The sequence below is a fragment of the Nyctereutes procyonoides genome, unplaced genomic scaffold (genome assembly GCF_905146905.1).
Source record: "Nyctereutes procyonoides isolate TBG_1078 unplaced genomic scaffold, NYPRO_anot_genome, whole genome shotgun sequence".
Lineage (NCBI taxonomy): Eukaryota > Metazoa > Chordata > Mammalia > Carnivora > Canidae > Nyctereutes > Nyctereutes procyonoides.
Window position 1 is genome coordinate 6262627 of NW_026575046.1, and position 144179 is coordinate 6406805.

A 144179-nucleotide genomic window follows, 5' to 3' on the forward strand; every position below is an offset into this window, starting at 1 on the left:
GGCTTCTCAGACATTAGACTCAAATGACTCACATTTCTCTTTTGAAGTAGTGAGTAGAGGCCAATGACTGGGTTGGAGAAGGGTTCTGTGATGTATCATCTTGGCTAGGCTGTGGTGCCTAAATGTTGGTCAAATACCAGTCTAGATATTGGGAAGGTATTTTCTAGAAATGATTAACATTTAAATCATCAAACTTTGAGTAAAGCCTCATAATGCAGGTAGGCCTCCTTCAATCAGTTCCAAGATGTAAGAGAAAAATACAAAATCCTCCAGAAAAAGTAGAAATTCTGTTGCGGGCTTGCCTTTGGACTTGAGATCGAAATATTAACTCTTCTCTGGGTATGTAACCTGCTTGGCAGATTTAAGACTCGCCAGCCTCCACAACCACATGAGTCAATTCCTTAAAATCAATCTCTCTCTCTCAATCTCTCTCTCTCTATGTGTGTACAGATAGGTAGACAGAGTTATCTATTTACATGTATCTTATTGGTTCTGTTTTTCTAGAGAACCCTGATTAACACAAGGCCATGGGGAGATTGGGGTTAAAATACTGGTCTTCATTTCTTGCTTTATTTAAAAGAAAAATTGGCATGAGTCTACTCTACATCAACTCTTCATCAGATGTTAAGACCTACCCAATGCTTATCCTCATTCACTGTAAAGTTTGCCTGTGTTTACTGCTGAATACTTTTAGTTGAAAGGGCCAGTATCAGGAAACAAAGGGAGATTCCTAAAGGAAGAGGCAAAAACTTCCATTACAGTGATGCAAGACCCAGTATCCAGTTTTACACGCCAAACTTGCAATTTGTCTTCTGACCCAGTGAGGGTTTGACTGTTAGTAGAACCTACTGACTCAAACTCACTGGATTCTTTTTTTTCCCCCCTACTGGGCTCCTAATGGCACTGTTTTTATGAGTTTCAACCACATGTTATATTACTTTCTGGTCGCCGGCATAAATGGTCCATTGTGCATGCAGCTTCAGGATTGAATGTCTGCACTACTCACCAAGATGTTCAACCTATTCTGAACTCTGTGAATTTCACTTTCATTGGGGCATTCAAAAGATTCAGGGTCTTCTCCATGCCAGGAATAAGCAAATGGAAATAGAGTTGTAAAGATTGATCTCTGGCCTACTCTCTCTAGCTAAGAATGATTAAAACCTTGCAGAGCTGCTTCATATTGGTTCAGGAGACCCTGGAGGTGGTATTCTCCAAATATCATGAATGGATAAGGGAATTGGACTCCCTGTTCACTTTTGGAATTCCCCTCAACCAACTTTGCAATGCCTGATGGAAACACAATGGGTCTGCAATTTCCTCTTTCTTGAGTGGACACTCTTAGGAAGTAAAGATGACCCAGGTAAAATTTCCTCCTAGGGATATGTAATATAGTTCTTTTAAAAATGCCATCTTGACCTAATTTTGAGACCTTGGCCAAGAGCTGATCGGATCCCCTTCTATAGTTAAGCCCACACATAGCCATTTTTTTTTATTGGGCTCTCATAATACAGGGTCTTTATTTTCTTGCCTTAATCTCCTGAGGGCCAGGTACTAAACAACTCTGGACAGCCCCTACATCCCAGAGGCAAGGACATTACTCAAATTAGCCAATCTATTAGGAACCCCATGTAATATAGCTAACTCCACTCCACTTGCCATACATATGCTGCCCACTATGGCTCCAGTTTGCTTTACGCTGTTCCCTGGGTACAAGCCAATGCATGGCCCTACCAGACAGCCTTCTTTACTTTTTAACATCTATCCAATTGTTACTGTCTCATGTGTCACCACTAAAATAATCTTTAAATCTTATAAAACAGTTCACTAATGAAATAAACCCTAGAAGACCAATTAATAGAACTTTGGACAGTATTTATATATTGCTTTCAGTATGATGTATCTACTCCATCCACAATTATTTATAGTAGGGAAACCTGGTATCTGACTCCTTGGAGAATGCCCCATATGATATGTAACTATCTGATTATGCAATGGCAATATTTCATGACTATGATGACCTCTTCTTTGTAAGTGATATGAACTCATTCATCCTATAGAGACCTCATTGTTAATCTGGTCTATAGCATGTTTGGAAGTTATAAGAAAGGACCTTAAACATTGAATTGGTGGTCCTGGTCTCGTTTGCTTCACTGGTATCTTGAAGGTTATTAGTAGAATTTGATACTAGGTCAGATCTCTTATTCTTATGTTTCTTATTAGTCTAATACTTTGTACTCTCCCCCCAAATACCAGAAAAGAAAATAAAGACAGAAATTATAACCTACTCTACAAACAATCTTGAAAAAAGTAGTCAAAACTTCTTCATATAGGAGTTCTACTTGTATAAAGGAGCAAATTCCGAGTAACTGTCTCACAAATAATGAAAAGCTCTGGTGAGAACATAAGAAACAACTACTTGAGAGCTATAGAAATGCAGGCAGATTTTGAGTAGGTTTTGAAATATTGAAGAGGTGACCAGCACAAAGGTAGTTTCCTGGGGTTTTTTTGGAGTTATGCCCTGGGGAGAACCACAGTTGTCATGGTACTAATGCTCCTAGGATTGTGTTAGAAAGCCTCCATCTTTTCTGCTAAAGAACCACTGAAGAGAAAGAGAGTAAACCAGATGGGAAATAGGGAATGAGAACTTAAAGTTTGTCTTGACACTATGCCCGTAGTAGGCTGATCCATTGACCACACATGAATAAGGCAGACTAAATGTTGTTTTGAGTTGAGATGTAAGATTCAGTCCAACAGAGTTGTGCCAGTGTTTGAAATGTAAATATAAGCAAGAAAACTGGATCCTACAATAAAAAATATCAATACTCCTTGAAAATATATAACAGAATCTAGTATTTCCACAAGTACTAACAAAGCCCGAGACACAATCCAAAGTGTCACACCATGAGAAAGCTAAGAAAATTTAACTCATTCCCAATGGAACACTCAGCAAGTGACTACTTCAAAATAATTCTGATGTTAAAATCATAAAACAAGAATTTAAAAAAATATATATTTACTTATTCATGAGAGACACAGAGAGGAAGGGACACAGGCAGAAGGTGAAGCAGGCTCCCCACCGGGAACCTAATGGGTACTTGATCCCAAGACCCCAGGATCATGATGTGAGCTGAAGGTCGACACTCAACCAGGTGCCCTGTAAAACAAGAATTTTAAAACAGGAATTATAGTTATTCGCAGTGAATTAAAGGAAAACATATTTATGACAAAAGAAAAAAAAATAAGACATTTCCAATGGATAATTATAGAAAAGAGCCAAATAATTCTAACATTGTTGAAAACACACCATCTTATTAATAATAATTATCCCTGGATGATATAAAAGCGAAATGAAGGTAGAAGAGGAATGAGTCCAAGAACTTGAAGATACATTATGCAATATGAAGAAGACAATGAAAAACTTGGGGGGAGAAACCAAACCCTCAGAGACATATGTGGCAATAGTGCATTATATGTCTAACATACAGAAAATCAGAATCTCAGAGAGAAAAGAGGAGGTGATAAATATAAAAAAAGAATGGCTGAAATTACCTCTAATGAAGTGACACATGTTTATAGGTTTAAGAAACTTAATAAACCACAAACATATTTGTCAATACAAAATAAATACAAAAATAGACAAAAATCCCAAGCTCTTCATAGTCAAATGGCTGAAAAACAAAAACAAAAAATATGGAAATCCACAAGGAAAGTATAAAATGAATGATAGTTTGAATGACCATAGATTTCTTGTTGGAGGTTACAGAAGAAAGACAACAATGAAACAAAAATTTTAAATAGCCATAAGAAAATAAAATCAACTGAGAATACTATATAAAGCAAAAATATCATTCAAGGATGAAGAGCAAACAGATATTTTTAGGTGAATGAAAAGTTAGCATAAGGGCACAACTCCCATAAGGATAGATAAATAGGTCAATGGAGAGTCCAGCAATAAACTTGCATATTTATGATAAATTGATCTATGACAAATGTGCCAAGATAACTCAAAGGAAAACAAAATTTAAACAAATTTTGCAGGATCAACTGAATATCTGTACGGGAAAAAGCACAAATGTCTCTTAACTCACAAGAGACAAAAATGAACTCAAATTGGATCATCAACTTAAATATAAATACTAAAACTATAATATTTCTGGAAAAAGTCATATGAAATAATATATAGAATCTATGTAAGTGAACATTTCATTCTTAGGATGCAAAAATTATGGCTCATAAAGCCAATAAATGATAAAATCCATCAAAATCACAACTTTTGTTCTTCAAGGCTATGAATAAAATCAAAAGATAAACAAAAATGGAAGAAATAGTTGTGATAATGTATATTTGCCAAAAACTTGGGTTTTAGAATGTACCAAGAACTGTCATAACTCAGTAAGATAAAAGTAAACCCACATTTAAAAAAAAAGAGATTTGAAAAGATATTTCAGCATTAAGATATGTACAGATAGCAAATAAACACTTGGAAGGACATTTGAGATAGTCATTAGGAAAGGGTAAATTAAAACCACAGCTGAAACCGCGTTACCTATCCTTAAAAACAGATAAACATATAAACTTAGGATGCCAAGATTGGTCACAACATCTCACTAAACTCCATATCTCTCAATCTGCTGGTGGGAATGTAAAAAGATACAACCACTTTGAAACACAGTTAGCAGTTTCTAAGGAGTGAAGCATATCTACGCAATCCTAAACTCTTTACATCTCAGTATTCACCTAAGACACATAAAAGCACATACCCATAAAAAAGGTGCCTGTAAATACATCACAGAGGCTTTGTTTGTAAAAGCCCCAAATGGAAAGGACTCTAATACCCCTGGGTGAGTGAAATAGTCTGTATATTATTTGCATTGCTAGTTTTGCAGCTCAAACTTTGGCATCGCTCGTTGAATGGTATGTTTTTAAGGTTTGCAGTTTATTGTACATAAATTATTCGTCAAGACACTTGATTAAAAATTTAAGAGGTCCTTGGAGATGTATTTAAAACTGAACATTTAGTTCTCATTTTCAAGTACTCATGTAAATTAAAGAATAGAGAGTTTAAATAAATAAATGGGCCAAACTCAGGAATTTGGGAAAAGAGCAAAACAAGACACCAAAGGATATTAATAAATAATTAATAAATTAGAATGTAGATGACCAATTGGAATATAAAGATACTAGGATCAATAAAAAATCCTATCGGTGGTACTTGGAAAGAAACCAATTAAGTAGACAAACCACCAGCTAATCTGATCAAACAAGGGAATAATCACATAAGCATATGAGGGAACTAATTATAGGATAATATTTTACTCAACTCTATTCAAATAAATTTGAAAATTGACTTCAAATTCTCAGAAAATATAAATTACCAGGAGAACATAAAATGTAAACAAACCAATTATCATGGTAGCATTTGAGAAAGCTGTCACACAGCTCCTCTCCAAAATAAAACAAGACTGATTTTTCACAAGTGCTTCTATCAAACCTTCAAGTTATAAATATTTCTAGTGTTAATTTAAATGTTTCCAAACAGAAAGGAAAAAAAAATAAAAAGCTCCCTCTGTCAATTTCACCAACCTCCCTTTTTAAGGAGTTAACAGAATTTTTCTTTCCACATTCTTGACCTTCTTCAAACACTTACTAATTTTAGCCAAAGGCCAGGTGGATTGACGGTACCTGCCATGTTTTCTTTCTTTCTCTCTTTGTTAAGACAACACACATTTCCTTTGAGAAGAGCTTCTAATTGCCAAAGCTACAAGCAGAGTCCTTTCATAATTACAGTTCTCGCCACCTGGTAGTTCCCGGGACAGGGTTACAAAAGTGTATTTCAAAATCAGCTAAAACAAACCCACACCAAAAGGAAGGAGTGTTGGGATTAGTTTGGAAGGGAGAGCCACCGAGTTTAGCTGTCTCAGGAGCAGGCCTACCACTTTCTTGGAACTCTGGTGGGAGAGAGCCAATGCCCACGGGAAGAAATGTCTTTGTGGAAGTTAGCTCCTTGGACAAGATTATTCACTCTTTAGAAAATACATTAAAATAACAATTTCCCAGGGCGCCTGGGTGGCTCAGTCGGTTGGGCATCTGCCTTTGGCTCAGGTCATGATCCCAGCACCACTCCAGCCCTGCCTCGGGCTCCCTGCTCAGTGGGGAGTCTGCTTCTCCCTTTCCCAATCCCTGTCTCCCCTACTTGTACCCTCTTTCTCTTTCTCTCTCTCAGATAAATATATATATATATATATATATATATATATATATATATATATATATATAATTTTAAAAAAGGACAACAAATCCCATTTGGTGGAGTACATAGTATGGCACTGGTTTCACAGGTTGCTCATGGCATCGTGGGCTCAGCAGTCGTTAGTATTTGCATACGTTGGATTGCTTCCCGTGGCTTCCCTCATCTCTGTTGGAAGCCTGACTGGAACCCCTGTGAAAATTGAGGGGTGGAGTATATAGAAATACTGTGCCTTAGGACACATAGATTGGCAATAGGCGTATCTGGCTTGGATGCCCCAAAATCATGAAGCCAAGGAAAGACTCAGTCCATAGAACCAACCACACCTATGGTTGTCACTACTGAACTGAGCTCCATCCTCCTTTTCCCATCTACTCTTCTGGACAGAATTGACCTCTGTTATAAATTCTTATAATTCCCTTTCTTCCTCTTTAAATGGTTAAGTCAATCCATTTTTCTTGCAGCTAATGTCTAAAATCAGCTCATTCGTTGTGTAAATTAAAATATAAAGTGGCCTGTCATGAATCAGTTGACTTTTATTCTACATAAAATATTTATAGTGGTTTCTCTATAATTTTCAGTTTTACCTACCAGATATATATATTCTCTTTTGTGTTTCAACCCTGCCTATCTGAAAGCAAATATAGTTTAAGTACTGCTGGGATGCCTGGGTGGCTCAGTGATTGAGCATCTGCCTTTGGCTCAGGTCATGATCCTGGGGTCCTGGGATCGAGTCCCACATTGGGCTCCCAGTAGGGAGCCTGTCTCTCCCTCTCTCTGTGTCATTCATGAATAAGTAAATAAAATCTTTAAAAAAAATTTTTAAGTACTGCTAAAGCGCTGGGAATGAAAGATAAGGCCTGAATCTTAGCTGACAATACATGCTAGAGTATTTTTCTGATTTTGTTTTTATTGTGGCAAAATATAAAATTTACTCTTTTAAACGTTTTAAGCATAAATTCTGTTATATTAAGTACATTGACATTGTCATGCAGTCGTCATTACCATCCATCTTCAATACTGGGATAGAGATTTTAAGTGAATAAATTCAAAAGTTCATTGACCTACTTAACCTTTTTTGAGAGGCAGAGAGATAACAAAAATATCTTAAATTTTTATAAGAATAGCCCCTCACACTTTAAGCCTTAAATCATCCTAACAATCAACCAGAGCTAACCCTACCATTATGATAAAGTAGCTGAAAATAGATATATATATATATTTTTTGGAACGACCATTGCACCACTGGCAAAAGTAGCGATTATACAGATATGATCAGAAATAACATAACACCTTACAATTTAGGTTTCATACATAAATATTAATTATAGAAAAAATTCAAAAATTTCAAACAAAATGTATGAAATGACTCATTCTTTCTGCAGATGGTTTCTACTTCAAGGTGAAGCGCTGCCAAGACACATATAAAATTTTAAAATAAAAATCAGTATATATAATTTCAAAGTTTTTTGAATCTTTGGCTGTTATTGATGAAATAAGAATTACAAAATGCCAGTTTTCATAGGCTTACATGGGTATATACGTATGTGTAATGTATATTTAGTATGCGATAACTTGGTAACTTTTAGTGTCTGGCCTGAAATTCCAAGTTTTAAAAATAAATTCTTGATCTTTTTTGTTTCCCTTTATTCTACAGTATAACTTTCGTATTTTTAACCTGTAAAATACAACACCTCTATTTTCAATTTCACCTTAGAAACTTCAATAGCTCGCTCTTCCTAAGGGTAAGTGCACCCCTGCATAACGAAACATTGCTTTTCATAAACCATAATTATAACGAGGAGCTCCTTTCTCATTGTTCAGTAGTTTTACGCAAATCATAGATAACGGTAGCTAGTGGCTTATGCAATCGGTAGAGGGCCTGAAGTAGTAAAGGTCAGGGAAGCTGTGAGCAATACTGAAGTACAGGAGGTACAGATAACCTGTCTTTAAGGATTTCGGTTTCCTGACACAGTGAAATGAGTGTTTTTGCTGAGGACAGCAGGGAATTTTGGTAAAGCCCCAAGTTGGCTGTCAACAACATGCATGGGCCTGTTCTCAGCTTCTGCTGTTGAATGATTGCTTAGGATTCTCTTCCAACTTCCAAATCTTACATGACACTTTCTCAATAGAATCGAAACTGGAACCTTGCAAAGTTAGGCACTCTGAGACATTTAGAGCCGAGCTTCTCCGCGAAGATAAAAGAATGAATGTAGAAAATACGGAATTGGTAAAGGACATGCAGGAAGTATCTTTCTAAGAGAACTAGAAGAGGAAGGCACCTCAGAGTTAAGATCTAAAAACTCTTTCCTGAGGCTTCAAAAGAGTGAAACACAACCTTAGATTGTCCCTCAACTTCCCTGAATTGCCCATTTGATTGATAGTTGAGGAACGAACAGTTATTTTATGAGCTCAAAACAAAACTCTTAGTAAATAGCAGGACACATCACAAGATTGAGAATGCAGGGGCCTCCGACACTACCTGGAGGTAGGGAAGAGGAACGTGTGTTATGGGACCATCCCACAGGTCTCCAGGACAGCGTGCAAGCGGCCGTATGGAACGTCCACCAAATGAGTAATGGTTCAAATATGATTCCGACACTGAGGCTGAGTTTGCCCAGTGAGAATTAAGAAGAATTAAGAGAATTAAGAAGCCAAGTGAGAATTAGTTCCCATTACATTCAGCTCCGTAATGAACTGTCTGATTTGTACCTGCAGGACTTGGAAGCATCTGGCCAGCCTCAATCCGTATTCAATGAGAGACACTTTTGGGATAAGAAAATCAGAAATGGGGGATCACTGGGTGGCTCAGAAGTTTAGCACCTGCCTTTGGCTCAGGACGTGATCCTGGGGTCCTGGGATTGAGTCCCACATTGGGCTCCCTGCATGGGGCCTGCTTCTCCCTCTGCCTGTGTCTCTGCCTCTCTCTCTCTCTCTCTCTCTCTCTCTCTCTCTGTGTGTGTGTGTGTGTGTGTGTCTCATGAATAAATAAATAAAAAAACTTAAAAAAATCAGGAATGTTGGAAACAATTTTGTTGATTATTCCTTTATTTATTATGCCTTATCAGGTGGTATAAGAACTCAAATCCTTTCACTGGCCTTACCTAGGAAGACAGACTAAATATTTCTTATTCACGCACAGATGTGTTATTATTGTTACTCTGCACAAAGTAGAGACGGTCATTTAGAATCAGGGTCAACCAGAATTTTACACGGCGGCGGTGATGTTCCAGAGGCCACAGACTGCTATGCATGTTCATTTAATTCATTCGCCCTCAAGGGCAATACATAGAGCATAACAGGAATGCGTGAGTATGTGCGTGATTGCACATGTGTGTGTGTGAATGCAAGTGTGTTTGTACCCGGGCTTGCGTTACTAACCGTCTGCCAACTCCTCCCTCTACTCCTCTGCTGTTAAGACTCCTGAGACTAGAACAAATTGTCTTATTTACTTTCAACACCTATTGACATTGTAGCTATTTCCATCTTACATTCCAAGCATAAATTTGTGCTTAAAATTGGAGCCTCTGGCTTGCTCTTTTAGTGAAACGTATAATTTAATATATCATAAGTCCCGTTATTCTTAACATCTTATATTTGTTTATTTTTCACTTGAATCTCTACACATTTTGAAAATTAACAATATCCCAAATATTCTTTTTTTTTTTGAGAGAGAGAGAGAGAGAGAGAGAACAAGTGGGGAGAGGGAGAGACATAGAAAACCACAGACTTCCTGCTGAGCATGGAGCCCATTGGGGTCTCACTTTCCCATGACCTGAAGTCACAACTTGAGCCAAAGCCAAGAGTCAGACACCTGACTCAGCCACCCAGGTGCCCCCCCCCAATATTCTTATGACTTCCTTAATATTTGAGAGCCAGTAGGCCTCATCTACTATTCAGATAGTAGCATCTTGGGTCATAACTACTGGTTGTTACTTTATATTAGCTTGGCTCAAAACTGATGCTGAGATAGGGGGCCCGTGTGCCCAGTTTTACTGACAAGAGCTCGGAGTACCTCTAAGGAAGTGAGGAAGGCATGAAATGAGGCTGACAGAGCAAGAAGCTCACCTGTGAAGCCGGAAGACCCGGTGCTGAGGTGGCTTTTCTAAGATGTGCTAAATTGAGGCAAGGAGGCAAGTCCTTGGCGTCCCTACGTCAGCTAATCACTGGCAGCAGGCTTCTCCAACTTGGGGGAAAGCATTAGCCTAGAAGACTGGTTTTCCTACGAGGGCCTGTTTTCAAGGTCAGCTTTGGGGTGACATCTCGGAACCTGGATATCAGGGCAGGTTCCATCATCCCAAGTGACACAAGTGGTTCACTGAGCCCAAACTATGCAGACCATATGGTTTATGCTGAACACCAGCTTTTCCTTAGGGAGTCTGAAATTTTACCATGTGCCATGCAGAGGGTGCCTACCTGAGCAATCCCCAATAAAAACCCTGGGCCTCTGATTTTTGATAATCTTCCCTAGGAGACAACATTTTATACATGTTGTCATAATTCCTTGCTGGGGGAATTAAGTGAGCACCTCTGGCAAAAGACTTTTAAAAGTGTCTGGTTACCTCTGCACTTTACCCCATGTGCCTTTTCCATTTGCTGATTTTGCTTTGTGTTTTGTGTGTGTGTGTGTGTGTGTGTGTGTTTCATAAGTTGTAGTTGTGAGTACGACTCCACCCAGAGTCATGTGAATCTTCTTAATGAATCATCAAACTTGGGGGTGGTCCTCAGGACCACCAGCATGCCACAGGGAGAGCTTAAACTTTTACAAGGCAGTTCCTTGTGGGAGGGGGAAATTCCTAGTGAAAAGACAGCTTTGAACCATTTGCAGCCATATCTCCAGGTTCATGGGCATGAGTTTGTTGTATTCACAGAGGGGGTACGGATGGAAAACCACTGTGTCCAATAGTGTGAATACCTGGACCACTGAGCTCTGTATGATTATTTTTTAATCAATTGTGTTCCATCTGGGCATCTCATCTCCAGAATTTTGATTATGCTGTTCCCGGAGCACTAGTAAGATCAGGATAATAGGATGGAACTACAGCCTCTACTTCTATAGCTGAACTCAGGAGCATAACTGAGTTGGACTCCTCCTCCTCACTCCTTTTCTCAAGGATCCTCAAACTTTGCCAGCACTTTTGCTTATCTATGCAGTTTTCCTGGTGGAGAACACCCGGGATTTACTTGTAAGAGTCCCAGCTTACTTGATACCAAGCCTTTCTCAAATAGTATCTCCTGTCATATCCATTTATCTTTAAAATTGGGATCACCAAGAGATTCACTGATTTGGAACATCACCTGAGACCCAAACCTATTCTTCTTTGCTCCTGTATTGTAATATCGATGTTACCTTCTCCTTATGACCAGGATAAATTACCCACGTCACTAAGACAACTTTTTATCTATCTGCAGGTCTTTTGGAGTGAAGAGGCTGAAGTGACAGGGCATAAGATGCAACTTGAAACTCTGTGGAACTCCTACCGTATATCCCATATAAGGCATTAGCCTTTTGGGAACCAAGATCCTTGTTTCGCAGAGCCCAAAATTAAGGAGTGAAAAGCACAAATAACTCAAATGGGTAACTGGAAGTTATGGTACATGTAGCCTCTATTATTTTCATCCTTTGTTTCCCAGATCTCTATATTACACCTCTCACAGGTACCGAGACATATGCTATGTGTTGACTTAGGGTATATTCAACATCCTGGAAGATGTTACTCATGGTACGAGCGATCCATTTCTATCACCTACTTCAACTGTATCTTTAAGCCTCTATTCCATCAGGCTGGTAATTTCTGGGTGGATCAATAGGGTGAAACTTGTGGATCCCACGTTCCTGGCCAGCTGCCACTGCTCCTTTAATGTAAACTGGATCTCTTGTTCCTAGGCAATGTTTTTTTTTTTTTTAATTTGTATTTATTTATGATAGTTACACACACACACACAGAGAGAGAGAGAGAGAGAGAGAGAGGCAGAGACACAGGCAGAGGGAGAAGCAGGCTCCATGCACCGGGAGCCCGATGTGGGATTCGATCCCGGGTCTCCAGGATCGCGCCCTGGGCCAAAGGCAGGCGCCAAACCGCTGCGCCACCCAGGGATCCCCCTAGGCAATGTTATTGTGAGATTTTGTGTCAGTGGATTCAAGACTTTAAATATTCTTGTGGTTCTTCTGGCCATGGCCCTACGGTAAGAAAGAAAACCTATTCTGGGAATATATGCCAATTCCAGTGAAGGTGAATTGATGCTGCTTTTAGAGTGGAAGAAGTGAAATATATTAAACTGACTGTAAATTTTCATTGAAGGATGGTCTCATAATGGAAGCTTGATACTGGTCCCTGTTGCTGATGGATAAGACATGTGGCATTAGATTAGACAACTGGCAACCCATACATTATGTCTTGGCATAGTATCTATCTTTGCCACCAAATATTCTCCATTCGTGTGCCCATTGTTTCATCCCTGGCTGGCCAGTGACAGCAGTGATTGGAGTCAGTGGACTAAGTCATCATATCCACCTGATTGTTTAGTTGTGGATACTCCCTAATAGCTTGAAGCATGATACAGAGATCTTTATAGTGCATGTTCATTACCTATACATGTCTCTTTCTCAGGAATTATGTCAATGATCTTCCAATGTGCCAGCCTCGAAGAGACAATTATATGGTATAACAAGAAAGTGCTTAGCACATGGGGCCAGGGTTCTGGAGTCAATGCCAGAACTATCCTGAAATGTAGACACAGAAGATAGAGAAAGAAAGAAAGAAAGAAAGAAAGAAAGAAAGAAAGAAAGAAAGAAAGAAAGAAAGAAAGAAAGAAAGAAAGAAAGAAAGAAGAAGAAGAAAGAAAAGAAAGAAAGAAAGAAAGAAAGAAAAAGAAGAAGAAGAAGAAGAAGAAGAAGAAGGAAGGAAGGAAGGAAGGAAGGAAGAAAACTTCTGCTTAGAACCCTAAAGCATTAAATGGAGACAAAAAGAAACAACTGATAAAGGTGTTGGGTCAAAGATATGGGAGACAATATGGAGAATATAGAGAAAAGTCTCAATACGAGTTGCTGAGACTTTTCTGTGTGTCAGGCAGTAAGAAAGGTGAAGAATTGATAATGAATAACTTATATATAACTTATGTTGATAAAAGTAATCTTTTTTTTCTGTTGGAGAGAAATATATTTTCAAAAAAAGAAAATTTCAGTGTGTACCAGGTGGTGTCAGGAATTATACATTTCTTTTGTTATAGAAAACTATGTTCTCCACCCACTCTGTTGACTTTTCTTTTCTTTTTTTTTTTTATTTTTGCCATATGTCTTTCTCAAGCAGGTTGGTGACTGAACAGGGAAACAAACTATAAGAAATTTTGAATTTTGGGATGCCTGGGTGGCTCAGCGGTTGAGGATCTGGCTTTGGCTCAGGTCGTGATCCCGGGGTCCTGGGATCGAGTCCCACATTGGCTCCCTGCAGGGAGCCTGCTTCTCCTTCTGCCTGTGTCTCTGCCTTTCTCTCCCTCTCTCTCTCTGTGTCTCTCTTGAATAAATAAAATATTTTAAAAAAGAAATTTTTTGATTTTTAATTTGATGTGATGAAGTATAATTATGGCTGCCCAGCCATAAGGGATAGTTTATTATTTCTTCATATAAAAAAAAGAAATTTTGAATTTTTAATTTGATGTGACGAAGTCTAATTATGGCTGCTCAGCCATGATATAAGGGGTAGTTTATTATTTCTCCACTTTCATGTAATCTCTTTAGAGGGAAATTGTATCCTCTTTGGAAAATAGTTTTTTGGTATTGATACTTATTGTTTGTAATTTGTATACCTCCTATAATCTTGATGCTATAAAAATGATAGCTTTTCTGTTTCTGTTTTATCTTCGTCAACTTTCCAAATAATAAATTATGGAAGGCATCTATGAAAGCACAGTCTTATTGATGTCATCCATAAGTGTTTTTCTTTCTACCACTTTTGAGATAATACTACCATTTTATCATATAATACCCAGACTGTTTTTATGGTTTTTACTTCCGTGTTCTGAAACTTGATCCTTAGTACACATTACACTCATTATAAGCTACTATTCCCTCCGTAAAATCTAGCAAAATTGATTCAACTGTGAATGTAGATTTCTTTACATTGAGTATATAGTATAAAAATTTGTTGAATATTTGGAAATGTGACCTATGAAAGTCATAAAACCTAATTGCTTTTTATATTAGTATTTAAACTTAATTATTTTAAATTTAACACTTTAGATTAGTGGTTCTCGACTAAGGCAGCTCCCACGTGTGTACACACTCATTCATGTACCCACACATACCACACACACACATGTCAAAAGACGTGTGGCAATAGCTAGAGATGTTTCAAATTACCACAAATGGGATGGGTGCTTCTGGAATCTAGCCTGTAAATGCAAAGGGTACAACTAAGCATCCTACAATGCAGAGGGTAGTCCCCACAAGAATTATGCAGTCCAAAATAGCAACAGTGCTAAGGTTGAGAGTGTCTTAGGTGTTTTGTTTTAGATGGTCTTTTTTATTAAAACAATAAAATTTAATTGTAAACGAGACTTTAGTAGAATTAGTAAATGAACCTTGATAATAGTCTTGCTATTGGTAAGATAGGTTATTATTATTTTTTTAGCTCTTGTTTTGTTTTTTTTTTTATCTTTAAACCTACTGCTTTCACACTATTCTTCTAATACTAAGAAACTTCATTTCCATACCATATTCCAATTTGGCTTGTGAATAATATACAGAATGTTGGAAAAATATATACCACTATTTTTTGAAATTCAAATTTCTCATTAATTAAAACATGTACTAGAATAAATATTGCATTAAATCATTTAACTTTAATTTCCTTTTTTATTCCTACTATCTTAACATTTAAGTTTTATTTTCCAGTGTGGTGTTCCCAGTTTTGAAGTACTAGGAACACGTATTATTAATGCCTGTGTGATAAACACTACATTCAGACTAATTTATGGTATTTAAATACAGTATAGTCAGATAAACCAGATATTAAAATAAAAACATGCAATAAATCAACAAAGCATCCCATTAGGGTAGTAAGCATAATAGAGAGTACGGAAGTTTACTGGGTATTATCTGAGCTCATAAGAAGGATAGAATGTTAGTAAGCTTGTAAAACACCTGAAAGTAGAGATTGACTTAATTTGAAAGTGACAAGGAAAATTTCCCCTGAGTTATGAAAATTGTTTTCCATTTAAGTGTCAGCATGCTTAAATTTCAATTTGACTAATTCTTCTTATCTTTAATTAGTTCCTACCTAGACTTTCTCCTGAATTAATTCCTTCTTTATTCTTTACTTCAAAACAAAGATCATATTTATAAATTGTATTAAATTGTCCACATTTCATCTGATACTATATCAGGTTAGGTTCTTCATGAACATTGTGGTGAACTTTTTCTTAACAGATACGAGTAAGCATTTTCTTTGTTTACACCTGAGAAAGATATAAGGAATAAACATATTTCCATTTATTTTTATAAAGCAGAAAATTTTAAATCACTAAACTAATGCTAGAAAAGCACATTTTTTTTCCCCTCTAGATACAGAGAAATGTTGATAAATATGTAAAAATAAGTTCTGGCCATATAAGCACTGTAATGGATTCTGGGTAATTTCTATGTTTTTATATGAGGACCGCTGGCAAAAAGGAAATACAATTTTAAAAATCTACAGAAATACCCTGTCCATTATTCTTGTAAAGGTTCCTATACTACTTAAGTTGCTATTTATAGTAATGTTACTATTTTTTTTTTTGAAAGTTTTTTAGAAGGAGGGGGAGGGACAGAGGAGAGAAAGAATCTTAAGCAGGCTCCATGCCTAGCGTGGATTCCAGACGTGGGGCTCAATCTCATGATCCTGAGATTGTGACCTGAGCCAAATCAACAGTCAGAGGCATAACTCACTGAGCCACCCAGGGGCCCCATTAAGTTATGTTATTATGCAAAGTTCTATGAGCAGAAGTTTTATGATCAATACCAATCAATAATAACTGATCAATTACAATAAAATTTTAGACAAATAGCCGTTACCTGGTTGAAATGGAACCATAATACCTAAATTTTACTTAAGAAAAATAATTAAAAATGAATGATTGCACTGGACTGCCATTTTTATGAAACCATGAGTTAGCTATTCCATTATTTATACCCAAAATTATTTTAACTATTAGGCCAAATATTGTATCTTAAAAATGTGACAAAATCGTAGTCAATTGTACACAGAAGACATATAAGAGAAAAATGTCTCAGTGAATGTATGACTTAAAATATAAAGTGTATATTAAAGGAAGAGCAGTATTGGCTTACAGGGAGAATTCATGGCCTATTTTATGCCTATTTTTTTTTATCATTTTTTCTCTTTACCTATTCTTTCAATGGATCAGAGTCAATGCAAAGGATAACAGAGTAATACAGACCAAGTTAGGTATGAGAGTTGGAAGACTTCTGTGAAGGGAAATAAAGTTTGAGTCTGAAACTTTGATGCATGTCTCGCTATAAAGGTTGCAGAGGTAAGAGTTGCCAAGTTTCTCATCTTTTCCCATTCCAGGAAGGCCTGGGTGGACAGTCAAACATGCTCTGCCCTGGACATTGGAAGCAATTCTTGTACTCACTAAAAACTTGTTTTTCCTGAATGGAAAATATTGTGGAAAGTTGGGGACTGGGTTGGAGCCAGGTGAGAAAGGGGACAGATGAATTAAATTATACTGCATCTGTTGTACTTCTAGGCTTACTTCTAGCCTTGGAAAAGGGATTTCTTGACCTAGGTCACCAGTGTTTTGGATTTAGGGGAGAAGGCCCATTTTTTGGTTTGAACTTAAGTCATTATTAGTTGTGTATTCCATTATTTGTTGTGCCTATATTTGCTTCAGAAATTTGAAGTGACAGGAAACTAAGAACCAAATTCAAAGAGAGTTAGCAGCATTTTACAACCCTGCCTATCCTACACCTTCTTTTCCCAACAGTTAAGTAAGAACTGGTTATGATGAATCTTGGTCAAACACATATTTAGTATAGTAAGATAGAGATATATTTGCTAATACAGCTAATATGAATCTTGTAGAAAACAGAGTGAATTATGGGTTGAGTGATAGTAAATATACATTTACTTGGGTCCATACCTGGTTGAATGACCAAATACAAAACCTGTTGATAGATTGATCTCAAGCTGCAGGAAAGTGTTTAAGTGCTTGCTTACAGAGCTTATCCTACCTTTCTGCCAGTTCTTAGAACAGAAATGGCATGAGGAGTGGATTTGAAGGTGAAACTAATCTAGGATATATTAGTAAGTATATTAGATGACAAAATCAGGATGTGAAAGAGTATTGATGAGTTAGATGGACCAAAGCAAATTAAATGAAATATAATGAGAATAAATGTAAAATATCATGCTTAGTTTCCAAGGAACAATTGCGGAAACACGGAATGAAGAAAATAAGTCTTTACACAGGCCTATGTGAAAAAGATATATGAGTTCTAGGTGACTGCAGCTTTTATGTAATTCTATTGTATGGTGTGGAAAATGCAAATTTGATCTTAGACCTTATTAGCATAAATACAGAATAGAGAGTCGGGAATTGGATGGTCTCATTGTAACCTCAGACTCAAAATGCAGTTAGGATAAAAATTACAATATCCATGCTTGATTTTTAAAGAAATGTCATCTGAATATACTCAGAAGAGAATGGCCAGTTTCAGAGAATCCTTTACTATAATAAATACATAAATGTATGAATAAATAAATAAATAAATAAATAAATAAATAAATAAAATAAGGAAAAGGAAGCTTTTGCGAGTATTTTAAGATGTTTTACTCTAGAATGGCAAATATTGCATATATATTACACAATTTCAGAAGAAAAATAAGTGCCTAAAGAGACAATAGGGGTAGAGATTTCACATAAATATAGAATTTTTTAAAATATTTAAGATGATATGGAATCGGTTCTGTGTTAGTTTGGGCTTTTGGAAAGCACACTCGAAGTTGTAATGAGAAAGCAAGAGATTTCATGTCCATGCAAGATAATGGGGAGTGAAATGGGAAGCATCAGCAAACCATCCTGCGGGTCTGACTCCCCTGAAAGAAGGACAAAGAAGAAGACCCGAGAAGGAGACGCCTCCTGGTGCCCTGTAAGTTGTAGATCTCACCCACGCTCAGGGGGAGCCCAGGGGAGTCTGTTAGAAGAATCAGTGCAGGGGTTGCATTTGGGGAGACAGGCCCAGGCCCCAGGACCTCTGCCTTGCTCACTCAATGGCTGTCCCAGGAGGCTGTGGCTTCACTGTGAACGCTGGCAGTTTCCCAAAGTGTGGCCTTTGGAGCCAGAGGACTCACTCCTTACTTTGATCATTTACTCTGTTGAGCATTGGATCATCTTTTGTCCCATCGAAGAAACCTGTGCTCATTTCCAATAGGACTCATCTGAGCTACCAGCATAGAAAACATGTTAATTCATAAGCATCTGTTAGGTCTTCCAGAAAACATGCATAGATTAAGTTAGGAGGAAATATTTATGGGGGAGCAGCACCGGTGAAAAGAAAAGGGAGGTTGTAAGAATGTGCGGGGGAGGGGGGCAACAGCCCGTGATACAGTCTGATGGTCTCTACCAGCTAAACCCAAGAGCTCTAGAGCAAAGACTACCCACTGGGGGAGTCCCATATTGGGTGGAGATTAGAAGACCCTCTTTTAGGACCGATTTACCTTGTGATTGCCTAGGGCCATCTTGAGAAGCATGATCTCAGCTCAAATGCTGAGGAATTAATAGCCACAGGCTGTCAGCTAACCCCCCTGGCAGTGTGGTTCTTTCTTGAAGGAAGTGCTGGGCACTACCTGGCCCCCCCGTTTGCCCAGGTAGTCCACTCCTCTACTCACGGTCAGAATGGTTGGCCCCTCCAAGGTGTAAATTTAGAAGAGAGCGATGAGACACATGACAGCTCTCTCTTGCAATTGCTTTTGAGACCTTAACTCATCGTGTTCCCCCTCCTCTGTGTACTCCAAATTCCACGTACCCTCAAGTATCACCCCTGCTGTTCTTTTGACTGACCTAGGGCTGAAACACAAATCTTCCTTTTAAAATCTTCATATAAGGGTCAGATCCCTTAATAGTCGTACCCTTCTCAAGCAGGCATAGTTTACCCCCTCCACTCGCAATCCGAACGGACATGGGGAAACTAATGGACAGCCAAGTGCATCACCTGCATCTTGCATGTAGTCTCCACTTCCCTGATACCATATCAATAGCCCTATCATTCCCTGCTAGCCAGAGTCAGTTCCCTAAGAAGAGTCTAAAAGAGGGGTGTATTCTTCAGGGATTAGGACTTTATCCCAACGGAACTCAGAGTTCTAGAAATGGGAAACATAATTAACCAAATGGGCCTTTGGGAGTGATGCCTCCACCTCATATTTCCTGGACTCATATAATTTTCCTGTTGAAGAGGCAGTAACATAGAATCTCTGATTCAGTGTGGATGGAATACCATCCTCAGAGCATGGCCTCCACCCTAGCCGTTCAGATGTACCTCTAGCAGGCTTCTCCATCTCTTTATTAGTCCAACTGGTGTTGAATGGTGTGGGTCCAATCCTCTGTTTTCTTTACCATAAATGAAGTTCTTTGTTTTAGTATTCGGTTGTATGGGATTTCATGGCTATGGGCACATGCTCTGTAAGCTCCTAAATAATGGTGTTGGCTGAGACTCCAGCAATAAACAAAGCTAACCCATACTTGACATAAACATCTGTTCCTATGAGAACAAATCAAAAGCCTTTCCAAGGCATTAAGAGCCATTTGATCTCCTTGGAGCCTAGCATGGTACCAGGCACACTGTGATCTCTGTCTTACATTTAGAGGTGGCAATGGCTAGATCAGCCGTGATGAGAAGGAGTCCGTGCATATCCTTTATCCCTGCTACAGTGCACACAGAACTTGAATGCTCATTTGGCCAGTACTAAGGGGCTGCTGCTAAGACCTGATTAGTGTCAACTGGCTAAGTCATTAGTATCTCTCTGGTTGTCTAGGGCTTCTACCGTGATGGATGTTTACTTGCTGCACGTTGTACAGAGATCTTCATGCTCTGCCCTCATTCCCATCTATTCATCAGTATGTCCCTATCCCAGACCTCCTTGTCTCGGGTTTTCCAATCTCTTTTTTTCCTAGTCTCCCGAGCAGCTAGCCAGCTCATTATCCACTACTTTAAACCTCAGCCACTTCTTCAAACACAGTGGATAATCAGGTTCCCCACTCAAAGCTTCACCCGTTGGAAAGACTTTCCCTTTCTTCTTCCCAACCTGCCTACGAACAAGGCTGCAAAACAGCCACTCTCCAATTACATGTTCAGCTAACCCACAGACAAAGAAGCTTGTGCTTTTTATCCATCTTCAGGTGGTTTATGGGATTTTGTGCATAGTCACTGGTGTGGTACGAGGGAGGAATGCTGGTGCAGTAGCTCTAGGTAACATGGGAGTCCTGGTGACCTGCCCGTGTCCTCTTGCTTGCTTCTGTCTTTAGTCCTCCTTGTGCTCAGTCCTAAATTTCTTTTTATTGTTTGTTATATTTTATTTTTTATTGTATTTATTATATTTATCTTTATCTTCCAATAAATTTTCTTTTTTTTTTTTTTTCTTTTTAAAACAATTTTTATTTTAATTCAAGTTAGGTGACATATAGTGTTATTTTTCTTTAGGTCTAAAATACAGTGATTCAACACTTTCGTAGAACACCCAGTTCTCCTAACAAGTGCACTTCTTAATCCCCATCATCTGTTTCACCAGTCCCCCACCCACCTCTCCCTGGTAACCATCAGTTTATTCTCTCTCTCTCTCTCTCTCTCTCTCTCTTTGGCGGAATGAGCACTGAGTGTTATGCTATATGTTGGCAAATCAGACATTCTTTACAAGGGTTTGAAACAATACCTTGAACTTCATATGTAGATTGAGCAACCACTTCTAGATATTGATGAAAATGTATTTCAAATTGGATACAATATGGGAAAAGCCAGGATAGGAAAAAAAAAGATAACTCAGCAATATATTTACAAATTATCAATTAGTGATACTGTAGGCATTCAGATCCAGGAAATAGAGAGATCCCCCCCTAAAATCAATAAAAACCGTTCAACACCTCGACATCTAATAGTGAAGCTTGCAAATTCCAAAGATAAAGAGAAGATCCTTAAAGCAGCAAGAGACAAGAAGTCCCTGACTTTCATGGGGAGGAATATTAGGGTAACAGCAGACCTCTCCACAGAGACATGGCAGGCCAGAAAGGGCTGGCAGGATATATTCAGGGTCCTAAATGAGAAGAACATGCAACCAATAAATTTTCTATTAGATCTTCCGGACTTGGGATGTCTGACAGGACTCAGCTGTTGATGTGTAGTGCTGTGTAAGTGCTGCTCGTACCACTGCCTAGACCTACTGCAGAGTTCTTCCTTGCTCTGGGCCACACTCAAAGCAAGTAGCCTTCCAAATCAACTGCCATAGTGTCCGGTATTAAGAATACGTTAAGTATTCTTCAAGCGCGGAACGTATTGGCTCCAGAGGGTTATGTCTATGAGGTGCCAAGCTTGTCTCTTTGTGAAGGGAAGGCGTGACACAAAGATTTGCTTTTTATTTTCAAGGGGGTATCCTAACCATTTGGAATCCTGGAGATTTTACTGAAATGGTAAATCATTGATATAGATGATAGAGTTTATTTCCTACACTCTGGAATTCATATATTTTGTCGGGATATTCTTCATGCTAGCCATCTGTTCATCACACTGCTCATTCATCATGAAAACATCAATACATTTGGTCAATGTCACCTTCTACATAAATATGATTCCATGGTTGACACAGCATAAGCCTTTGGAGCCACTACTGGTGGTCTTGCGGTAGTTTACTAAATCCAACTGGTTTCTTCAGGGGTCAGAATTGTGAATTAAGTGGAGTTAGCATAGGGACCCTCGCCCCTGCATTCTTTACGTCTTCAGTGTTACACTAAACTGTACCATCTTGCTACACCTCACAATATAATATTTTTTCATTTACTATCTTGGCTGGGGGAAGTTTTAGAAACTTCCCCGTGTCCTTCTATACTATTGGTAACACTTACTCTCCAAGCCAAGTTCCCAAAGAGGAGATTAATACACAGTGTGCCAATCCCAGTGATAGATTCAGACATTGCTGTAATGATCACCAGGTAGATTCTCTAATCCAATGGATCCAATATATTCTGGACATTGACAAGGTTTCCTTTTTTTTTTTTTTTTACTTGAACCAGAAGAATTATGGGGAGGCAGGGGCATAACATTTCATGTATCTGAGAATCTGTATCAACTCAGACCCTGCATTCAGTAGCTTTTGAAATATCACATAATTTGCTTGGAGCATTGTACTGTCATCCAAGCAAACAGCTATGAGTGGTTTGGAAAAGAACTTGTACAATTATCGAGCATATTCTTGCCATGATGCTGTTGGGTTCTTCTTTCTATGGATCTGGAAATCTCTCCAGGCATATGTTCCCAAGATAAAAACTAAGGGAACTGTGTTATGACAATTACTGGGTTACTTCTCTTAGCCTCCTATCCCGTCATTATTACTTTAGTTAATAATATAGCATAATATGATGGCGTTACACAGTACCTCTACCTTTTTCTCCTGGAGATGTCGTGTTTCATTATCAGTTTCCATAGCGCCTTGAAGCTTAAACTCCTCCTGACTATCATTCTGATCTTGCCAGTCTTTACCAAATTGCCTCTTCCTGAGGCTTCTGGTGGTCCTTAAATAAACTATCCTCCATTTTGCTATTAATTAGACGAGCTCCATGACCTTCCTTACCCTCAGCTTTAGCCTGCCAAGAGTTGTCATGGAACTTGTTAATGATGCTCGTGCCCCTCTTACCAGTTGATCCATGATGACCTAGGTAGATGGTGTGTCCTCTGGGCCTTCCCATGAAACAAAATTAGCTGGTGGGATTTGTGGCTTCATATAATATATCCATTCTAACATGCATATTCCTCTCATTTTTTTTTTCTATCTTTGCCATCTGCTATGGCAATTAAAGCTTTTTAGCTTCACTCAGGCTGGGCTCTTGTTTTCTCCAAGCTTCTAGAAGCCAATCTGGCAGTGAGTCTGGATCCATCACTGGACTCTTTGCTAGTGTATTAAATTCTATATGCTGAGAGAATTCTCTTACAAATGAGTTGGGCAAACTGCACTGTAGGAGAGAATAGTCCTCACAAAACTACTCTCACTTCAGATACTAGCCATCATTTTTGGGTTCCCTATGGCCACCCTCACTTCTGACTAGCTGGCCATAAATTCATGGGTCTCCACAGACTCCCTCAGATTCAATAATTCACTATAACGAGTCACAGAACTCTCTGAGAGTTATTGTCCTCAGAGCCTCATTTTCACAACAGGCCAAGGCAAAGGACACACAGTAAAAGTAGCCAAATGAAGAGCGAGGTAGGGTGGAATCTGTGAGGACCCAAGCTTGAAGCTTTTATCATGCTCAGGGACCCTTTACACTTTCAAGATTAAAATGTGGTGATACTGAAAGAATATCACCAACTAGTATTCAGTTGGAGACTACCTCTGTGGCTAAATTCTAGTCTCCAGCTCCACCTCTCTTGACCCTCCCCTGAGAGGTGAGCCACTTCCTCTGAACGTCTGAACTCATAAGGGTCGGTTCAAAGCCATTGAATATGACGTTGCTAGATTGTCCTAAGGCTAAAGCTCCCAGGAAGACAAAGACACTCCTCTCAGGCAGGAAACTCCACGGACCTACAGATTATCTAATAGTAGCCAAGGGCAAAGGCCATACCTCTTTTTGGGTAAATGAAATTCGTTATTATGCATCCCCAAATTGACAGATTTACCCTTCATCAATCTTATATTCTGGCCCCCTTGACCGTGTAATTATAATCCACACCCACGGGTATGTGGTTCTGACTCACTGGCTCCTACCAATACATAGTTCTTGGGCACAGCCTATCCCAGGTATCCTGAAGGATCCTGAGACTTAACTCCAGTTATTAAGAAGGAAGACAGGAGAGGAGGTGGGTACAAATGTTTAGGGGGAATCTTCTTTCTTCTAAAAGGTCTCCCTTCATTGTGGATTGTCCTAGCTCTTAAATAAGCAGGAATGGGCCACCTCTGCAGTCTCTGAGGGTTCATAGGTGTTTGAGGAGTGAAATGTCCCCACAAGATATGCCAGGATCTCAGGTTTCTCCAAAACAGCGTTCTAACTTTGGAATAATAAGTCTTCCTCAGTTGAGTATTCAATTACCTTTCAGTTTTTTCCTCTCCTTCTATTGGAGATAAGGGTTCTCTTTGCAAGCTACTAAAGCTGTCCTCTAACCATCACACTTATTTTCCTAGGCCATTAGGTTTTTCACTATCCCTCAGAATAGTGGCAATGCGACTTTACAGCAACTAGCCAATTCCATTTCCCAGCATGTTTTATTCCCCCATGTTTTTCAAATGTCTGAATTGTCACACTGGTTAGGATGTTCTCCCTACCAGAACATTTTCCCAAGTGAGCACTAGTGAAAAAACTAGCAATTGGGCACCCGTCTTGTGTCAGAGGACTATCCGTGTCCTGAGTGAAGTGGTTCCAAAACCTCTTCTTACCACCTGCTCATTTAGGCAGCACTCCATGACCGTTATGCCAGTCAGCTCTTTAGGGAAATAGTCTCTGAGACCAAGTTGGAGGTAGACAATATTGTGAGGATTAACACCTGAAAATGAAAATGGAGAAAGCAGGATTAAGCATGGCAACAGTCAAAACATGAGGCAGGAATGATAAGGGCTTTATCAGCCAACAGGGAATTACAGACTAAACTTTGCTCCAAAAGGGAGTCTCCACTTGAGGAAATGTGGTGAAGGCCTTAGACTCTTAGTCATTATGTGAGGCCTCGTCAAAAAGAGCATGATTTGGCTCAAAAACTGAGATGTATTTGAAGGAATAATGCTCAAAGCTGTCAGCTAACCCCACTCATCCAAGTTCTTTCCTGAAGGGGTATCTGAGGCACACATCTCCTGTATGTTTAGTTTCAGCACCCCCCAACCCCCCACCAAATACAGTGGACTGACATCAGATTTTGTTAGGACTGTTATTCTCATGGTTTCTGTGCTTCTTTTTCAGAAACAAACAAACAACAACAACAAAACACCTATAAGTGGCAAAATTGGATAGCATGGTCTACACCATTTAGGAGTTAAAATATAATGACTTAAAGGATATTATAAGACAACTCAAGATATGATGTTAGTTGCATAAAACAACAAGATATGTGTCAAGAAAAAATGCCATGAAAATATTTACTATGTTTGTCTTTAAAAGGTAAAAGGTGAGATTTTAGAATATTGGAATGATTATTTTATCTCATTATTTGTGAACATTTAAGAGTTTTACAAATATCTAGATAGATTTTCCATAGATATGATGATGATTATGATTACGATGATAGATGATTATGATGATAGATGGATAAGATAGATAGATAGATAGATAGATAGATAGATAGATAGATAGATCGACAGACATAGGTGTCTATATCTAAATCTAGTTATACTCCCCAACCAATTACTGGTTCCCATGGCAGCACATCCTGTGAAGGACACCCTGTGTTTGAATTCTCTCATACTAGCTATGACTACCCTGTTCTTTTATTTTCTCATTTATTAAATGGAGGTGATAATGATAGTACATAATACATATTTATGTCAATTAAATATTTTAAAGGTTTCCAAAAGTGTCTGGCACATATTAAGTATATAATATTATTTCTATGGATGCAGATTTTTAGGAGGAAAACTGTAAAATAATAGAATTTTGCAGCTGCTGGGCCAAAGTTTGATCTGCTTCTTAGATTTGTAACTTAAAGGAAATGAGCTAATATCTATAAATCCTTGCTCAGTATCTCCAATTATGGAGACTTTGCAGGAGTTTGGAGAACATTAAATAAGTGAATGCATGCAAAGTTTCTAGTAAAATGGTATAAGAATCTGTGATGATGACAATGATGATGATTTTTATTTGAGAAACATATAGGGATGCCTGGGTGGCTCAGCGGTTGAGCATCTGCCTTCGGCTCAGGGTGTGATCCCAGGGTCCCGGGCTCGAGTCTCACATCAGTCTCCCTGCATGGAACCTGCTTCTTCCTCTGCCTGTGTCTCTGCCTCTCTCTCTCTCTCTCTCTCTCTCTCTCTCTCTCTCTCTCAATCTCTCTGCCTCTCATGAATAAATAAATAAAATCTTTAAAAAAGAGAGAAAAATATAAATTGAAATACCTCATGGTAAGGAAATCTCATGGAATATTTTCTTTTCAGAGCGTTGGAACTCAAGTCACCACTATCACTAGAATTATCATCATTATCATTACCATCATCTTCAACGTTATCAGCATTATTATCTTTACTTCCAATTTTATACTTTTGACCAGACTTAGCAAACCAATTCATGCAAGGAATTTTCTTAAACACACTTTTTCTGAGGGGGGAGCAATCCTCCACTCCCAGTTAATCTTATTCCTATTTTTTTTTTAACTTCAAAAAGAACACTCATGTTTGAAACAATACATTCCAGCCTTAGATTACAGTTTCCTTTGCATATGCTTCATTTTCTTACTTTAATTATTCCATGGGGTCAAAGGGCTAAGAAAGATAAAATACAGTCAATTAACTAGAAGCTGTGCACACATGTATTTAAATAATGTAAGTAATTATTATTTAAAAATAGTTCATTATCATTTTTAGGTTTGGAAATTAGTACTTTCAATTTTCTCAATTTAATTTGGTTACATGAAAGACGTCTTTCTCTAGAATAAGATTAAGCAACTTACTATGGTATGGCTTGCTTATTGTATAATATATTAATCACTTCTGATTCTATCTTGAACGTTCTAAAGAACTGAACAAGAAGCAACTATACTTCGCTACAAGAAAAATATTGTTCAAGCAGCAAATGAATTACTTTGCAAGAACTCATAAGAGTACAGAAGTCAAAGGACAAAATCATTTGCTTATCTTGGTCACAAAGTGCCAGACACCATAATAGTCGGTGGGAACATTAAACTACAGGATGTGACGAATATGGGGAGGTTAAATATGAGTTTGTATGAGAGTGTGTAGCTCCCAGGGACTGCAGTAATGGGGTATGCCACCCATCTGCATGCTTTTTTCCCAGAAATATCCAGGATTTCACAGGAAGGATCAGGGACATCCAGAGAAACGTCCCCCTGCAATGCTGGTTGGAGAGTGTAGCAGTCCCTACAAAATCCATCCAGACACATTATAATATGAAAAACAGGGAAAATGGAGCAGAAGATCATGTAACATGTAGCTTAATATTAATCTGCATGCTTAAAACAATTTCACTTTTTTTTTAATTTTTTTTTAATTTTTTATTTATTTATGATAGTCACAGAGGGAGAGAGAGAGAGAGGCAGAGACATAGGCAGAGGGAGAAGCAGGCTCCATGTACCGGGAGCCCGACGTGGGATTCGATCCCGGGTCTCCAGGATCGCACCCTGGGCCAAAGGCAGGCGCCAAACCGCTGCGCCACCCAGGGATCCCCACAATTTCACTTTTAATTGTGTTCAGATTATCAATAAATATAGAGACATGTAAGCATATGCAAATATATACATGATAAAGTTTTGACTATATGTGTGTGATTGGCCTGCTATTTTTGTTGATTTTAATTTAGCTATATATTTCATGGATATTGTTCCATAACATTAAATGCTATTCAAATACTTAGATTTTAGTGGATGAGTGCACTTGGCTATATCTTGCAGGATATTTAAGTTTTTTTTTTCCGATTTTAATTAAGTTTTTAGTTCTAGCCTTTACAAACAAAATTTTACCAAAAATACTAGGTTAAAGACAACGAGTGCTTATAAAATGTTTTTAAGGGGTACCTAGGTGACTCATTGAGTGAAGCATCTGCCTTCGGCTCAGGTCAGGATTCCAGGGTCCTGGGATCCAGCCTGGCATTGGGCTCCCTGCTCATGGGGGATTTACTTTTCTTTCTCTCTCTCCCTCTGTCCTTTCCCCTGCTCCTGCTATCTTGGTTGGTCTCTCTCTCTCTCTCTCAAATAAATAAATAAAATATTTTAAAAATGTAATTAAATCACTCCTTAGTCCTGGAGTCTTAGAACTGGAATCATTAAATTTAGACCTTTTTTCTAGACTTTTGCACTATATTTTCCAAATTGCATTACAGAAAGTTTATACCAAATTGAATTCACTTTTGCAATAAATTAAAGAGTCCATTTCTCTGCAACCTGGCCAATAAAGCCAAATATCTATATATTTCAATCTGGAACTTTCCTTTCCCAACAAACAAAAGGTGATATTAGTTAGGTAAAAGCAAATAATCCTGAAGTTTTCTAGTTTAATTAGTCTGTCAGTTAGCAGTCATTAAAGCTTTTGATATTAGTATGTATATATTTGAAAATGTGAACATAATATTTTTTCTATGTGTTAAGATGTATTTTTTTATTTTAGAAACTTTTTCCTACAATTTTTCTCATTTATATTATACTTTGAACAATGCCATCTCTAGTTTTTAATTCTTTTGTGCCATTTTTAAAATGGCATATAGTATGTCTAGCATTTAGTTAGAATATATGGTATTCCTAAATTTAATTCTGAATGACATATAAAATGTCAGCCATAAATTTGATAACCATAGTATACATTAAAATATTTATTTAGCTTAGCTTTTCTAGTAACGATTGCTGTTCAAACCTGGGCAAGAACTCTACTAACACACTGAGAGAAATGCATGCTTTGACCATCGCTTTGCTGCAGAATGGAAACTTCCCATCAGAAGTTTCCTTCTTCATTTATTGAAGAGATTACATCATAACAGAGATATTTCTGATTCCATTTTAAATTCTAGGATAAGACACACCAGAATATTTGGGGAGCAATATGACCATGGTTTTCAAAGCCTATATAATAGGTACAGGGCCCTATACCGCCCCCAGTACATTACTCCTTTCTGCTTTGTGTCTTCTCAGGCTATGTGAACCTACAGATGAGACAGCACTTATGTGTAACAGCCCTGGGAAAGTATCTTCAGAAGCAAACTATAACCCTTAAAATGTAAAGGACCTGCTGACCTGTGGTGTCAGGGATTAGCGCCTCCAGTGGATGTTACCCCCTTTTTTTTTTAAAGATTTTATTTATTTATTCATGAGGGACACACAGAGAGAGGCAGAGACACATGCAGAGGGAGAAGCAGGCTCCCTACAGGGAGCCCGATGTGGGACTCCCTGAGCTGAAGGCAGGTGCTCAACCACTGAGCTACGCAGGTGCCCCACTGGGTGTTATCTTGTGAGCATAAATCGTGGTCCCAGATTGGCCTCTCTGTGCTTTCTATGACACACAGATATGGAATGGAAAGTCTATGAAATTAAATATGTAAAGTCTCTTTTGACTTAACCATGACTACTTGGTAAAGAATTGTGATTTTTATTCAACAAGTGTCTTTTACTAAAGAGGAAAAAAAAGAGTTTCGTGGATATTGAAATGATTAGACAGAGAACAGGGTACCAGATTCTGAACTGACTTTAGGGATCGTGTAGTCTGACCCTTGTGTGGTAAACGAGATGCTGAGGGCCATGAGGTTATACGGGATGATTCTCTTTTGACACAATAGCTTCTAATAGTTCCCCCCTTTAGAAGCTCATCATTCTCTTTTGCAACTTCTCTTCTTAAGTTTTTGTTGTTCTTTCACCTTACTTTTGGGATTTCTTCTTTTTAAATAGTTGATATGAAGTCTTCCTTCAACCGTTAGACCCATTACCTGTAGATTTGTAGATGTGGCATGATTTCTCTAAAACCATGTGAAGTAAGGCACACGAATAAAAAATTATGTTTTATAATTTCTGAACAACCGATAAGACATTAATATTCTCTACTCCGTTTTTCTACCATTTACCTATTACACATAGAAGGATGAGAATACCATACAAAGTGGAATTAAAAAAAAAACACATTTCTATTACCTACAAGAAACCTGTGTAGATGATTATACTTTCATCTTATTCACAGGGAAGTAAATATAACATGGAGCAATCTCCCTTATCCCCAGCTTTTCAAGAAGAATTCTTTGGCATTTTGATTCACTTGAATCAAGTGGGAGCATACAGATATTCAGAGTGATTCACTCAAACTTGGGCAAATTTATTGAATGCATCCAACTTTGTAATTGTGTTTGTGTGCATGTGGGTTTGTGAGCATAAATATGCAGTGTACATAGATAGGAATAACAAATGTTTTTAATTGGTGAGATGGAAATTAATATACTTTATACTAAATGAGCACTTTTGTCTCCAGTAAAGTTTACTGTATATTCTTTTTTCTTGCAATATTACAAACCTCTACCTACTTGAGAAGTTGAATGTTAATACAATGGCTAAAAATAGGCTTTGTTTTTCCCCATTCAACTTTTTCCGATGTGATCAATTTTCAGAAACATTAGCATACAATCTGATGTTCAAACAATATTTTAATATATTAGAGGTAAGAAATACTTGAAGCAAAAAAAAAAAGAAATACTTGAAGCTTACATTTTAGAAAGAATGAGCACAATTCCTGTAAACTAATACATTTAAATGATATTCTGATCTCAATTTTACATTAGATAAAATATTTTCCCTGAGTGTGAGAGAAACCATTATGGTAAAATACAAAATTCCAAATATATGGATCTTTATCCCAGGCAAAGTGAAACATTTATTAAATTGCTTGTGCATTTTCACAAATATTCCATGTGTGAAAGACAGTTCATGATCTACTATTCTCCGGAGTTTACAGAATACATTTTCCCCATTGTTACCGTAGAAATATAGCAACTTTTTCAAACCTCATGGAATATAAGGAGAGAGAAACTTTTACCTCATTTTCAGCTTAGGGTTTTCAGATTGCCTATTCCTTCTTCATTTCAAAATATTCCAGTATTGAGAAACTAATTGAGTGGAGGTATTTCTCATCAACCCAGTCAGTGTAAAATGATCCCATTGCTTAACATTGGTATAAAGCCTATTAAAGTTAATGGAAGAAAAAATTACACCACTGAACGGGAAGTGATGGTGATGACTTGAACGGAGGCAAATGGGGAGAACGGGCAAGAAAGGTTAGACTGATCCAGGATTTCTTTTTATATGGCTTTTTTGGGGAGGAAGAGGAGGAGGAGGAGGCTGGAGGCTCACTATGATCTACCTGGAAGTGCATTGTAGACTGCCTGCGTGTATTCGTAAGTCATTGTAATTTCTGAGAATTCTTGTGTATGCAGTGTAGTTACACAGCATAAGCTGTTTGTTCTTCCTTCTGTAGCATCCGTCAACATCTCTGGTGTTTCTGACTTTCAGCCCCTCTGTAAGGTGTGTTTAATAATGAAAGTGATATGAAAGTAGGCTTGTCATTGCCACCAACCTTCAGAATAATGGTTGTGAGAGGTCCAGGCAGTGCCAAAGCTGTGATAGTTCTCTATCTCAACCACCACTGTTGAGTTATTTTCTCCTTATTCACACCAGGGATATTATACTCCCACACCATAGATATCAGGGTACTGTCACACTTCTTTCCTTTCCTCTCCATGTGTTTTGTTCCTAAAAGCATACCCAGATAAACATTCTGCATGCTAATCTAAGTGTCACAGTCAGCTTCCAGAAAACAACCTGTAATCATAGACAGCTAGACACTTATTCAGCAAATACACAGTAACCAAGTTGAATTAAATCAAGATCTTATACAAACTTAGAATTCTTTTTCTCCAAATATAACATGTTTATAACCATCTTTTATTATGGAGATGTGAGTTTGCATCCTGATAGTATCACTCACTAATTATATAAATTGGGGAAGTTATTTACCCTCTGTAAATCTAAAAATCTTCATTTTTAAAATGGTGGTAATAGTAAGTGCCAACATCATTGCTCTTAAAAGTCATGAGATGAATCATGTTAATCTCTGAGTGTCCTTCTTGGAACACTTATCATTTATCTTCTATTTTATATTTTTTAAATCAAATGAGAATGGATTTTTTTTATATAGATTCAGAGTATGGTACTTATCTTGGAGCTAGATAAAGTCATAACATGTTGTAATATTTTCGAATAGGTTTTTTTTTTTCAGAGAAAAATATGCATATAGATACCTCTAGAGTTATGGTTCCAGTACATCCTTAACCTGCATTACACTTTAATTAGGCTTTTGAGGAAGGCTTAATCTGTAATAAGCTTCCTTAAGTAGGATAGAAAAATACTTGTGACTTCCAGGTTGGGTCATCTGTACAGATATATCAGGCTTCAGGAAAATGTTTCTTAGGATATATTTCTCTTCATTCTGCCTTAAACACTTTGAGGTGGAAGGCATTAAATGGGATGCAGACGAATCACTGGACAAGATGTCAACAGATTCTTTGTGTTGCTTCAATAAATAAAAGAGAGGGTTCTGGGGTGGGGATCAGAGTGTGTAGTAAAATTTCAGTTCAATAGAGTCACCCATATGCCTCTTTTTGATAAAAAAAATATACTTTGATTCTTGGTTGATAGAAAATTTTGCATATCACTGGAAGAGGGCATTGTGCCATTTTACACTATAAAATGTATCCGGGTAACCTAAGGCTAACTATTATAAATCATAAAGAAAGTCAGGTTTATTGAATATCGGATTTCCATTAAATCACATTCATACACAAAGAGACAGTTCAAATTGTAACTGAAGTTGTCACCTTTCATTCATCTTATAGAGGATTATTCCAGCTGCACATTATTCATTCTTTTGTACTTTGAGTCAATTTATCTGAGTCTGCTTGGTGTAAGAAGATGAAACAGGACAGGCTGAGATTTTCTTTTAATTTTAACAAAAATCATAGGTTTTTTTTTCTAATCACAAAACAATATTTTTTTCTCATTCAAAAATAAGTAAAATATAATTCCATTTTATGTTTCACCTGTAATCCATATAAAGACAGTCAATAAAAGTGATGTACCATAACAAATTAAAATGAAGAAAATGTCAGCTCTCAAGGAACTGTCTGAAAAATAAATTATTTTTAAGTTGAGAAATTTCTAGTAAGGCATAGTGAGAATTATGAAACTGAATGATCCCTAGTGATTAATACCAGTCAACTTTTATTCTGGTAAAGGCAGCCTTTCTGTGAAGTAAATAAAATAACTTGGAAATTTCTGGGAAAAAATTGTTAAAGTTTCTAAAAATCAGTCTTAAAAAAGTAGATGAAGAAATTTTTTTTTACATTTTCAGCAATTTCTAAATTAGATAATTATTATAAGCCTCATAAGAATTGCATTTAATGTTGCCATTAAAAGACATGCTATTCTGAACCATTCAAATTATATAGCATTTGGACATACAGCATGAGGTTTATGTTTTATCTCAATTAGTCCAACCATAAAATATCATGCAACAGAATAACTGAAATAGAAACTTACTATGAAATACAAAGATACTCAGTTCTCATGCAGTGCAGAAATAAAAACATCCAAGTACTATGCTTGTTTTCCTTTTGGTTGGCTTTTCACAGTAAATCTTTTGTATCATTTTCATTCTGGATTAATAGAAATATTTCACATGAAAGTTGGCTTAAATGTTTAAAGTTTTGGGCAGCCCCGGTGGCACAGTGGTTTAGCACCGCCTCCAGCCCAGGATGTGATCCTAGAGACCCTGGATTGAGTCCCACGTCAGGCTTTCTGTATGATGCCTGCCTCTCCCCCTACCTGTGTCTCTGCCTCTCTCTCTCTGTCTCTATGAACAAATAAATTTTAAAAAATCTTTAAAAAAATAAAATAAAATTGTATAGGTCATAGACTTGGTGGTCATTCAAGCCATGTATATTCCTAGCCAGGGTATGGAACTAATGATTCTTCCATGTGACCACTGATGTACCCTTTCTGTCTCACTTGGTATTCTTGATGCTCTGGATGGACTCTCACTCCTGGTCTTCTATCTACTATGGTTTGTCATTGATTCATTTATTTATTCGTTGGTATCAGTTCATGTGTTCATTCATTCTCCCAATATTTATTAAATCTCTACTGTGCAGCATACAGTAGGTGCTACGCTAAGCCCTGGGCTCTCATTTGTTTACTTACAGATAATTCCTGTTCTTGTGGTCTACTTCCAGTTGTAGAGATAACCTGGTCAGATAATCACATAAATGCAAATTCACATTCCATAATGAATGTGAAGACCCATTAATATGAAAAGAATTCTCATGTTGAGAAAAACAGTAACAACAACAACAAAAAAAAAACATCCAACAGTTTGACCTGATCTGGCCTAAGAGAATCAGGAAGCCCTTCTTGAAATGTGAAAGTTAAGCAGATACTAACTCAATGAAACATGGGTGAATGGATGAAAGGAAATATAAAGCACCTTTGTAACAGAAGGGTAAGTACCTACAAAGATCCTGGAGATGAATTCACTGATTTTAAGAGCCTCAGGGAGATGAGGAGATTGGCATGAAGTGGAGTAGAGGGGGTCAGGGAAGCCCAGTGATGTCCTGGTTCTTGTGCTATTTACTCCTAAGAAGGCTAACTATGTGGTTTATTTTTGAATGCCGATATTATTTCTAACAAGATTTTTTAAAAGATTTTATTTATTACTTAAGAGAGAGAACTGAGGAGGGTGGAGGAGCAGAAGGAGAGGGGTTAGCTGAGCAGGGAGCCCAACATCGGCTCAGTCCCAGGACCCTGAGGTCATGAACTGAGCCGAAGTCAGACACCTAACCGACTGAGCCACCGAGGTGCCCCACTAACAGGATTAATATAAATATTTATTTATATATTTATATTTATATTTATATTTATATTTATATTTATATTTATAAATATACATACATATCTTTTTTAATCCATCATGTTGAAGAGTTATTTCTCATATTTTAGTTGATTCCTTTGTTTTTTCTAAGTATGTATACATATAATTGGCAAAATTAAATGTGTGCCATTTTGCCATTAAAATATAAATAGGAAGCTAGAAATAGAGATGTGCTCTGCCTTTCTCTCGTTTAGTTACATTTGTCATAAATTCCTAACCGTATTAGTAATAATATTGATAAGAGTTGTGGGTTTTCTTATATTGTTCCTAATTTAGTTGAGAATGTTTTAGGAGCAAACCTTGGCTAACTTCATTCAACAGGCATTTATTGAGTATACCATGAGCCGGACACTGGTAATATAGGGAAAGAGACCAAAAATAAAATACGTTTCATCGGAATATATTATACTAAGTATGTGTGTGTTCGTGTGCACTAGCATGTGTGTGCACATATATAACAATTTTCCTGCTCAAGTTTTTTTTTATGGGGGCTTAATTAGCTGAGGATAATAGGTACTAAATATCTAGCAGGAAAGCTAATATATATATTTTAGAATTTTAGGAGCCTGAGGGAGATGAGGAGATTGGCATGAAGTGCCTATATATATATATATATATATATATATATATATATATATATTTAAATATCTTTTTTTAGATTTTTTTATTTATTTATGACAGTCACACAGATAGAGAGAGAGAGGCAGAGACACAGGCAGAGGGAGAAGCAGGCTCCATGCACCGGGAGCCCGACGTGGGATTCGATCCCGGGTCTCCAGGATCGCGCCCTGGGCCAAAGGCAGGCGCTAAACCGCTGCACCACCCAGGGATCCCCTATATATTTTTTACCATAGACCACTGCTTGCCTTAAGGATTATATGAAGGAAAATTAACATTTTACTGATAAAAACACATAGGTTCTAAAGCTTTGTTTATTAATAACAATTCCTGGTCACTCCCCTCTCCTCCTAGAAGAATACATTTCCTCGACCTCAAGGCAAGCCAAAGATGGAAGGTTTTCTGAGAACTAATGGAATTGCTCATTCAGTATGTACTCACAGAAGTTTTTGGGACCATTGTGATGGAGGAGGCTGGCATGTTTATTAGACATTTGAATTTTTTCTTTAAGGAATTTGTCCCTATTATTGAAGATCTTTCAGTTAAATTCTTTTGAGGTTAACTGTGCCTCAAATTTATACACGTCTTCTTTTTCCAAACTTAGTCATTTAGACGCACCTCCAGTTTATATCTATTGGCATCATTTTGCCCATTCAGGTGAGTGGGCTTCTGGAACAGAAGCTGAAACAACCCCCAAACCACTTTTCTTTCCTGATTATGGCCCATGCATGATCAATGGGAAGCTCTAATCCGATTACTCATGCAAAAATTCCCAAGCATCCTTTCCACCCTCAGTCAGCCATGTCTCTGACAGTGTGGTATCAGTACAACTAGTTGCACCTTTGCAGTGTGATATCAGTACAACTAGTTGCACTTTTGGACTCCTCAGGTGTCACTCAGGACAATCATCTGCACCCCTCAATCCCTAGAGGAAACCTATTTTGTTCTCTCAATGGTCTGATTATCCACCTTTTCCCTTAACACCCCAACTCAAAGCATCCTATAATTTCCCAATATTTTGTTGATCTCCCCAAACTCAGTTTTGGACTGGAGTTGGATGATCAGATAGAGGTTAAAAAAAAATTCTGTTTTAGTCATGTATTTTGCAAGCCAGTGTAGAGGTTATGTACCTCACTTTAGATAATGGCACACAAACTTAATAGAAAGCTTCTATTCTAGAACAGAACTATACCTTACGTTATGGTTTGCATTAAATTTTAAATGCATTAATCTTTTGTGAACTTTCTTTATCATCATTTTAATGACTACATAGGGAGTAATAGTTCACCTGCTGGTTATATGCCAAATCTCTTGTGGGCTCCTCATTTCAAATATGATCAAGGTCACAGAAAGATTTTAGCAGGCTTAAAAGTTGCCAAGATCATTTCCCTTTGATGGTCTTAGGTCTGAGAAGCCATCTTCCTCTTGTTCTTGTAGAAAATATTTGTTTATATCCTTCCGAATGCTTTTTTTTCTCTTAAAAAAATTTTTTATTGGAGTTCAATTTGCCAACATATAGCATAACACCCAGTGCTCATCCCATCAAGTGCCCCCTCAGTGTCCATCACCCAGTCACCCCAACCCCCTGCCTACCTTCCCTTCCACTACCCCTTGTTCATTTCCCAGAGTTAGGAGTCTCTCATGTTTTGTCACCCTCACTGATATTTTCACTCATTTTCTCTCCTTTCTCTTTATTCCCTTTCACTAATCTTTATATTCCCCAAATGAATGAGACCATATAACGTTTGTCCTTCTCTGATTGACTTACTTCACTCAGCATAATACTCTCCAGGTCCCTCCACATCGAAGCAAATGGTGGGTATTTGTCGTGTCTAATGGCTGAGGAATATTCCATTGTATACATAAACCACATCTTCTTTATCCATCATCTTCCGATGGACACCGAGGCTCCTTCCACAGTTTGGCTATTGTGGACATTGCTGCTAGAAACATCGGGGTGCAGGTGTCCCGGCGTTTCACTGCACCTGTATCTTTGGGGTAAATCCCCAACAGTGCAATTGCTGGGTCGTAGGGCAGGTCTATTTTTAATTCTTTGAGGAACCTCCACACAGTTTTCCAGAGTGGCTGCACCAGTTCACATTCCCACCAACAGTGCAGGAGGGTTCCCCTTTCTCCACATCCTCTCCAACATTTGTGGTTTCCTGCCTTGTTAATTTTCCCCATTCCCACTGGTGTGAGGTGGTATTCTTCTTTCTCTGTAGCCCTTTTGGTCTCCCGCTTTCTCCAGGAACCTTGCTCAATACACAGGACACAGTCCTCTCCCTTTCATCCAGTTTCTCTGCCTTTGCTGTAGTCCTCAGCCCAGAGACTAAGAGGTGGGGCAAGGGGATAGAAATGCTACAGAGGGAAGGCCGAAGAGTTGACAGTGGGGCAGAGAAACACTCAGATTTTATTTGTCCATAAGCCTGCCTGTGCTCATCCCAACCACCACATAGGCACACAGTACGTACATCAAGTACTTTGTACCCTAATACTGATGCCACCATCCCCTTTCATTCAGAGTCATTTCTGGAAGGCCCTTTCTGGACCAAGCCTTGCACCAGATACAGGGCATTCTGCAGTGAATGTCATAGTGAATCCTGCTCCAGTGGTCCTTACAGTCAATGGGGGAATGGACAGTAACTCAGGGAAAAAAAAATTGTGTCATTGCAAATCATGGTCCATGTGAAGAGAAAAAGATGAAACTTAAGCACTGGGGGAGAACTACTATAGACGAGTTTTAAAAAGCCACTTTAAGAGCAGCCTGGGTGGCTCAGCGGTTTAGCGCCACCTTTGGTCCAGGACATGATCCTGGAGACCCAGGATAGAGTCCTGCATCGGGCTCCCTGCATGGAACCCGCCCTTCTCTCTGCCTGTGTCTTCACCTCTCTGTGTGTGTGTGTCTCTCATGAATAAATAAAATCTTAAGAAAAATAAAAAGCCACTTTAACAAGATGAGAGAAGAATGAAAAGAGCCCCAATTTGGGGAGGACTGGGGGAAAGCCCAGGCAAGTGAAGGGAACAAGGGTGCAATCTCTGAGACAGGCTTTTCAAGATATAAAAAGGCCTATGCCCCTTACCAGGGATAGAATCAGTGAAAGGGATATGAGTGGGAGCTGTACTTGGAAGGCTAGGCACGGGGCTTCATAGGCATGGAGAGGAGTCTGGTAGCCACTGGAGGGTTCTGAGCCAAGCAGTGACATGATTAGATAGGTGTTTTAGAATATCCCCCTGACTGCCTTTTTGGAGATGGGTGCAGAAGAAACCCAGACAAGGAGACAGTGGCTGGGAGCATAGTGAGTTGTCCAGGGTAAATATGTCAGTGGCATGCATGGAGAGAGGCACTGGCCATGGAGCAATGCAGACCACTCCAGTAAGGCACGAGTGGTTAGGCCCCAAGCTGTGCACTATAGCCCTCTGCAAAGGAGAAACAGCCTCTTTTGATGAACATTCACTCCCCCCCCCCGCTTCAAAATGAACATTTTGCACATTTTTTGTTAAAACAAAAGAGTGAGGCCCTTAAAAATGGATTGTAACTGATTGGAGGCTCTGTGTATAAGGGTCAGGGAGCTCTACTCACTGGAGGCCATGATTGTGGAGTCAAAAGGAGGTGAACTGGCTTTCTTATAGTGGATTATCTTAAGGCTACTGTCTACAGGTCTTTTCTCTTGACCTAGTTTTTCCCCCTTTTTTCTCAATGGAGAAATTCTTTTTCATATTCTCCTTCATAATCCTTTTGCACTTAAGTGTTTTATTTTATAGCACCAATCAATGTCAGCTTATCTTATTCTTTTTTTTTTTTCTTTGCTTACTAATGTTTTCTCAGTTGACTGTGAGCAGTAATTCTCTAGTTCAAGATGTATCTCTAATGCCTGGCACAGAGCTTGACATATAGTAATCACCTTATAGCAAATAAATTGATGATGAAAGACTAAATGATATAATTCATCACATAAAAATTGCACTTTAATATATTTAACTTCCACCGTAATGTTTCACTTATGTTTCTGCATTTTTGTTATTATGGAAAACATTTTGAGGATCTGCTAGAATTTATTTTTTTCCCTTTGTATCCACAGTTAAATATTCTTTTTTAAACAAAGATTTTATTTATTTATTCGTGAGAGACATAGAGAGAGAGAGAGAGAGAGAGAGAGAGAGAGAGAGAGGCAGAGACACAGGCAGAGGGAGAAGCAGGCTCCATGCAGGGAGCCGACATGGGACTCGATTCCGGGTCTCCAGGATCATGCCCTGGGCCGAAGGCGGCGCTAAATCACTGAGCCACCCGGGCTGCCTTGTATCCACAATTAAATATTCTTAATACATTTTAAAAATTCGATCATTGCTAATTCAATACCTTTTTTTAAGATTTTTAATAGTGGTTTCTCAGAAGCCTCAATAACATGGAGTGCCATGTTTTAATTTTTTGACAGTTTGGAAGATTAAAAAAATGCCACCATACTATGTGTTAATTTTAATTATTCTGGTTGCTAGTAAATACGATTTTTGTCTGTTTTGTTTTGTTTGTTTGTCTGCGACCACTATCAAACTCTTAATGAATGGAGTTTTATGGGCTTTGTTGACCTTTTCTGTTAGGACACAAATACTGATTTATCAAATTATTTTATGTATTGATAATGTATACTCTTTGTATATATGTGGAAAGTAGTTTAGAGTTGTGATAAAATTCTGATTTTTAAGGTGACTTTAGGTGACAAAAATTGCAAATTTTTGGCAGTCAAGTCATATTTTGGCTTTTAGTATTCTAAAAAGGATTTTGTTACTCCCATGTTTATTTTTTTTTAAAGATTTTATTTATTCATTCATGAGAGACACGGTGAGAGAGGCAGAGACATAGGCAGAGGGAGAAGCAGGCTCCCCATGGAAAGCCCAATGTGGGACTCATGATCCCGGGACCCCAGGATCATGACCTGATCTAAAGGCAGACACTCAACCACTGAGCCACCCAGGCACCCCTGTTACTACTATGTTTCTTATTTTTTAAGACAATTTTTAATTAATTAATTAATTAATTAATTAATTAATTATTTGATATGGAGAAAGCATGAGTCGAGGGAAGAGCAGAGAGAGGAGAGAGAGAATCGTAACCAGGCTCTATGCCCAGCATAGAAATCAAGTGTCAGATGCTTAGCCCTGAGCCACCTAGGTGCTCCACCACTATTTTTAGAGATCACTTATAATTCTCATTAGGTACATCTTTTCTTCACCCTTAAATATTTAATCTAATTTACAACTGCTTATTACATTGTGTGTTTGGATTCTTAGATTAATCTATAACTTGTAACACAAGAAACACAAAAATGCACCAAAGTGAACTCTGCGTGTACTTTATAGTTTTATTTACCTTCATTAAGCTAATCTGTTTTTAATCATTCTATTAAGATTTCAAGATGATATTTTAAGTTGCAGTCATCTTTCAGCGCAGCTAACCCCATGTGTTTTTGCATAGATTACTTTTGGGGAACTTGATATGACACATTATTACTTCTATCTATAACACATTTTTTTTGGAATGAGTGGTTAACATACTCCCCACTGTTCTGTTCATTTTAGATTATGTCCTACATTTTTTTTAAATTTTTATTTATTTATGATAGTCACACAGAGAGAGAGAGAGAGAGAGAGAGAGGCAGAGACACAGGCAGAGGGAGAAGCAGGCTCCATTCACCAGGAGCCTGACGTGGGATTCGATCCCGGGTCTCCAGGATCGCGCCCTGGGCCAAAGGCAGGCGCTAAATCGCTGCGCCACCCAGGGATCCCGATTATGTCCTACATTAATGTGCATTCAAATTTAAAATTAACTCTGACTGGTTGACCTTTCTGTCTTTGCCTTTCTGATTCGCTTTTTCCATTCTTTTTTTTTTTTTTTCTGTCCTCATAGCACTGAATACCACATAGACAATACAATCATTTGTTGGCTTGTTGACTTGTCTATTCTACTGTAGACTTGGGTGTGTTTTACATTTTCTCTAGTTCTGGAGTAGATATTGAGTTGGTTCCATTGATTTCCTCCCAACTAAATTTGTAATTTGATGATCTCCTTTTTTGTATCATAATCATTCTTCTAAATCAATTCTGTAGCCCTAAATTTGGGATACATATCCTCCATTTCTGAAAAGGAATTTGTTCATGTGGAATTTGGATGAAACTATATTAATGTTTTAGGGAACAAGTTGGGCATTAATTATGCAGGAAGTCAATATGTAATATGCTGCCAGGGACAACTCCTCAAAGCAGGCCCACTCAAGTATTCAAAAGGAAAGTCTATGGATGCAACATGGTGACTTGATGGCCCCTGGATCTTGGCTGTACTCTGCTTAGTGATGTCGAAGTGAAAACAGAAGTTCACCAAGACCTAGATCTTCTTCCCAAGATCTATCACATATATGGTAGACCTCTCCCATCCATGTATATTCTTTTTTCTTCTCTGATCTTGGGAATCATGTTTCATCTTGGCAATATGGCTTAAAAGTGTGTTATTTTTTAAAAATTTCACATGTGTTTCTATAACCACCTTTTTTTTTGTAGTTGGTGTATGATGCCTTTGGCTTCTCTCGGGGTTTAATGATATGGAAATACAAAAGTTTCAGAAAGAATTATTCAATTCATATGTTTTTCTTTTTGAATTTTTCTTTCTGTGCACTGTCCTACTTGAGGTAATATATGCAGAATGCCTCCATGATTGATTAGAAGAATGCATAAATATAGTACGAAATCTTGAGAATAAAATCATATCACTCAATCCTTCAAAATCTTATCCATTCAAAGCAATTAGTGAATCCCAAGCAATCTCTGTGTGTGTACGTGTGTGCAAAATGTAGCTGGCAAAACACACAAAGCCTGCCCTTGTGAAATTCACATTCTAGCAGAATTTGAGCTGTTGTAGGATTTGTTGTCCTTGTTCTGCCACCACCACCACAAAACAAGTATTTACTTGTTAAGTTACTAATGTTCAAGTGAATTTAAAGTACTTTCCTTATGAAGGTCAAAATGTAGGATGGAAAAGACAATGAATAGTTTTTTCTACTACAAAACCAGATGAAAGCTATAGAAGAGGTGCAGCAAGGGACAGAGAAGAGCAACGCTTAAATTAGCCAAGAAAATGACCCAGGAAAGCTTCCCCAGAAGAAGTGACATTAAGATGCACTTTCCAGAATATATACTTCTTATTTCTGGAATGAGAGTTAATGAAAGCAATTCTACATGTGAGGAAAGGCGTATCATCATGGGACAGAATGGCCCATATAAAGCCACAGAGATCATTATGGTAGATGGGAATAAAGTGTGCACCTGTTTCTCTAAGTAATTCTCCTGTTATCTCCCTTAATATGGTACCCCCTACACTTGTACTTCTCAAAGTTTGCAGCAATCTTTTATTTTATATCTATAAAAACTCAAAAGTAATTTTTTAATTTTTTAAACAAAATCATTATTTTCGAAAAATATTTTTAGTAAATAATAACCCCTGAGAATTTGGAAAGCTCAAATAAGAGAGCAATTTTGGGGGTCTTTTGGGGGTCAAAAATATGTACATATTTTTGTAAGCAATTCCAAATATCTACATTTTGGGGATTTTTTTGTGTGTTTATGTTTTGCAAATGACAGAGAAACTTGCATTTTCATTTGTAAGCCAGACACATTAAAAACTATCTAAAAAAGAGTTTTTCTCCAGTTGAAGGAAGTGGTGAAAGATATTCCAAGAGAAAGAAGCAGCAGAATTGTAGAGATTGAAATTGCTTAGCTATTTGAAGACTGTCAACTAATCCAGTGTCATTGAAATATTGGGTGGGTGTAGGAAGTAGTCAGGCATCTGGAAAGAGAAAGCAGATTGAGAGCAGATTGTAAAGGGACATTTTTGGCACACTATTATATTTATTCTATAGCTAAAATCTGGGGAAATTAAAACTTTAAAGTAGTGAGAGTCCAAGTTAGGACTACTCTCCTAGAAATATGCATTTGAAGCACAAATAAAATAAAATATTTGAGCTTATGTTTACCCAGCCTCCAAGGTAACAACCTTGAGAATAGATGTACTAAGGAATTATATATACCATTCTGATCGATAGTAGCTGTAAGCGTATAAAACTCTTGACTCTGTTTAACAATTGGGACTGCTACATTTGGCAATCAGGTCCAATGAGTATTAGTATACCCACTAATGGTATAGATCCAATTATTTATTTTGGTTATTTTATTATCCTGAAATGAAATCTGTAGATAGCATAACCTACCTCAATATACAGTAGTTTAAATGAAACAATGTCTCAAATACACAGCACACATAGACTATTGTAAGCATGGGATGGAGTGAGGATTATTACATATATGGAACAGAAGTCAATGAAAGAATATCTGAGATCCAATTTCAAGAATATGCATCCAGACATTCACAGTCAGAATTACTGGGCAACATTATTTTTAAAAACTTGCATATTGAAAAAGTAGAATTAAAACTTATCCATGAATAAAATCCAAAAAAATGTATATATGCACTTCAACAAAACTAATTTATTAATTGGACACTGAAATTAAGCCAAGTAAAGTTGGCAATAAATCCTTAAACAAATTTTATTTGAATATGATCATATTTATACACATCCATATGAGGAATAATATGATTTTTTTTATACAGAGTGGTAATATCAGAATAATATTCTGGATATTTTTTACATTTTCTGATGCTCTATAAGTAAAAAAAAAAAAGGATTTATAATGTAATTTCTAAATCTTATTAGAGTAGAAGCTATTATACAAGTGACAGGAAGCATTCCTAATGTACAAGAAATGGGAGAAAAACACATTCATTTCTTAAGTTGATAATTCATTTTGGGCTTCTTGGCTTAAATTGCAGATATCAATTATCTTTAGATTGATGGAACAGAAAAATATAGAAGAAAAGTAGGGTTTGTTACAGAATAGAAGCAATGTTTTAGCAAAATGTAAGTGAAACAAATGACACTATATTTATAAAAGACTTTTTATAGGTATTTGATTTGATTAAAATATTTATATTTGAAAGTTGCCATCTAAATAAAGTGAATTCAAAGAAAATATTATTAAAATAAGATAAGTGTGGGATTATTAGGTAATTTTATTTCCTGCTCAGGTAACAGGATGAAAAATTTTATAAGAAACATTGAGGAAAGCCAGAAGTTACTCAGTGTTCATCAAGGAAGTGCACTTAGGAATAATGGAAGAAATTTAGGAGAAGTGCAATTAAGGCCAAGACTATGTTGTTGAGAACTACTGAATAAGGATTCTGGATTCCTCATGGAAAAAGAAGAAACTTCCTCTCAAGAGGCAAATAATATGGCAGAGGAGACATTACACTGAAGGGCTTATTAGAAATAGTTTTTCACTTGCAGAGAAAAAGACTCAATGGTCTGATTCCCACACTTATCCCTTATATTCAGTGAACCTAGACCCATAAGGTCTGATTTACCATTTGCCTAAAGATTCAAAGAAGTGAAAGAATTCTCAGGACTGCCATAATCAAGGATGATTACTTTCCCCCTCTATGTCTACATCTGCCATTTGATAAATCACAAAATTGCTTAAACGCTTATTTAATTATTATGTCTGAATATGAGGAGAATACCTAAACCCATGGTCTGAAAAAAAGTCATAAGTTGAAAATAAATGCAATGAGTTCAGAAATTTAGCTAGTTAGGTTGTCTCTTTTGTTAATTGCTGAGCCTTATGCATTCTGGAATATTACTGAAAATTAAAATTTTAAAAAAGATGCTCCAGAAAGACTATTTTGCCTTAGGCTGCTTTGTCGACTTGCGGTGGTTACAAGGGAAGCCGTCTTTAAATTTTGAAGTGAGCCCTTGGTGTTATACTACAGGTTGGCAAATCGAACTCCAATTAAAAAAATATACAAAAAAATATATAAAATAAATTGTGAAGTGAGCAGCCCTGAAAATCAGTCAACACCTGGTATGAAAGAGCAGCAAGATGAAAAGAAATACTTCTTTTTAAGTGAGATAGTAATGTTTTTCTTGCTAGATCATCTGCGTGGTAGTTTTTCTGTTAGTTGGAATCTATGACAACCTGATACATTTGTTTTGCTATTTCCAAGCAACCACTATATAAATGTAGAGAACACAAACCTCTTTTTTAAAAACTTGCCCAAAGTCACAAATTTTCCAAAAATTCACTTAAAAACTTAAAAAAAGACAAAGCAGGCCTATTACATAAAGATAAAAATCCATCTCATCAAATTGGTTCATGACATCTAGGAGTTAAAATTATGATATGAAACAGTATTAAGCCGATTCTGTTTTTTCAAAACAAGGTTGGCAACACCACAGAAAAATGTTTTAAATGTTTTAACGTTCTGCATTTCTTTGTATGAAGAATGATAATAGCATGCCCTTGAACATTTGATTAAAGATAATAAGATGCTGCTAGTATGCAATTTCAGTGATCTTATTTGTGCGTTTGATTTTGGTTTTGGGTTAAGATAAGATGGAGGCCAACTAATCTTATTTTAATTGTATCAAGTTAATTAAGATAGATAGTTTGAGATGAAAACATATTTAAAACCCTAGTCTTAATTTATTCGTGGGCAGGAATTACAGGACTTCCTAAAAGGAGAAGCTGAATATCATAATCATTAGATTTAAGGATGATGAAAGTAAGGCCTAATTGCAAAGATTTTAACTATGTTCAGAAAAATAAAATAAAGATTTGAACAGTAGTAAAACATGTTTCTCTCTTTTTCCTGAAGTACAATTATCATCAAGAACAAATGAAACTGCTTCTGGGGGCACCTGGATGGCTCAGGTCAGGATCCTAGGGTCCTGGGATTGAGTCCCTCACCCAGCTCCCTGCTCAGCAGGAGCCTGCCTCTCCCTCTCCCCCCTGCTCATGTTCCTTTATTGCTGTATTTCTCAAATAAACAAATAACATCTTTTTTTTTTTTAAAAAAAGAAACTGCTTCTTATAACTAACATCAACTTTTCCCAGATCCTTATTGATAAAATCTCATCATACAAATTAAGAATTAAAAAAAAAAATGACAGAAAGTTTACATGGAGTAAATTCTAAATATTTCCGAGTAAATGAATGGGGAGATGGCACAACTAGAAAGGACATTTATGTTCCAGGGAATGCCATTAACACCAAGACAGAGGGTGGGCTGTATGGAAAATGGGAATATATTCTATTAACATTCCTTTAGGATTATTATAGAGGATAAGATGAACATTTTTGAGAAAGAGAGAAGGAAAGAAGAAAGAAGAAAAAAAAGAAAGAAAGAAAGAAAGAAAGAAAGAAAGAAAGAAAGAAGAAAGAAAGAAAGAAAGAAAGAAAGAAAGAAGAAAGAAAAAGAAAGATAGAAAGAAAGAAAGAAAGAAAGAAAGAAAGAAAGAAAGAAAGAAAGAAAAAGAAAGAAAAAGAAAGAAAGAGGGGAAGGAAGGAAAGAAGAAAGAAAGGAAAGAAGGAGGGAGGAAGGAAGGAAAGAAGAAAGGAAGGGAGAAGGAAAAAAGGAAGGGAGACGATAAATGAGCTTGGTTTCTAAATAACTGTCTTCTTCATTCTGTATAAACCTGGAAGAGACCCGGAAACCTGGGTGGCTCAGTTAAGTTGGATTCTTGATCTTGGCTCAGACCATGATCGCAGGGCCATGAGATGGAGCCTGATTCAGGTGCCGCACGGAGCGTGGAGTCTGCTTCAGATTTTTTCTCTCTCCCTCTACTTACCTCCCCATCCACCCTCACACTCCAACTCACATACACCCTCTCTCTAAATAAATAAATAAATAAATAAATAAATAAATAAATAACTCACTCCAAAAAAACAACAAAAAAATCCCACTGGGAGTCCATCAAGATTTGTGCAGATTAATGCTAAAAACAAAACAAAACAGAGGTTTTGGATACATTAACCTGACAACAGATGGCAGGAAGGATTGGGATGAGCAGTGCTAGGAAAATACAAAACATCGTCATATACGAAAAGCATAGAAAACTTGACAAAGGTAGGATCTGTAAAATTGTTTAAGACCCTGGTTGTGTCAGACTCATGTTTACTACTCTCTGCTGCAAGTGACAAAAGCCCCACATATACTTCCCCTAAATGACAAAAGAGATTTGTTGGCTCACATAACTGCACGGTCCACAGTTATTGCCAAATTCAAACAGGGTTTGGTGATGGGTTCAAACAACATCATTATGATGTTTCTAGCCCTACTTTCTGCTGCATTTTTAATAAAGTTGGCTTATTTTCAGATTATAATTAGTCACCCCCCGCCAGTAGCTCCAGGCTCACATAATTCTTATCTACTCCACGCACATTAGAAAGAAGAGGTGTTTTTTTTTTTTTTTTGTTTTTTTTGTTTTTTTTTGTTTTTTTTTTTTTTTTTTTAACGCACTCCTGAGCATCGCCTAAGCTTGCATCCACTTGATAAAAATACTCTTCCTTGGAGTAACTTCTATAGCCTAGAAGATAGAATCACACTGATCGGCTATTAGGAGTCTTGTGATCCTTTCTTAAGTAACTGGAGTGGAACCAATTCAGAAAGAAAAACGAGGCATGGAAAAAGAGAGAAAATTTCCAAGGGAAAAATTCAATATTATAGTTTAGGGGCAGCTGGGTGGCTCAGCGGTTGAGCATCTGCCTTCAGTTCAGGTCGTGATCCCAGGGTCCCAGGATCGAGTCTCACATTGGGGTCCCTGCATGGAGCCTGCTTCTCCCTCTGCCTGTGTCTCTGCCTCTCTCTCTGAGTCTCTCATGAATAAATAAATAAAATCTTAAAAAAATATATTAGAATTTATAAATGTAGGTGGAGAATGGTAGATGGAGAAGCAAGTATATATGTATTTTTCAGAAATGTCACGGTAGATGAAAGGAAAAACAAACCTAGTCTTTTCCTTTCCTTACATTTTTTTCACAGGATTTGGCTTCATTAACATGTCGTCCAGTCTTTACCTTCCCTTCCGTCTGTTCAGTTTTTCTCAGCAAGCCACTCTACATTGTTACAGCGGAATGACTCTCTTGGAAGACACCTCAACCCTCACGATCTTGTTCTTTATCCTCTAACAGTCCGTCCGCTCAACACTCTGATCAAACCAACTCTGTGTCTTGTCCTCTCCCTCTGCGGTGAGGAGTATCAGTGAAGGTCATGCCATTGTGCCCTTGCCTAGGACCCAAGAATGAGAACATTGGAGGAGCCAATGGAATAGATTTTGTTCCTTATCAATTTTTTAAAAGTCCTAAGTCTTCTCCACTCTAAATCAGCTCTAGACTTTTCTCTTAAAAGATGACTGAGTTCCTTGTTACACAAATGAAATTGGGCCTGTCAAACAGAAGCACCCTCTTAATTTTCCACCTTTCCTTCCTGCTTTGGGTGTCGAGCACCTCCCATTCTCCAGGAAGTTGGCACAAACATTTATAGACCCCAGACGAAAGTAATTTAAGTGCTTTAGGAGAGACACAAAAAGGTAATCCCAGTTCAGTGGCATATATGTGTCATGTTAGGGGTACGCCAAAATGCACCAGAGGCTTTTTCTAACTTTGATTCACAGGAACACACCTGATCTAAATCTTAATGGCAAACTTGAGTTATACTGATTAATACCAAGTGGTAAGTACATCCAGACAGAAGGGTCAGCCTGATTGGGTTTCAACAAATACGACAGACTCCTGAGGATTGTGAACATCTCCTTAACCAAAGGCAGGACATTTAAAGAACTAAGAGGTGGCCACAAATGTGTGAGGATAAATAGCAACAAAAATCCTTGAGGAAATCAAGAGAATTATTTTCCTCTAGAAAAAAAAAAGAAATATAGAAGACTCAAATAAGTAAACAATAAAATGTCTCTGAGTTCACTTACATGGAGCCATTGATTGCTCTGGCAATGAAGTGCCTACGAGGACACGATGACACAAGCCGGATCATCTGGGACGAGGAGAGTGCGAGATAAGGGTGTATTTGCAACAAGAGCCATGAACTCTCTTAAGAAGCTTGGTTGATCAAATAGGTATAAGGTTAAAACGGTCGCTACATGGGAAATGTAATGGGATATATTTGTCTCCTTCCATCCCCTTCATTATGGACCCACATCTTCCTCCCACCTACGTGGTTCTGGTACATTGGTCATATGGGCGACAGTGTAGTCCAAGCAAGTCAGATATCCTTTAAGGGTAATCCTTATAGGCTCTTCGGATAGATTGATTTTTCTCCTATGAAATTAGCTAGTAGAAGAACCATGAATCTCTGAGTCTTCCAAAATTCATCTTTCCTACCATCAGGGGGGAGACTGCAGATTTAAAGAAACGCATACATAATGAAGGTTGAGAGACAGAAATGAACAATCCATGGCTAATAGCAGGATTGGGGTACTGACATCTAGTAGAGCCCAAATGCAGAACAATCTCTAGATTGCCGTCCAGGAACCAAAGCATTCACATTGGGATTCAGCAAGCTGGGGGTTGCATCCCTTTGCATGGAACTAAAACAATTCCTGATAAAAATAAAAATTTACATTCCAAAGAAAATTTTATTAGATGCTTAAGAAGAATATCTGTCCTCTGCAAGGCTATATCCTTTACTTTTGCTAAAACTACTTTTTCTCATTCTCCCTTCCCAGTCTTCCCAGAGTCTGATTCATTAGTGGTTTTCTTTTTTTCTTTTTTTTTTTTTTTGCTTCTGTTCCTTTAAAAAAAAAAAACAAAAACTTTTGTTATAGTTTTATTGAAATATAATGGCATATAAAAGGAACAAAATGTAAAATTATAACTCAATAACGTACCACAATGTGAACACCCAGGTGATCCTTTCTTCTACACAAAGCTCCCATTATACTGATCTTCTAACTATATATTTTATTTTGCTTCTTTTTGAACTCTTTATGAAAAGATTTATGGAAATTCTACACTATGCATTTTTTTTTATCTTAATGTGTTAGCTATTAGTGAGCCAGATATCTGAGATACTCACTTCACAGTTTCCGTGTAATGTAGTTGGGATAATTCTGGCCAATGAGCCGTAATCAGATCATCACTTCTGATCTCAGTCTTTAGATTGACAACATAAGATATACCAGGGCTCTCTTTTGCCCTGGACTATAAAGATTCACGTAGCAAGCTCAAGAAATAAACTTTCGGCAAACCACTGGCTTGAACACTGTTTGTTATTTCGGTGAAAGATACTTTATCTAACAGAAACATCAATATCTTTGCATCTGGCCACACCAGTTGTGCTTAAGTAATGTTAGCGTGCTATGTCTCTTTCCACACTTTTCTTTTCAATCTTGTACTCCGCTATTTTATGTTCCATCTATAAGGAAAATATTAGTAGGTTCATGTTTTATGTCCAATCTGAAAACTTGTTTTTCTCTTTTGTTTGGCACAGTCTATTTCATTTGAGAAAAATAATGCTTTACTTAGCTTTGAAAAGAATCATTTTGTTTCCTAATTGTTTCCTTGAATTAGTATGTTTTTATAAATTCTAACATTTTGCCTTTCTTTTTGGGTCTATTTTACTATTTTGTGTTATTATTAGCTTGATAATTTGCATTTTTTAAATCCAGATAAACAAGTACTTTTTTAAAATTATAGTTGACAATGTTATGTTAGTTTCAGAGTGCGACATGATGACTCAACAATCTTGTACATTATGCTAAGCCGACCCTGGTAAGTGTAGTGACCGTCGGTCACCCTAAAACATTATTACAATATCATGGACTGTATGCCCTATGCTGTACTTTTCATCCCTGTGACTTACTTATTTTATAGCTGGAAGTTGGTACATAATTCACAGTTTTCGAAAATAGCTTTTTAGTGAAGGCCTTAGTCTCTATATAGTCCTTTGATTTATAAAAGATTATTATAAATTAATGAGCTTCTATGAGAAGTGCTTTTTTTTTTTTTTTTTTTTGTATTGAAGGGCACTGGCAAGTCTGATGCTGATGAAATATTTCAATTTTCTTTTTAGAAAATCTCTTCACGGGCAGCCCCGGTAGCCCAGCGGTTTGGGGCCGCCTTCAGCCCAGGGCCTGATCCGGGAAACCAAGGATCGAGTCCCACGTCCGGCTCCCTGCATGGAGCCTGCTTCTCCCTCTGCCTGTGTCTCTGCCTCTCTCTCTCTCTCTCTCTGTTTGCGTGTGTGTTTCTCAAGAATAGATAAATAAAATATTTATTAAAAAAAGGAAATATCTTCATTTCTCGTTCATTCTTAAGGGATATTTACACAGAATATGGAATCCTATGTCAGTAATTACTTTCTCTTAGTATTTTAAAGATACTATTCTATCGTCTTCAATTCCAGTTTTCCTTTTGAAGGATCAGTGTCAGTTAAATAAAATTATTTTTTTCTCTGATTTTAATATCTTTATTTTTCATGTGGCTATACAAAATTGTACTATTATAAGATAGAGGATAAGTAGTTAAATAACTTTAGGATGTATAGGATTTTATAAATCTATGTCCTGATTTATTTCATTGGTAATAGAAAATTCTCCAAAATTACCTCTTAAAGTTTCTACTCCATTTCCACATGTTTCTGTGTTCTACATCATGTTCTTTTATAATGCTTTTTATTTACTCTTTTCTAATAGTATTACAATCTCTCTGCTATTGCTTCTCCTATATTCCAGCTTCTGTATAAATCTCTATATAGAATTGTATCAAAATAAGTGCACCATAGGGTTATATGTTTTAATTTCTCTTGGATAACTATTTGGAAGTAATCTCTATAATGTAATATAAATGTAGGTTTAACTTTATGTGCAACTCTCTAAATATGTAATAGTGTGGCTATTACATTTCTGCACACCCATGAGCAAAGAATGAGAATTCTAGGTGACCCCCAAAGCCAATACTTGGTATTAATTTTTTTAAATTAACCAGTATTGAAAGGTATTAACCTTTCCATTTTTAAATGATTGAAGAGCAAAACAAAATTAATTTTGATAGGTTTCAATGTAACTTTTTTTTTCTTTTATTGCTTCTATATTTTGTGTCCAGTTTAAGAATCTTGGCTTTTCTCAAGTATTGAAAGGTTTTCTTCTCCTGCTTTGCATCTTCCTCAAAAGTTTTATAGTTTTAGCTTTTATGTTTTGGCAATTATTTATTTTCAATTTAACAGTTGTAGATTATGTAGAAACAGTTGAAGTCCTTTTTTATATGGATATCCAATTGTCTCAGTACTTATTTATTTATTTGTTTATTTATTTATTTAAATTTTAATTAATTAGCCAACGTATAGTACATCATAATTTTCAGATGTAGATTTAGCGTATAATGCCCAGTGCCCTCCTTAATGCCCATCACCCAGTTACCCCACCTCCCCACCCACCTGCCCTAAGCAACTGTTTCTTTCCCATAGTTAAGAACCTCTCATGGTTTGTCTCCCTCTCTGATTTCTTTCCTTTCAGTACCGTCTTTGGAAAAACCTTTCTGTCTCTGTTGAAGTACTTTGACACATGTTGAAAATCAACTGAAGATATACGTGTGAGTCCCTTTCTGGAGTTTATATTGTTTCATTTACCAACATATTCATCTTTTGCCAATATCACATTGTTTTCATCATTAAAGCTTTTAGGCTAAGCATGAAGCCCAGTAGAAAGAATTCTCTAACATAGTTGCTCTTTCTAAGATTTCCTTTGGCTATTCTAGTACCTGTAAATTTTTTTCCCAAGGTATCTTGTAAGTTTCTCTAGATCAACCAGTTATGATCATAAATAGGATTGTGTTGAGTATGAGAAGACTTGGAAGTCTTGATATTATTAAGACTGCTGATGTGTGGACATGGGATAGCTCTCCATTCATTTAAGACTGTTAAAATTTATTTCTGTGACATTTTAGTTTTCACTCTACAGATAATGATTCAAACATTCGTCATGAAAAAAAAAAATATCCGGGATAATTTTTTTTTCCCCCAGAGGACCCAGTTTCGAATTATAGGTTCTTAGGAAAATTATCTTATCAAATCTAATATATGGATATACTAAATAAAATATTTATTGTGAAAGTTTGAAAATTAAACAAAATTAAAATACAGAGTTCAGTGTGGGTTTTTTTTTTTTGTCTGACAGAAATGAATTTGAAAAACTAAAAAAAGGTTAAAATAATAACGTTTTAAAAATAACAAAGAATAAAACCTCTTCTATTCTATCTCTAACATTATACTTCTTCCTCCACGGGCCATTTGTCCTCATAAAAGATGAGTAGCCCCTATAACCAAGGACATCTTCTTAAACTCTAATTTTATTAAGTTTCTCATTTTACATGAAACTTTATCAGTATCTTATTTTCAACAAACTGTATTGGCTGAAAATCTTAAAAATTTAGGACTTTAGATATAACCTAGCAAACCATCATAAAACAGAAAAAATATGTAAAAAATACATTTAGACGAAGTTAAATTTATATGTGAGAGTAAAACCTTACATTGAAAGTGATTAAGGTTTAGCAACCACAAATATGTACCTCAAAGTAAAATTTAAATATAATACATCTTGGGGTGCCTGGGTGGTTCACTCAGTTAAGGGTCTGATTCTTAATTTTGGCTCAGGTCACGATCTCAGGTTTGTGAGATTGGAGCCTCATTTTGGGCTCAGTGCTGGGCATGGAGCCAGCTGGGGATTCTTTCTCTTTCTCCTTCTCCCTTCCTCTCCACAACTCTTAAAAAAAATAAAGAAATAAAATAAGTTACAATAATATATCTTAATAACCTGTAATAATATTGCGCATAACATTTCCAGAAATATATATTTTCTTAAGAAATTTAGATGACAGTAAGATTATAAGCTTTGGAAAAATACTTCATCATATAAAGTAGCTGTAAAAATAGAAGGCAGTATCAAAGATTCATGTAAAGAGTTTGTATAAAATATTTACATGAAATTTGTGAATAGATAAAAATAATATTGCTAAATTTATATATATAGTTTTATTTATACACAGAACTGATATAGATGGGACTATCTAAATACAAAATTGTCATATGCATTTGTCCTATAAATATGTTTCTCTAAAAGTTTAAATAATGTACCTCAAAACTTGTAAAAAATTATTTTATCAGGAAAATGCAAAAACAACTATCTTCAGTTGAGGTCATCATTTATTCCAGAACATACATGAAGTAAATTTCTGTAGTAAATACAACAGCACATTTAAAACATCTCAGATTTGCTTAATAATGTATGAAAACTATACTGGAATTTTAACAATTATATGTTTGTTTTTATATAGATTAACAATTCTCATAATAACCAACTTGAATATTTTTTTTTCTCTGAGTAACTAAAATTGTGAAAGAGGAAAGATAGAGAATGTAGCTATTTGATTAAGAATTCCTAAGCAGACAATTCATCAAGAGCTATTACTGTCCTAGACATGAAGGGATGATATATTAACAATCTTATTGTTGTAAATTATAGTGGGCAAGTCATATATTAGTCTTTCAAATGATATTCCATTTTTGGTGAAAAAATTTCCTTCTATTTCTTCAAATTACTTAAGAGATAAATATTTTATGGAGTGGGGTCTATCAAATCTATGATTTTAAATAAATGCCAAAAGGTAAGAGAAACAGTACTTTTCTAGAAGGAAAGTATTTTCAGAGCACAATATTCTCAGGGCTGTGGCTATATTTGTTCCATTTTGGGTCTCATTATGGAATTCATGACTTCTCTCTTCAGGAGGTCAAATGCCCTCTAACACATCAGAATTAATCAGATGTACATGTTTGATTAGCTTCACTGCCATAGCTGCAGGCCATCTACCTCGTCACCACATAGCCATGAAAATGCAGGTATCATACAGTTTGTCCTTTAATTCTTTCTGTGCTGTGACCTCGCTTTTGCCTTTTGGGGAGCCTAAAATAGCAACGCTCCTGCCTGAGGATTCTAAAATAGCAACACATTTCTTCCACAATGGGTGTGGTTTTATTTCATTACAAATCATTTTAATATGACTCATTTTTTTTTCATGTATAATTGTCCTGCTGGCTTTCAAATACTTATTTTAAATGTACCAAATTATATTTATAACCAAGGAATTGCAAAAAAAAAAAGTTTTTAAATATCCTTATGCTTTTTTTGAGCTGATGATTTTATGTGACAAACTATGACATAAATGTCTCTCATTTTTATATTTTAGGAGGATTTCTATTTTGGTTAGATCATGATTACAGTTCACATGCATTTTACATTGCATCTCTATTTTGTGAGAGCTATAATTTTACTGTTCACATTTTAGTAGGTTTTCTTTCTGTTTATCTATGTGTTCACTGTCCTTGGATATATATTACTGCTGACTGATTTTTTTTCCTTATGTCAGTAATTTCATTTTTATGACTTAAAATATGTCATTCACTTTAGTGTTTGGGTCTTCGTGGACTTTGTGTATTACTTTTAACACTAGATGATGAAAAGTCTCTGGGATATCATTATGTCTGCATTCCAAGATGTCTATTTCTTACTTAAAAAAATCAATTCTGTTTTTGTTAATCCATAACCAACAGGACAGAGAAGAGTCATACAGATGTCTAACAATAACAGATGAATGGATTATTACAATTTTGATTCCAATTACATATTTCATGATTCCTTTTGTTTTTCTGAGATATTTGGCCAGCACGTAATATTTATGTGGCAGCTTGGGAAGTTTTCATTTAAAAGTATTTACAAATGGCAAATGTGCATTGTTAACTATTTAGAAATAAATACATGTTAAATAGGGCAGCATAATTATTTTACATATGCATGTTAATTAGCTGTAGATATTCATAAAATTCATGAAAAGTTTTATTTTTTTTTTACTATTTTATTTATATTTGAGAGAGAAATGACTGAGAGAGCAAGAGATAGAGCCCACATGCATGCATGCCTTGGTGGGGAGCAGCAGAAGGAGAGGAAGAAGCAGATTCACTGCTCAGCAAGGAGTCTGGTGCCCGGTTAGATCTGAGAACTCTGAGATCATGACCTGAGCCAAAGACAGATGCTTAACTGGCTGAGCCACCCAGGCACTCCTATGTAAAGTTTAATGAAGAATCAAGATCTAGTTTAGAGATTGTTTCACAGGTGATTCTTGTAAGTATCAAAAAAAAAATGCAAAATGTCAAAAATTTGCTAAATAGAATTTTGAATTTCTATCATATTACTACCTCCCAGTAGTCACATTTTGAAATAATTGAATATTTTATTGTAGTAGCCAAATTATCACTTTAAACATAACCTATAGAGAAATACTATATGTAGTAATTGTCTCTTATATTAGTTAATATTGCCAAACATCATAGTAGTATTTTAATGAAGAATGTCCTAGAAAAAGTTTGGAAAATGAATCCAAATCTTTCTTGTCTTCTAAACAGAAGACTCAAGGATTATTTTTAACACAGTAAAAATAATATCATCTTACCTCATCCCTTTGGCTCAAGAGAAACACTCCTGGAAGAGACTTCAATTTCTTATATAACTGAAGAAAAGATATTTTATTCAAATCAGATTTTAACTATATGCATAATACTTTTAAGGGTGATTATTAATATGCATTATTTAGGGTTGATGATCAAAGTCAATTGTAATTAATTATCTTATATATTGCACACACACACATATATATACTATAATTTAAAAAATGGAAAAAGTCCTATAAATGACCTAGTCCAATGTTTATTTACATATAAGAAAGCCAATAAACAAGTCACATTTATAAGACACTGAGTTAATTAATGGTACAAGACTGCTGGAAACATATCTTTTAATTTCTAATTGAGGAAATGAAATTAGGTGTTGTGGAAACTGAATATAGAATGTGCAAAAGAGGGGCACCTGGGGGGCTCAGTCAGTTAAGTGTCCAACTCTTGGTTTCAGCTCAGGTCATGATCTCAGGGATATGAGATTAAGCCCGTGATCGGGCCCTAAACTGAGTGTGGAGCCTGCTTAAGATTCTTTCCCTCGCTCTGCCCCTCCTCCCAATTTATACTCCCTCTCTCTAAAGCAAATAGATAAATCTTTTTTTTAAAAAAAAATATGTAAAGATAGTAGGTAGGAAAGATAAAAATGAGTCATAAAATCATGTGGAGCCCAGAAAGTCTCCAAGACCCACTGGTTGGGGAGTATGGTGGACAAAATCACACACACTTTGCCTCATAAGAAGAAAAAAAAAAGCTCAATCTCAAAGTTTCAAATTTGACAATATCACGTCCTGATTTCGGGGTCCTGAGATCAAGTCTTGAATCTGGCTCCTCGATAAGCAGAGACACTGCTTCAGGATTCTCTCTCTCTCTCTGCTCCCCACCCTCCTTGCTCATGCACTCTCTAAAATAATTAAGTTTTAAAATAAAAAAAAAAAACAAAAGGTAGAAATAGCCAATGGGTTTCTAACAGAAGTAATTGGCAAACAAATGAAAGAGGCAGACAACACGGGACAAAGTCTTAAGAGTAAAATGACTTTTAGGAATTTCTGTTTGAGCAAAAGAAGGAAAATATACATTGCCAGTATGAAATAAATTTAAATTTAAATTTAAATGGGTATTAAACTCAGACACAGATGCTAGGAATGATACCTGCTGAATATTAATATGAAGGTGTCACTTGGGGTCTCAAAAGTAGTGCTTTTTTAAAGGAAAGAGAAGAAGAAGCAGGGTAAGCAGGTCATCTCATCATAGGTAGGCCTACATGCAGAGAGGGATACTAATATCTGTATCATCTATATCTGTCTGTATCTATCTATCAATCTAGCTGGCTAGCTGGCCTAGCAATCTTTTGGCTAGGTATCATTAGAGCATGTGCTTTTTCCAAAAAAAGAAAAAAATCATAACAATAAATGAAGCCATGCTGTTCACCCATGAGGCATCATATAAAATATATATGCCTTGGGGCGCCTGGGTGGCTCAGTCAGTTAAGCGTCTGCCTTCGGCTCAGGTCATGATCCTGGGGTCCTAGAATCAAGCCCCACATTGGGTTCCCTGTTTAGGAGCCTGCTTCTCCCTCTCTTCCCTGCTTGTGCTCTTTCCTGCTATCTCTATCTCTCTAAGTCAAATAAGTAAATAAAATTTTAAAAAAATATGCCTCATCCAGAATAACATTTGTATCTGCAAAATACCCACATTGAAAACTATTGTGTCTCTAGAATCAGAAAAGAAGGGCTTGTCAAGAGTTTATTTTAGCATAGGTACTGCTAAAAAGAGCTTCATATAACTTTAAAATAATGCATAATATGCTAAACTTAGCTATACACATTTTTCTCATTTCTTTGAATGTGCTAGAATGTCCAAGAATCTAAGTCTCTAGAAGCCTCCTCCCTAGAAACAATTTGTATTGCTTAATTTTGGTATTCTTATGTATCTGAACAATTAATCTTTTCCTAATTAGACTTCCCCAAGGAAATTTTATCTCATGAATCAGATAAAAACACATTCTATTCATTACATGACATTTATAATCAACATATTAACCTTGGAATTCTCTCTAATTACACAATTTAGATCTGCTTAGAGTAACAAAAATTAAAGCTGAATAGGCATTTAAACTGGTTTAACTACACTTCTATTTATAAATGACAATTATAAGGAACTGCTGAAGTCAATATAGTAACATTTTGGGGACATGTGGTGAAATGGGTAAAGGAGACCAAAGGGTAAAGTTATAAAATTTGAAATTTATATAAATATTGAACCAAACTATGAAAACCAAACACATTGGGGTGCCTGGGTGGCTTAGTCAGTTAAGTGTTAGACTCTTCATTTAGGCTCAGGTCATGACCTCAGTGTCTTAAGATCAAATCCCACATGGAGCTCCCTGCGCAACAAAAAGTCTACTTGAGATTCTCTCTCCCTCTCCCTCTGCCCCTCCCTCAGCTTGTACGTGCTCTCTCTCTCTCTTTAAAATAAACATACAGATCTTTAAAAAAAAATAGAAAACCAAAACATATTTTAGTAAAACTGTACCCTGTTAATATTAATCTATAGGATTAATAGAGATTATTGCACTAATAGTATTGAATTGTTCAATGTTAAGAAATGGTACCCAGAGGTTCCGTAACATCTGTCCTTTGAGAGTTAAAACTTAAATTAAAAGCAAACAAAATGGCTTTTAAATGTATCAAATCATACTCTGCCCCTATATTAATTTATTGAAATATAGAAACTTGAATTATATTTAAAATTAGTCATTAGAGTGAGAAGATTTTGGAGTGAACGGCCCAGTGAACAACTGTTTTCACACTGAACACATAGTATGTGCTAAATGATAGATGATAATAAGATCTTCAGTTGTGTGACAATGACATGGAATCAATGAGGAATGAAATAATATTTAGCTTTGCCATCTCCACCAAGAAGACAAAAAAGGGTCATGGAGAATGAGGAGGCCATGTTTTCATAGGATAGTAGCACCCACAGAAGCATAACTAGATTAACCTGGGTTTGAAACACAGCAAAGACCTTCATTGGCTGTATAACCATCAAAAATCATGCTCAACATCCATTTTATTATCTGTAAAATGGGGCTTATAAAACTGACCCCTTCCACTTACTGTGAGACGAAAATGATAAATTAGATTTAATTAAATACTTAAACACACTATAGTGTGAAACGCATAGTAAGTGCTCACTATTATTGCTATTACATACGGTAGTAATTTTCAAAACATATTTGCATTCACCCATATATATGCAAAATATGTATGAGAACACTGGCATTGAATTTTAATGTTCAAAAATATATTTTATTAGTATAATTAACTTATTAAATCATTATAATAACATTACACGAGTTTTTATAAGAATTAAAAAGGTACATAACTTAAAGCCTCCTTTTGTGAAGATAATTTAATTCAATTTTCAGGATTTTCCTTACAGGACTGTCTTACAAAAGCAAACAGGGTGTTAAACCCACTTCGTTGTCTATTATCTGACTGGAGCTCTAAAAAAGATTCTTAGATTCTTCCCACCACACAGAGAGGGTCTGATCATTATTTAGAAACACACACACAACCAACAGTTTAGGTAGGACATTGGGAGAGCAGAAACACATTGACACTTGACTGGCTTTAGTCAAATCTCAAATTTTCAAGAAAAACCATAATAGAGCAAGTAGGGATGACCAAATTCTTGTTTGCACCGCCAGATAAATCAACCCATGGTGGTTACCAAGAACAGCAAGAAATACTTAGAGGCATAAGAGGCATAAGAGAATCTGAATTTTCATTGTTCCATTAATACTTTAGGGCAGTCTTGATGAGCACAAGTGATGTACACAATCATTGGATCATCACACTATACGCCTGAAACTAATATAATACTGTGTTAATTATATTTCAATAATTTAAAAAACCCTCTTAGAGTGTAAGTAACTGACTATAACAGTCATGGAGATTCTATTTTAATTTTTTATGAGTTATTTTCAAAAGTCAGTTTGATTAAATCAGGTTGGATTTAGTCTGAGAGATTAAATGCTCTGCACCTAATACTACCACCATCTTATGGTAGTAACCTAGAACTCCACCTCAGAGCCCTTTGTTACCAAGATTTCTCCTCATTGTTTGGGGCTGGGGATGGGTGTGGAGTCTGCTTAAGATTCTCTCCCTCTCCCTCAGCCCTTCCTGCCCATCAGCACACACACACATGAGTGTGTGCTCTCCTTCTCTCTCTCTCTCTCTCTCTCTCTCTCTCTCTCTTCTGTCAACCTGGTTATATCTAGATCTTAGCCAGAAAGGACCCAGCTCACAACTAAAGCCAGATAGACAAAACCTCTTGGTAAAGTAGTGTTTTCAGTAAATACTGTTGCATGCACGTGAAGAATGCATTTTTTTTTCTTTTGAAAAACTTGAAGGTACATTTGTACATTATTGAGAGTGGGGAATTATCTATGAAAAATTAGTGAGGGGAGAGGGAGGTTGTCCAAAAACTAAACTAAATCACAGAATTTCCTTTTATTTAGATACAAAATATGGAGATCAATTATTCATTGCTGTTTTGAACTCTATGTATTTACAACAAATTTTAGCTAATTATGCTCAACTGAATTATAATTCTATGAAGGCAAGGACTTTTTTTTTTCTACTCCATGTAGTATATTGTATATTTTTAGAATCCAAATATACTAATTGGTGTATATCTGTATATTCTCTATCAATATCTACACTGTTGTATGTGATGAAAGAAAAATCATTAGAGAAACATATGGTCTCAAAATTTGGTGCCATAATAAATATATGCTCCTTTCTCTTAATGAAATCTTCAACACTTTATGGCCATCCTTGTATATTCGTGTGGTTAATTTTTCCTCTCAAGCTCTATTGGCTATTTCAAACCATCTCCACTCCACAAAATTTTAACCTTATCCCAGAGATCTTAAATCTCCAGCAATTAATCTCTCTAGATATCTCCCTCTTCATTGGTTCTTCCTTATTGCAATCTTGCTTGACTCTCATCGTAAAAGTTTACATTTTCTGTCACCCTGTTTCCATCAAATAAAGCTCCTTTTATCCCCCTCCTGGCTTCTTGAAAATTTTCTGTTTTTCACTTCCCATCCACTCCTCAGCATACAAGACTTGCTTTACCACCTTCAGATTATAAGAATTGATTATAAAGAGATCTCAACTTAAACTAATATTACACTGTATGTAACTAATTGAAACTTAAATAAAAATTTGAAAGAAAGAAAAAAAAAAAGATCTCAACTGCCCACCATGTAGATAAGCTCAGTGGAGTCTTTCAATAGTGTAATCCCTGCTGGCAATGCTTTTAATTTTTTTTCCCAACTGTGGTCTGATGTTTCTTTCCTCTATCTTTGACCTAATGTGACATTTATGCTTTATATTATACAATCTATACATTTACCAGGAAAGGAAGTTTCATTTCTATCCCAACTAAACTCTCTTTCATAAAGCAGATTGACAACTACTTAATATTAGTGAAAACAAAATAAACAACCACAATCTGAGGGCATGTAATTAAATTATATGCCCTGGTTGTTTTGGTATAAAAAGAGAGGAAAAAATAAAAACAGAACCATTTCTATCATCTGATAATGGATCCCATTCCAGAAACTTTACTGTTTCTACTAATATTTTGAAACAGGTGCATAAGAATTAGCAATTATCACTGCTGCCATTTCTGGCTTGCGTTTGGGTGGAAGTTTATAGATATTTCTCAGTGAAGCCAGTTGCTTGTCATCCACTGTGAGCATGCTGACAGCATCAAAGAAACATTTCAAATTTTGAGTTCTTTTTAAATACTTGAAAGGCCATAGATGTCTCTTGATATGGTGGCACGTTTCTCTGCCAAGAAAAAAGAAGAAAAAAGAAGACTGAGTTAAAAATAATAAAGAAAATCTTGGTATTCACCTCACAGAACACTCTTGATGATAGTTTTTTTCTTTTGGTGAAGGTAGAAGCTCCAAACAAAATTCATTCATCCCACATCTAAGAAATCATCAGTGATCCTCAGAGAATCTCATCTTCTTTTCTAAAAATTGTCATCTATAACAGAAAAATAATATTTTAAAAGCTGTTCAAAATAATGAATCAGAATTCATGTTCTATACAACAGAGATATGATTATAGAGAGATGAATCTTTCAGTCTTTGAACTTGAGATGAAATTATTATGAATTTTCTTGAGTTGTGTCTTTGAGCAAGAAAAAAATTAAAACTCAAATTCAATATAATTAGACAAAAAATAAATTTATTTCTTGGCAGCCTGGGGAGGGGGTGACTGTATTATGGACATTAGGATAAGATGATTTTTTGTTTAATTAAAGGCCTTGGACTCATTAATATGGAATATTTTCTAAAAATTAGAGTTTTCTAAAATTAGAGCTACTAAACTATAAGGAAAGAATGGATATATATGAATATATGAATTTTCTATTGCTAGGGGAAGTATCCCCATGTAATTGGGTTAAGTTAATAAAGCTTTGTCTTTGTTTTTACAAAAAAAAATCTATAATCACTAAGAAAAACTGAGAAACTCTTCTGAGAATTCTTAGAAAAAAATTAACAATAAGGAAACATATTCTTATTAGTTTCCGTGTTGGCACAAAGGCATAAAAAATGCCGCCCATCCAAAGCATAGTCTGAATGAATTGAAGGCAAAGAAAGAGATGCAACTTCCATTTAACTCTGTCTTAGAGAATCTTAATATTCCTGAATTTAAGTCTGATCCACTGGATTGCAAGGGAATCTCTTGAATTTAAAATATTTTAGTGTTATCAGACTATAAAAGATGAATTGATTGGTTCAAAAGATGATATACACATTGCCACATCAATGACCCTTCAGAAATGCCAACTTCAAATTAAAACTAAACAACAGTAGCCTTCACTTAAAATTAAATCTAAGCAGAATTAAATTCAGTTTTATGTGTACTATTTTGATAGCTATAGCTCATAAAGTTGATCTTAGTGGAATATAAAAAATATATAATGATATATATTATAAATGTTATGACATGTGGGAGAAACAGAAATAAATTTCTATTTTTTTTCAAAGATTTTATGTTTTAATCACTGTCTACACCCAACGTGGGGTTTGAACTCAAAAGCCTGAGATCAGAAATTGCCTACTTCTCTGACTGAGCCAGCCAGGCAGCCCATAGATTTCTAATATTTCTGATATAACATGTATGTATTTATATAAATTTTCTGGATGAGGAGCTTTAGCTTTCCTTATATTTTAAAGCAATCAATGTTCGGTGGTTAAGTGCTGTTATTTCACAAGTTGCCCTTCTCCAAAGTTCTGTCCTCATATTTCTTATATTTTCTTTCCTTATATCACGTCCCTCATCTTCCATTACAAAATTTTATTCAAGCCATTACTTTCCCCAAGAGGCTTCTGAGAACCTTCTAAATTTGAGTTATGTGTCCCTCCAATGTGCTACCATTGTACCCCTGTATATAATGCTGTCAAATACTTGTCACCCCACACCAAATTGCCTTTTTATTTGCCTGCATCATTCACCAGACTCGGAGGTGTGTGAAGTGAGGGGCTATGTCTCTAATGTTAACACGCAGAAGACAGCACCTAACTCAGCCTGTGCCATGTACCAGATGGTCAAAATCTGTGAATGATTGAGTTTGAGTTGAAGACTCGTAGTACTTTCTACTGTAAGAGGTCATCTTTACTATGAATTATATATCTCTAGTGAGACCTTACACTTCCTATGACAATATGAGTTAAGCGTTCCAGAAAATTCTTGTTCAGAAAAATAGGATGGTTAGCCAGTAAGTAACGGCGCTACTTCAGGAAATTTTCATACGAAACTTCTGTAGGAAAACCACATGCTTATCTGGCAATTATTTGCCTTGTGAGTCTGGTTTCAGGACTCTGGCCTCATTGTTGTCAACTGATCATAGATTTTATAACATTTGCTTTAATACCAGCTAGTTTCTAGTCCCTTTGAAAGACTCATCTCAGAACACTGCAGCCCAGACCCCAAATTCTAATAATGAAATTTTTCAATTTCTTTCTTTTAAGAAAATGACAAAATGATGTTCTTCTTTATGGCATTGGGTTAAATTAACTAAGCCTTGCTTGAATCAACAGGATTATCCCTTAGTCTTTGTGGAGAATCAACAGTCAACATTTCCAAAAACTTAAAATCCCAGTGAAAAAACTCGTAGTCTTATCTTTTTTTGTATTTCACTCTTTGACTTGCACATTTTTGATATACTGCAAACATCTTAGACATAAATAATCTGAATCATCTAAATGCTTCAAACACAACGTTGATAATGCACTAATTTTCTCAACATTTAATATCATGTCTTTAAAAAGCTAAAAAACATTTGCATTTCTCAGAGATAGGTCTGTGGCGACTCATTGTGTGTTCTTGAAGATAGTTATGTTCTGGAATTTTCCTGATATGTCTTGTTTTTTTTCTTTTCTCTGTGTGTGAAAGCATAAGAGACAAACATCAGTTTGAGTTTGGTTAATTTTATCCAGGAATGTTCGTAAGTTCTATGCCAAAGTTAGGAGGTTGTATTTAGGCTTTGTACATGTATGACATCACCACATTTGCTATTCTTTATGCTGTACTGGAGGATAATTACGCACCATCAATACTGTGTTTAAATTGGCAGGTGAAGACAACCTTAGTTGAATTGTGGGGGGAAAAGGTAGACATGAACTCTTGATAATTCATTCACTTTTTTTTTTTTTTTAACTTTACAGCATATTTGTCTCAAACTGTAGCAAAGCAATTCATGAAAGGAAGTCACTTCTGGCCTGATTTTTTTTTTGGGGGGGGGGCTGAAAAGTTTCCATTTCAGTTGGACTTTTTGAGGTAGAAGGTAAAACTCACTGTTAAGATTTACTACAGCAAAGGACGAATAAAAGCAGAAGGAAAAGGATGTGAGTCCAAAAGGAGTCCATAGAGGTCAGCACAGGCTATGTAGGACTTTTTTTCTCTGAGGTCAAACAGGAGCACTTGGTTTCTGGTGATGAGCTACAAAGCTCTGTGTGGAATGTTCCTTCCCAGGAAAATCCAAATAAGTCTTAAGATTCAGGGCTTTTTTTGGGGGGTGGGGGGAGGGTCCTCTTAGCTGTGATCTTATAACATACTTTATGTATAAAAGCATAGTTTTGTGCACACATCTCAAGAAAGAAATGGGAACGGGTCAATAACTAATGTAATTATTTTGTTTCACAGTAAACATCTACATGATTTACCAAAAAAGTAGTGTCTAAAAATGTGGTACAAATTACACCCACAGTCTCATTTCTGGGATTTGCCTGAGGTGAACTTTACGGCTCTGGTGCCAAAATAGGGATGAACTTTCCAATGACAGAAACCCTTCTTGACTTTCTGGGGATGGGAGTGATGACAAGAGGTCATCGCCCTCAGAGGATCTGAGAGGAGAAGGAGCTAGATTGGGAAAATAAGGCAGAGTCAATGCCGAACAACTAGAGTCAGGAGTAGGATCTGATGCCGGAATGGGCCTTCATGGGAGCCATGCCAACCGGAGCTTGAAGGCTCCATACGTATTTACTCTAAAACAGTCCTAGTCAAAGACAACTTGAAGCACAGCCCCTTTGCTTTTCTTACTGCTTTTCCTCATCGCTCTAGTCCTGACCAGTTTGTGCCTTCCTGTCTCAGGCTTACTCTTTGACCTCTCATCTGACCCCTTCTACAAGGGTCTAATTTTGACTTCCACGGGTCACTGCTAACCTCCTTGATGTACCTCAGCAGCCCATCATCTGGTATGAGACTGAAAATTGGCTACATTTGTGATTCCATTAGGGAATATTTTGTAGTGTATGATGGTAAAAATTAAAAATCACATATAGTTTTTGAAGATATGTGTCATTTGACCGTGTGACTCCAGAATGAAACATGAAAATTAGCAAACATAAGTTCTAAATAACTTTAAAATTTATAAAATTACTTACTACGCTGCAATGGTATTTGGGTGTTAAATGTTAGTAAGTGCTACAATCTTTGATATGGATTGGGTGTTTTTTGAGAAGGTACAAAATTAAATGGACAAATTTCACGATAGAACTTAGGCATTATAGTAATACAGATGTGCTGTGATTTCCCTGAGATACACTGATTCACACCCTGTCCCCACTCCCTCTTAAAGTCATATTGGTAATGGTTAAAATACTTGAGTCCTGGCATGAGGAGACAAATACTTCAGGTTTTCTTCAAAAAAATTGCAAAAATGCATTTGTTTGACCTTAATCTGAATCAAAATTTGCTCATGTGTCAGAAAAGACTATAAAACCTCAAAGTAAAAAAAAAAAAAAAAAGTAAAACAAACAAACAAAAAAACCCTCAAAGTAGTATGGTTTAATAAATACGTTTTTAAAAAATAAATAGTTAAATTGAGTAACTGAATTTATGAGATAAAGTAAACATAATTACTTAAATTTTATGAAGTAGCTTTTATAAGACTCATGATAAAAATTCTTTATTTATAATTCCAATTCATACAAATATCTTTCCTAGGAAGGCAGGAAGGTAGATGAGCATGGTGACTAGATGTTATTTTTCTATTCCAGAAGCCACCTTCATTAATCATTTTGTCATTTACATAGATTTAGAAATATTTGTAGATATGTACAGACCTAGGCCATAAAACTTTGTTTTCTTAACATTATAGGTATCACCCGTATGGAGAGTAAGCGTAAGTATGCAGATTTTATTTTTAAATAAGATCCTGCTTGTATATTTATAAATAAATATAATTCTTCTATATTTTTACACTATCAAACTTTTGCTCAGACGTATAGAGATACAATGTAGGCTTCTACGATTTTATAATTTTAATTCCTTCAGAAGAATACTGCAGTGAATAATAATAGAAACAGTAAGGGACAGAAGAGGGTGGGGTGGAGGGTTAGGGAGCTGGAGAATGAAGACAGAAGAGTTTTAGTTTTAGAAATTTCATCAAGTTCGAAATGTATTTTTGACAGTTAATAAACTTGGCCAGATTGCTTTTAAACTGACAGAAAAGTTGCAATAATATTATAGAGTATACCATGCCCAAGTTGTTTCCTATTATTAACATGTTACATCACTACAATATTATTGTCTCAATTAATGAGCCAGTATTAATTCAGTATAATTAAACAAAGTCCATATGTTATTAAGATTTCCTTAGTTTTTACCGAATGTCCTTTTCTAATCCCAGATCCCACCCAATACACCACAACACATTTAGTTATTGTGTCTCCTTCCCAAGTGTATTTTAGTAATTTTAAGATACGGAATATAAGAGAATGCATCACACACTGGACTGCTAAAATATTGAAACAAAATAAGCATGTTACACAGGTGGAAAACGGATTATCAAAGTGTTAGCACATCGGGACACAAAAATAATGCATGAGCCCTATCTTTAAGATTACATTGGAAATCCTATATATTGAACATTATCAAGACTAAAACTGAAAAAGAATATAAATACACTTTCCAAAACCCAAGGATAATATATTTCTAAATTCGGATAAAGTAGTTTTTACACACGGAATACTGTTTTTCAATTTTATAGGAGGAAATGATACTCGATGCTTTACCTTGAACTATGATAAACATTAAGATTGTTTTCATTCAAAAGAAATGTTTCCAAATAAATTTTGAAAATATCGCGATGCTATTCGCTTAAAAACAATAGACTGTATCAGTTGTCCTCAAGTTTTTTTCATCAACGGGAGTGCAACAAAACTAAAGAAATGCACATTTCCTTTACCTAAAATACAATGTGGATCTTGTTTTGAGCCATTAAATCTTTTCTGTCAGTCACTAGCTCAAAACATAATTAGGAACATTTCAGTATCTAGCAATAACATTTATTACATGCCAAACCGTGCTATATAGTCTAGGGGTTTCAACTCACTTGATCTTCACAACAACGCTGTGAGATAAGATTATCATTAGCCTCATTTTAGAGGTGGGAAAACTGGTGAAGAAAGTGATAAATTCCATAGGGCATTTTGGCTCTAGGAAACTTGATCTTCCTCTCTATGTTCTATAGCCTCACACACAGGAAGGGCCACAGTGCCTTATTTCTAATGTTTGTAAACTTAAGTTTGGAGACCCCTTAATATCTGATAAATGAGCAATAATACTATTCCAGGGCAATCTCAAATCTATTGTTCCTGTGCACACATAAAGGCATGCTCCGTCGCATGCTACACAGGTCCTGATAATACAGTATATTTCATGCTAGATTGGAGAAGCAAAAGAAGTCCCTGTGTGTTTGAAGAGTATTACTTTGTGGAAAGTAAACTTTCCATTGCAATGGAGTCAATCATAACTGAGAATTACAAGACATTTTATCATCTCAAGATCCCCTGTGCAAAACTCCTACAAACTGCATTTTATCTTTCCTTGGGTTTCAGGTAAGATAATCATATGTTTGAACAGGGGTTATGACATGACTTTACACATTCCCATAATAACACCAGAATAAAGGAAGCGTTATGAGTTTTTACAAAGTTAGTTTAAGGTCACCTGATATTACATTTAGGGAGTCTAGTGTTCCAGACATATTTTTCCTCCGTTGCATCACTTACTGTAATGATCACAGCGTGGCTGTACTTTCAAAATGGTATGTTTTAATATCTAACCAACATGACAATTTTTTCTTTGTCAGTAACCCTATTAATTGCTTGTGATAATAAGAGTAAAGACTGCCTATGTTTAGGAAATTCACAATCTTGTTGGAAAGACTGATACATTGATATCATTAAATACATGAGTAATAGCATGAGGCAATACTGTGACCCCATCTCAGTCACAAGGAATCAGAATTTAGTCTTGGCCCTCTATTTAGACCAGTGCTCTGCAAATGAAACCTAATGCAAGGCAAATATTCATTTAACAATTATTAGCTACAAAGACAAGTTAAAAAAAACAAATCCACAAATGATATTAGGGTTTTTTTAAAGATTTTATTTATTTATTCATGAGAGACAGAGAGAGAGACAGAGAGAGAGAGAGGCAGAGACACAGGCAGAGGGAGAAGCAGGCTCCATGCAAGAAGCCTGATGTGGGACTTGATCCCAGGACTCCAGCATCAGGCCCTGGGCCAAAGGCAGGTGCTAAACCGCTGAGCCACCCAGGGATCCCCTGATAATAGTTTTAATAATATATTTTATTTAACCCAACATATCCAAAATATTGTCTCTTCAACATACAGTCATCATTTAAAAGATCTTTTTATCAATATATTTTATGTTTTTTTTTCATACTACAGGTTTTTTTTTTTTAAGATTTTATTTATTTATTCATGAGAGATACAGAGAGAGAGGCAGAGACACAGGCAGAAGGAGAAGCAGACTCCCCTTAGGGAGCCCGATGTGGGACTTGATCTCAGGACCCCGGAATTACAACCTGAGCCAAAGGCAGATGCTCCCCCGCTGAGCCACCCAGGCGCCCCACATACTATGCGTTCAAAATCCATTTTAGACTATCATACAGTTCTATTCTAACTACATTTCAAGACCTCACCAGCCATATGACTAGTGGCTACATTATTGGACAGTGTAGGTCCATGCATTGCTAATTCAAAAGTGGTTCTTGGACCAACAGTATCAGCATCAGTTGGAAGTCTGAGAGAACTGTGGAATCTCAGCCCTGACCCCAAACCTACTAAATTTTAAAAAGATCTTTGGGTGATTCACATGCACATTAAAGGTGAGAAGTACTGTTCTAAAGAGATATATAATGAGGCCTGCAGGAAATTCTTATCAGGGAAAGTTGGCAAGAACTGGTCTCATCAATTGGGCATACAAATCCCCACTCACTTTTTCAGAGTTAATTTGTAATTCAGGGAGTTGGATTCAAAATAATAACACCTTAGGAGATAAGTGAACCAAGTGAAGAAAGTCATCTGAGAGATGTTTACAAGTATCCTCCAATCAAATGTCTCTGAAAATTTTGTGAAACTGTCTTGACATCCATTTCATAATGTTATCCCATATGTACGTCTGTACATATTTGCTTTGTACTGTTCATATTTTTTCAATAATTTTAGACTAATTTCTTTGATGAATATATATCTTCTGTTTGGACAAGCATGTTTATAAAAGAGATTATGCAACAGACAAACTCACTCTGCTGATTTAACTGTTAGCCACATATTAGATTCAGCAAATAATTCATGACCTCAATGACACAGTTCCGAGAACAGCTGGAACTCGAATAATCAATTATAGATGTGTCTCCCCCAGGCTCCTTAGAAAAGATGGGAGTTTATTCCATAGTGGTAAGGATTTTTTATTCCCTCTGCTATTATGCCGTGTCAGATTGCATCTTTGAAATGGTGACCAGATTCCCAGTGTTATGGCATGTTGCACGTGTGCATAATCAGGCAGTCAAACTTTTATCTGGGTGATTCTCTTGTGGCTTCTTGTCTAGTTAAAATAAGTCTAAATATCTTTTAATGAAAAAGCAAATGTGAGCTCAAGGGATAAAAATAGTTTATTATTATAGCTTCCCTTCAAGTATTTGTCAAATGGATGGTTTACTAAAATGTTACCTAAGAACATGGACTTTTGAATCAGACATGTCTGGGTTCAATTCCTGATTCTTTCATTCCCTACTTGAATAAGCTTGAACAGTTTAAATTTAATCTCTGGGCTTCCTTTTTTCTCATAGTTAAGTGGAAATAAGCCATTTACTGACTCATTTAAGAGATAAAATGATAAGTCTCCATATAATAACTGCTTGGTTAGTAGGTCTTAAATCATATCAGATTTCACAAAATCAAATTATGAGACCAGAAAGTCTCAGTTTGCCATCTATCACTCTCACCAAAAGAGGAAGCCCTAATCTTAAAGACTCCCCATGTTATTTCCTTTTTTGAATTTGGCTCTGAGATGTACAATTCTGTAGCAACAGTAGCACCATTATCAATGTCAGCAGCAGCATCGTAGCTTACATTTAATGTGAGATACTCTGCTAAGAGCTTTGCAGGAATTTTGTTATTTGTATCATGAAATAGATGTTGCTCACATCTTCAAAGAAGAGCTTCATAAGGGCCAAATAACTTCTCCAAATTCACACCGGGTGATGGCAGAAATAAAAGCATGGACAAGTAACACCAAAGCCAAAAACATTAAATCAATTAGTAGAAAGGTGACCACCTGTGTCACACGAACACATTCCACAGGAAACGTAAGACTGCAAAACACAACTATTTGCTTCAGAAAATGCCAGCAAGTCAATTAATCTAAAACAATAATCTGTTTACTTAACAGCTTCTTTATTAATGTTGTAGGTGGACTTTTGTCCCCCCATCCCCATAATTTGTGTGTTCAAGTCCTGACCCTTAGTATCTCGGAATGCGACTATATTTGGAGATGAGGTCCTTTAAGAGGAACTAATTAAGGATACATTAATTCATTAAGGACAAATGAGGTTATGAGGATGAGCCCTAATCTGATAGGACTGGCATCTCTATAAGAAGAGATTAGGGCACAGACATACCCAGAATAACGGCCACGGTGAGAACACGGCCATTTACAAATTAAAGAGAGGCTCCTTTGAAGAAACAATCCTGCCAACACCTTGATGTAGGGTTTCTAAGCCTTCAGAATTGTAAGCAAATCATCTCTTTTGTTTAAGCTGCTTAGTCTTTGACATTTTGTTATGTCAACTCTATCAGACCGACACAGTTAACAATAGCTCACTTCTTAGGTTCCACTTGAAGAACCTCTTCTGACTAGACACACACGCATCTTAAATTTTGTCTTGACCTTCGCCCTGTCCCAATCAGCTCTTTGACTTGAAAAGTCTCCTTTAAGCTATTTGATCCCAGTCCCTCCACAACCTATAAATATCCCACCTCTCAGAGTATCCTGAGACTTAAGAGTTTCTGACTAAGACTGCAGCAATGTTCTCTCTCATTCAGTGGAATATATTTCATTAAATTTAGTTTTGTTTCATTCATAGGTTGTCTGGTGGTATTTGGGAAAGTTCAGCAATATGCAGTTTTTGGCAAAATTAATGAGACTGACTTGCTGTCATAGCTCAATTTCTTCAATTTTGAAACCGCAAACTCAACTTGACCTCGACCTCACAGAACTTTCTCATGATGAGAGTGGGCTAACATTCTCTTTGGTTCTGAATTTTGCATTATTTTCATCAAGATTCCAAATGCTAAATGAATTTTGTTCCCTAGGAAATAGAATCGCTTCCTCTTATGGTGTGGTCATTTTATCAAGTTTGAAAATTTAATCCTTGGTGAAGACAGGTCTTATTCCCATACATTCTTGTTACTTTGTGGTCTAGTCTACGAGTGTTTATGAAGATAAACAAAGGGCCAATAAGCCTGTCCCTCAAATTGGTGAAGAAAGTCTAATCATACATCACCTGGACACACTTTATCAGTCTTGTCTGTATGTCCCTGAGAACTACTTGCTCAGTGTCTGTCAGGAGTTAAGAGTTTTATTGAGATTTTGACTGGTTTTGGCTAGTCTCGGGATTAGAATCTAAAGATGTGATGTTGGACAAGCACCACTGTTCCTGATTGGTGCAATGCTAATGATGTATCTATAAATCTAACTCTGAGCTCCCTCTGTGCCAGACACCTCCCACTTGCATGTATCCCACTATAATTCCAATTTGTGGGGATATCTTTCTAAAGGTTACAATTTCACCAAGGATAATTTAGAATTACAGCAGTCACTTTGAAGACCTTTTGTTAGGAACAGAAGTGTTCCTGCGAGAGGTACCTTAGAAATGAAAATGTGAGACGTTGCTTAATAGTACTATCAAGAGTGCACAAAATTGATCACCTGAGCCAGAATACTTTTGAGATGAAGGTAGCACTACTTATACATGCCATAGGATATGAGGCATAAAAGGAAATATCCTAGGCAAAGGCATATGTATCATTACTCAATTATTAGCATAAAATTAGGCTTTGCTTTTATTTTGTTGGTCATAAAACATAGCTGTTAACCACCACCAACAATAACGAAAACAATTCTTTCTTTGGGGAGCAAACCTTTGGGAAGCAACACCTGACTTAAGTTTAGATCCACCAAATAGATTCAAATAAAGCACCAAAGAGACCTAAATAAATTTTGATAATCTTGCCACCTGACACATCAGGTTTGTTTTTTTGTTGTTGTTGTTTATTTTATTTTATTTTATTTTTTTGTATCTTGGACTAGTAAACCAACCAAATATATAAATAAAATTTAGCTAGGATTTTAGGTGGTTATTTACCAGTTGTGTTATGCCTCCGCACTAAGCATCTAAACAAAGAAATTAAGAAATGGCTAAATGTAATAAAATACTCAAGTAAGTGCAAAAAATTGAGTAGTGAGAAAGGGAGCCGCGTGTTGGGAATGATTTACATACTAGGTAGCTAGTTCCTGACAAATAGAGTTTCCATTTTATTTTGTTTTCATTATTTCAATGTTCATAATTTAAAAATTGAGTTCTCTTTGTCACACACCAGGATACTTAATCTTCTTTAAAATGACATTGTTGAACAGTATCATATTTCAGGTGGAAATTGAAACCAGACAACTGAAAAATAACACACATCATGAAAATGTTAATCACAAAATATCTTCCAAACTCTACAATTTAAAATTAATGCTCTGAAACAAGAACTAGAACATTCTCCCCTTTATTTAAAACTCTGTATTTTTAAATACCATGAAATAGTTTATATTTTCTAAGAATCTTATTTATTTCTTAAGTTGTTAAACTTTTGAGTTGGATGATAAAAATAGTTATACAAAATAAAAGAGTTAAGTATCTGAATGTTTGGGTATGTTGTTTTTTATTTTGCAGTGCTTTTCAAAATTGATCAATTAGCAACAAAGTAAACTGAAGAACATTAAATATTTTGTTTAATAATTGTAAATACTTTAAGGAGAGGCAAAATATATTAGAATAAAATATGGCGCATCTTTTGGGAAGTCAGTACAATTAATAAAATCATCATAAACATGCAAACTGTGTAGAATGAATACTGAAAAATTTCTATTTGGTCAGTAGCACCTAAGTTAAAGGAGTCACTAAGGGAAACACTGCAGGGGCACCTGGGTGGCTCAGTCGTTTGGGTGTCTGCCTTCAGCTTAGGTCATGGTCCCCGGGTTCTGGGATCGAACCCCACACTGGCTCCTTGCTTGGCAGGGAATCTGCTTCTCTCTCTACCTCTGCCAGCTGCTCCTCCTGCTTGTTTTCTCTCTGTGTAAAATAAATAAATAAAATCTTAAAAAAAAAAAAAAACAAACACTGTGAGAATCTATTAAAAAGATACAAAGGCCACTGTGTGTGTGTGTGTGTGTGTGTGTGTGTGTGTGTGTGCGTGTGGTGAGAAAGAGAAGCAACACACATTGGAAATGGTTACAGTGTGATAAATACTACACCAAATAATAAAATAATAAGAAATCAGCGGTTTTACTATATTTAATAATAGTTTCTGTTTAATGATTGAGTTATTAAAGATTAATAACTGAGCAAATCTAATTTCTTATACTTAAGAATGGCATAAGGGATGCCTGGGTGACTCAGTGGTTGAGTGTCTGGCTTCAGCCCAGGGCCTGATCCTGAAGACCCAGGGTCGAGTCCCACGTCAGGCTCCCTGCATGGAGCCTGCTTCTCCCTCTGCCTGTGTCTCTGCCTCTCTCTCTCTGTGTCTCTCATGAATAAATAAATAAAATCTTAAAAAAAAAAGGGATGGCATAAAATTATTCAACCTCCAAAATACACTTTAAATAAATTTTAAAGTTTAATTCCATATTTCTGTATCAAAATTGAATTAAATACAGATTTTATTTATCATTTGATTTTTTGAGTTTCTGTTGAGCTCATTGATAAAAACAAATTTGATTGCTACTCTTGTTTCTCCCTTCAACAAACCAACATACCAATTCTTCCTTTGTTTAAAAAGTAGTCCTTTTAAAATGTTAAAATCTAGATGATTATTTCATCAAAATGATATCTATCTAGATTGTACGGCTGAGAAATAAGCAGTAATATTTAGAATGCTGTCAATATCTGTAAAGTTGATTTCATTCCTAAGATTATTGAAACTCAGCTGCAACTCTGATTCATTTGGTGAAGAAGCGGTTCACATTCCCCGTGTTTGGTTAACTGACATGATTTTCTAGAGAAACTATAGACTGCATTACTATTTTTCACCGTGACAATGATGGCTGGATTATTCGCCGTATGAAATCAGGTGCAAAATGAGAAAGAATTTATTTCACTTCTTTAACACATTATTGAAAATAAATTAAAACACAATGCTGCAGAACAGTGGAAAATGTGCTACTGTGGAAATATCACTGGAGAATTGTAGGCTTTGAAAACACATTTGAAAATAATTCACATTTTGTAATCGCATGGTATTATAAAATTCATTCATAAACAGATTAGTAACAGAAGGTGATTTTTTTTTTGCTTTTTCACTAATTTGTATTTAACGATTAACCTCCAAAAAAGAAGGCAAATAGCCCTTTTCTTCTTCTTCTGTTTTTAAGATTATTTATTTATTTATTTATTTATTTATTTATTTATTTATTTGAGAGAAGAAGCAAGAAGGAGCCTGCAAGAGGGGGTAGGAGCAGAGGGAGAGGAGTAAGCAGACTCCATGCTGAGTGCAGAGCCAGACTTGGGTCTCAGTCTCAGGACCTAGAGATCATGACCTGCGCTGAAACCAAGAGTCAGACACTTAACTGAAACACCCAGGTAGCCCAAGTTCTTTTCTTCTATGAATTATTTTAGGAATGACAAAAAAGTTGAATTTTATGTCTTAATCTTAAATGAAATATTTTTCAAGTAAAAAATAATGACTTTAGGGAGAATTAAAAGCTCTCTCTTTTTGTCTGAAATGCAACAGGAAGGCAGATTCTGAAAAATCTGCTTCAAAGAGGATAAGCATGAGAGGCCAATTCCAAGGCTTCAAGGGTATGAGGCTACTCTGAGGAGCAACAGTAGAGGGGAAACCCCAGCAGTTTCAAGCATACTGGCATATGGGTTTTCAAAAGGGGACACACATGGTGTGAGTCAGAAAATATGGCACCTACAGCATTACTTGGAAAAGGTGTCGGTTGCTATGTCCTGGTAATTCAGGTTTAATTCAGGGCCAAGTGAAATTTTCTACATTGGGGTCAGAGAAAATGTTTTGAGAAGATGGAAACGATTTAAGATAGTTTGGGAAAATACAGCCTTTCATATTTAATTATGTAAGAATTCAAAACTGTCTTTGAACCAACTAGATAATTATCTTTGTACAGTTCAAAACTCATACCTTATTCAGATAGGAATAATTTTAAACTCTAATTGTGACATTCAGCTTGAACTCTAAAGTTTTATGTTATAAATACTGATTGTTAAATCCAATACATTGTGATCACTACTCTTATTTTCCTACAGGAGCTGGTAATTGCTCTGAAGGATTTCAGTGACAAATTATATAAAGTGATCCAATTTAACAATTCCATTGTAAGACAATTTATAACTGTTGACGCTTTCTCAGAAATACAGTACAGAGGGGAAAAAGTCACACTCTTTTCTCTCTGTATATGCTCACAATGTGGTTTTCCATTTTGACTCCTAGTTCTCACTGTCTATTCAGTGGCAATATCTCGCAAGATGCTTTCTCAGAGTTCAAGAAGCATGTCTTGTGTGCCAACGCAGTTCTCATAATACCAAGAGCCTAACTCTGTGCAAATTTCTGTGTGGACGCTACACCGTAGTGGATTCCTGAATGCTGGCATCTGTTGACACTCTCCTTTCAACGATAACGCATTTGTTTAGATGCCCTTGAATTGACACTTCAAGGTTTCTCAGCTGGAACTGGAAAGCCATTCTCTGTAACAAGAGCCGTGCTGCTCTCTTCTATTTGGTGTCCAATGCCATATACACCCACCATCTGCGCAGACTGAAACTATCCTTTCTGTGTGCTTGAAGGGAATTTGTTTTATGTGACAGAAAAAAAATAGTTTTCATTCATCAAAAATTGAGTGACTTTCCATCCACAGATTTAATTCCTGGATTGATTAAACACATATTTTCAGTGATTACGCTATGCTCATCGCAGTACTGCAAACATAAAGGGATAAAGACACAGACTCTGATTTCTTGCAAACCCTGGGGCAAGACATGCACATCAAAGGGCTATAAAGTAACATAGCAATTCCAATTGCTTTTGTCTCATTTGGACAAGTAGAGGACCTTCTAGAAAGAGAGGTCTTAAGAAGACCGTAACCTCCATCTTGCTAGTAGGCTCCCTCTTGCCTTTCATGAAGCAAGTTGCAGTGCTGTGGAGGTCCACACGACCAGGAGTGAAGAGTGGCCTCTTGCCACGACCTAGCTAGAACCGAGACACCCACTCCAACACCCAAAAAGAAACTCAACTGTGTCAACAAACAGGTGAATTGGAAAACTGAGCTTTTCCCAGGTGAGCCTTGGGTTGAATGCAGTCCCAGCTGACACTTTGATTATAGCCCTAGCAAAGACCGTGAGCAGTGGACTTCCCTAAGCCGAGTCCACAGAAACTGAGATATTCAGCATGGGGGGGGGGGATTTTTAAGTGGCTACCTTTTTGGTAGTTTGTTATGCGTTAATAGATAACAAATGCAGATTTTTATGTAATAATAATAATATTGATCAAGAGGTTGAGTGAAAGGTGGAGGTTATTGATGGGAGTAAACATGTGGAGAAGAGCAAAGGTCCAAGCACAACGTAGTTAACACGGCAAGGAGATGGGGGGGGGGGCAGCAACATTCTTGCAGGGGATTGTTAGTGGTTTATGCTGCAGGAGCAGGTGCTCCAAGCATGTTTCGGATGGAAGAGAAGGAAGCAGCCAAAACCTGGAAGAGGTAGCGTACTGGCTTTGAATCATTCTTGTTATATCAGAGTGTCGATGGAGCAGAGGAGTGAGAGGTTAGGGTGTGATTTAGATGCCTCGCTCTTATAAAGAAGAATTTAGGACAGGCGGGAGGAGTAATATATTACTAATAGCTAATATTTATTGGGCACTTAGGTGACAGGAAAACTTCTACCCCATTTAACATCCACAACACTCCTCTTGAACCGTATCTGCTATCATTTCTAACAGGAAATGAGGTAGAGAGAAAACAAGTCAACTTATGAGGGAGGTAGAGCTAATAAATTACAGAGCCAGATCCAAACCCATATCTGCAAGGCCATGGGGTGCAGTGCCTCTCTGGTGGTTCCAGAAGCAGTTACTTATTTAAGAGAAAGCCAATAAGGAGAGCATCCTTTTGGGTGCCTGGGTGGCTCGAGTGGTTAGGCATCTGCCTTCGGCTCAGGGCCTGATACCAGGTTCTTGGGGTCGATTCCTGCATCGGGTTCCCCGCAGGGAGCCTGCTTCCCCCTCCGCCTATGTCTATGTCTCTCTCTCTCTCTGTGTGTCTCTCGTGAATAAATAAAATCATAAATAAATAAATAAATAAATAAATAAATAAATAAATAAATAAATAATAAAATGTTAAAAAAGAAGAAGAGACAGAAAAAAAGAAAAGCATCTTTTTAACTTCTGACTTCCCAGCTTAGGTCCTGACCATTTCTTGCATTCCCTCCTTGTGACAGTCTGGCCTCTACTTTTTCTTTTTTCTTTTTGTCCTCATTTCCATCTTCTCTCCTCTTCAGTATTTTCCATTAAACATCTCTCTTGCCTGAATCCCCCAGCTCTTCCTCTTGTCCTGCCTCTTTCCAGTAGGACTTAAAGTTTAATTTCAAGTTCAGAAGAATAATCTTCTTTCTTTTTATTCTTTATCTGCTCTGACCCCTGCTCGTTCTTCTCACTATGCTGCACTCACAGAGAATGAACCAAAGGAGGAAAGAGCACAGACTGCAGGTGCGGTGCAGTTCCTTTCTGCCTTGCCTGTTCCACAGGGAGTTTTGCCACACGGGCCTGCCCTCACCATCAGCAAAAGGAGAGAGATATTTGAATTTAGCCCTAAGGGAAATGGGCCAAAGGCAGCCTGTCCTGCCTTGTTTCCATACAGGGCACCCAGGCCTGACTCTCACCTAAATAAAGGAACTTTCCATGGGATTCAGCTTCGATCAAGCTGTAGGAGGCGCAAAAGCCTCCTAAAGAGAGTATCTTGTTGCCTTAATTGTCTTGTTTTCATCATTGTTGTTCCTAAGATTTCCCATGGTGCTACTTTGGCTTTCTGGATTCAGAAACTAGGGCTACTGCTCACCAGCAATGCACTCTTAGTGCCCTGTTCTTTATCTCAAATTTGTTGCCTCAAGACGATACCTAACTCCTTGAGTTTAGATGACAAAAGCGTAGTATGAGAGACTGACTCCCAGCATTCAAATACTGAAACTCACAAAAGCAGACTCAATGTGTCATTTCACTTAAAGCCAGATGTTTTAATATAGCTGAGTTGTACCAATTATGATCTGGTTGGGGCCCTGACCAGGTAGGTATAAGCAGGTGGAGTACACGAAAATACTTTCTAAAAGTCAAAAGTATTTTTTAACAAACTAATACCTTATGAATATAAGAAACTACCTGAAATGAGTGTCAAACTAATTATACCATAAAAGCAATAGGTGCTCTGGGACTCTTGAAATAGAAATCAAAATCCATATCAATAACGCTTACTACTATATAGAAGGCCATATACTTACTAAACTATTTTTACTGAGTGTTTGTATGCAGTTGTGGTAACTACAAAGTGTTTGGAATTAGACATTATGGTGAGTAGATTAGCAATAGGATTATTTTTAAAAACGTATCTACAGTTCATGAATATATTTATCTGATTGATTTTCTAATGTCTGCTATATCCTCAGCTTTTTATCTTTTTTATTTTTTTTTATTTTATTTTTTTTAGATATCCTCAGCTTTGATTTGGTTATGATTCCTCTCATACTCAACCGTGGAGAAGAATTAAACAAGAAAACCATGGCGTTAGCAATATGTTGGGTTTAACATCCATATTTTGATGAATGAACCCAACAAAATTTGTATTGCAAACTCAGGCCAGGCCCTGTACCAGGTTCATACCTCGGTGAGATACAATCTCCTAACACTCATTGTAGAAAGTGACTGTACCAGGGCCTCAAAGCACGCCTCACCTGAGCTCCAGTGTTCCCAGCCACGACTCCCCTGTTTGTGACCACGGCTGCTTCAACTAGTACATTGGGAATTTACATCCCAACATAAACTGTCACAATTATTTAGCCCTATATGCTTCACTTTCTTTTTTTTTCAAGATTTTTTTTTATTATTATTTATTTATGATAGTCACACACAGAGAGAGAGAGAGAGAGGCAGAGACATAGGCAGAGGGAGAAGCAGGCTCCATGCACCGGGAGCCCGACGTGGGATTCGATCCCGGGTCTCCAGGATCGCGCCCTGGGCCAAAGGCAGGCACCAAACCGCTGCGCCACCCAGGGATCCCTATGCTTCAGTTTCTTTATTGATAAGATAGGAATGATAATTTTGAACTACCTCATCAGGCTATTGATACAATCCAATCATGTAATACATATGCAGTGTTTGGCATGATGTCTGGCCTAAAGCAAGGAAGCAAATAACTATAATTTTATCAGGCACATGCAGGTGCCTAATATTTATATTTATTTATAAAAATATTTAAAATTTTAATCAGGCACGTGCAGGTAGCACCCCCAATTTTCAGAGCTATTCCTTCTATTATTATAACGTAGACAACCATTGTTTCCTCCACGTCGAACAAGCTTTTGCAATGACTTATGAGTAGCTCCAGCCACCGAACAGAGTAAGAGAGGCGGAAGTAAAAGAGAAGTGGGCTGAGAATGAGGACAAATGAAAGTACACCTCGGTTGGAAGTATTAAAAAAATGAAAAAGAATAGTATCTCTTTGAGAGAGGCAACCTTGGTAACTTCTCCACAGTTTTAAGCTTAATTCTAACTTTTCATGCTCTGACATTTCTGTTTATCTAAAAAAAAAAAAAAAAAAAACACAAAAACCACTTCACAAAGCATCTCACATTGCAGAACAGAAAAACTCCACACACATAGCTATGGTAGTGTGCACCCCTTTGAAGTAAAAAAAGCACCATGCATGGATAAATCTGATTTCTATTTAGTCAAAGAGTTCCTTGAGCTTCTTCCAATTTTTAAATTTTGCATAACATATTACATACGAGGTGCTCAAATCTATCAGAAGATGTGTACAGTGAGGTGGCCGGTCTTTTCAGTCAGAATAAATGCATAAATGAAATAAAACTCCCTAATGTTTAGAGATGATGAACAGAGAATTAAATAAACATTAAGTGCGGTGGCATGCAGTAGCTTGGTATTTGGTGCAGCGGATAAAACTAAATCATTTCTGTGAGACTTATCCCTAGACAAAAGTGTAAGTGGAATGATTGGAAGAGACTCAATAATTTGCTGATTTGCAGATATTACCCTGGAGAATATATTGATGATTATAAGCAGTCCATTAAGTTTTACATACCTTTCCTGAAAATCTGTGCATAAATTGAATATGGAAAAGACAGATAATAGATTCACATGTTATTAGGGCAAACAGTACTCTCAGCAAGCAAACGAAAAGTTATTATAAAAGCTCTAGTCCTATATTGCTGCTTAGGCACAAACCAATGTATGTATTATTCTAAACCATGGTTTTATCATTAATTGAATGCATACTCTATCGATTTTAGATCACATAGCTGGCAAAAAAGAGGAAGATACCCAATTTTTCAAGTTTAATGAGCCACAATTTTATTTCAATTCCATTGTTTGGGAGAACTATCGTCCTTTCTTCTCTTTTACTCTGGGTTTTAAACTCTAAAACTAATGCACGTTGGATCCTTCCAGTGAAGAGCTCAGCGATATACAAGAGGCCAAAACGCCAATCTCTTACCCCATTTCATGCACACCTCGATAATCTGGGAGTTCAACCCAGTGTGGTGTCTGTTTTTTCCTCCGTCATCTGTCTGACATTGAGATCCACACCTTCTCCCACTTCATCGGCACAGCAGGTTTTTGTTTCACTTGCCACTCAGAACAAATCAATTGATAAGAGCACTATCCTGTAGATCTTGAGAGATTACAGCACAAACTTTGTGGTTCATGTTAACCCTCCAGTTTATTTTCTTGAGGCAAACTCGGGAAATCTACTTAGCAGGAGTGGCCAGGAGAACAGTCCAGTCTGTGCAAAGTCTACATTTCTTATATACATATTTTATTGAAGTTTGATTTGCACCCAGTGCTCAACCCGTCAAGTCTAGATTTCAATGGCATCTTCCAAATATCCCAAGAGAAGGACTGTTTCCCCCACTGAAGACTTTCTTGCGAGTGGTGATGCTTGCAGTGGCAACAGGTAGGTAAAAGAGATTCACCAACATTCAGTTCACTGTTCCTGGTTAGGACCCTGTTAGCAAGCTAAACAGCAACTCTGCAATAACCTGGAAGGTTCTCCTTTGTATTCATGGCCCAACCCCTTCCAATTATTTTTTGTACAAGGTCTAAATACCCCTTGCAAATTCTTTTCCCACATTTGGCCTTGACTCTGAGCTAACTAGACCACAGGTGGCCTTACCTTCACCTCAGGATGGCTGTATGGTAGGAATCAATATTCAAAGGGGATCTCACTAGCTTACGCTCCAATAGGTCGAAACCCAGCCCTGTCTGGGGTCACCTCAGTTGTGAGATAGCAAGACTGTAGTATCGCTGCGGCTTCTTCTTCACTGCTCATGGTAACTTCCTGGCTGGCACGGGTTCTACTGAAGAATATCAACTTGATGAACTTTATGTGTATTTAATATACGTTATACATTACAGATGGAATGGTCTATACTGTACTAATATACTTTCTCTAGTGTGTGTATAATATGGTTTAGATTAATAGTTCATATTTCTGTTAAATACACATATAAAACAAAATAGTTTATTATGTGTTTAAAAATCATTTCCAAATACCTCGTATATTTAATATTGATCCCATATACCCTCCCAAATTAAGGGCATAAATTTCACTCTTAAGCCAAATTGCCCCCACTTGAAGAAGAAAGAGAGTGTTTTTTTCTCATTGGTTTTTAATACAACTTTCTTTTTCTCTGTAAAATCTGTTCGCGATTTCAGAATATTAACTTCATTATAGTGATTCCTACTGTTAATAGATTTAATTTAAAGTGAAGAAATAGTGCCTATAGTGTCATAGCTGTCATCTTGATTTGTATTTCTATTTTAAGGGTTTTCTTTAAATATTTTTACTTTCTGCTATTGATGGAATCTGCCTTGCTTTTTAATATTACCATATACTCTGCACACATCTATTGATTTGAAAAACATAACTATCATAATTTTACCAGTACTTGTTTTTATACTTTAATGTAAATCTATTAATGTCAATTTATTAATTTCAAAAATTTATTGACATTTAATTTATTAATGTCAAATTTTAAAATAAAACAGTATCAATGTCTCCTTATGAAAAAAAGTATTTTGGATACTTACCCTTCCAACACCTGCCTATAAGGCACATCTTTTGTTGGTATGATATTGAATTTTTCTTCACAGCTCAAAAAGTAAAATAAAAATTAAAAAATGATTCTGCTTATTATTTTACATTGCCTTATCTATTCATAATTTATCATTTATTTTGTAGCAATATTTAATAGCTATTTCTAGAATATATTTATTTTTGTATTTAAATGATGGCCATGCTCATTTTCAAAACCATTTTAATAGGGACACCTGGGTGTAGGAAGTAGGAACCCTACTTCTCCCTCTGCCTGTGTCTCTGCCTCTCTCTCTCTCTCTCTTCTTTCATGAATAAATAAATAAAATCTTTAAAAAAAATACATTTTAATAAAACTTTCCTATGGTGGATTCTTATCATGATCAATTTCTCAGTTAACCAATAGAACTCATAATCAAGTAGACTTTTTATTTTATTTTAATTTTTAAAGATTTTATTCATTTATTCACATGAAACACACAGAGAGACAGAGAGACAGAGAGAGAGAGAGAGAGGCAGAGAAACAGGCAGAGGGAGAAGCAGTCTCCATGCAGGGAGCCCGATGTGGGACTCGATCCTGGAACTCCAGGATTACGCCCTGGGCCGAAGGCGGCACTAACCTCCTGAGCCACCCAGGGATCCTCTAAAAGTTGTTATACATGCAGCCTCTTCCCTATTTTAGAAAATATTCCAAATGTCTCTATATTATACTAACTTGGCAGGTTATAGAATTGTCACACACAATTTCAAAAACAGTTCATAATATTCAGCCTTTTATTCATTATTAATTCAATAAATATCGATAGAATTCTTTAACACAGTAGTCACTATGCCAAAATCTAGAAAAAATAACAATGTAGAGGTAAGGAAGAGGGAATTATATAAGAATAGTCCCAAAACATGTTTTGTAGAAGCTCTTTAGTTGAGGAAGATACCCTCTATCCCTGGTTCGCTCGCCTATCATGAGTGTTGAACCTTTCCAAATGCCTGTATTTGTTTTTGTTTTTGTTTTTAATCTCATCTGAGTCCTTTATTTGTGTTACAAACTGTGCCAAAGATTCTTAGTTAGCTGGGATGAGGGCAGTAATAAGGAAAGTGACAGTGACTTGGAGTGCCTTTTTTTAAAAAAAAAAGAAAAAGCTTTACTGAGGTATAATTCATATAAAAAACTACACACTTTTAGTGTCTGTAATGTATAGATGAGTTTGGACATACAGATATACTTGTGAAACCTTCACGGCGATCAAGGCAATAGATATGTTCGTCATGTCCAAAAGTTTCTTCAAGTCATTTTATTTTGTATTTGTTTTTTTAGTTTGTTTGTTTTTGTAGTCTTTGGCTTTTTTTTTTTTTTGTGGTTTTCCATCTATCCATATGATCATATGACTTTTTTTTCTTTATCCTATTCATGTGATAACTTACATCACTTGATTTTCAAAAATTAAGCCAGCCTTACATACCCGGGATAAACCCACATGGTCAGGGTATATAATGATTTTTCACATTGCTGGATTCAACTTGCTTAAATTTTGTTGAGTATTTTTGCATCGATCTTTATCAGATTTTTATAGCTTTCTTGTAATGTTTTTGTCTGGTTTCTGTATCAGGGTAATTTTGGCATTACAGACTGACTTGGAAGTGTTCCCTCTGAATTAGTTTTGAAGGGTTTTAAGCAGAGAGATAGGAAATTATTTATTTTTATTTTTTATTTTGTATTGGAGTTCAATTTGCCAACATATAGCATAATACCCAGTGCTCATCCCATCAAGTGCCCCACTCAGTGTCCATCACCCAGTCACCCCAACCCCCTGCCCACTTCTCTTTCCACTACCCTTTGTTCATTTCCCAGAGTTAGGTGTCTCTCATGTGCTGTCACCCTCTCTGATATTTTCACTCATTTTCTCTCCTTTCCCCTTTATTCCCTTTCACTAATTTTTATATTCCCCAAATGAATGAGACCATATAATGTTCGTCCTTCTCCGATTGACTTATTTCACTCAGCATAACACCCTCCAGGTCCCTCCATGTCGAAGCAAATGGTGGGTATTTGTCGTTTCTAATGGCTGAGGAATATTCCATTGTATACATAGACCACAGCTTCTGTATCCATTCATCTTTCGATGGACACCGAGGCTCCTTCCACAGTTTGGCTAGTGTGGACATTGCTGCTAGAAACATCGGGGTGCAGGTGTCCTGGCGTTTCACTGTTTCTGTATCTTTGGGGTAAATCCCCAGCAGTGCAATTGCTGGGTCGTAGGGCAGGTCTATTTCTAACTCTTTGAGGAACCTCCACAGTTTTCCAGAGCGGCTGCACCAGTTCACATTCCCACCACAGTGTAAGAGGGTTCCCTTTTCTCTGCATCCTCTCCAACATTTGTGGTTTCCTGCCTTGTTAATTTTCCCCATTCTCACTGGTGTAAGGTGGTCTCATTGTGGTTTTGATTTGTATTTCCCTGATGGCAAGTGATGCGGAGCATTTTCTCATGTGCATGTTGGCCATGTCTATGTCTTCCTCTGTGAGATTTCTGTTCATGTCTTTTGCCCATTTCATGATTGGATTGTTTGTTTCTTTGCTGTTGAGTTTAATAAGTTCTTTATAGATCTTGGATACTAGCCCTTTATCTGATACGTCATTTGCAAACATCTTCTCCCATTCTGTAGGTTGTCTTTGAGTTTTGCTGACTGTTTCTTTTGCTGTGCAGAAGCTTCTTATCTTGATGAAGTCCCAATAGTTCATTTTTGCTTTTGTTTCCCTTGTCTTCATGGATGTATCTTGCAAGAAGTTGCTGTGGCCAAGGTCAAAAAGGGTGTTGCCTGTATTCTCCTTCAGGATTTTGATGGATTCTTTTCTCATATTTAGATCTTTCATCCATTTTGAGTTTAGCTTTGTGTATGGTGCAAGAGAGTGGTCTAGTTTCATTCTTCTGCATGTGGATGTCCAATTTTCCCAGCACCATTTATTGAAGTGACTTTTTCCAGTGGATAGTCTTTCCTGCTTAGTTGAATATTAATTGAACATAAAGTTGAGGGTAGGAGGGATCCCTGGGTGGCGCAGCGGTTTGGCGCCTGCCTTTGGCCCAGGGCGTGATCCTGGAGACCCGGGATCGAATCCCACGTCGGGCTCCCGGTGCATGGAGCCTGCTTCTCCCTCTGCCTGTGTCTCTGCCTCTCTCTCTCTCATTCTATGTGACTATCATAAATAAATAAAAATTAAAAAAATTAAAAAAAAAGTTGAGGGTAGGAGTTTATTTATTTGTTTTTTTGTTTATTTATTTATTTATTTATTTCAAATTGATGTAGGCTTTTGTGCAAGCAATTAGTTAGAGGAGGCAAATATTTAAACAGCAAGACCAGATGGAGGGTTTTTTCCCTGAATGCTGTGGAGATGATGATGCCAGAACAAAGGGAGATGGAACAATGTTAATGGCCATGAGGCATAGTTTAGAAGTGGAACCAATAGGATTTGATCAGAACTAAGTTCTATAGAATGAGCTAATAGTAAGCATCAAAGCTAGCAACATGTTTTCTCATTTGAACAACTGAGAAAATGATGAGGACAATTACTGAGGTGAGAAAGAACGTAGAAATATGAGATGTAAAGGATAAATTTGTCTGCTTTTGCAAAATCTAATTAATTTACAATCTTGATTGGGTTCCTCAACACACCTTCAGGACTAGAAGTCTAATTTAGAGTGACCTATTCCTCCAGTGAATAGGCCAGATTAGAGGAAACTGGTGTGACATTTCTGTGTATTTTCTCTCTGCCTCTCTCTACAGTTCTATTTATTTATGAGACACAGAGAGAGAGAGAGAGACAGAGAGAGAGAGAGGCAGAGACACAGGCAGAGGGAGGAGCAGGCTCCATGCAGGGAGCCCGATGCAGGACTTGATCCCGGGTCTCCAGGATCATACCCCGGGATGAAGGTGGTGCTAAAACTGCTGAGCCACCCAGGCTGCTCTGTCTCTACAGTTCTAAAGCTGGGAAGCTGACTTCTTAATTCACAATGGTTTTTAGTCATATTTGGAGGAATATTGGAAATAAACATTTTTTCAGATGGCTGATGATTAATTCTTACAAAATGACCCATTTTCTTGTGAATGGGTGCCATGGATTGGCTGTGGGTATCCTTCATTTCAGAGTGAATTCTACGAACTGTTGTATAAATATATCATAGTACGTGGTTGTCACTGTTACCTACTTTCAGCATTGATGAAAATGTCTTTTTTATTTTTGCTTCTTTTAAAAATATTTCAGGAATATTTTGGAGGAGATATAAAATTAGAAACTAGTTCTGTGTCACCCTCCCCTTAGTACCAAATGCCTATTGATTAAATGTATTTGTATTTAGACTCATTGCTAGCTTCAGGGGTATGCATAATGATGTGATTTTAATATAGGCCATGTGGCTATTGAATACATTTGCCATGGCAATTCTTTTAAAAATGTCCAATTTGGAATATGATTACTAGAGTTGATTATATAGAGTAAAACTGAAGTAAGAGTAGGCATTCAAGAACTTTCATTTAATAAACATTAAATGTGTTAGATAAAAAATATCTTTATCAGTAGACTGTTCTGCAGCCTACAGCACTTATTTTAGAATTTAATAAGTCCAGAGGACTTTCCCTTTTTAAAACATGTTTTATATATAGGTTTAATCTGCTTGATTTAAAATAACCTTACAAGAACTAAGAATTAGAATAAAATCACAGAAAAAATATTTTGAGAATATTTTCAGAAATTGTAGGCTTATTTTGTACTTATAAGACAAACTTGATATGATTTAAATAAAATCCCCCAAGAATGACTATTTTCATATTTCAGAAATGTTGGTACATTCTGATCTGAAAATGACTTATGTGATTTGCCTAATAACCTTACTTTGAGCAAAACGAACAAACACAGCCTTGGTGTTAGTTCTAGTTGAATAAAAAATTCAACACTTAGACTTTTATTACTTCGAGTTAGAAATTACCATTACCAAGAGAATCTGCTTTAGAGGGAGAAAACCAAGATGTATTGAGTGCTAAATTTTGTGCCAGGTGATTTACATGTATTATCTCATTTAATTATCATAATACACCCATTGCTTATTAATATTATGTAAGATATAAATGATTGCTTAGAGAAACTCAGCTATGCAATCTATGACAGCTTGGCTGTGACGCAGCTTACTCTTCGTTACATCAAACTGGGTTAACTTGCTCCTGGAATACAACACTAGAAGTTAATTGTGTGATAGCCTCCTGCATATATTTTATGAAGAAGTTGATCATAATGCTTTTCTTTTTAACACAGTTAGTTAACCACAGCAAAGTGTGATCTTGAATTAAGAGTTCGTTACAACAAAACTATATTATGGTTACTAAAGCATTATATCATGTTTTAATAAATTGATTTCTAAAAATAAAGTAGAAATGGTATAGAATATATGGGTAATTTTATAAACTTAATTTATTTTTAAGGTAGTTTTACAATTCTTAGTAATATTTTATGTAAAAATCTATGCTTCTAATAATGGTCTGCAGTAACTTAACCCACCAGGTAGAAAAATAAACACACTTTTTAAAAGACTTCCTGATAATTAAGTTATTTAGCACCGTTGCAAGGTAACCTAATTTAGATAGTTCACATGGCTCCAATGAAGATAGTCTTTCCCCATATTGAGTAGCAATATATGCAAGTAGATATAGATATGCAATTAGTTACGCCTAACTAAATTTTTTCATCTTTTTATTGTGCGCGTATGTATGAATCAGAGGCTTCCTAAGCAGAATAGAGAAAATACTTGAAACGGTGGGAATTTAATGCAGGGGTTACCTTGGTCATGGAAGATCCAAGATGAATGGAGGGCAAGGAGTTAACACAGATCAGAAGCAACTACTGTTGAACTAGAGGACAAAAGGGAAGAGAGAACTCATGGCAGAAGCATGCACCAAATAGTCCTGCCTTCCCTGTCTAAACCCAACAATGATCACCTGGCATGAGAGCTCAGAAAGAACAGCTCTGAGGGTCTCCTATCTCATGAGAGCTGGGCCAAGAGATTGTGCGGAACACACACCTATGAGTGAATGGACTAGAGACCAGTGAAGCTAGTTTTTTTTTTTTTATTGATGAAGAACTAAACTACATTTTCTCTTTATCTCATGTCCCTAAACACTTTAAGGAAGTTGAAATTATATATTTTGATTCTTTTTTTTAAGCTAAAAAGTCACAGTATTTTCAATATTTTCTTTCATGAAAAGCTGTCCGGAAATTTCCTTACTGTCATCTTCTATTATGTTTTAGGTGGTGTTACCCTTACAAAATCTATTACCATATTCTGAATATAAGTGTCAGTTATAGAAGTGTCATTAAAATTCCATAAGAAGACAATGCCAGTTTTATTCTCAGAAAAGAATAATCCAAAGGACTTTAGGGATCCTTAGATGGCTCAGGGGTTGAGCCTCTGCCTTTGGCTCAGGTCATGATCCCGGGGTCCTGGGATCGAGTCCTGCGTCAGGCTCCCCGCAGGCAGCCGGCTTCTCCCTCTGGAGGCCCTTGACTGTAAAATTGAATGTCTTTTTCTCTCTCTGTGTCTCTCATGAATAAATAAATAAAATCTTTACAAAAAATAATTTTAAAAGACAGAATAATGATGGTGTGATTCAAGGCTGATAGAACAAAGTAACTGATACAAAAAAGTAACCACTTTTTGTAAATAATATTTTACTAGAACAAAGGACGCACATTCATTTATATACTGTCTTTGACCATTTTGGTTTACAATGGCAGAGGTGAAGAGTTGTGACAGAGATGATTTAGCCCACTGAACCTAAAATATTTACTAACTGGTCCTTTGTAGGAAAGCTTTGCAGACTTATGACATACATTTGTGGGATTTTATTTTCCTTAACTGAAACTTTCATTATCAGAAGAACCTCATTTTATTTGTTATATCACCTGGGAATAGAAAACAACAATCACATAACCAATTCTACGCTTCTCAGTGTCCATGAAACCAAATATATGTGATAGATTTCAGCTCCATATAAGGAAAACCCACTAGAGCCATGTTAGGAACCAAATTAGGTTATTTAATAATTGTGTTGAATAACTTATTTCTCAGATATTCTTCAGAAAAAGGTTAAAGTTTTTTTCTACCAGGTAGATTTAATTCACATTTTTATCTAACAGGAGTTCATATTACAGCTAAGATTGTATGTATTTTTCCTGTAGTCATTGTCTTTTTCATAATCACTCCATAGTCATTATCTAGTCAAGTAACTGATGCCTTTCAGTTGAAATTCTTCCTACGAGTCTCCATAATTTTAAATGTATTTCCATGTTACAAGTTCACAAGCAAAGCTAATTATTCCTAATCTGATAAGTACTTTGCTCATTATGTATTTATCATTGTGAAAATAACTTTAGTTTGAATTCTCTGCTAGGGGTATGGATATGATTATAATTGAAGCATTAATAGGGACACATATTAAGTAGTGATTATTTCAGCTTGGACATGGAGTACACAGAAGCATCTCAAGAAGCTTTAGTCAAAAAATAGTTTTTGAATGTTTGATTATCAGGGAGCATGATTTTGAAATTAATAAAGTAGATGAAAAGTTATACATTATCAACTTCTAACGATTGCATTAAAAATTCTTAGTGAAACCACTTTTAAATTTTATTTCCAAACATTGACGGAATGCCTACTCTGCAGAAATCATTGAGTGTGTAAAATGAAAGAGTTTATTTAATTGCCATTAAGACAGCAAAAGGAAAGAGAGGAAACAGAGTGGTTAAAATGAAGTGGTTAAAAAGAAAGATATCTTGGGATGTCCATTAAGGGGCATGCATCCAATTCATTTCTAATATAATTCCTCAAAAATTATATTTAGCACAGTCAACTCTATAAAGCACAAGTTTTATTTAACGTGACAAACAGCTAAATATAGTACCTACACATGAAAAGACATGGAACTTACTTAATTTCACATGTTTACCCTTAACTGTAAAATTGAAAATGGAACTCACATTTAGTAAATTGTTGGTTTTTCCGTCTTTTTTCTGGACTGGAGCCAAAAGTCCTAGCCTGAATTTTACCCTTTTATCTGCAACTGCTCTGGCACCTGAAGGGAAGTACAAGCAAGGAGCGGGGCAGAGGGAGTGCTCTCCACCTCCGGGTGCCGGGGTGCTGCTCTGCTCTCTGGAGTTCATTCTTTTCTAAGATGCTATTTCAGGCTCCACCTCCATGAGTTCTCTTCAGGAGACAATGCCCCATAACACCCCTACTGGCACTTGTAGGGCAACTACTCCTGCCTCTTAAATAAATATGGATAATATCTCATGGGCTTTGTAGTGGCTTTGGTGCTTGTTATCTTGAGCTCCGAGTGGTGATTTAGGGAGCCCCACTGGCATGGAGCAGAAAACTCTGTTAATGGAGACAGCCTTCTCCCACCAGACACAAGGCTTCCTTAGGGGGACCTGGAAGCCAGGGTTTAGTTACTTCTAGTATTGTTATTTCTTACCAAATTCTCAATTTTCCACAACTCCTACCTCAATACAGTTTGGCAAGAATTCCATTTAGGGCGAAAATGGGAAATAATTCAAATGCCACACTAATAATTATCGTCCTTAAAGACCCTTTGACGAAATTCTTGGAGAAGTTAGCACAGCTCCATTTGTTTCTGCTTTACAGGTAGACTTTTCTCTTATGGCTTATCTACTGTCTGTTGTGTCTGCTCTATTGTAGGAAGTAGTAACCATCTGTTGTGTCTTTTCTTTCCAGTATTCTGCCACATGTTGCTGCAGGTGATGGATGCACCGGAAATTGTCTTGCAGGGCCATTCTCTTCCACACAGTAGGGTTGTGAGCCATGAGGGGGACTATGTCTCTAGCCCCAAGTGTGAAGCATGTGACATAGTCTAATTATCCAGTGCATTCCACACACACACACTCTCACTGATTAGTTCAAGGAAATAATAATGACCTAAGTTGATCAAATCAGAGGGATATATGGGATTGTTATTTATCACACACACACACACACACACACACACACACACACGCTTTCCTTGTATTCCGGCTCTGAATGCAGGAGGCTATTAACATTGATCTGCTCAGCCACCATCGAAAGAATATACCATAGAAATCAGAGTTTAGAGAATCACAGAAACTGCCTCGATGACAAAATTTGGCTCCTGAATATGATGGTATCTGAAACTAGGACTACATACAGATTTTTTTAGTTTCTGAACCAATACTTTTTTTTTTTGTTCCTGCTTAAACCTGATTGCACTGAATTCTATGTCGCTTGAAATGGAAAGATTGCAATGCAGATGTGAACAGATCATATCTGTCTCCCTGAAAGCTGGTCACTAAGAACCCTCAAGCATTCCATTACATCAAATATCCATGTGTTTATGTGTATGTGTGTGTGGGGGTGGGTGGGTTGATCTGTATGTAGCATAAGTCACTTTCTGCAAATAATAAGTGCTTATGACATGACTAATTTCAAGCAACTCACATGATGTCAGTGAACTTAGAGTTTGGAAGGGATGGGCACAATCAATTCTTTTGAGTCACTATAAGCATTCTTAGCATGCAACACAAATCACAATCCCTTCCTGACTTCCTCCTTGATCTCTCTTAGAGTTTATGTCGAGTTTTTAAATTTAGTAGGTGGACCTCTGATTTCTGATCTGGCATGTAAGGAACTTAGAAATCATCACCCCATCCCAGTAGCAAGTGAAAACTGGACAAACTGAACGATATTGATAATACTTTTTAGGTCCAGCAGACACGTGAGGCCATAGGGTAGAGTGTTGTAGAGACAGATGGGCAGAGATAGAAAATCAAAATTTACCTGAGCAGAAATTCCTGAACAGAAGAATCCTCCGCAGGAACCAGTGCTGGGATAGGAAACTGAACTATACCTGACGGATCACTGGAGGCCCAGTGTGCACAAGTCTGACCGTTAGACATCAGGGAGACTCAGTCATCAGGGCATGCCATACTTTTGTTAGTTTCACCTCCTGGAGCTCTACAAAATCCTCAATGTGATTCTCAGAGAAAAATCTTTTCATATTTCTGACAGTGGGAGGGGAAGAGGAAGCATTTTGAAATCTCCAGAGGATTCTGTTCTGAAAAAGGATTTCCCTCAGGAAAAATTGTTTTAACAGATCCTAACCTCCTGGGGCTTTATCAGAATTAAACTAACTGGGGAAGGGGAAATACCCAACTCTAGCCCGCTCCAGTCATCCTGTCTTTGCCAACTGAGGAGAAGGACCCAACTGAGAAACACCGGCGAGGTTCACAGTGCAGGGGTCAAGCTCACGGAAAGACTGATGTCTCATCACAGGACTTCAGGATGCTTCCTCTCGTCCTGTGCTTTACCATGACATTACTAAAAATCTATTTGCTCTAGTTATTTTTTTTTTTTACCCAGAATATCAAGTCTGCCTTTCAACAACCAAAAAATTACAATGCATACTAAAGACAACAAACACAGTTCGATGAAACTAAAAAAGCATCAGAATATCCATATTGTAGCCAGTCATTTCAGGTCCATCTACACAACAGTGGGACAACTGCACAGCATAGTTTGTTGCAGCATCTCAGGACTTAGTAACTTAGCATAGTGTCCCACATATTGTAGATCATCCTATAGTAGGGCATATAAAGCACACACACTCCCCACCATAGGCAATGGAGTTGGACCGGAGGATCTCTGGGCTCTGCTTCCCTCACTGTACAAATATAATCCTACATAAAATGTTCAAGATTCCCCTATTATCAGAACCTATTGATAATTAAAGTTTCCTTTTGCTTTAAATGCTTGCCTTGGCATCTTAGTGCCAAGTTAAGGAAGCAGTACATTTTTTTATGGTTTAATGTAATCCGGCTGTTAACAGGTATGGTTTGAAAACATAGCCAAGTTCTTTTCTTTTGGCAAAGACAGAAGCCAGAAGAGAAAAATTACCCAATCCTTTATTATTTTTTTTTCTTTAGAAGACAGTAGTGAATACATTTGAGGATTTTAAATGGTGTCGTCTTAGATTAAAATATTATTACTAACCCAAGTCACCTTTCATTCAGTTCCTTCAACTGCCAATTTAAAAAAGTTGCAATAGTGGGCTATGTAATAATCCAACGTGTTTTTTTTTTAACTGTTCTCTTTTACAATCAGATACCATATGTGAAGGAGCATATTCAATTTTGAAAAACCTGTTTGCTTACCATTCAAGCCAAATGCAATTCTCACTAATTGCTTTAAACTATTCTACAATAAGGAGGTTTTAAAATGTTGATCCCAATATGTGTTTAATGTGAAAAGTTAAAATGATATTTTAATATATTTCTATACTTTAATCCTGGAATAATTATCCCTTGATATTTGCAAGAACCAGACATAATTAACCCTAAAACACAGTTTCAGATTTGAAGAAGAGAATAATAATAAAAAAAAAAGGTAGTATTAGAAACAGTAAATCAAAGCTAATGAAGCAACATTAGCACTTTTATGTTGTAGGTTCTAATTAGAAAGTCTGTTAATGAAATTGGGGCATTTACTTAATTGCTGTGAACAATTATTTTCAAATTAAGCTTGGCAATTAAATAGCATGATTAAGCTCAGAGTAGTGGATTTAGGTAGGGGTATGTTAACTGTTTTGCATGCTGTATTATCTATGGCAGTTTAAACTCTGAGTATCTGCTGATTAACAAATGTAAATGGCATCCAGTACTTCTTGGTCTTGGTGATTTATGCAAAGAAGTTTCCTATTGCTTTAAATACTTGCCTTGCTCACTAACTTGGAGCTACTGGAACCCCAACCTCCAACCTGCCCCACTTAACTTAAATAGATTTTTTTTTCCCTCCTATAAATGTCAAACTTCCTGAAATACGCTTCTACATTTATAGCCTCCATGTGCTCTCACTCTTGCTCTCAGTCTTCGGCACCATCACAAACAATACCAATTGCTGCAAACTAGAAATTTCAGATGCGTTTAACACTAATTCAAGATTACTTGATCTTTAATGATGGTCTTTGCAACATCTATTTTAACATTCTATTTTCCAGGTAAAACTGAGGTTCAGAAAGATTTTTTTTTTTTGAACTCCCTCAAAGTCATCAGCGATAAATGGCAGGAGGCAGGATGGGAATGTGAGCATCAGCTCACTTACGTGCATCTTCTGTAAAACCAGGCTTCCTTTCATTATGTCCATTAGCATGGTGTCTTCTAACTGAAATGGCAATTTTTTTTTTTACATTCTCCATTTTACTGGATTTCTCAGAATCATTTCATGATGACCACTCTCTCATTTCAAAATACCCCGGACTTTCAACTCTCCCAGTTATGTTTCTGTATCTTAGTTGTCTCAGTTCCATTTCTTTTGCCAGGTTTTCTTTCTCATTCCAACTCCTATACGTTAACAATGCTCCCTTCTCCAACTTTATGTTTTCTTCAATGCTAAGTCATGGGGACTGATTCTACAATAAATTATCCTGTGAAGTTGCCATTTGTCAAATTATTATCTCAGTCCCAAATGTACCCTTTATTTCCTCCTCTGAAAATACAGGTGGGCCCTTCAAATATCTGTACTTTGTTGGCTGTCACAATTTTGAACTTTATCAGAAGCTACCAGTGGAACAGCAAAGGAAAAATGGGTATCTAACTTCAAGGGTACTCTCTGGCCTGGTTCCTGCCATGAACTTTCTCTGGCATTCAGTTGCTTTAGTAAATGGCTTTTTCCGCACCAGTTCCTGCAGTGGGAGGAAGCCAGCTGTTGAACTCAGCAAAATATTGCATAGTTTTGCTAAGAGTTCCAACATAATGGCACCTCCTGCTGGTCAGTTTGCTCCAGAACCAAAGAGGGCCAATTTCCAGCAATTTCTGCAAGGACAGTTCCTCAGATCCCTTTGGCATTTGATACCAAGAGTCCAAAGCCTTGCCCTTTTTTGAGATCTGGATCTCCAGTGTGGGGGATTTTAGTAGAGAGACTCTTCCATGTGTGCTCTAGCCCCATCTGGGTGTAATGACGTAGTGATTGAGCCTTGAATCTCCTATTCCTGTACTCTTCAGATTCTCTCTTCCTAGTAGTATATTCCCTGTGAACTTAAACCTTTGGTCTAGAAAAGCTATTTGTATTAATCTTACCCTTTCCAAATACAGTGTGGTTTCTGTCCTGTAGTGGGACCCTAAATGATGCATCCACAGATACCTACACCTTCTTCACAAGTTCAAAATTAAACTAATAATCTAAGGGCAAGAATGTTGGAGTTTCTTTGTCCTGTATTGCTAGTCATCCAAGAAATAAGCCTTGAGTGGAATTTAATTTCTGTTGCTTCCTCTTAATTAAGCCATATTCTCACATGATATAGAAGTATCTGTACACACACACACACACATGCACACATTCACCCCCTCAGTCCTTGGGTTCTGTTAACTTCAGGATAATTCTCAGATCCAAAAAAAATGATATTAAAATAAAACAAATAATTCTCAGATCTAATATATGTGGCAGAGACTACAGAGCTTCATCATTTCTTTCAACAATGCTTGCCTTTTTAATGTTTTTCCCATTTGAATCACTTTGCCAATATTTTGCCTCTTTGTTCTGTGGCCAAACTGTCTTAGCAAAATTTATACTCTTAGCACTCAGGTATCCCATCTTCTCCACAACTACCTCTCTACCTCTGAAGGCTGCCTGAGAGAAAAATCACACAATTAGGCAGTGAGGTACACAAACAAATTCTAGGTCTTGCAACTTCAAGTAGGAACTCAACAAGGCAATTCTAGTCTCATATTTGCTACCAAGGATTTTGGAAATGCTCTCCACACTTCTCAAATCTCCAACATGTTATTCTCTGACTTCATTTCCTGCCACATCATTAAATATAAGCTATTTGGAGATAGTATCAATGTGTCACTATTTGCATAAAATTATTGCTCCACGTAATTTTTTTCTGATATGCCCCATACCATTTTTTTTTCATTTTATTGCTATCATGAAGTATCTCATGGTTACATTCTTATATAAAATGAATTTCTATTTTATAGCAACATCTATTTCCTTATCTACCACTTCAGTGTCTTCTTCTGCACCCATCCCTTCTCATCAGCATTTATATATTTTCAAGTCTATTCCATTATAAAAAGCAAAAAAAAAAAAAAGGAACAATAAGCATGACCACCAACTCAATAGTAATACTCTCCATCTTGTACATTCTCATTCAAACTTCCCTTTTCCAAAAACCATCACTAATCTCCATCTCCTTGATCAACCCAGAAATTAGATATCCCTTTCTCTCTAACATCTGAACAATCACAGAGATGCTTTATTCTAGACTTTTTAAAAATCTATTTAATTCTCTTCAATCCACACCAGTGTAAAAGTCTATCTTCCATCAAAGTTTACCTGAAAATTTTCAAAGCTTCTTGTATTCATTCTTAGCTAATTATACCAGTTTCAGATTCATGTCTTACATAATTTCATTATGGTTACAGGAGAAAAGACTAGAATAAAAAAAAATTCTCTAGAAGCTTTAAGATTCTTTCCCCTCTCTCCCGCTTTCTGTCACCTTCCTCCGTCTCTACATCATGGGATTCCATTCAATTTCTCCATATTCCAGTGTTTCTGAGTCTATGGTTTTTCCTCACACCCAGATATTTTGCAAACTTCTTTCACTGCATCCATGTATCTAAGGGTGATAATTATATCTCCCTTAATTTATATTTCTCAAGAATAATATAATACTACTTAAAAATACAGTGATATGCAACCTGAGTGAATATTAAGTAAACTTATGTAAGGGTTTGTTGACTTCGGATAAACTTGCTAGTGACCTAGTAATTCATCTGAGCTGTTTTGTTATCTGTATCCTTTTTTAAGATATTAGTTTGTGTTATTTCTCTCTTTTTGATATATTTTAATTTATTTCCATATCGAACAACTGGTTGAAGATAGAATGCATAAACAATGATCATTTTGAATTATAATAAGCTAATAATAACTGTGTAATTAAACAACAGAATGACTGTCATATCTATATGTTGCATTCATTTTATTAAAATCATGTACATCATATCAATACATCCTAACTTTTAAAGTCAGTGCCAGTGTTAATGAGAGAAAAAAGTGATTATATATTTATTGGCAATAAAAGATATGCATCTATGAGGTGTTAATGTGTTATTTGTGCTTTTAAATAGCAATCTGACATCCTCTCCACTATCTCATTATTTAGAAACCAAATGTAAACATTCAGATGAAACACTCATTTATTTTAGCCAAAAAAGAATAAAAATGCAAGAAGCAAAAACAACAGCTTATGAAAGCGTTTTATCTATGTTAGACACCATAAAGGATAATTATATTTCAGTCTACATTTTATTGTATAGCTAGTCCTACACCTCCCCGCGATAATCTAGGCCCAATATATTATTCGTTACCAAACTATTCTCATATTTTCTTAATTATTTAAAGTCAACAATATGCTTTCTTGTTTTTAAATGGCTCAAAGTTGCTTATCTAAAATATGTATCAGTACATTGTATTTATATTGCTGTAAATTATTTTATTAAAACACATTCACAATACAAATTTTAATTAAAAAAAGTTCCCTATAATTTATGATACCCCACATAAAATGACAAGAATTCTTAAATTCTTAAGAGGATTTCTATAATTATATTCTACTATTAAAGAACTTCTGCAGCAAAAAAAAATTAAAAATTACTGAATTACTGCAAAGGACCATGTTCTTTTGTGCCTTCGGGCTTGTAGTGATTATGTTTCCTCTACCTTGAAATCTCTGTTCTATTTTACTTTCAGGCTTCACCCACATGATTTCTACTTATTTGGTCTAAGTACAAATATCATTCCTCTCAAGCTTTCCCTGGTTCACCAGTCTATGTTAGGCTAGCATGTATTTGCCATTATAGTACCTTGAACTTATTAAAAACAATACACATGGACTTACCTGTTACCTTTTGATTTTCTGGAATAACGTAGAGTTCAAAGAACTCTATCTGTTTTTCTTGTGCTCTGTATCCCCTTCATTTAGCAGGGCTCTTTTTTCTTTTTCTGTATAAATGAATAGATGATCCCCCCCGATTTATCTACCTGCTTTTCAATTTGCCCTCTTCAAATTGTTTATCTTGGAACCACTAAAGTAATCTACCAAAAATTACTATATTGTACACATGAAACTAATACAACACTGCTATATTAACTAACTGAAATTAAAATAAAACCTTAAAAAAAACCTTTTTTTATAAAAGTTAATTGTGAGGCCCCTGGGTGACTCAGTAGTTGAGCATCTGCCTATGTCTCTGCCTCTCTCTCTGAGCCACTCATGAATAAATAAATAAAATCTTTAAAAAATGTATGTCTACATATAAGGTGGGTCTCAAATTCATGACCCCAAGATCAAGATTCGCATGCTCTACTGACTGAGCCAGTCAGGGGACCCAGAAACTATGTTTTACTCATGTGTATATTCCTAACATCAAATGCAATACTCTATTATAGAATCCCAATGAAATTCTTTGAACTACACTAAATATTTGCTACCATTTATTATTTTATCCTTAAGAGGAGCTGTATTAAACAACATTCATACAACATTTTGCTCATTCCCCCCATAATCACCCAACTGAATTCTAATTAAAGAGAAATAAAGTTCCCAACAGATGAGTGCATATCACAAAATTTTATTATATTCCTTTTTTCATTGTATTCTTTTTTGCTCATCCATTTATTAAACATATTTTAAATCACCAGTGCCCTTATGCATGTTTTTGCTCTCTATATTAAATTTATTTCAACTGCTTCTTTTTCATAAAAATAAACTTGCAATCATGTAGGTTACTACAGGTCTTAAAGTAATAATGGTTACCTCATGGGGATGTAGCAAAGATTAAATGAGCTAATATATTTAAAAATATATATAAAAAAACTAAATCAGTGCCTGCCTAATAAAGGGTAAACGTGGCAGTTTTGTGATTATGAAATATATAGTTATGTGTAAAATTATGTTCTCTTAAGGAAAGTTAGTACATTTCTAACTGAAAGAAGAAAGTGGTTATGAAGAAATAAAAAATATTGGAGAAAAATCTCCATGAATCCCATCTTTCTGCCTGTTTGGTGAGCAAAGGCATGGGCTGCTTTTATTCTGGATTGTCTTTCGGGGATTTTATATAGTCTATAGCCTTAAAAGATAGAGATAGTATCCCCTTCTAGAGGAAACAGCAGGTCTGTTTACTGACTAGTATAATAAGTGTGATCGTTCCCTCTACAACAGAGGACAGGTAGGTTCATGAACCACGATAAAAAATTTGGATTTTTTATGTTTGGGGTCCGCCTCCCTGATAATGCAACCCAACACTTTAGAACTGGAGATAATAGACACGAATGCTAATTCTCTGCAACTGCCAGTTGTATATGTAATAAACCACCCTTTGTCTCTGACTTGGAAGTTTCATGCTTTCTGGCAAAATCCATGAAAATGTGACAGGCAAACTTTTCAGAGTTCAAGTAGGTGAAGTATCTGATCTTTCACAGTTCTTGATAATTTTAACAAAATAATCAGTAGAGACATGGGTTTCTGGAAGAGAAGAGATGAGCATTTGAGAGCCAGTTATCAGAATTTTGAGAAAGTTCATGGAAATGTGTTGGCTAAATTTTATAGTCCACCATTGTACAATGAACGGTTCTTCACTCTCGCCTGTTAGAGAGAAGAACTGTGTAGGTTCTTGCAGGCCATAATCAGGTCACCTGGTTTCTACCAAGCCACTTTAGATCCTTCCAAATATGACAGTAAAAAGTCCCCCACCACACACACTCTGTTTGTCTTTTGTTTGTTTGTTTGTTTGTTTGCAGTGGACTGTCACCGCTATAAGAGATATGTGGCTCTTAGGAGAGATTTCGTTGAGACAGAAAAAGTCCTTTGGGAAGCCATAGAGTAAGAGTTGATTTGTGTTCAAGCTCTTCCTGCCCCAATAAGCCAGTAGAGAATGACCAACTGAATTCTATCTAAATTCTTAGTATTAGCCCTACAGCTCAGAAGAATCGCCTAGCCCTTAAATTGAAACAAAGCAAAACTTGTGAGATGTTATTATGAACATAGAGCAGCAGATGTCCTGGATTAAGGTGGCATTCTTAAAAACAAAGTGTGTGTGTGTGTGTGTGTGTGTGTGTGTGTGTGTGACCTTTAACACCTTTAAATAATACCTTTTTTTTTTTTTTACAAGATCACTGTGTGCATCCCTAGGACTCTACTTCTTGTGTGGTCGGTAGATATTAACTACCTTCCCTTCTGAAGAGACAGTGACTTGCACCTTGATAGTAATTGTGAAGCCCCTACAAGTATTTGATTAAACATCACCAGTAGATCCTTAAGCCTTCAAAAAATGTACATACATTTCTCCATAATCAAACTATCTTCACTCACTCAGAGACCCTTCCAGAGCACAACTGACTCATTTATGTGCATGCTACGGCAATTTTTCCATTAATGGGAATCAATCATTTGGAAAAAGATTGTACAGAATTTGTTCTTGACTTTAGCCCAAGTGATCAAGACAGCGCTTTGGCCTTAGAGGGAATTCGGGTCACCCTCAACTCTCTGACCAGTGTTGTGATGGGCAAAAGAAAACATTTAGACTTTCTTCTTGCTAAATAAGTTGGAATCTGCACAATCACTAACACATCCTGCTTTTCCTTGATTGGTAGAGAAGTGGGAAGGTCGACGGAAAAACTTGAGGAAGCAGGTCTTAACCTGCTTTGTTAAGACCGGCCCTCATGATTTGTGAAATTTGTTCAGTTGGTGAGATTGACAGTCTTGCAGGACACCTTTGAGGCCAATACTGCAGATTGGCTTCATCCTGCTCTTTGCAGTATTATTGGTAGTAAATTTATTAAGTAATTTATGGAACAAATTGAATGGATTTTGCCCCAGTCTTTTATTTTTCTGTCCCAGTCTTTATCAGTAAGATTAATCAGAGAGACCAAGGTATCTGTGGGAAAAATCATTAGAACCCAAGATAGTGTAGATACAACGGGTATATAGTTTGGGCAACAAGTCTTCCCACATTTCTCACATTTCTGAACACTTTGCAAAACAAAACCTTGACTGCTTGTGTTGAGGGCTATCTTTTCAACGATGGCTGCATAGTAAACTTCCGTGGAACATAGAGGTAATATCTTCCTATGGAGAAAAGAGCAGGTTTGTTTACTGTCTAGTATTATAGAGATATTATCTCCCTTTGAGGCAAACATCAGGGACACTTCTGTCCAATAAAAGAGACCTGGTTCCATAAATGAGAGTTTCTCCTCCTGTAACACAATATCTAATGCAGGTGCAGATATCCTGTGGTCCTCTTTGTGTCACCTTGTAGAAACTGAGGCAAGCATCCCTCTCGATTTCGGCTCAGGTTTTAATCTCAGGATCTTGAGATCTGGGTGGAGTCTGCTTGGGATTGTCTCTCCCCTCCCCTCATTTCTGCTCTCTCTGTCAAAATAAATAAAATCTTTAAGAAAACAAACAAATACAGATTGCCTGAGTTCCAGGTACTAATAACTTCCTTTTTTGCCTTGGGTTTTATGGCGCACGTGAATCTAAGATGTCTGCCTTTGGTATGGATGTTCTCTTTAACCCTCTCCCCTTGAGTGCAGGAGAGACTTGTGAATATAATGGGACTTTATTTCCATTATTAAGTCATTAATCAGTTGTCGTTAAGTTAATAAAAAAGAGGGTCATCCTGGGTGGACCTAATGGAATCTGGTGAACCATTTTAAAGGTAACCTTGAAGTCAGAATAAAGAAGTGTCAAAATGATTCAGAGCAGCAACAGCTATTTTCCTTTTGGCCTGGTAAAGGAGAAGTAAATAGCCGTCTTGCAAATGGTCTCTGGAGAGGGTTAGCCTCTAGGAGCTGGAGGCCTTGGCCTCGCAACCATAAGGAACAGAATTCTATTAACACTTGAGTGAACTTCAGAGAGGACTCAGAGCTCCAGGTGAGACCACAGCATGGTAATGCTGTAATTTTAACCATATGAGTCTCTGAGCAATGGATCATGTCAAACTGTGCTGCTTAGACTCCGACCCTCAGAGACGGGGACATTATAAATTCGTGTTATTTCAAGCTGCTAAGTTTGTGGAAGTTGGTTGCCCAGCCTGGAAAACAAATGTAGTTTTCTTGCATCCTGAAAATGTGGTTAAAAACAGTATTTGCCTCATAGGTTCCCTGAGAGGATTAAAGGAGTAAATACAACAAAATGACTTCAAAAGCACTCGCACATAGTAAGAGCTAAATAAAGCCTGGGTCTTATTATACATGATTGTTGTAAACTTGCCAACATTGGCTTTTATACCCTAATAATTCCAATTGGGGGCATCAGGATATAGCAGTTTTTCTCTTACATAAGAAAATTATCATAACTTCTCTAAATCATTTATAATACACTGTGAAGAAATTTGACTACAAGTAAAATGTTAAGTGGAAAAACTATTTTTGCTTCTTACAAGCTTCCTGGAACTCTCCGAAGCAACCGCATGCTTAACATAGCCTGATGCAAACTGTGAAGTAGGCAAAACTGCTCCTTTAGTTTCCAGACCTTTACATTCCCCTCACCACCTTTTAAAGCTTTTTAAATATATGTATATATACGTATATGTGTATATATATGTATATGCAAATATATGTATCTTCACACAATTGCATAATTTTGAATGCATGCATAAATGTGACAAAAATGTAGATGCTTTCACTGCAGTCAAATTTAGCTCTTTTAGTCTTGAGTTTGGTCTTTCGCTTCCTGTGGCTTCCCCACCTCCCCTATGTGACCTCACCCTTGTCAACATCATATGTTCACCTGCAACCATGAAACAGCTAGTATGCATGTGTTACACACACACACACACACACACACACACACACACACACACACACAGGCTGCCCTGTCATAGTTCTCTTCACACCCATCTTTGATGTTCACATCTTCAGAAAAATAGAACTTGTCTTTCCTGCAAATGGTCTCTTCGGGGGCGGCAGGGAGGAGAAGGGTGGGGTGGCATCATGGGAAGAGGGAGGAAGTGGAGAGGTGGCAGGAGGAACACACGGAGCTCTGCATTTCCATCACGCTGCACTGACATCACACCCAGGGGATGTTACTGTTGGGCAAGTGGCTGTCTTCAGGAGAGCACCAGAGCATTTTCATTGCGGCATCTGGTGGTGTACTGTAGGTCTTCCTCAGGTGGCCGTTATCAAAGGGATGAAGTATGTGGTCCTTGTGGCCAAGGTGCAGCCCTGAATCTCTTGACCTGGCCAGCCATGGTGACTCTGATTTCTGTAATCTAGCCACTTCTTAGAGTTGAGGCCTGGTGTCCTAATAGCATCCATCAGACTCAAAGCATAAGGCAAAGTTCCATTTACATCTAGGTGAAGCAACAACATCAACGTAGGGATCGGGATGCCCGTACTACCACTGACACAGACTAACTTTCTGTTCCTAACTTGAAACTTAAAAAAAAGAAAGAAAGAAAGAAAGAAAGAAAGAAAGAAAGAAAGAAAGAAAGAAAGACTTTATAAAGAAATAACATCACTGGTCCCTACGTGGCCTATGCAACCAACAACAAGGAGAAGGTGATCATTAGAACTGCATATGGCTCTTTATCATTGAGCAAGAGTCAGCTGCTTTATGGATTGAATCGTGCCCCCCTAAATCCATATGTATAAATGCTAATGCCAAAGTACTTTGGAATATGAATTTATTTGGGGATGGGGCTTTATTGATTTGTTCATCATTTACTAATCAAGTTAAGATGAGGCCATCAGTGGAGACCCTGTCTGATACGACTGGCATTTTTATATAAAGGGGAAATTTGGGGACAGAAATGTACCCAGGGAGGATGCTATGTAAGAAACACAAGGAGAGGGGGATCCCTGGGTGGCTCAGTGGTTTGGCTCCTGCCTTCAGCCCAGGGTGTGATCCTGGAGTCCCAGGATGGGGTCCCACATCAGGCTTCCTGAATGGAGCCTGCTTCTTCTCTGTGTCTCTGCCTCTCTCTCTCTCTCTTTCTCTCTCTCTCATGAATAAATAAATAAAATCTTAAAAAAAAAAAGATAGAGAGACACAAGGAGAAGGCTGCATCTCCAAGCCAAGAGGAGAGGCCTGACCAGAATAACTTCTTCCCTCAGAGCCCTCAGAAGAAACCAAACCTACCAACACCTTGATCTCAGAATTCTAGTCTCCACACTGTGAGAAAAGAGTTCTGTTGTTGAAGTTACCTACTTAACTTTGTGCCATTTTATTACAATAGCCCTAATAGGAATTAATAGAACAACCTATGGCCCATAGGCCACGTCTGGCCCACTGCCTGCATTTATAAATAAAGTTTTATTGAAAGACACCCACCAAAATTTGTTTACGTATTATCTATGGATTCTTTCACACTACAAGGGAGAACTGAGACCTTGCGACCCTAAAATATTTATTATCTGTCCCTTTATAGAAAATCTTTGCAGATGCCTGGCACAGAGTTCTTATCAGTCTTCCATGTCCCAGAAGTCCCTGCTTCTCAAGTCATTCACCATCAGCCAGATTTATACTCCTATATTTCCTGGGGTAAGACTTAGTTTCTCCCCAGATTTTTCTCTCTCAATCTTTCAAGACACTTTCTGGATCCCATTACTTAACCATTGAGAACAATCATCTATGAGTTCAGACTTCTCTGACCAAGTCGTCTCGTTCTGTCTAGTTTTGTTGAATATTTGTGAATGTATAGTAAACACCATGAGGTATTCTAAGTTCTTTATATGTATTAGGTAACTCGTTCTTCACAACAGCTTTATGAGACAAGTATTACTGTTATCTCCAGTTAACATATGAGAAATCTGAGGCACAGCAAATTCATGTTCATGTAGCAGCCGCAATGCCGTGCAGCATGGGAAAGCCCAGCTACGAACCCAGGCAGTATGTGCATGATCCTGTACTCTTAATTGGTTTACTATACTTCCCCCCCCTAATTCCTTCTCTGCCACACAAATTGCTGGGTCTATATGTGGACTAGTTATACTACTTGCTCCTCACCAGCAGATTATTTGTCTTTCCTTATCTCTCAAAATGCTTTATCCCTTATTCCTCCTGTGATTTACACACAATTGGATTATACCACTTCTATCCCTCTTATTTTTTGACATCATCTGACCTCCTTGTCTCTTCCTTGAATATACCTTTACCATTTGTCTTTATGTTTTATTATCATCCTTATCCAGTCAAAACTTAAACCCTATTAAACCCAACTCTCAATGCGTCTCGTGTCGGCAAACTCTTCAGCTCTCCAATACCAACACCTCCATCCTTACTCCCAGAAAGAGACTTTTTTTTTCTATTTATGGAGGAAATAAATATATACTTGTAGGGAACCTCGTCAGCTTTCCACCACCAAATCCGCCAACATATCTGTACCTGTACCAATATGCCATGCTTATGTGTGAACTTATACCTCTGGGCTGGAAGACCCAGACTTCTAATTTTATAAAGAACTCAACCTTTCTTTTTTACTCAAAGCCTTTGAACTTGCAATCATCATTCTCTTGAGTGATCTTTTTTTTTTCCTTTTATGTATCATTTCCATAACCATTCAAAGATATGGTAATACCAATATACCCAGCTTAAAATAAAAGCAACTTCCTGTAACCTATGTCCTTTAGCTACCAATCAAAATTTTATATCCTCCTGTAGAACAAAACCCCTCAGAGTTTCTCTCTAGATTTTCACTTCAAGCATGGTAGTCTAAGCCCTCCCAAAGAAAACAATGTAAACATGGGAAATATGTGGGACACATTTTTTTCAAATGTCAAAGCAAAGATTATACTGGACAAAAGCAAGCAAGGAACACTTTATTATTCAAAGCTTCTGCAATAAGAGAGAAATATTAGAAAAGAATCTGAGCTCAACTCCACCGACAAGAGGGCTTTTAAGAGCTGAGGGCAGGGCGAGATTTAGGCCATCTGTGTTCACTAATTGGCTTATCCAAAGGGAGGATACACTTTTTCTATCTTCTGACAGTAGGTAGTTTTACAATGTTGAGCCAAGTGCCCCACTTTCCCCACAGAAGTTAGGCTTCTACCCTCCTACTGAGATAGGGAAATAAAGGATCTATCTTCTTTGATGATGACATTTCAAAAGAGATGGTTCCTACTTCCTTGAGAAAGATATTCCTGGGCTATAACACTAGCAAGAGGCTTTTAAAATGTATTTCCATAGCAAAGGACAGGAGCCTGAAGTCAGGAAGGATCTTTTCTAAGGTTTAGTCAGCTGAGGGAGACCTTGAGGCCCTCGTGGTCACAGGCTTTCAGCAACACACAGTGCAGGAAGGAAACACAGGGAAAAGCACTAGGATAACCTGATATTTGGAGGAGTTCAGGCAAAACCTGGCATCTCATTCAGTTAGGGAGGTAGAGATCCCAGTGATTGGCTGCTGATGAAGGTATAATTTGCAGGGCAGAGTAACCAAAAGGTGGAATGGCACAGGGAGCTGAGAGGGAGAAGGGAGATGGTTCCAGAAGTCTGCATGAAGATTCATCTCAGCTGCCTAGCTGGGGCGCAGGATCAGCAGGTACCACATAAGATTGTAAAACACAGGAGAAACCACCTATGAACCTGAGCACTGAACCGTGGAAACAGAGGTGGAGCAGAGCTGAGGCTGTGAGGTGTCCAGGCTGACCGCAGGAAGACATTCAATGAGGTGAGGTTTAGGAAGGCCAAAGCTACAGGATAGAGGAACACACCCTACGACAATACTTGTAACCAAAGCGGGCCTGCTCTAACAAAGACTGAAATCCAGCTGGCCAGGACCAACACGAGAAGGCGTAGGAGCTAAAAGTGCCTTTGCTTGAGGGGTAGCCAACTTGCCCATCACATTTTTTTCATACTGCTTCACATCTTCCCTATCTCACATCTATGACCTCCTGGGGGAGTTTGCTATGACTTATGAAGTGAGGAGAAAAATCACCACCTTGTTCATCTGCACGTCTTCCCACGTGAGCCTGCAAGGTAAACAAGCACTACCTAGAAATAGGCTACTACTGTCCTTCATCCTACCTGTAGGATGACCCAGAAAGAGCATGCTGAAGGAAAACAGTCCCCAGTGGCCACAACTTCAGATGACACAACCAAGTATCCACTTAATTAGGAGAGGTGGCCTGATGTATTGATCTTTACTGATCTATAAACAATTGCTAAAACGTTGACTATTTGGTCAGGAATTTGAAAGAACAGCATTGAGAAATTGATAGCCAGGAGTTCTGGTGGAGAGGTAGGGTTTCTCTTGCACATGTTAATGAGCATCTTTCTTAATCCGATTTGATTCTGGCTCAAGGGCCCTTGCCACCAAAGTGGCATGGTTGGTAAGGATGGAGGCAGTATATAAATGAAGAATAATTATTGATTTAATTTACATATGTAAAAAAATTCCTTAATTTTTTTTTCTCAAAAGATTTTTTATCATGAATCGTGGAAATGTTTTGACCAACACAATTTAATTAAAGATATTGATTTCAGAATGTGAAATAAAATATTTGACTTGCTATAAAATAAAATAGTTTAAAATAGACTAAAAAATGAAGTCTTTGAAATGTATATACATATACAGGAGATATATTAAATTACATATTTTCCAAACTGGTATTTTAGTAATTAAAATACATATAAAATATTTCATTATTTTAGAAATGGTAACAACTTGTAAAACTTATTGTTATACTTGTGACTTCCATTTTCTTTTTTTTTTAATTTTTATTTATTTATGATAGTGACACACACAGAGAGAGAGAGGCAGAGACACAGGCAGAGGGAGAAGCAGGCTCCATGCACCGGGAGCCCGACGTGGGATTCGATCCCGGGTCTCCAGGATCCCGCCCTGGGCCAAAGGCAGGCGCTAAACTGCTGTGCCACCCAGGGATCCCCTGACTTCCATTTTCACATACATTTTTTTCCCATAACACAAATCAATGCTATGAATTTTTAGCCCTTCCCCTAAAGAAGAGACCAGTTTAAAAGAAATAGCAGCAGGAAAAATAAATTCTAACTCTTCACGAATGAATTCTAAGAAGATTAATGTAAAAACAAATCCTAAAGGAACATTTCTGAAACCAAGTGTACTAAGGAGGACCAGATTAGCTTTAAAGTACCTGAGGCGAAGAAAAGGGCAAGGGCAGATTTATTCATTTCAAGGGTATTTCTTGAGCAATGAAGGATAACTTTCAAGTAAGAAACACAGTAAGATGTGTCTCGGGTAACTACATCTGTTTCCAGAAACTTCTCCCTATGCCCTTACCAAACAAATTCTGTCTCTCTCACTCTTCCACCTGCCCCCACAGATCCCCCCCTTCCACTGACCTAACAGTTCAAATTATCATATACAACTGAATTGTTCTGATTTCTTCTCTGTGCTTAATACAGCCCTTTTTAGTTCTGTTCATCAAAGACTACTTATCACAGCCCTAGGTCATCATTAGGTTAAATAAGTAAACACACACACACACACACACACACACATATGCATATACATATGTGCTAGTCAATGTATCAGTCACAATTCCCAATGGTCCTTAATTCAATAAAAAAATTTTGCCACGGGATCCCTGGGTGGCGCAACGGTTTGGCGCCTGCCTTTGGCCCAGGGCGCGATCCTGGAGACTCGGGATCGAATCCCACATCGGGCTCCCGGTGCATGGAGCCTGCTTCTCCCTCTGCCTGTGTCTCTGCCTCTCTCTCTCTCTGTGTGACTATCATAAATAAATAAAAATTAAAAAATAAATTTAAAAATAAAAACTTTAAAAAAAACTTTTTGCCACTCCAAAAAAAATTCCCACTCTAGAATGGCAATCCTTGCTTCTTTAAAAGACAAAAGATATTGGTCAATTCTTAAGGCATGAAAATAAATAAAAGGGAAACAGATCGCATAAAAATCAACTCTTCAGAAATGGACATGGTTCAAGTCTGGATGAAGATAATCCTCCAGTTTATCTTCTATGGACATGTGATTGAACTTGGGGGGTCATCTTCCTTATTGCATTGTGACTCACGGCCAAATTAAAATGAGAATAAAGGGTTTGGGTTCCACACATTCTCCAGAGCATTGCTGTAGACTCCTTCCACTCCCCAGAAGGGATGGAGGTTGAGCAAGTGGAAGAAGGAAGCCCCAAAGGCAAGTACTGTCCCTAAGCTACAAGTGTGTCGCCTGCCCAGAAGGCCATGTAATTTTTAGAGTCTCCTCTGGTCCCCCTTGAAGTAATTTGCCCCCCCACACACACACCCAGTGTCCAAAACACCTATGGACAGACAGACACAGACAGACACACACACACATACACGCACACACACCCTGGAATCTGATCCTGGAGTCTGTGCCTAGGGAGCATTTCCAATTCAACCTTGAGGTAAATACAAATTGAAAAAGGAAAAAAAAAAAAAAAGAAATTATCCTGTTAAAAGCAAGGGAGGAGATACCTATCACTTTTCTTGGAGCATTTATACTTTAGAAAAAGTCTACGTTCTTAGTCTCTTTGAAATATGTGCAAATCTTTTTAAAAGCTAAATGAGCCTCTTTCCAGCTTTAGGATCCAGGGATGTCTTTCTCAGGGATCTGGAACCCTCATTTGAAATACAGTCATCAAGAAATATAGCGCCCTTAGCTCTTGGTTTCTGGGAGTAGGGTGGGAGCCTGACTTCTGTAGTTGCCTTGCTCCAAGTTGTAAAACTACCCCTTCTCAAAAGTTCGTTTCCCGTTTGGCAAAAGCCAATTAGCTAATGTAGATGGTCACAACTGCTAAGTGAGCTCAGGATGAACTATAAGTGAAAAATGATGTTTTCAATCCTACTTGAGGACCAGTTACCATTGACCTTGAGAACTTGTCTTTGCAATCTCTTAGCGGGTTGCTTGGGATGCACACCATACCCAGATTAATGTTTATTCAGTATTTCAACTTTCTTCTTCTACCTTTGTGAGATATTTTCTGGATTGAGAAGATATTTTGTTTTTAATGATATTTTTTGAACACCCACCTGACTCCTTCTTGACCATATTTGAAGAAGCTGGAGCCATTTAATTTTCAGCACAAAATCCCCAAACCTCTATGAACAGTTTACTTCCCAAGGGCAGATTGTAGAGCCAGGTGCACAAGCTGAAGTATGTTAGGTGTCCAAAGCGTGTGTATTTTGGAAGGGCTTTTGCACGCAAAGCTGTTTTCTTAGACTCACAAGAGCCCTCTAAGTGCGGGAAGTAGCTTGAGTGTAAGAGAGGAAGATGGCTTCTCCTGGTCCAGATGGGACTGTCTGCTCCCTGCCATGTTTCAACTCCTAGGAGCAGGAAAACTTTAAGTTCAAACTTAGCCTACAGTCCTAGATTCCTATCAAAACCCAAAAGTAAGAGGGGATGACTCCGGTGGGGTCCCTGGGAGTCAGACATTGCCTGGCTTGGGACTTGAAGTGAGGAGAAACTTTGAGAGAGTGCTGTCCTTCATGTCACTGAGGGTGAGGGTGGAAGCAGGATAAAGGTAGGAAAACAATCAGGCATCAGGAAGAAATGGAAAGAGACACCCCCCCCCCTGCCATGAAAGACAATCAGTGCTTATCCCAATATTTTCCCAAGTGATTGGAAAAAGACTGAGGGAACATGTGGTCGGGTCTGTTGCTCTACACATGATGTTTTAGTTATCTTTATGAAGGCATATTTATCACAGTGGGAAAAGGGAACATAATATATTTTACAGCCATTTTTCTTAATTTGAAACTTGTAACTAGTTAGACATATGATATAAGGGATTCAGTGTGTACTATTGCTCATTAAACAGTAAGGACAGACTGTTTAGAAGAATCCTTTGCAGACATGGGCAGCCGTCCTTGTGTGAAGCAAGAGTCTGGCACGTTGCTCCCTGGTCCAAGCCCACTGGGGTTTCAGAACCTCCCCAGCAAGGCAATTGAGCATGAAGAAGCAATAGCATGAGACTTCTAGAGGGAGCTTGACATGTGACCCCTGGCGTTGCGGATACAGATTGAAGGCTCTAGTGCCTAATTACTTGTCTGCGGGTTTAAGAATAAGAGACATATATTATCCTGGTGCATAAGGACCCGAGAGGAAAAGTGTAATGGAAACCACATACCCAAATCTGTCAGCCGCTCTCTGCAGTTCCTCAAGGGTCCAAACGACACCTTAGCTTTCCCATGTCCACATACTGAAGGGTCCAGGGAGCTAGAGGAGGAGGCAGGGGGTAGGGCTGCTGAAGTGACCCCTGGCAAAGATGCACAAAGCCCCACCTAAACAGCCTGAGTGGCCAGCAGGGGAGAGAATAAATTCTAATGAGACCAGAGACTCCCCTCCCCTGGCAGTGACTACTTATAGAAGAAAATCTCTGGCTCCCTTATCCCACCCTTCTTCCCCCAAAACACTGGAAGTGCTTGATCCAATGAACACATGGGGGAGAAGTTCCCTTCAGGAAAGATACATCCTCCAGGGTGCCAAGCTGTTGGAGTGTAAGGAGCGCTCACCATAACTCAGAACATATTCTTCTCTGTCCTTCAGGTAACTTGTTCACAAATCAAGTCTGTGCAGAGACTACATTTCAAAGAAGGGAAGTGGCTAGAATGCTATGGAACCTGCCAACATAATGAGTGACCAAAAAAAAAAAAAAAAAAAAAGAAAGAAAGAAAAAGAAAAAAGAAAAGAAAGAAAGAAGAAAAAAGAAAAAGAAAGAAAAGAAAATGAAAAACAGTCAAAATTAGTAACCTCAAAAATATAAAAACAATATATAGATAGTCATGTAAGTTGAGATACTTCAATAAAACAGATTTACATATACGTACAAATAGTAGTATTTTGCTATATTGTTTTATACTTTCTTCACATTGATGAATCTTTGATTTTTCTAAACTTCCAATTCTAGGGAAAATATTTCTAGCCTTTGATTTCCCTAGAAGATGATTCATTTCTAAGCGCCGTCCACATTATTGCACAAGCACTGTACAAACACCTTCCATTTTAGCATCCTTTCACACCCGTTTTTCTCTCTATCCTACAATAAAAGAGGAATATCTGTCTACCTACTTATATGACATGCCTTTTAAAGGCTTGCTAACACAACACAATCAAAATTCAAATCCTCACCTCCTCATTCCTCCTATCTCCTGTCTTCCTGGAATCACTTTTCAACCTAATATCTCATTTCTGTGAGTAGTACCGCAATTCCAATAGCGGGCTAAAGTAATAAAGTCACTTTTGACAGCTGAGTTTCTTACAGTCTCAATAGATAATATATCTTCAATATCTTTTTATTTCAGTGCCAGATATTCTATACTCATACTTTCTCAAACTAACCACAGCCATAGCTACAAGAAATTCAGAAATAAAGGTTTTTTTTTCTTCTATTTATGCAAATCTTGCTGCTGGCTTATCAACTTGTAATAGCAATATATTATAGCATTTAAGAGGCATCTCACTAGCTTTCAAGGCCTTCTATATCTGTGTAATACATGTCACTTAGTTTAATTTTTAAGGATTTTATTCTTTCAGGAGAGACACACAGAGAGAGGCAGAGACACAGGCAGAAGGAGAAGCAGGCTCCCTGCGGGGAACCTGGTGTGGAGACTCGATCCCAGGATCTGGGGATCACGTCCTGAGCCAAAGACAGACACTCAACCACTGAGATACCCAGGTGCCCTTTGTTTTATTGTAAAGCCATATATGTCCCATAAAAGGAGTTATCCACAAACTTTTCAACTGTCACACCTGTACAATTTAGTTTCTAATACATGTCTTCTGTTCTAATTAATTTGTTTTTCTCATTGTTTCTTGGTCCATGTCACCCCCTTCCTTTCTCTGACAACCAAATCTTAATCCCTTTTCAAAGGGCACTGAATTTTTAAAGTCCTTATTAAGCCTTATATGACTTAAATCCTTATTAACCTCCTTAAAAACAAATAATTCCAGTTATTTAGACAGAGGATTTCCTATAAAGAAGTGTTTAATCATGCATGGGAGGAATAAAAAGGCAAAAAAAAAAAAAAGGAACCAATAGTTACCACAGATTTAATAACTGCAGGAAGCAGCCAGGATTCCTAGGTCTGCAGGGGAAAAAAGAGAAGCTGGTGATTATTAAAAGGTCAAGGTAGCTGGGACTCAGACCTCTCATGAGGCTCCCCCTCAGCCCAGATCAACCTGTTCTAACATCTTCGTATACAGGGAAATTAGATTGTCCCGTGAATTGGCAGAGAGAGGAAATTGGAATTGACAACTACTGGAAACAGCTGTCATTGTCCAGGTAAAGAGCAATAGCTTGGGTAAGGCGGAGAGAAATAGGGAGCAAAGAGCCTTCTGTTCCTGGTATCGCCTCCCGCTGGAAGACCCTTGGGTTGAGTCTGTTGACTAAGAGGAATACGATGTGGAGAACACTAGGCCCAGCATCCCAAAACGGTATAAAAAGGTGACTGGCAGCTTTGAGAAGGTTGCTGTATAACCTGCACACTCATCAGCCTTCAACATACCGGGAATATTCATGCCGGATTACATACTGCCTACATATTTGAGATGGAATTCTTGCTTAGAAACATGGCAGACAATGCCAAACACAATATTTTGATTAAACCTACGTATCCAGGAAAATTTTCAAACCTTAAAAATGATTTATAAAAATGACATTCTCCATGTAAAGCTGGTGATTGACAAATTGACTTAAATACATCACATAACTTTCATGCTATTAAGCGGGTGTTCTTCAAGCTCAGTAACTCCCTAAACTAACTTTCTGTGATATCTAGATTTATGTGTGCCATGATTACCTAGATTCCATGTGTGAATAGCTCATGAAATTGTGTTACATTTGCAATTGAAATCAGGTTTTTAAAATCGCTCCAACTGTACGAGTATCACCAATTAATGGCCCGCCCTTATTGGAGAATTCCAGACTTACCATCTGAGCTACTCTCAGCAAATTTTAACATTTTGCATGACTGTATATTCAGCATTTTTAAGCTTATCTGTAGCACATGCCCATAGGGAATATATATTTAAGATGCAGTATTAGATCATTCAAGGCAATAAAATTATATTAGTGCTTTAATGAAAGCATTAAATGGTTTCATTTGGCATTCCTGCTGTCACAAGGTCACTTAATCATCCTCCAACAAAGTGACATAATGTCATTTTATTCTATCTCCTATGTATGGTCCAAAATAAACACTTCCAAATTTGGGATCTCTCCCCAAATCTAAGGGGATAAGCCAAGGTAAGAATTATATAATTTTATGTGTATATTACTTAGAGATATCTAAAGCAACAGAATGAACAGGATATAGAGATTTCTTTCTTTTTTTTTAAAATATTTATTTATTTATTCATGATAGACATAGGGAGAGAGAGAGAGAGAGAGAGAGAGAGAGAGAGAGAGGCAGAGACACAGGCAGAGGGAGAAGCAGGTTCCATGCAGGGAGCCCGACATGGGACTCTATCCCGGGACTCCAGGATCACGCCCTGGGCCAAAGGCAGGAGCTAAACCACTGAGCCACCCAGGGATCCCATAGAAAGAGATTTCTTATAGGGAATTGGCTTATGCAGTTACAGAGGCTGAGAAGTCCCAAGATCTTCAGTCTGCAAGTGAAGACCCAGAAGAGCTAGTGATTTATGTGCAGGTCTGAAATCCTGCAGGTCCAGACCTGGGAAGATTTGATGCTTCAGTTCAAGTCCAAAGACCAGAAAAGATCAATGTCCCGGTCATGCAGTCAGAGAGGAGGAGTTTCCTCTTATTAGAGATTCATCCTTTTGTTCTATCCAGGCCTTCAACTGATTGGATGAGGGATACCCACATTATGGAAGGCAATTTTCTTTACTTAGTTTATTTATTTATTTATTTATTTATTTATTTATTTATTTATTTATTTATAATATTTTATTTATTTATTCATGAGAGATACAGAGAGAGAGAGTGAAGCAGAGATACAGGCAGAGGGAGAAGCAGGCTCCACACAGAAAGCCTGATGTGGGACTGGATCCTGAAACTCCAGGGTCACACCCTGGGCTGAAGGCAGGCACTAAAACACTGAGCCACCCAGGAGTCCCCAGTCTACTAATCTAAATGCTAATTTCATCTAGAAACACCCTGACAGAGGGTGTTTTCTGGATACATGGGCACCCTGTGGCCTACTCAAATTGACATAGTGTATGGACTGATTATCTGTGTCCCTTAAAAACTGATAGGTTGAAGTCTTAATTTCCAAGGGGACCACATTTCAAGGTGGAGCTTTGTAGAGTTAATTAAGTTACATGAGATCAGGAGAGTGGGGACCTCATGACACGATTAGTACCCTCATAAGAAGAGACACCAAAGAGCTTCTCTCTCCTCCATGTCAGGACACAGTGAGAAGGCCACCATCTGCAATAGAAACTGAGTCAGCCAGCTCTCTGACGTTGGGACTTCCCAGCTGTCAGACTGTGAGAAATATATTTCTGTTGCTCAGGCCACCTGGTCCATAGTACTTTGTTACGGCAGCCTGAGCAAACGAACACATACATTAACCATCAAAATATGTAATCATATGTAAATAAGAAGAGTAAGAAAAAAAAGAAGAGTAAGAAAAATGCTGAAAACAGAAATGTTAGCGGCTTCCATAGAAAGGGTACTTACTGGGTAATCTAGAGGCTGAAAAAATAAGATTGCTTGAAGGTTTTTTAAAGGAGGAATTTAGAAGCACAGGTGCTCTTTCCTGCCTCAACAACAAAGTGCCAAGCAGAAGATGAAAAGTTATAGATTCCATTAGTTATAGACCCAATGCAATCAGGACTCTAACCAAGTGGAATTGTTGATTCAGACATGTTCTGTACTCACCTGCAACAGGTAAACTGAAAGTGATGGTGTGATGCCGTCATGAAAACACGATCTACACATAGAAATGAGAGCTCTGCAAATTGCCCTAGCCAAGTGCCAGGAAGTCTGCAACTCGATCTACGCCCTAACTACATATCCTAACACAAGAGATGAGAAGGTTTATTTCTATAAAAGCTAATTTGCCAATGGGAAAGAATTCCAGAAAATGATATTTGGGCCCCTATATTTAAAAAGTAAAACCCACTGGTCTTTATTTTTGTGTGTGCTTCATTATTAACTATGAAGGCAAAACTGTTTCATGTTTTCATAAACCATTTTGTTTTTTCTCTGCTTGGTACATGGCAAGATTGTATTTTCCTACTGATTGAATTTAAGCATGGCCCAGGATTGCTTTGGTCAATACACTGCGAGTAAAGTGGATTTTTTTTTTCTTTCTGGACAAACGCATTAAGAGCTTATTTCTGTCATAGTCGTGGGCTATGATCCATAACTGCCACTCCATCAGCCAGGGTCACCGAGTGAACATAATGATGACACAGAGCAGATCCCCAAAGCCGACTTTGATGAACAGATAGTAAGAGACATAAATGAAACTTTACCTTATTGCTAAGATTGTGGAGACATTTTTTATTTCAGTATAATGTAGTTATCCTTACGGATATAACAATGAAAATTCCCAAGACATTGGAGGAAAGCCTCTAATGAAAGACATATATCAAAACATAATAATAGGGAAAGAAATAATTGAGAGAAAAAACACATATACTTTGAGAAAAAAAAAATCCAAACTAGAAATCTCCTTAGAGTCATAGAAAAATTCAGAAACACATTGGGCAGTAAAATAAAGAATATTCAGATAATAACGAATATCTCTCTGAAAATTAAAAATGAGAAAAGAGACATGCAAAATATGATGAGATACAAGTTGAGGAAATTCTCAATGGAGTAGAAAAAAAAATTTTTAATGTAAGAGTGAACTGACAGTGTCAGCATTCTGCAACATCCTCATGAGTTGCAGAACACAACAAAAGAGAGAGGAAATAAAAATAAAACAAATAAGAAAACTGTCTTAAAGAATACAAGCTATTCACAGTGAAATAGAGTGAGAATTCAGAAATAAACAACCCACTAAAGAGGAAACAATGAATTTACAATCTCCTATCAAGGCACATCATTGTGAAATTTGAAATGATCAAATCAGGGAAATTTGATTGTCTTTAAACTTCTCAAAAGTGATGAGGGAGCAGAAGGCAAGCTGAGGACAAAGCACTAGCTGACAGCCTGGAATCTCCATGCCTGCCCCCCAAGTCCCTACGGGAGTTCTGTAGGGGGGGGTGTATGTGTGACATTCCTCAGACACTCCCGGCTGCCCTAACACTAAGGGGAAGGAAAAGCAAATGGTTAACTAATAGAGATCACAGTCCTGCAAGACAGGGATCTCTATCGGTTGGTTTACCAATGTCATAGTGATTTACAAGGAAAAAAAGCATTCTTATCAATAGCCTAACTTCCAGAGGCCCGGAACTCAATTTCTCAGAGCCCTAACCTCACCCTCCCCTCCTTGAGGGATGCGAGAAACAAAGGCAGAAGGGAAGGTAAACAAAGTCAATTGTGTGTGTGTGTGTGTGTGTGTGTGTGTGTGTGTGTGACCTGCAGCCTATTGACAAGGACTTGTGTTAGGAGAGTGTAACACTCCTCCAGGAAGCTCCCAAAGGTCTTCAAGTTAATGTTTTGCTAGAGGGAAAAACAACCTTAGCTTGACAATACAGCAAGGCATCCAGTAAGTCCTTTTGGACACCTCTCCTTTTCCTGACCTCCCCCACCTCTCAAGTATATAAATCAGCCATTCCTCACAATCCAAGTGCAAGTAGCTCTTTCTGCCCAGGAATCCTATCCCCATGCATTAATAATTCACCTTTTTGCACCAAGGCATCTCAAGAATTCTCTCTGGCCATTGGCTCTGGACCTCACCAACATTCCAAAACTACATCAAAAGCACCACTGAAACCGACTGTCAAAGAAAAGAAGCCTTTACAATTCTGAGAGAATACTCTTTACAATCAAGAATTACTGAGGTGGTAAAGCCATCTGTCATGGGAAAGTGTTAATTAACTCCAGCGTGAGGGTTCTCAAAAAGCCACTGTAAAAGGTGTTTGATCCAACAGAGTAAGTAAACTAAGAGAAAGGTAAGGAATCTTGGCTTTGCAAACGGGTGATCCAGTGAAAGATAGAAATAAATGAACTGTCAGAGTGATGGACAATGAAAATTCTCAGGAACAAAGCTGGGGAGTTTGACAAAGGAAGACACCGGGAGGTGTCACCCCAAGGAAGAATAAAAAAGAAAGAAGAGGGAAAAAAGTAAGGGGAGAAGGAAGAAGAAAAGAAAGCCTTAAAGCATTGTCTTTGAAAGTCATGAGACTTTTTCATATATATCCATGCTTGAAAATGGATTTGTAATAAGTACATAAAATTATCAAATGAAAAAAATGAAGCAATTATAAACGTTATTGAAGAAAATAAAAATCAATAGGAGCAATGTAATCATACTCTGTCTCAGATTTGAATATTTACTCAGGATAATATAAAAAGTGAACATTGAGATCAAAAAGGTGGTATAATTTTATTGAGAGAATTTAAAATAGAATAAATACATGCATATAGGTGATAGAGAATTTAAGACATCTTAAACCTCATTCCACATTAATACCAATATGGAATATGTAAATGTGTGATAAAAGCAAGAAAGGGTAATAAGTTTAGAAGTTTGGAAGCAAATAGCAGGAAAAGGAAGATAGTGATTTAAAAATGATTGTGGGCAGAATGAATTTATAATGAGAAAAAAATAAAAGTGAATGTTGGATGCTTATAATTTTAAGCAAAGGAGTAATTTTTCGATTTTTTTGTATTCTGAATATACATTTCTCTAACAGAAATACTTATAATAATTAAAATAACTAAATGAATAGCATAAATGCTTTTTGAATATATAAATAAACATATACTTATTGTTATTCACCTTAGGGGAGAGATTTTGAAAGAATATAAATAATATAAAAATAATTACATTACTCAATAGAATAAAAAATAATTATTTATGCATGTTTACAATATATAATTTTTAAATTTTTTTTTACCTTTTGTTTTACTGGAGAAATTATACACACAAAGCCCAGTAAAATAAAATGTTTTTGGCCAAAAAAATCATAGTAGCAATGAACAGGATACATGATATTTTACTTTAAAGTTTTCTTTGAATCTTGTTATGCAATTGTTCTAGCAGTGGACTCAAATTGAAAAACCATTTGAAGAAAAATAGAGAATTATTGAACAAAAGTGATAAAAGGATCTATATAGAATGCCCATAATTTGACTTATTAATTCACAGACAAAAGATCTGAAAATGTAGGCTCCAACTGTTAATGTTTATCAGCATTGAAGCTTATGCTTTTTATTTTATATGGTTCCTAACATCCTGTATTTCTTTACAAAGAAATTTTACATCTCAATAAAGGATTTTAGGGACTCCCCTGTGGCTCAGAGGTTGAGTGTCTGCCTTTGGCTCAGGTCATGACCCTGGGTCCTGGGATGGGGCTCCCTGCATGTAGCCTGCTTCTCCATCTGCCTGTGTCTCTGCCTCTCCCTGTGTCTCTCACGAATAAATACATAAAATCCAAAAAAAAAAAAAAAAAAAAAGCATTTTAAATGTTTCAAAGATCAAAAGGAAAACCATTAACAAAAAATGTAACCTCCAAATTTTGGAGGCACAATGTTGTGCCCACACAAAAGGCTCAGTATTCAAGGGAAAATAGTGGCCTTGGAAGGAGCAACAGATACCCAGGAATTACAGACCAGTTATGGAAGATAGCCAGAGGAAAGAGGCAAAGGCAAGGGGCCCCCTGTCCTAAGAGGAAACTATCCTTAAAAGGAAAAAGACCCCATCCTGTTATTCCCCATCCACCCTTTCCCAATACTACCTGTTAGGATAAAAATCTGCCTGGGTGACAGGTGCGTGGGGCATTAATCAGTTTAAAACTTCTACTAATGATTTCATAGACTTAGAAACTCCAGTGGGAACCCTCTCGGGTCCCCTCCCTCTTTGGGAGCTTTGTACCATCACTCAATAAACTTCGCTTTGCTGCCCACCACTCTGCATCTGGTCTACCTCTTCATTCTTACAAGTGGCGTGACCAAGAATGGTGGGCACTTAAAGGAAAACAAATCCTGAGACACTAGAACCTCTGACTAAAGTCTGAGATGTCACCTCAACTCCTCTGAATTTCTGAAGCTCTGTAATAACTCCAGAGGTTAGACACATCACTGAGGAATATAAATTTAACCAAGAATGGAATAGAAATATGTTTCTATTGTGCCTAAAGAAATTAAACTGCCATAGAATAATAAGGTATAATAAACGATATTTTTTATCTTTTTTCATACAGAATCATACTTGATAAACATTGTTCAATTTGATCTGTAATTATTGATCCACACTTATAAACAATGGATACCCTCATATTTTGTATAAATAAAACTATAAATGATTGCAATAACATATTCTGGATATAAATTCATATGGCTTCTGTGTTATGTTAAAATTTGCCTGCATGTATGTACTTATAAAAGCAGATATGGTTTATCATTTGCATATTAGCAATTAAATTGTAAAATGTATGTCAGTATTTTACATGAAGGATTGTCTCTAAGGACTACTACTGGTTAGCCTGGTTTCATAATTATATATGCTTAATGTGATAACACTATAATTAGCACACTTGGTAATTCAGCTAATATTTCCCCTGGTCAGTCTGAATGAGGACATATACCATATATATTAGTTGTACTATGTCCAGTAATTGTAATTTATGCAGTGTGTAAATACAAATATTTCAATGGGTAGAATGCAGAATTACCTAATGAGTCATAGAAGAGAGTAATAGAAATCAGAACCCAATAAAACATATATACTTAATTCTCTCCTAATAGTATTTTTTGCTGTGGAGATTCACTTTTAGTAAGGCTTTTGCATGCCTTCATACTATTATAAATATGAAATCAAATATTTGTAATATTTATAAATGTGATATACTTACATTTAATCATTTTAATGCTAATCAGACTATATAAATAATTTAGACCCGTTTCTGATATACCTTAATAAAAATTTGGTACAGAAATACCTTGAGACCATTTTCTCATGCTCATCAGGCAAATTTGCAAGATTTATGGAACCTGTTGAGACAGCACTGGCAAAGCAAATGTTTTTTACAAAAGATATACTGATCTTTCATATCTGTTTTTCTATTTAATCAATCTCTACAAATATATTTCTTTCACTTATGATTCTATGTTTCTGAAGCAAAGCTTTTTTAAAAGCATATTTAACTTTTCGCATTGTACTTTAATAGCATATTTATTATCAACAACTCTGGCCTTGTTCATCCAGGTCCCAGCAGACCCAATTTTAGGGATGTGTATCTACCCCAGGACAGCTACTGAAGCTATAGAATTGGGCATAACTCTCACATATGTGAAAGAACAAGGATCAGCTTCATATGTTTCCTAAATAATTAGTAGTGTGAAAAATATCAAATGTATGGTTAGATTGAAGTTTTTTTGCCTACTACTGAGAAAAACTCCTAACCCATTGCTTGGAAAGAGCAAAAAATAATTAGGTATTGTCCTACCATTGACCCCTATTAGCTTTAGAATGTATCATAATACACATCTTTTTAATGAATTAAAGGAGTGTTGTGTTTCGGGAATGATCAAGAGATTGCATCCTGATAATAGGTCAAGGAAGATGATGGTTTACGGCCCTTTGTGATGGTATGTAATTACAATTATTTGTAAATGCGGTCAGATTTAATAATACGATGTGATTAGTAGTCTTAGCTAAAACTTTGTAAAGGAAAGATGGATACAAGAAAAATCACACAAAAAGAGATGGTTAAGGAAAACCACGACAAGTTTAATACAATATTCAATGTAGAATTCTAAATTGACCCCTTTAATTTTGGTGCTGAAATGTACTTTTTCTGTACAATCACCTCCCTTTCTGTGTGAATGAGGTCTGCCAATATCATGGGAGAGTCATTCCCATTGTTAGGTTACATTATAGAACAATGATAGGATAGTCACTTTGATCGTTACACTATCTAAGACTCTTTTGCAGCAGTTTAGAGAGAATTGCACTACTGTCTCCTTGAAAAGGTGAACTATCCAACTATGAGTGCTTCTGTGGAGAAGGACACATGGCACAGAATTCATTGCAGTTTTCAGGTGCTGAGACCAGCTGCGAAGAAAATGGGGACTCCCATCCCGCAATCACAGAAACTGAATTCTGACAACAGTTGCGTGAGCTTGGAAGAACACCCCAAGTCTCAGGTGAGATCTCAACCCAGCTAACCATCGCTTGGATTCCTAGACCATGGATATTGAGAAATAACACATATGTGGGCTTTTTTTTTCCCTCAAATTTGTCTCTTTAAAGGCACTGAAATCTGTGATAATTTGTTATGCAGAAATGGAAAGCTCTGATTTATCCACTATAAACATGGTTAACTCACAGGGTAAGGTTCCTGAGAAGAGAATCAATCCATTGTTCAGGTGAAAATATTTTCTGTAAGCAGAAAAAAAGAATAAAATTCCAATTATTAAGTAAGTAAAGGAAGACAAAGCAGGTACCATAGTCTTGTTTACTTCAGATTTGGAATGGGGAAAGGTAGTATAAAGTTAGAGAAAACTCCTTTGGATAGCTTCAAAGATTTATTTAGATTTTTTTTTTTTTGAAGATTCTATTTATTTATTTATGAGAGACACAGAGAGAGAGGCAGAGACACAGGCAGAACAGGAGAAGCAGGCTCCCTGCAGGGAGCCCCATACGGGACTCGATCCCAGGAATCTGGGATCAGGGCCTGAGCCAAAGGCAGATGCTCAATTGCTGAGCCACTCAGGTGTCCCTCAATGATTTATTTATAGCAACCTTGAGAAACTAAATCAACTGTCTAATTGGAGCTTTGGAGCCATAGCAAGAATGGTAGAAAATATCCTGAACATCTGAAGCAGAGTTTTTGGGACCCTGATTATTTTCTCCTTAGCATGACCAGAGAGATACCCCCATGTGCCAAAATAGTGGACACTATAATGCACCATTCAAATTCTCCTTCAGCATGGGAAGATTTTTCTCCTAGCTGCTGGGAATGAAGCCAGATGATGTGTCTAGGCTTTCAGCCCTCCTTTTGAATGGCCTTCTGCTAAATAAATTTATGTTCCCTCATTGCCCCCTCATTTCTGCATCCAGTGACTGATCCTTATGGAAGTGGAAAATCTAGTCTCTTGTCTCACGTAACACATCCCTAAAGGGCCATCCATTTTCAATATCCCTGCCGGGTCAGCTAAAATACTTCTTTATACTGCATTGAAAGCCAATTTCTCCCTCTGTCTAATCATGCCTTTTTTCTTCCCCCTACATGTTGATCTTGAGAGCACTGGCTAATAAATATATTTTCTGTTCATTTCCATCTAGAAACTGATAGTCAGTGATGGCTCTAAAAGTGGACTGAAAAAACAGACATTAAGATAGACTGTTGGAACTGGGTCACTATTTGCAGGGTGGTAACGAGGACATCACTAGTAGGTCGAACGTGGACCGTGCTTGTTTCTGGCATGTGTTAGCAGTGTATTCCTTAAAATTTTCACCAGTGTCAAAATATGGTGGTATGCCATCAGAAGGACATGCACTAGCAATTGTGCTCTATCAGTCATCTGAGAAATAGATCAGAGATAGTAATTATAAGGACAATGGAAATGGATGGCTAATGAGGAGGAAGACAAAGGCTGAGGATGAAAAAAAGGCTGAATCATTACTTGAAGTCTTTATGTAATTGCCAATGATAAATTTGGCAGCTTATTAAGAGACATTCATCTCCATCAGCTAGAGAACAAACAAAGTTCAGGGCTAGGCTCACAACTTAATCATAGAAAGAACTGAGTTTTAGGGAGATTTAAATTCTCAATTGAAACATATATATGTTATGCTAAGGTCCAGCCTTGAATGGGGAAAAAAAATGAGACTCTGTGATAAGAAATGGAGATATTTGGGATAATGCATTCAATATTCTTGGATCCCCACAGTAGCTTGAGTCTTCTGAATCTCAAGGAATGGCTCATTCCTTCCTTCAAGTGCATAGTAGTCTTGCTGGAAGAAAACAAACCTCTCTGCCCTGAGAGTCAAGGCAGTCTCCTCAAAAATCTGTAGATCTCCCTCCATCTGCCTTTCTAGTCATATTCATAATTGGAGTAAGCCAAAACATAACATGTCTGGTGAAGTGCTGAGTCTATTAAGGGCACAGGGGCCCTTAAGGAAGTACAGGTATACATAGATAGATACATAATTAACAAAACACACGACCAGGAGAGGACCCTGGACACAGTAGAAATGTGCTGTGTCCTCACAACTCAGCCTGGCAATGGCCCATACTAAGTGAAGTAGACGTCTGAGCTATTCCACTGCAAAAAAATGGAAGTATAGATCAAAATGTTCAGAGATAGGAGATAGCAGAATGATTACAAAGACTGGACTGCCTACCGGGTGACTATGTCCTCAAGGGGGGGTCCAGGAGATATTCTACTGGTCAAATTAATAAGGGATGTCCTGGTGAGAGGGTCCCTGGTGTCACTGGGAAGTTTAGTGATCAATCTGCAATGAGATGCCTTTCCTGGGTGGTATATTCTGTAAATCCTATATTTATGTGTCCATACCTATTCCTATATCTGTATCGCCTTTGATAAATTTTATATCCCATTTACCCTTGATCAGACCTACATTTGTTCTCCTGGATCCTAGCAGCAAAAGTTGGCTAGATCCTGCAATTCTTTGAGAGACAAAGTAGGAGACGTCATTTCAAAACTTGGCTCACTGATCCGCAATGAGGAAGATACAATTACAGAAGCCTGGTGGTAGTTCTTAACTGAGAGAATCAAGGAGGACACAAGCACTACTAGTGAGGAGATTGGAGTGGCAGCCAAGGCCATCTGACCCTCCAAGAACCAGTAGAGGTAGTTAATCAAAAAACAGCATCCCTAGAGGAATGATAGATAGGAAGCTAACAAGGAAACTAACTGGTCAATTTATACAACCAAGAGCGGTGAGTGATTCAGAGTTTGCACAGAGCCATACTAACAAAAAATCACATTCTGTTGCTCAGTTTATAGATCAGAGACATTTTTTTAGGCCCATAATCCTTTTTAAGAAGAATAATCCAGTTCCTTCAAAAGAATGGCCTTGAAACTTTATGGCCAGTATATATAGTAATGATTTCCTCAGTTCTTCCCCAGTGGGAGCTAGGGCCATTTTGTGAGGCAGGAAAGGAAAATTCCTGATACACTGGTGGACTATGATACAGTTTTAACTGATACTGACAGTAGAGAAATGGAGCATCCTCAAGGCCCTTTGTTAGGAAGAGAAATACATGGAAACTGAGTAATAAATTGAGTCTACCTAGTTCTACTTCACCCTTGGTTCACTGGGTTCATAGGCCCTCATGTTGGTGCTTTCTATTATTTATTTATTTATTTATTTATTTATTTATTTATTTATTTATTTTTCCCCTCAGTACCTAAAGGGTGAGCTTAGCAGATAGCACAAGCTGTATACTGGTTTTTTAGACTGGGGCAAGAGCGGGCAAGATCAAAGTGGCAGTTGGAAGTGCTTTGCCAAGACTGTAAAATAAAAATAAAGTTTTAGTACACATAAATAAAAGATAAGAGTGCTACCCTGAAAGATTTGAAAAGGATGCAAAGGTGGTGTTCCTTAACCTGAACCTGAATGAATTTATCCTGCTCTTCAAAAGCCAGAAAGATACAAGAGAATGACAATATACTACCAAATATTCAACTACGTTGTGTCCCTAATTGAGGTCGCTATGCCGTATATGTGGTATATTCACTACAGAATAGTATCCTAAACTCAGATACACGGTATGTGAACCTTGTTATATTCTTTTTCATCTTTATCACAAAGAGGGATCAAAAAAAAAAAAAAACTTGAAATGTACGCAGGTAGGTAAATGGTGTTAGTAGTATCCAATCTTGCTCTCGAGCTATGCCAACTCTCCTAGTTTGTGTAAAGATAGTTGAAGATGGTTGTTCTGTCTGGACATCCCAAATGACCCAATATATTGATGACATACTGCAAAACAGCAGATAAGGAGGAAATGACAAGTGCATTAAAGGCCTTTATTAAAAAAAAAAAAAAATTAAAAAAAAAAAAGGGATCCCTGGGTGGCGCAGCGGTTTGGCGCCTGCCCTTGGCCCAGGGCGCGACCCTGGAGACCCGGGATCAAATCCCACGTCGGGCTCCTGGGGCATGGAGCCTGCTTCTCCCTCTGCCTGTGTCTCTGCCTCTCTCTCTCTCTCTCTCTCTCTCTCTCTCTCTCTGTGACTATCATAAATAAATAAAAATTCAAAAAAAATTAAAAAAAAAGGCCTTTATAGGACAAATATGCTGCCGAACCCTACAAAGTTCCGGGGCTGTCATATCAGTGAAATGCTTAGAAAGCCAATGGTCTGGGCCATGCAGTCCAATCATTATATATCTTACTTCTACCATGAAAGGAGTCACAATGCTCTGAGGTGCATATTGGATTTTAAAGACCATATATTCTCCATTTGGAATTTTACCCTAACCCATTTGTATGGTGTAATCAAGCTGTCATGTTTGATATATGTACACATATATTTTTTTCCCACAAAACAGGCCAGCGTTGGAAACAGTAGAGTGTACACCAGACAAACCTAAATTCCTGCTATTTATCTTTGTCTTTATCATTCTCTCTTCATGTCCTCTCCTCTCTTTCCTCGTCTTTTTTTCGAAATGGCCAGGTGGGAGCTGAGGGGAAAAGTGTTGCTTAATGGGAGCTATGAAAACTCCTTGGGAAGAGTTAATCTAACTTTGACATTGTTTAGAATTGTCATTGTGTGGGTGAAAATGCAAAGCAAGGGATGGCATTTTAAACTGTTTCTATTGTTGTTTTGTTTATTGTTTGCAGATAATCTTTTAAGTAATCCATCTACCAGTCATTCTCCAAGTGTGGGTGGCATCTGCCTCATCTGGAAACATTTTGGAAATGCAAATTCTTGGGCACCACCCTAGATATACTGAATCAGTTGCCCTGAGGATGGGGCCTAGCAATTTTTCTTAAACTATCCTGCTGGTTGGATTCTGATGCAATGTTAAAATTTGAGACCACTGACATAGGTAACAGAAAAATTTCTTCATTGTTTTTTTATTATTTTAAAACTAAATCTCTTTTTCCTTATTAAGATAGAAATAACATTAATCCAACTTATTAAATTCTCATTTTAGATTGTTAATCTAAAAGTTTACTACAGATTTATGTCCAACATGAAATTTTATTTTCCTCAACAAAAACAATATCAGGATCATTATATTTTAATATAACTGAGAACATTACTGAGTTTCCTCAAATACATTCCCAATAATCGTGTAATACTTGTTTTTCTATCATTTTATAATTAGCTAATTCCAGCAACTACGTTTTTTTTTTTTTTTTTTAATGGCTCATAAAAATAAATGTGATTATATTCAGGTAAAGAAATAGTTTCAATTACCATCAATATTACCTTGACTTATTAAAAAAAAAAAAGAGTAACAGTAATTAGAGGAAAGCAATTCAGATTTTTAGTTTATGATTTTAAATATCTTGGAAACAAGATGGGAATGGAAATAGCTTATAGAGAAATTGAGGTTGAAAAGAAAGTAACCTTCAGTTCCACAACACAGATCCTGAGTTAATACTGTATATATCCACCAACAAAAAACAGGGGGAAAAAAATCACCTTTATTATCCGCTGGGGGGAAAAAAAAAATCATGCTGTGTCACATCAAGACAAGCCGCTACCACTGCACGGTAATTGGCAGCCAATAGAGTGATCCTACTGTTTGTAATCCTTGTTATTTTAGAGGCACTATTGTGAGCTCTCAAATTACTAAAAAAAGGTTTTAAGTCTTAACATGTGTAAAATGGTCTCATCGAATCATTATACGATTTAAGTTCTTTTTATTTCTAGAGTTATAATAGAACAGATCATAATTTGTTTTATTTTCCTTTTCACACTATCCAAAGGAAGTAATACTTCCTCAACACTCGGTTTCTTCTGGTACTATCCAAACTACATGCATTTCCTGAAACCTTAGGGGGGATTACTTTTGATCCCAAGTTTTTATTTTTGTCAATTATTACTTCATATTTTAAATATTTATATAAGCTCTTTGGTCTTTCAACCCAGTTAAAAGGTGAATTATTTTGGTGTAAAACCCATGTCTTTGTATTTTTCATTCTTTAGGCTCTTGGTTGTTGATAAACACTATTATTTGCATAAGGAGAATTGATTAAAAGTTGGTTTTATCTGCATTCTCTCCAAAAGTCTTTAATTATTGAAATGTAGATAATCTTATTCTTGGGAAGGTAAGAGGATTCAAAGCTCCCCACATTTTCTCCCAGAAACTAACTGATCTAACCAAAGAGCAGTAAGAACAGTGAGAAAAGTCATCAGCATCATGGGGATAGCAGGGTTCAGGAGAGGCTGTAGTATAATTAAGTAGTATTTTCTGATGCTCAGACCACCAGAAGGCATGTTACATGCTGAGATTCACCTCTAATGAATCTACAGGGAACTGGATGTTCTCTGCACCTTTATAAATAAGTCTTCCTGGATTTGCACATAAATCTATGACAAGGGTTGAAAAACATTGTGCTGACAATTATAAGTATGCAAATATTGTTAAAATTCAGGACTAAAATTGCACACCCCTATTTTTTTTTTGCCTTGAACTATAATAAAATTTAGCTGCTCCCTTTTTCATAGTAAGAGAATAACAACCCATATTAAAACACTGCTTAATAAATTCACACATTTGAAAAAAAAATCACACACATTGGAGAGAAAACCTTTGTAATAAAACCACATATCCTAACTTTGAAAGATTGGACAAGATCCCTAGGATAGTTTTTATCTGTAAATGAAAACTTTTTCAAAAATTCAAGAGATTCTGGTAGGTCTGGGTTTTAGACAGGTTTGAGGCTGAATTTTCATATTAAGGCACGTTGGGTCATAATAATCACCAGATGGTAAAACTAAGAGTCAGGTTTCTTTTTTTTTTTTTTCTTTTTAAGAGTCAGGTTTCATAAACTGTTAAATCTATAGTATTTTAGATAATAAAAACAATATTTCACTTTCTTTATAAACAAACAGGAAATGGCAAAGATAATTTTTAAAATGTGGAACTGACATCATTAGCTGCTTTTTTTTCCTGCTTTATTGAGATATAATTGACATATAACATGGCATTACATTTATTTATTTTTTTTTTGGCATTAAGTTTAAAGAGTCTAATGTGTTGATTTGATAAGCTTATATATTGCAATATGATTAGCTCTTTTCTAAAAATTGTAATACTGAGATTCCTTTAAAAAAAATTATTTATTTGTTCATGAGAGACACAGAAAGAGAGAGAGAGAGGCAGAGACATAGACAGAGGGAGAAGCAGGCTCCATGCAGGGACCCCGAGGTGGGATTGGATCCCGGGTCTCCAGGATTATGCCCTGGGCCGAAGGCAGGTGCTCAACCACTGAGCCACCCAGGTGTCCGCTGAAGTCCTTTTTGATGTAGGGAAAATCTGATTTGGCATATTTATGATTTGGATGCATCCATAAAGATGTACCAATAAACTTAAGATCTGGAAGGCTTTGTGGGTTCCCATTTTATAGGCAGGCCAACAGTTGCTGAAGGCAAGCCTTTTTTTCTGGTTTCTGTTGCACACTCACTGCTCCCATCTTTCATGTGTAAAACTACCATGTGGGTCATAAGCTACATGCTTCTCAGCTGCAACCACTGTGGACAGAAAAGACATTTGAGGCCCTGTCTTTGAGGTTACAATTGGGTTCTTTAGGTTCATTCCTTTTAAGTAACTTGTCCTCATCTTAATACATCCTGAGGTTACCTGACTATCCAATGTCAAGATCAACTTGGGATTTAAAGGTTTAGCTTGAGAAACATCTTGTGACTGTATCAGCTTTTCTGAAAGTACTTGGAGGGTATTACCTGAAGTTTTCACCCCAAATCCTGGGGTAGCACCATTACTATTTCTTTGGGTAGCTTCTTCTTTGACTCTTGATTCCATGTAATAGTAATCTTGTATTAGTCGTCTCTTTGATTTCACTGTTAAAGCAAACTTCTTCTATAGCATCATTCTAAATCTGAATCATTTTAAATAAAATAAGTATAATTATTTTCATAATCATAAGTTGAATAATAAGTAATTATAAATAAGTAATTGTAAATCACTTGGATTTGTAGTAACACGAGGTACCCAAAGTCATCAAAAAGCTTGGGATTCAAATAAGGCAAAATTCCATTAGTGACTGCTGTTGTGAAAAATAAACGTGCTTCAAGTACTTTTAGGGAGAGCATCACAGATATCCAATGAATTACTGAAGGTCATCTGTAACGCAGCACAAAAACTAGGGGACTGTTGCCTGGAAATTGTTGTGAAGAGGTTAAAACGCATATATATACTGTTAAACTAAGCATATAATGTGATTCAAATTTTAAAAATAGTCTTTTATTAGTCCAGAAATCTTGCTTTTTATAACAAAATGCTTCTTATCGTATGTACATCTATTTCATCTATTTAATCTCTATGTTCTTATACTTAATAGTTATGGAAATGGGGTCAGCCTTTTTTATAATTACATATAATTTTTTATTGTTATAATATCAAATGGGTTTTCTATAATACCAGTAATTCCTGAAGACAGCTTGAGTTTCCTCAAGAATATTGAGGAAGAATATTGTAAATATTCTTTGCAGTATTATTTATATTATGATTATGTACATGATCTCTTTATATAAAAATTCAATATTAGTAATGTATGAGGCAGACATATAGTACAGCTGTCTTCATTAGACAATGAAGAGCTTTTTAATGAAAACATTATTTCACTTTTTAGCATACTTTCATTTTAAGAATTCACTGTTATTGTAGCTGAAAATACAAAGGAAGTTCAAAATGCATTTTAAGGAAGAAAGAAAACAGTCAATGTATCACTTAAATCCAGATTTAATTTGTACATATGATATAGTCAACTTATCTTGAAAGTTGCTAGTTTATTCAATAAAGGGGAGAAATGTGGTGACAATGTATTCTTTTAAAAACTTACTGAGTTAAAATGTATTGCTCATAAAGAATAAAATGAAAGTATCATTTTCATGAAGTGGTACATTAAGGACCGGAAATTCTTTTTTTTTTTTTTAAGATTTTACTTATTTATTCATGAGAGACGCACAGAGAGAGGCAGAGACACAGGCAGAGGGAGTAGCAGGCTCCATGCAGGGAGCCCGATGCAAGACTTGATCCAAGGACCTCGGGATTATGACCTGAATCAAAGGCAGATGCTCAACCACTGAGCCACCCAGGTGCCCCAGGACCCAAAGATGTTCTTTAGTTTGTCTAGTTCTATAGCTGGAGTTTCAATAAAATGAAAACATCTTTAAAGTGATGAACATTTGGAACCCACATGAGGTTTTATTCTAGAGCAGCCACCGTTGCAACACAAGGACCAATAATGCATTACAGCTGTTTCCTTCCAGGACTTTTGTGTGAAGCACCATCGAAATCCTGGCAAACATGATTGGCCACAATGGTCTCACAAAGAAAAGCAGTATTAAAATAAGAACTGCTGGAAAACATAAATGGCAACTTTTTAAAAAATAATAACTTATAATTTCATTATACAATGTGTTCCTGAATAAACACTGAGAAAGAGAACATAATATTTAGCAATGACTTTTTGTGTTGTTTTAATGTAGTAATAACTCTCCAGTGTAGTTTAATTTTAAGGTTTTAACCATTTTAACACAATGTTGTTGGTTTAATTGAAGTGCCTATTTTAGTATGCTTATTTTTACCTCCTAACCCTACATGGATATATGGCCATAAGCCATTCATTTAAAAAATAACACGTACCTTAGATTATTCATTTTACTTGGAAAAATGAATGTGAATAATTTTACAATGAATGCAACACTTAAATTATTTATTACAGTTGTACTGTACTCACCTCCTGATCCACAGGGAAGGATACTTTCCAAGACCCTTAAATGCTCAAACCATGGATGCCTAAACCATAATCATACTGTTTTTTTCCTTATACACACATCTGTGATAAAATTTGATTCCTAAATTAGGCATAGTAAGAGATTAACAGCAATAACCAATGATAAAATGGATAATTATAACAATATAACAAAACTTATGTGAATGTGGTCCATCTCTCTCAAAGTATCTTACTGTACTGAATTCACTCTTCATGTGATAATGTGAGATGATAAAATGCCTATGTGATGAGATGGAGTGAGGTGAATGACCTCACTGTGATAGCGTTGGGCTACTATTGACCTCTTGACAATAAATCAGAAGGAGGATCATCTGTTTCTGGATGGCAATTGACCATAGATAACTGAAACCGTGGATAAGGGGGTCTGTTTGGGCAATTTCTTGGGTTGTCATATTTCTCAACACAATTGTACTTAATAGAAACTATTCTATACCATATAGAAACTATGTAATACTGGAGTTAACAGAGCTAAAACTATTGTCTGTGTTGAGACTTTGTTATAATGGATAATGTTAAAACTGGATTGAAGACAAATTAGGTTGCCAAATAACACTTGTAACCAGTTGAAAGATGGGCACAGGACTCCTGAATCACGGTGAGTGCCGTTTGTTCTAGCAATTGTAAATGTTATTATTTGGAAAGTCTAAGAAGACAACCAAAGAGAGAATGATAGAATCCCTATGCGTAGGCCAAGGTTTACATTAGCATAATAATGTTGAAAGCTTTCTCAGAAATCTCCTTCCTAAGCACAACTCATTTATAACAAAGTGCTGATAGTCCCAGAGATGGAAATCCCTTCGGGAAGCTCAGCAAGTGTCAAGTTCCAGACAGAGCTAATGGATTACAGACTGAGATCTGGTTCAAGAATTTTAAGCCCCTACTTTTTGAAAACGTCTTATTAATCATTTTTAGACTTTAACAGTTTCATCATTGTCAAAAACAAGTTATACTGAAATTAAATAAAAGGCTGGAATCATCAACAGAATGTAGAATTCATCCTTTTCACAAACAATGGAGAGTGGATTTCAAGACAGCCTGATAGACTAAACCTTGAGAAACTTTGAGAAACAAGTGGCTAATGTGCCCACCAAATGGTGGTTTTAAGACTTAATTAAGTACAAACATTAATCATAGCAGTCTGAAAAATGCAGATCCTCAGGATCCAATCCCCCAAATTCAGTTTTGCACTAAGGCCCAGGGATCTTCATATTTAGCAATCCTCCCAGGCAATTATGCAGCAAGAGGCCAGTGGGTCACATCTTGAGGGATGCTTTGTGATAGGTCTATTTAAGTTAAAACAACTGGCTTGTATAAAATCTTGTCTGTAAAAGGACCCCCAGATATTACCCATCCCTCCACTCATCACTTCTGGTACCCATTGCTAGCTACTTCTCTTGCTCAGGATTTCTGAAAGCAAGACTGATTTTTTTGTATAAATCCTTCTGTTAATTGACATGAGTAGTAAAAGTGGTAACACGGTATGATATTTAGAAGAGGATGTTTTTGTCTCACTTAGAATCTACTAGAGACAGGACTAGAAAAACAGGTGAGGAGCATAGTAGATCTTCTATCCATAATATGAAGGGAAATAAGTTCAAAAAGTGTTAAACATACTTAGCAAAGACTTTTGCATATGCTAGTTAAGACAGAGAAACAAAAAGGAGAGAACTCTATCAGCTTACCTATTGCAATGGATCTACTGGTATTTGTTAGAAATAAATTAGATGGAAGAGAGAGAGATATTAGCAATGTTTTCTGGTTCTTCCATTGGAGGTCATTAGCCTAAATATATTTATGTGTTTCCATAAATTTAAATACAAGTTATAGAAAGTATGTAAGAAATATATATATATATATATATATACTTGGAAAAATGTAATATATATATATATTTATATATATAATATATTATATATATTATATATATTATATATATTATACTTGGAAAAATGTAATATATATATATATTTCCCCCCTTAAGCCCAGGTCTGAGAATGTTTTAAATCCCCTATGTATTATACTATTTGGAATTTGTTTTCTTTAAAATAGTCAATAATGCTCAATTTCAGGTGATTTTAAATGCCTTATCACTATGTATCACTTTGTATTTTATGAAGCATTTTATACTATATAACGTGCATATTATGCACATGATGAACATAAATATGCAGACATACACCCGCAGATACAATATAGATATAAATCAAAGCCCAGGCTTAAGGTACTTCTAATTACATTAATTAACTATTAAACTACCACAATGTGTAATGTAATAAGTAGGAGAGATATTTAAAGTACTTAGCCAGCGGGTACTGGCCAATCAGAATAAATGCCCATCATCACTTAGAACTGCAATATTAATTGGCTGCATGCTACTACAAAGATGGAAAGAGGATTATCTGGAAATAAAGTAAAAGAATTAAGTTTGCTTGTATAATGTGGACAAAGCAGACAAACCTGTAATTAAAAAAGGGGGGGGGCAAAATCAAACAGGAGTAATGAGAGCATAATATGAACAAAAGCAAAATTTTTGAAGGACAGTGCATATTTTAGAAATGTAAGTTTGGTGGATTTCTGTTATCAATTTTCCATAGTTGGTAATGAGTGGTGGGAAGGCAAACTGACCCCTTATTGGATCCTCACATTCACCTCAGGGGCAAGAGTAGCCAGTCCTGCAGGAGGAAGAATGCTTATAGCGCTCATTTTATATTTCCATGGAAAGGAGATAGAAGAAAAGAGAAAGAAAGGCAAGGACGGGCCTCCCCAGAGGCTTCTCCAAGATAGGAGACCAACTGAGAACCTCATCCTCTAGTAGATGTTTCTTCTCTCTCTCATGTCGGCCAACTTCCTAAAAGGGTATGTTCGACTCTTCTTCTAAGATGCAAACTTGCTGAAACAGGCTTTGCTTTGGGGAGACCTGTAAGACGTGAGATAGTTGATTTTAATTCAGAAGTAGTTAGCTCATCCGTTTGACAGAGTTTCTCAATCCTTTTTATCCAGTTAGTTTTATCATTATTATAGATTACATTTTCATCAAGCTTTATCTCCTCTCCTATTTCTTTACTGAAGTCAAATTGGAGGATAATGTCACATATTGAGCCCCATAAACTTTAACAAACATCACCCCTATTTCACTAATCAAGAAATGAATGACCCAAGGTCATATCTCCTATAATCCATAAAAAATGAATTTGAGCTTAAGTCTTCAGCTTATCATTGGCATTCAGACAAATGTAAGGTTTGTAAAACTCCATACAAATTATTGAAGTGAAGTTGAACTTCATATTACATAAATTCTTCTTTCAGAAAAAAGTCAGATTTTCAAGTGTCATCCAAAATCATAAAAAGTAGTTTTAATGTGGTCAAAGTGGGAAGTATTATTGGAGTCTCACTATACAGTATTTTTGTTGAACTAACAAATGGATAGCAAATAGCCACAACAAGGTCTCTAATTTTCAGATAGGACCTAAAAGAATTAGGACACATTTAATGAAAATTAATTTTCTAGGGACAAATATATCTCAAAGTGGTCCAAGACAAATGGAAATTTCCATTTCTAGTCTTTTCTTGTGGCTTTATTGTGACTTTGGTTGTGACTACAATTAAGCATACCATGTTATATAAATGTTTGCTTTATTTTTCAAATTAAGAAAACTAATCAAATAAGTATAGTGAATGACACTGAAGACATATAGCAGTCCATTAATTTATAACATATCATTATAGGAATAGGTCATGGTCATCCGAGGACACTTGGAAAACACAAAGGGACAATTACCTATCCCCACTGAGACCACCTATCATTATCAATTATTTGTATTTCTTTCCAATAATTTATATATAAAGTACTGCATAATGTGTATGATACACATTGGTACCCAAAAAATCTCCATAATGTATTTATAATCAATGTCCATTTTTAGTGGGACATTCTACAGTACCTATTTTCCCATATTGTTAATATTACTCAAAAACTTTAAAAGCTGTGTTATATGGTATCTGTAAAGATTGAGTAACAGCCTCTCCCAAATATATGTCCTAAGAATGTGACATTATTTGGAAAAGGAGTCTTTTTGTAGGTATCATTTCGTTAAGGATCTTGAGAGGAGATTATCATGGATTAACTGGGTGGGCTCTAAATCCAGAGACACATGTCCTAGGAGAGAAGACAAGGAGACACACAAAAGAGGAGGCATTGTGAAGACTGCAGCTGAGACTGGAGGAGCCACACATTTACAAACCAAGGAATACTAAGGATTGCAGCTTCCCCCAGAAGAAGGTCTAGGATAGGTTCTCCTTCAGAACCACTGGGAGGAACAATTAGTGCCAGTGACTTGATTTTGGAATTCTGGGCTCCAGAAATATGAGAGAGTAAATTTCTGCTGTTTTAAACAATATTGTTTGTGATAGTTTGTTACAGCAGCCTCAGGAAACTAATAATATACTCCAATAGATATATCCATATTTGTTGTACATTATTTTATTTTCAAGATGTTATCTATTAACCCTACAGTGTTGCTACACAAACAGCTTTATGAGCATTTCTGATTACGCTTATAAAATATCTAAACACTGAATTTGATTTCTTTTTAATAATAATAATAGAGACTCCCAAATTGCTCCTCAGGAAATTACAGATTTTATACTCAACTAGTAATTAATAATGATAGATCTTTGTAAAGGACCAGGTGGTGCTTCTTCAAATAGCACGGATTAGAAATATAAAAGGAGTGCTTTTAGAAATGAAAGTTATCATTATATAATTTATTTTTTTTGTAATTCTATCAAGATCCTGCTATTTAAAAAAAAAAATTCCTCTTCCTATGTCTTAGAATGTCAACTGAGAATCAGTGAAAGCTTACCCTCTCAGTCCATATGATTCCCACTAATGTTTCTCTTCATTAGTGTATACAGAAATTAATAGTAAAATATATGTATCTTTTTTTTTTTGCATAGTAAGAGGTAGCATTTTATTTTTTTTTATTTTTATTTTTTTATAAATTAATTTTTATTGGTGTTCAATTTACCAACATACAGAATAACACCCAGTGCTCATCCCGTCAAGTGTACCCCTCAGTGCCCGTCACCCATTCACCCCCACCCCCCACCCTCCTCCCCCTCCACCACCCCTAGTTCGTTTCCCAGAGTTAGAAGTCTTTATGTTCTGTCTCCCTTTCTGATATTTCTCACACATTTCTTCTCCCTTCCCTTATATTCCCTTTCGCTATTATTCATATTCCCCAAATGAATGAGAACATACACTGTTTGTCCTTCTCCGGTTATTGTGGCCAAGTTCAAAAAGGGTGTTGCCTGAGTTCTTCTCTGGGATTTTGATGGAGTCTTGTCTCACATTTAGATCTTTCATCTATTTTGAGTTTATCTTTGTGTATGGTGCAAGAGAGTGGTCCAGTTTCATTCTTCTGCATGTGGATGTCCAATTTTCCCAGCACCATTTATTGAAGAGACTGTCTTTCTTCTAGTGGATCGTCTTTCCTCCTTTATCGTATATTAGTTGAGCATAAAGTTCAGGGTCCACTTCTGGGTTCTCTGTTCTGTTCCATTGATCTATGTGTCTGTTTTTGTGCCAGTACCACACTGTCTTGATGAACACAGCTTTGTAGTACAACCTGAAATCTGGCATTGTGATGCCCCCAGATATGGTTTTCTTTTTTTAAAATTCCCCTGGCTGTTTGGGGTCTTTTCTGATTCCACACAATTCTTAAAATAATTTGTTCTAAGTCTCTGAAGAAAGTCCATGGTATTTTGATAGGGATTGCATTATACGTGTAAATTGCCCTGGGTAACATTGACATTTTCACAATATTAATTCTGCCAATCCATGAGCATGGAATATTTTTCCATCTCTTTGTGTCTTCCTCAATTTCTTTCAGAAGTGTTCTGTAGTTTTTAGGGTATATTTTGAGAACCATTTGAATGGTAAATGGTTCTCCAACCTTTTATTTTCAGGTTGTAGGTGTCCTTCTGTCTAAAATGAGTCTCTTGTAGACAGCAAATAGATGGGTCCTGTTTTTTTATCCAGTCTGAAACTCTGCGCCTTTTGATGGGGTCATTAAGCCCATTCACGTTCAGAGTTACTTGAACTTCTTCTTAAAGGGGAGTTTTAAGAGTCCCCCTTAAAATTTCTTGCAGAGCTGGTTTGGAGGTCACATATTCTTTCAGGTCCTGCCTGTCTTGGAAGCTCTTTATCTCTCCTTCCATTTTGAATGAGAGCCTTGCTGGATAAAGTATTCTTGGTTGCATGTTCTTCTCATTTAGGACCCTGAATCTATCCTGCCAGCCCTTTCTGGCCTGCCAGGTCTCTGTGGAGAGGTCTGCTGTTACCCTAATATTCCTCCCCATGAAAGTCAGGGACTTCTTGTCTCTTGTTGCTTTAAGGATCTTCTCTTTATCTTTGGAATTTGCAAGCTTCACTATTAGATGTCGAGGTGTTGAACGGTTTTTATTGATTTTAGGGGGGGATCTCTCTATTTCCTGGATCTGAATGCCTGTTTCCCTTCCCAGATTGGGAAAGTTTTCAGCTAGGATTTGTTCAAATACATATTCTGGCCCTCTGTCCCTTTCGGCGCCCTCGGGAACTCCAATTAAACGTAGGTTTTTCTTCCTCAGACTGTCATTTATTTGCCTTAATCTGTCTTCATGGTCCCTTAATTGATTGTCTCTTTTTTCCTCAGTTTCCCTCTTTGCCATCAACTTGTCTTCTATGTCACTCACTCGTTCTTCCACCTCGTTAACCCTCGTCGTTAGGACTTCTAGTTTGGATTGCATCTCATTCAGTTGATTTTTAATTTCTGCCTGATTGGATCTAAATTCTGCAGTCATGAAGTCTCGTGAGGCCTTAATGCTTTTTTCTAGAGCCACCAGTAGCTGTAGAATAGTGCTTCTGAATTGGCTTTCTGACATTGAAGTGTAATCCAGATTTTGTAACTCTGTGGGAAAGAGGGCTGTTTCTGATTCTTTCTTTTGAGGTGAGGTTTTCCTTCTAGTCATTTTGCTCAGTGCAGAGTGGCCAGAAACAAGTTGTATTGGAACACGGGGGAGTATCACTGGTCCGTCCGGCTGGTCTTCTGGGGGAGGGGCCTGCTGTGCTGATTCTCAGGTGTTAGCACTTGGGGGAGCTGCTCTGCCCCTGCCTGCTGCCGGGCTCAGCGGGGGTTGTTTACCCCTTGGGGCCCCAGGAGGAACAGCCGCAGTTGCTATGGCAACTCTGGAAGCCTGGATTCAGCCTCTGCAGGAACTACGGGGCTCGGGGCTCTCGGTTCTCCGTCCGCAGGGCCTGGAGGCTCCGGGGCGGGGCCGCTGATCTGCTCAGCTCGGGGCAGGAGCGTCCTTGCTGTCCTGGGCCCTCCCGGCCTCTGCCTGTCCCGGGGGAGGCCGGATCCTGGGCTGTGTCCCGGCGCCCTGTGCTCCGGGGCCTGCGCTGGTGGATTCGCGCTCCCGCCCCGCAGCCCCCTCCGCGGAGCCGCCGCCCGAGCCCCTCCGAGCTGCTCCGGTCGGTCCCTCCGTGCGCGCTGCAGCCCTTAGGGAGCTCGGAGCACTCCCCTGCGCTCGCAGGTGTGTGTTAGTGTCCCCGGGAGCCCGAGGGCATCCCCGCCCTCCTGGGTCCTGCTCCACCTCCCTGCGGGCCCCTTTCCGCCCGCCCGGGAAGGTTGGTGCAGCTCCTGCTCCTCCGGGACGGGGCTCTCCTGTCCTGGGGACACTCGCCCTGGCCTCAGCCCGGCTCCTCGCGGGGCCCCTCCCCCTCGGAGGCCTTTTGTTCCTTTATTTCTCTTTCCCCGTCTTCCTACCTTGATAGAAGCGCGGACTCTTCTCACTGTAGCGGTCCAGCTGGTCTCTCTTTACATCTCAGGCCGAATTCGTAGATTTTCAGGATGATTTGAAGGTTATCTAGGTATTTTGGTGGGGACAGGTGATTTGGGGACCCTGCTCTTCCGCCATCTTGCCCCTCCCCCCAAAATATATGTATCTTTGATAAGGCTCAAAAGTACATAGAGTTAAGGAAATATAAATGTATTCCTCATAACTTCCTTTTAATACCAACCTCTGAAATTTCAATAAGAAAAAGGATTGTATGACTAGATATAAGATAACTATTTTCATCAAACCCACTTGAATAATTTACAGTAAGATTTCAAATAAAATTTTTGAAGTTCACATATTTATTCCAGATATCAATCAGTAGTAGTAAAAAGGCAATTTATAAAAATTTTATTTTGTTTTTCTAAGACTTATTTATTTGAGAGAGAGAGAGAGAGAGAGAGAGAGAGAGAACAAGCAGAGGGAGGGGCAGGGAGAGAGGGAGAGAGAGCATATCAAGTGAACTTTGCATTAAACACAGAGCCTGATAAGGGGCTTCATATCAGGACCCTTGGGGGGGTATTAAAACCAATATTGGATACTCAAGCGTCTGAGCCACCCAGGAGCCCCCAAAATCTTATTTCTAAACAAATACTTTCTCCATTTGTTCATATTAGTTCTTCAGGGCAAAATAAAATAATGAATGTAAGTAGTTAAAAGATAAGTTTTGTTAACATTCTAACTTAAGAGATGATTAATATGGTTGCATTCATGTAATGGAATAGCAAAGAAATATTTTGGTTATTTTTTACTTAATTTCATTTTTAATGACACCTAACCAATTCACCTAAAAAATCTAATCTCAGATTCTTTTAAGAATATATAGGGATTTGCTTTCTAAACGAAAGCCAACTCTGAAAGGCAATTACTTGGCTTACAAATTCAGAAGAATTGGGATTTTGTCCATAGGGCAAGACACAATATCAGAATAATCTCAGAATTGTCCTACTTCTGTCACTTTTGTAAAAAGAAAGAGGAAAATTCACAATAGCCAATTATAGAATTAGATCATTTAGGATGGTCTGTCATTTGTGAAGCTCAAGTTACTTCTTTAATTATGTTGTGAGCTTTGCCAAGAATGCAAACATACACTTTTCAAATTAAAAAAAAAATTATCAGTGTAGTCTGTGGTCATTTCTAAAAAATATAGAATTGAAAGAAAAATCCTTTCTTCTTACAAGGAAAATATTTCAGCTGTATGGGGGACAGATGTACTCAAAACCAAAGTGGCACAAAAGTTTAAACTTTAGTACTATAACTACAGGATGCAAAATATCAGATATATCTTGTTTTTTAGGTTTACCTTTGCTATAACAGCTTTATGGGTATTAACATCAGGTAGTACACTTTCAAGGAAAAGTTCATATATTCTATTTGGTAAATATTATATCCATTCATTACTTTTATAGTTCAATAAAATGTTTAAAAATGTACATGTATTTTAGTTATTTACATATAACTCATAATTTTGTTTTCAAAAATACCTGAAATGTCCTAGTTAAGAAAGAAATTTGATTAATATTGGGTATTAATTGCTTGACCTTGCAAAAAAGGGATTAGGTATAGCTATTCATACCCATTGAATAAGCATAATAATTACAAAAACAGTATAACTATGAGAAATCTTA